General features: G+C 42.8%; 13 protein-coding genes, 3 long non-coding RNA genes and 1 pseudogene across 20 annotated transcripts; 12 read left to right on the top strand and 5 right to left on the bottom strand.

The window, feature by feature from the left end:
- The first annotated feature begins 2,638 nt into the window (after nt 1-2,638).
- Nucleotides 2,639-5,309, top strand: LOC4340610 (putative DNA glycosylase At3g47830). The gene is made up of 5 exons (XM_015786426.3): nt 2,639-3,025; nt 3,103-3,306; nt 4,059-4,115; nt 4,206-4,461; nt 5,023-5,309. Exons 1-4 carry the CDS (start codon nt 2,696-2,698, stop codon nt 4,446-4,448), a joined length of 834 nt encoding a protein of 277 aa, XP_015641912.3. The 5' UTR covers nt 2,639-2,695; the 3' UTR covers nt 4,449-4,461; nt 5,023-5,309.
- A 5,512-nt stretch (nt 5,310-10,821) lies between these two features.
- LOC4340609 (chaperone protein dnaJ 16) lies at nt 10,822-15,107 on the top strand. Its single transcript, XM_015785816.3, has 12 exons — nt 10,822-11,140; nt 11,405-11,528; nt 11,596-11,678; nt 11,777-11,888; nt 11,975-12,079; nt 12,939-12,989; nt 13,438-13,524; nt 13,609-13,717; nt 13,795-13,943; nt 14,039-14,092; nt 14,286-14,572; nt 14,658-15,107. The coding sequence occupies exons 1-11, from the start codon at nt 10,989-10,991 to the stop codon at nt 14,565-14,567; spliced, it is 1,308 nt and encodes a 435-aa protein (XP_015641302.1). The 5' UTR covers nt 10,822-10,988; the 3' UTR covers nt 14,568-14,572; nt 14,658-15,107.
- A 1,067-nt stretch (nt 15,108-16,174) lies between these two features.
- On the top strand, nt 16,175-17,455 carry LOC9267003 (peroxidase 65). The gene is made up of 2 exons (XM_066311285.1): nt 16,175-17,311; nt 17,353-17,455. Exon 1 carries the CDS (start codon nt 16,323-16,325, stop codon nt 17,304-17,306), a length of 984 nt encoding a protein of 327 aa, XP_066167382.1. The 5' UTR covers nt 16,175-16,322; the 3' UTR covers nt 17,307-17,311; nt 17,353-17,455.
- Nucleotides 17,456-19,824: 2,369 nt separating this feature from the next.
- LOC107275646 (uncharacterized) lies at nt 19,825-26,524 on the top strand. 2 transcript variants are annotated; one of them, XM_015785697.3, is made up of 17 exons: nt 19,825-20,212; nt 20,846-21,052; nt 21,171-21,229; nt 21,377-21,514; nt 21,915-21,989; nt 22,091-22,174; nt 22,298-22,359; nt 22,503-22,572; nt 23,712-23,787; nt 23,872-24,002; nt 24,531-24,590; nt 25,240-25,314; nt 25,396-25,500; nt 25,578-25,673; nt 25,756-25,836; nt 25,938-26,039; nt 26,116-26,524. In XM_015785697.3, exons 1-17 carry the CDS (start codon nt 19,858-19,860, stop codon nt 26,182-26,184), a joined length of 1,845 nt encoding a protein of 614 aa, XP_015641183.1. In that variant the 5' UTR covers nt 19,825-19,857; the 3' UTR covers nt 26,185-26,524. The 2 variants fall into 2 exon arrangements, with proteins under 2 accessions (XP_015641183.1, XP_015641184.1); XM_015785698.2 differs by having other exon boundaries at nt 20,839-21,052.
- A 2,497-nt stretch (nt 26,525-29,021) lies between these two features.
- On the top strand, nt 29,022-30,799 carry LOC4340606 (putative xyloglucan endotransglucosylase/hydrolase protein 1). Its single transcript, XM_015787289.3, has 4 exons — nt 29,022-29,320; nt 29,465-29,565; nt 29,714-29,913; nt 30,213-30,799. The coding sequence occupies exons 1-4, from the start codon at nt 29,104-29,106 to the stop codon at nt 30,616-30,618; spliced, it is 924 nt and encodes a 307-aa protein (XP_015642775.1). The 5' UTR covers nt 29,022-29,103; the 3' UTR covers nt 30,619-30,799.
- Nucleotides 30,800-35,196: 4,397 nt separating this feature from the next.
- LOC4340605 (uncharacterized) lies at nt 35,197-41,345 on the top strand. The gene is made up of 5 exons (XM_015787979.3): nt 35,197-35,536; nt 36,374-36,470; nt 36,598-36,641; nt 36,778-36,864; nt 37,478-41,345. The coding sequence occupies exons 1-5, from the start codon at nt 35,393-35,395 to the stop codon at nt 41,015-41,017; spliced, it is 3,912 nt and encodes a 1,303-aa protein (XP_015643465.1). The 5' UTR covers nt 35,197-35,392; the 3' UTR covers nt 41,018-41,345.
- A 231-nt stretch (nt 41,346-41,576) lies between these two features.
- LOC4340604 (DNA polymerase lambda-like) lies at nt 41,577-47,069 on the top strand. Of its 2 annotated transcripts, none has more exons than NM_001421515.1 (14): nt 41,577-41,768; nt 41,856-42,008; nt 42,281-42,622; nt 43,065-43,158; nt 43,260-43,390; nt 43,728-43,790; nt 43,880-44,059; nt 44,163-44,216; nt 44,635-44,723; nt 45,070-45,160; nt 45,889-45,969; nt 46,325-46,392; nt 46,487-46,571; nt 46,647-47,069. In NM_001421515.1, exons 1-14 carry the CDS (start codon nt 41,649-41,651, stop codon nt 46,743-46,745), a joined length of 1,650 nt encoding a protein of 549 aa, NP_001408444.1. In that variant the 5' UTR covers nt 41,577-41,648; the 3' UTR covers nt 46,746-47,069. The 2 variants fall into 2 exon arrangements, with proteins under 2 accessions (NP_001408444.1, XP_015643818.1); XM_015788332.3 differs by having other exon boundaries at nt 41,619-41,768; nt 46,322-46,392; nt 46,647-47,029.
- Nucleotides 47,070-47,253: 184 nt separating this feature from the next.
- On the bottom strand, nt 47,254-49,574 carry LOC4340603 (uncharacterized). Its single transcript, XM_015788334.3, has 3 exons — nt 49,248-49,574; nt 48,966-49,133; nt 47,254-47,825 (listed from the first exon to the last, which is right to left on the bottom strand). The coding sequence occupies exons 1-3, from the start codon at nt 49,480-49,482 to the stop codon at nt 47,599-47,601; spliced, it is 630 nt and encodes a 209-aa protein (XP_015643820.1). The 5' UTR covers nt 49,483-49,574; the 3' UTR covers nt 47,254-47,598.
- A 2,416-nt stretch (nt 49,575-51,990) lies between these two features.
- On the top strand, nt 51,991-54,284 carry LOC4340602 (ankyrin repeat domain-containing protein EMB506, chloroplastic). The gene is made up of 7 exons (XM_015788328.3): nt 51,991-52,443; nt 52,570-52,649; nt 52,799-52,897; nt 53,060-53,158; nt 53,369-53,467; nt 53,558-53,656; nt 53,924-54,284. Exons 1-7 carry the CDS (start codon nt 52,047-52,049, stop codon nt 54,026-54,028), a joined length of 978 nt encoding a protein of 325 aa, XP_015643814.1. The 5' UTR covers nt 51,991-52,046; the 3' UTR covers nt 54,029-54,284.
- A 414-nt stretch (nt 54,285-54,698) lies between these two features.
- On the bottom strand, nt 54,699-56,335 carry LOC4340601 (tRNA (guanine-N(7)-)-methyltransferase-like). Of its 2 annotated transcripts, NM_001421514.1 has the most exons (3): nt 56,211-56,319; nt 55,754-56,109; nt 54,699-55,355 (listed from the first exon to the last, which is right to left on the bottom strand). In NM_001421514.1, exons 2-3 carry the CDS (start codon nt 56,072-56,074, stop codon nt 54,897-54,899), a joined length of 780 nt encoding a protein of 259 aa, NP_001408443.1. In that variant the 5' UTR covers nt 56,075-56,109; nt 56,211-56,319; the 3' UTR covers nt 54,699-54,896. The 2 variants fall into 2 exon arrangements, with proteins under 2 accessions (NP_001408443.1, NP_001408442.1); NM_001421513.1 differs by having other exon boundaries at nt 54,717-55,355; nt 55,754-56,335.
- An 11,708-nt stretch (nt 56,336-68,043) lies between these two features.
- On the top strand, nt 68,044-72,290 carry LOC9271619 (cyclin-D1-1). The gene is made up of 6 exons (XM_015787262.3): nt 68,044-68,728; nt 68,826-68,912; nt 70,280-70,375; nt 70,459-70,660; nt 71,730-71,872; nt 72,023-72,290. The coding sequence occupies exons 1-6, from the start codon at nt 68,327-68,329 to the stop codon at nt 72,182-72,184; spliced, it is 1,092 nt and encodes a 363-aa protein (XP_015642748.1). The 5' UTR covers nt 68,044-68,326; the 3' UTR covers nt 72,185-72,290.
- Nucleotides 72,291-79,058: 6,768 nt separating this feature from the next.
- On the bottom strand, nt 79,059-81,276 carry LOC4340599 (uncharacterized). Its single transcript, XM_015786101.3, has 2 exons — nt 80,569-81,276; nt 79,059-79,556 (listed from the first exon to the last, which is right to left on the bottom strand). Exons 1-2 carry the CDS (start codon nt 81,040-81,042, stop codon nt 79,461-79,463), a joined length of 570 nt encoding a protein of 189 aa, XP_015641587.1. The 5' UTR covers nt 81,043-81,276; the 3' UTR covers nt 79,059-79,460.
- A 5,341-nt stretch (nt 81,277-86,617) lies between these two features.
- Nucleotides 86,618-88,571, top strand: LOC136357117 (uncharacterized). Its single transcript, XR_010742200.1, has 2 exons — nt 86,618-86,747; nt 88,294-88,571. It is a non-coding gene; the product is annotated as an uncharacterized lncRNA (long non-coding RNA).
- Nucleotides 88,572-92,525: 3,954 nt separating this feature from the next.
- Nucleotides 92,526-96,546, top strand: LOC107277321 (uncharacterized). Of its 2 annotated transcripts, XM_015786244.3 has the most exons (10): nt 92,526-92,748; nt 92,849-93,018; nt 93,104-93,166; nt 93,325-93,344; nt 93,449-93,493; nt 94,037-94,104; nt 94,201-94,334; nt 94,745-95,547; nt 95,897-96,057; nt 96,196-96,546. In XM_015786244.3, the coding sequence occupies exons 1-8, from the start codon at nt 92,646-92,648 to the stop codon at nt 95,468-95,470; spliced, it is 1,329 nt and encodes a 442-aa protein (XP_015641730.1). In that variant the 5' UTR covers nt 92,526-92,645; the 3' UTR covers nt 95,471-95,547; nt 95,897-96,057; nt 96,196-96,546. The 2 variants fall into 2 exon arrangements, with proteins under 2 accessions (XP_015641730.1, XP_015641733.1); XM_015786247.3 differs by lacking the exon at nt 95,897-96,057 and having other exon boundaries at nt 96,196-96,453.
- A 14-nt stretch (nt 96,547-96,560) lies between these two features.
- Nucleotides 96,561-97,266, bottom strand: LOC136357143 (uncharacterized). Its single transcript, XR_010742252.1, has 2 exons — nt 96,809-97,266; nt 96,561-96,716 (listed from the first exon to the last, which is right to left on the bottom strand). It is a non-coding gene; the product is annotated as an uncharacterized lncRNA (long non-coding RNA).
- A 7,620-nt stretch (nt 97,267-104,886) lies between these two features.
- Nucleotides 104,887-108,132, top strand: LOC107275595 (uncharacterized; annotated as a pseudogene).
- Nucleotides 108,133-109,375: 1,243 nt separating this feature from the next.
- LOC136357133 (uncharacterized) lies at nt 109,376-110,255 on the bottom strand. Its single transcript, XR_010742228.1, has 4 exons — nt 110,134-110,255; nt 109,978-110,043; nt 109,756-109,887; nt 109,376-109,692 (listed from the first exon to the last, which is right to left on the bottom strand). It is a non-coding gene; the product is annotated as an uncharacterized lncRNA (long non-coding RNA).
- Nucleotides 110,256-110,838: the final 583 nt, after the last annotated feature.

Genomic DNA, 110,838 nt, shown 5'->3' with positions numbered 1-110,838 from the left:
TTCTAATAGGTATCATATGATACTTGTGAGATATCACCGGTGATATTTATCATGTATCAGACGATTCCAATCAGGTTTCACGCGATTTCTACCAGGTATCAGGTAATACTTGTGAGGTACCACTTGATAGATATCACCTGATACCGGTTAGGTATCAGGACATGATACTTGAAAAATATCAGAACCTGATACATGTTTTTATCCAAACGGTGATACTTATTAGGTATCAGACGATTCCAATCAGGTATCACGCTATTTCTACCGAGTATCATATAATACTTGCGAGGTATCACTCGATACCTGATAGGTATCACCTAATACCGGTTAGGTATCAAGACAGGATACATATTTCCGTCCAAATGGTGATACTTATCAGGTATCAGAAACTGGTATTAGGACTACCCGATACATATTTCTATCCAAACGGTGATACTCATCAGGTATCGGATGATTCCAATTAGGTACCACGCGATTTCTACCAAGTATCAAGTAATACTTGAGAGGTATCACCTGATACCAGTTAGATATTAGGTCATGATACCTAAAAGATATCAAGAACTGATACATATTTCTGTCCAAACGGGATATGGTCTTGTACAATTCATGGAATGAGAACAGCACAATTTCCAAAGAGACGAACGATTAAAAAAATACTATTAAAGTCCCATGTCTTCTCAGTGTGAACATGCACCCATAAATACACTGATTTGCCTAGCTTTATCATATTGTATTGTCACCAACTCAGATACTGGTGTGACATGTCTGCTCGTGTCACGTGCCCACGAGTACTCATGAGGATTGCAGGCCTGCAACACACTTAGCTGCTCATGTCCGCGTGTCGCTGGAGGTATGATTGTGCACGAAATCAGGTTGACTTATGTCCGTATCGAGGAAGTCATAGAATACTTCATTAAACTATTCCGTTCGGACGGTATCCCGTACAATAATTTTTCTCTTTTCTCAAAGCAGGGGGAACTACATTTATCTTCCTGCTTTTGTTCCCTTCTTACCGTGTCCTCCTTTTTATTGGGCTTAACCATCGCAGTATTGTTACTTTCTTCTCAATCCACCCATCCAGTCAATCCCCAATTATATAGGTGTAGGCCGTGCTTTATTCCTAATCTGTCCAACCAACTATTCTTTAATTATAAGGGAAGGGCATGTACCATTACAAAGCATGATCAAGCCTTAAAAAGAGATTCTTCATGTTTTGGTCCAAGATCATCTTTTCAGCATGGCCCATAAGCACGGCAAGGCCCATTTCTTCAATCTCTTCGACGTCCTCACCTCAAACCTGCCCACTCCAACCACCAACACGGCTAGGTGGCCATATGGACCGGGCCGAGGCATACCGGCCTGACAAGACAGCACTATAGTCGGCCCAAGCACGGCCACTCGTGGGTTGTTCCGGCACGACCCATTTAGCCGTGTCGTGCTTGGAGCGACGCTTGAGTCCATGGGCTGGCACAGGATGACACGATTTCCATTGGGCTAGCACGCTACGGCCCAAGTACGAGCATGGTCGGAATTTTTTCATTTTTAAATTTATTTGTTTAATATTTACAGAAATATTATATCGGCGGATTGATTTACAAAAATAGACCCTTCCGCCCTCCATTTGGGTGGCAAGCTGACGTGGCACACGGCGTCGTAACGGTGTCGTGTGCGCATTTTGCATTTAGACTCTTTGCAGCCCTCTGTAAGGACGGTAAGGGGCTAAATGCAATTTTTGCGCTGCCAAAAAAGCAATTGGATGGTTCTTTTTGCATATGAGACCTTTGCCGCCCTTGCGAATTTTGCACGGAGGCCTCTTGCCGCCCAAACAGAGGGCGGTAAGGGGGCCACGCCCAAAATTCGCAGCCCCCTAAAAAGACCGTCATGCGTCCGTGTGCCACGTCAGCTTGCCACCCAAATGGAGAGCATTAGTGTCTATTTTTGTAAATCTTTTCGCCGATATAATATTTCTGTAAATATTAAAAAAATAAATTTAAAAATGAAAAAAATCGCATGGTCGATCGCCCCACCAAATTTTCCCCATAATTTTTCATCTGTTTTTTCCATTTTTCCTATTTTTAAAATATATTTTGTCTATTTTCTCTCATTTTCCCAAATTTTCCATATGTTCTTTTCTTTTTCCCACTATTTTTGTCATTTTTTCTAGTTTTTCCCCATAATTTTAGGCCTGTTCACTTTGATGACATTTTCAACCTTACCAAATTTTAATAAAGTTGCCAAAATAGTGGATACATTTAGTTTGCTACCAAATTTGGTAACTATATAAGAAATCCTGCCAAAATTTTTGGCAAATTTTGGTAAGGTTTTTTTCATCAAAGTAAACAGGTCCTTTCTTTTTTTTTCTTTTAATTTTCCTTTTTATCTTATTTCTCTTTTTTCGGCCTCGTATTCAAATTCTGTGGGCCAAACGTGATAATGGGCCTATACCGGCCCACATGTCATATTTGGGCCCGTGCCGGCACTGCCCGTATTTTCCATGGACCGTGCTTGGGCCGACGCCTTAGCACATGGGCCTGCACGGTACGGCCCGCTACAGGAGCCATGCCTAATCGTGGCTGGGCCGGGCCATGACGTTCGGCCCATTTGTTCACCTATTGACGGCCACACGCCCACACCACACCTCGTCGCCGGCAACCGCCACCTCCACGGCGCCGCCGGCCAAGCCGCGCAGGCCAGCGAGATGACCCGGAAGCCCAAGCGGAAGCCTCCGCCCTCGCCGGAGCCGTACCACGACCACCCCTCCCCTTCCCCCGCCCAATGCCTCGCCGTCCGCGACGCCCTCCTCGCCTTCCACGGCTTCCCCGACGAGTTCGCGCCCTTCCGCCGCCGCCGCCGCCGCCTCGGCCTCGACACATCCCCGGACCCGGAGGAGGACACGGATGGCGATCCGTCTCCGCCGCCCACCGTCCTCGACGGCCTCGTCACGACCCTCCTCTCTCAGAACACCACCGACGCCATCTCGCGCCGCGCCTTCGCCGCCCTCAAGGCCGCGTTCCCCACCTGGGACCAGGTTTGGTGGCCGCATCCAGGAAGCTTCTAGAAGCTCCCTCGTGTCCTCTGATGCGCGATTCGTTTTCGTTTTTGGAGGTGGTGGATGAGGAGGAGGGGAAGAGGCTGGAGGACGCCATCCGGTGCGGGGGGCTTGCGGCGACGAAGGCGGCGAGGATAAGGGCGATGCTGAGGGGCGTCCGGGAGAGGCGAGGCAAGATTTGCCTCGAGTATTTGCGGGATCTGTCCGTGGATGAGGTGAAGACTGAGCTATCTCGGTTCAAAGGGATCGGGCCAAAGACTGTGAGTTCCATCTCTCTCTTCTCCTGTTTCTTCAGCGAATTTGGTTTTCGTCCTGTTGGATTTCATCGTAATGTAGAGAATGCTAGTATTGATTTTGTTGTGAAGGATGAGGAATTGATAAAATGTGACTAGTGAGAAGTAGTTGTAGTTTGCATGATGGTAGATAATGATCAAAAGCAAAGCAAGTTGCTTTTCTTGTTGCCATGTAAGTTAATACAGCCTGAACTCAAGTTTCCGCAAAAGCCTGCAAAGTATTTTGGCTAACAGTAGTGTTGGTACTAAGTTGTATGAAAAGGAAATTAGAGAAAGTATGCCCTTGTGACTGAAATCATATGCTTGTGTCGGTTATACTTAAATATTGCTGTGTGATTATGGATGGGTGTTAGTCACCAACAACCAGTTTTGCTTTGCAATGAATGGCTAACAGAAACAGGTGCCTGGTAGCCTCCGTGCAATGGCATGGAGCTTCTTCTAGATTCTTGTATTCGGAGTGCAATTGTCCAACTATTTTCCTTCTACTAAGGGTGGTAGTTACAATCATGGCTGGAGTTGTCAATGGAAACTTTTGCAATTATGATTGACAGTGGAATTCAAACAGCATTCCCAAATCAAAGAAGGGACCTTACTTGTGAATGTTTATAATATCTTTTTACGCTCTTTGATTGCTTGCTTAATACTATATTGGCTGCTTGAGTAAGTGTGCATATAGCTGATGATCTTTCTAATATATGCAATTATGCATGTTATGACAGGTGGCGTGTGTGCTGATGTTCTATCTTCAGAAGGATGATTTTCCAGTAGATACTCATGTATGTGTAACTTTATGTGGTTCTTGTCCATACCAAGAAGTCAGTTTAGTGTGTATGGCGTATATGTAATAACATACATTTCTATAATAGGTACTCCGTATTACAAACGCTATTGGTTGGGTTCCTGCAACAGCTAGCAGAGAGAGGGCATATCTTCATCTGAACAGCAAAATTCCTGATGATCTAAAATTTGATCTGAATTGTCTATTTGTAACTCATGGAAAGCTCTGTCAATCATGTTCCAAAAAGTTAGGAGGCCAGAAAACCACCGGTTCAAATTCTATGTGCCCCCTAGCAAGTTATTGTTGCACTGAAGAAAAGATGAAGCAATAGGCCAATAGCCAAGGTAAGCTACTTGGTCCCATTTCGAAATGATATGTATATGCTGCGTGCCAACTATATTGTGCTCTCCAGTAAATGTTCTTCAACTAGCTGTTTTATTATTCGAAAGTTAGATCATGAGCTGGTTTCTCAACTTTAGAATTTTCGTAAGCACTACACTTCTGCTGCACATCTTAAAGTGCATAATATAGGCCCAAAATTTATCCTAGAGAGGTCAACTATTACTTGCTTCTTGCTTATTAAGGAAGTACCTATGTTTAAAAGAGAGTTATAGTTGGTATGTCAAAAATAAAGAGAGTTATACTTCATGGGTAACATGCTGAGTTTTTACAATGCTGTTTTATTCTGGTGTCATGAAATTTATTCAATGAAAATTCTACTGTGTTATTTGCCTATGGGAATCATGCCCTCTTTATTGTGTTGGGATATTGTAAGTTAATCATATGACCTTGCTTGCAGCTACTTTCTTACTGGCAAAAGCACTCTGAATGATGTAAAATATGATACCTAATCGCTGTTCCAGTCTCCACCCAATCATTCATGACATAATCTTTTGCAAATGTAGGAATTGTTTGTGGTTATTGATATTTTCTGAAGGTGGTGTCATAACCTCCCAACAATGCTAATGGTAAAAGGATTTATGCGCTGAAATGTCTCATCTGATGGAAACCTCAGGTTCGGTTTCTTGTTTTATCAGTAGAGACTAGAGAGCTTCCAGGCTTCAGTTGTATGATATGAACTCATTTCTACCATGTAAGTGACACTAGCTAGGGAATTTAGTTTGGAACTTTGGATGAGAAGCAAAACACTGGGGGAATATCGACTTAATCGATACATATCTCATTGATTACACTGACCAAAGGAATCCTAACATTTTTGCTCTAAAGTGCGCTAAACAGAGAAAAAGGCACCAACAGACCACAACCAAAACCAATTGTATGCACCAGGTATCCTCGACTTTTCTGGTGCACATGATGTCTTGTGCCTGACAAGGAGGCTTGTGATTTCCAGGCAAGCAGTGGCTGACGGTGAGCTAAAGATTCTGGTATGTCACTTAGATTCAGCATATGTTCTCGGTCACCATCAGTGCAATCCCATCTGAGTCTCGCCACCCCACCTGCCCCAATGGGACGGGCAATTGTGCAACCAGGTTTCAGTACTAAACTTAACTGTAGTCGCTTTTGAAAATCTTGATTGACAACGTACTGGACCTTGATGCACATTTGGTACCGTATGCTTTGGAGTAGAGCAATGTGCTGCCATGTGATGTGATGGAGCAGCTGGGCAGTTTGCTTCTTGCTTTACACGAAGTTTAGTACTGCGAATCATTTGATTTGATCTTTGGTTAGGTTGCAATGCACTCTGTCAAGTTAACCTGAGAGGCTTGTCTTAATGGGAACATCTGGAGTGAAAGTCAAGTGCCTTTTACAGTTATTGATCTGTCTTAACGCTAACAGAGATACAAGTGGGCTGTACCACTGGCTGAAAAAAAAAAACTAGCATACTACTCCCTCTTGTCATAAATATTCAATGTTTAGGAAAAGATCTGTTTAAACTTTTAAGATTCCAACCATCAATTTGTAGAACTTTATAAAATCTAAGTTTTATGATCATGAAAGCACTTTTTAGCAAATCTACGTATACCCTTTGTTTTGTTTTAGAACTAAGCATTTGGGAAATTATTAATTGTCTGAATTTTAAAAGTACTAGCATAATACCTATGCATTGCAACGGATTTTTTTTAAAAAAAAGTTAATATATATTTTTAAAGCCTCTAAGAGAAGTTATTACTATTAATTAATATATCATAGAGATAGAGCGATGAAATATTCCATAATAAGGGTATTTAATTCTCGTATTTATCTTGTGTGAGGACTTGCCTGTGTGGCTTAAAAAAAAGGTAAAGTCTTCTCGCACTTTTTGCCGACCCTATACGCTAGTTGTGGGTATAGATGATCGAATTTTATTATAAATGTCAAAAAAATTTCATCAGAAATAGTAGTTTATTTTTGATTGACTAGTAAAAATAGAGTTATAAATATAACTACATTATTAAGTGGGTTTTATAGCGACTTACTGAGCCTACTTAATGGGCATCATCAGGGCACTGTTAAATACAATATCAATCTAGATCCTCTACAGTATTATTTAATGCAGTATTGCATACTCCCTCCGTCCAAAAAAAAGATAAACCCTGGTTTCCGTGCTCAACGTTTGACCATCTGTCTTATTTGAAAAAATTATTAAAAAAATTAAAAAGACAAGTCACGCACAAAGTATTAGGGCCCTTTTGAATCAAAAGATTTATGTAGAAATTTCATAGGATTCAAATCCTATAGTAAATTTTCCTATTTGGCCCTTTGATTCAAAGGATTGAAGCTTTCCAAATCCTATGAAATTCCTATGGAATGGCACATTGCATGTGGATTTTGGAGGAAATTTAGCAAGAGCTCCAACCTCTTGAAAAATTTCCTTTGAGTCTATCTCTCTCATCCGATTCCTGTGTTTTTCTTGTGCTCCAATCAAACGACCATTCTTGTGTTTTTCTTGTGTTTTGCAATCCTCTGTTTTACACTTCAATTCCTGTCAGAATCCTGTGTTTTTCCTATTCCTCCGTTTTTTCTACCATGCGATTCAAAGGGGCCCTTAATCATTTTTATCATCTAACAACAATAAAAATACGAATTATAAAAAAATTTCATATAAGACGGACAGTTAAAGTTGGACACGGAAACTCAAGGTTTATCTTTTTTTGGGATGGAGGGAGTATGTAGTAGTGCTCACTTGTATATATAGGCTCGAGGATTTATGAGGCTCATATGTATCTAGCATTCTAGAGGACCTGCATCCATCATATATCTTTTTTTAAACAACTGTCATATATCCTTGATCAATTGGAAATGGATCCTCTGCCGTAGCAACTATCTACGGAGGTTTTACAGTGTCCGTGCATTAGGATGCACGTACACCTTTCGATCAGCAATAGATGCAGCTACAGTAAATCGCATCGCCCGTGCATTGGGGTGCACGTACACCGTTCGATCGGCAATATATGTAGCTACAGTAAATAATGCTATAGTGGTCTAATGTTGTATGCACGTTTTTCTGCACCTTAACAGTACAAATCGAGGAAATAGATCATGATTAGCTATGGTCTTAGCTTCAAATATTGATCATGTCATCAACTAAAGGAGCTGTAGTAACATCGCGCCTGTCAATATAGCTTAAGCTCTAATGATCCATAGCCAAATTTTAATTTTAGAATTAACTTTAGTGTTTTTCTTTTTTCAGCCATGACTTTTGAAAATGTTAAACGTAAAAGTATAAGTCATATCCTAAAATTAGTTTTCGTTGCCTCAAATCCTAGATCACGTGTCTTAACTTATAGTTTTGAAGTATTTGGATCGACCAGTCATACTCGTGTACTCTCTTCGTTCCAAAATAACTCAACCTTTGAATTATTTTGAGACGGAGGGGTAGGCCTATAAAGTATAAACTACGAGGGTCAGATCTAGGATTTTAAATTGATGGTGTTAATGTCATCTCTATGTAATGAGTATAGACAGCAAGAAAATAATGCGATGCGACAAGGTGAAATTGGATTTTCTTTCGAAGAAACATTTTATCATATATTTATACTATCCATCTAATTCAGTGAAAATGAAATTGTAAAGCACAAAACTAAAGTTAGTGAGTACACATGTACACAAAAATATATAGCAACACAGCTGATTTTATTACATGAACATAATATATAAGAATAGAATTCATGGAGGTTGCAACGTATCTTCGCTTATAAGCCGTAGCAAAAAATGCATTCCAAACAGATTCTAAGAATAATCCCCAAATGCTTAAAATCTGTTTAGCTCAAAAGTCCCAAACCTAAGAAATCGTTAACTTTAGGGAAATTGATCGGTTGACCCGCTAAGTAAGTAGGCTAGAGCGTAATTAAAATGAAAATAATATGATAAATTGACCATTTTCTCGGAGTTTTTTCTAAAAAAATCTCACTTCTGCTACTCAGCGGTTTTTCGAGAATCAGTGGTGTGATCTGAAGCCTATTCACTGGGCTAATTTATTTAGCTCAAGCCCAAAGAAATTTATGGGGTGGTGTCATTTCTTTGACGGAAGTGGTTAGGTTAGGTCTAAAGCTTTTGGTGTTATCCTCGCATAAAGAAAACCGTGATGATGTTACCTAACAACGGTACTATTACATTGTCTCTGTCTATATAAGCTGCAGCCTAAAACATAAACTTTAACAGATCATGACAGTTTTAAACTACAAGAACATGTAAGCGTTCACTACTTATGTTTGCTTATTAAGTATCATCATTTGATAAAGTCTAAAGGCGTGAGCAACCGTGCAAATGCAACAAAAGGAGTCACTCCGGTCGGCAACAGCCTCATTGGGCCCGGCTCATCAATCAAAAACACGGGCCCCACATGCCAGGGGCGAGAGGGCAACTGAAACTTCATACATACCTCCTCCGTTTTTTTTAAAACAATATGCAATCGAAGACGCTTACAACACGCGTACACTCACCTCCTATGAATACACACACGCACATCCTACCCCTATGAGCATAGCCAGAAGACTGAACCGATATATCTTGAGATTTACAAAGTCACCACGGGTGCCTTGTTATCGACGGATACGTCGCCTACCGCAAAATAGCCGAGCACCTGTGTCTAAGTTGAATCTGAGTGGGTTGGTTTCACCACAAGAAATCTAATCGGAACGCTCACTTCGCATAAATGCTTCCTCTGTTTCATCATATTACGAGTCACTTTCACCTTTTCTCAAGTTCAATTTATTTAAGTTTCAAATTCATAAAAAAAGATAGCATTTCTAACACAAAACAAACATATTATTAAAATATTTTGTATTTAATCAAACTAATTTATAATATAAAACAAAGAGAGTATGTAGTTATAGGGCTCTGTTTGGTAGAGCTCCAACTTCTAAATTTAGCTATAGAAGTTGGGTCTGGAGTAGAGTTATGGAGCAATCTAAACCTAGCTCCACTTCTCTAGTTCATTTTGTGATAGTGTTCCATCCAACTTCGCTCCTAGTTTATGTGGAGCTGAAACTGTTTGGTTGGGCTTCAACTCCAGGAGAGATGAAGCATGAGTTGCAATGGTGGGTTGTTCGGTCTTTTTACGATGGTTGGCTTTTAAAGAAATCTGTTTATCAAGGTTTACGGATTTTATGAGACCAAAAATGTTTTTATGTGATGGTGGAGGATCACTACAAGTATGCTATAACGGGATCATAAGTTTTTTGGGTGGTTTTTTTATGGATCAGTTTACTTGAGTTTTTTTGAAACCTTTCTTTAAAGGAGAGGAAAGAGAACGACTTTGCTTTTCAAAACAGTTAAAAAGAAAAAAAAAAAGAGAGATTATTAGGCTAATAGCTGCTATCACTAACATCAAAGATATGGAGTACTCCTAGATGTACCTAAGAGCAGGTACAATAGCAGGCTACAAGCTAGCTACAAACATATTATAAAGAGATAAATAAGAAGAGAGAAAAGCAGTGGGCTATAGATTTGTAGCCAAATATAGCACGGACTCCAAGACATAGTATGTATATGACATGTGGGACCAGATATTAATAGTGTAGTACTACCTCCTTCCCTAAATGTTTAACGTCGTTGACTTTTTAAAATATGTTTGACCGTTCGTCTTATTCAAAAACTTATGTGAAATATGTAAAACTATATGTAAACATAAAAATATATTTAACAATAAATCAAATGATAGGAAAAGAATTAATAATTACTTAAATTTTTTGAATAAGACGAACGGTCAAACATATTTAAAAAAGTCAACGGCGTCAAACATTTTGAGATAGAGGGAGTATATAACTATTGTATGAATGAGCTATTAGATTGGTTATAGATGAATTAGAGTTAGTAGTTGGCTATACTATTAAACTTGCTCTAATGTTTCAAAGAGAAAAATATATACTCTAGTAGAGAATAATGGCCGCTATCACTGACAGGCGTGCCCCCACAAGGCCACAAGGCCAAGGCCAGGCCAACCGCTGTCACGTGTACAGCGAATGGCTACAACTGACGGGGCCCACACTACACCAACACCCACTGAGCTGCGGGCCCCACGGCCCCACCACGAGGTACACCTACTATGCCACCTCTTCCCCCCACCACCACCACCTCACTCCCACGCCTCCCTCCTCCCATTTTCGCCGGCCTCGCTCGCCGCCGCGTCGCGTCGCGCCGCCACCTCACGCCACCGCCGCGCGGGCGCGGCTTCCCCTTGCCTTCCACTCCGCCTCCGCCTCCGCTGCTACGGCGCGAGCCAGAAGGGGCGGAGGTCTTCGCCGCGACGGGGATGAGGGGGCGGTGAGCCTGCGCCTACTGCCCCGGCCGCAACAGCGCAGCAGCCACTGCCGCCCCCCACCGCTCGGCGCGAGATCCGAGCGCGACGCGGCTGTTGCTGTTGCTGCTGTGAAGAGCCGGGAGGGGTTGACGCGGCGGCGGAGGAGAGGTCAGGGAGGAGGCGGAGGCCATGGCGGGTTCGAGGTTCGGGTCGTTCAAGTCGGAGAAGGGGGACCCGGCCGCCACGGCGGCGCAGAGGAGGGACCCGTACGAGGTGCTCGGCGTGGGGCGCAACGCCACCGACCAGGAGATCAAGAGCGCCTTCCGCCGCATGGCGCTCAAGTGAGCACTCCCCGCCTCACCCTCAGATTCGGCCCCCTCATTCGATCCTTCTGGCATCCTAGTCCTAGATGAACGCGTCTCGCGGGAATTCGTGCGAGATAAGATAAATTATAGGAGCTTATTTACTGTTTAGTGAACTTTTGGAGGGATTTGGGGGCGCATTTAATCTTGCTAGCCATTCTTGTGTGGAGATTGGTTCTTCTTTTTTTGCTTTGCTATCAATGTTGCAATGGTTTCAGAAGTTTTCCTTGCAAATTGAGGCAGGTACCACCCGGACAAGAATGGCGATGATCCTGTTGCATCAGACATGTTCCAGGAAGTCACATTCTCCTACAACATCCTGTCAGATCCCGATAAGAGGCGGCAGTACGACACATCAGGATTTGAGGTTAGTTCTTGCATGAACTGGTAATTTTTAATCTACCATGTTATGGCAACTGGTGCAATTTGTTCAGGCCATCGAAGCCGATAGCCAGGAATTGGAGCTGGACCTATCGAGTCTCAATACCGTGAACACCGTGTTTGCTGCTCTTTTCAGGTAAAAACATTTTACTGATGTTATATTTCTTTTACTGTTTGCTACTAGCTTGTTATGCTGCTTTTTTTTTCTTCTTAACTGTGCGTACGTATGTGCAGCAAACTTGGTGTGCCGATAAAGACAACCGTATCAGCAACAGTTTTAGAGGAGGCATTGAATGGATCGGTTATGGTTTCTCAGCTCCAGCTTGGAAACTCTGTTCACAGGAAGGTAGGTAATGGCAACTAGCTGTCCATCATCCAATGCTTCTTTTCTTGATGTTAGCAACTAAATAATTGAAAGCTGCATGTGGCCAGGTGGAAAAGCAATCAGCTCATTTTTATTCTGTTGACATAACAGAAAAGGAAGCTAAAATGGGGTTAGTTTGTCGTGTGAAATCAACTGATAGAAGCAAATTTAAGGTTGGTTTTTGTTAGCAAATGTTTTATCATGTAACCTGTGTTTCGTAAGTACATTTCATGCGGTTCTGGTGTTGTCAGTTCTGTTTTAATTTATTTTGATCTAGACTTGTTCAAGTTGTGTACATTTATCCTGCGTAGTGAAGCTATCCTTGTTTGACAATGAGAAAATTTGCCCTTCAGTTGGTGAAATTTAGATGATTTACTTTTGACATATAGTACTCCCTCTGTTTCATATTATAAGTCGTTTGACTTTTTTTCTAATCAAGTTTGACCAAGTTTATAGAAAAATATATTAGTATATTCAACACAAAATAAACATATTATCAAAATATATTCAATGTTAGATTTTGTGAAACTAGTTTGGTATTTTGAATGTTGCTAATTTTTTCTATGAACTTAGTCAAACTTGACTAGGAAAAAAGTCAAATGACTTATAATATGAAACGGAGGGAGTAATAAACAATGGTAACCTGTCCTTTAAATGCATGTTCTGTGTGATCAATAAGTACTGGCTGTGCTGCATATATAGAATAATCACACCTATGGTACAAAAAAATATTGTTTTGTTGTATTCACTTTTGGAAGGGTTCTTTGAGAGGGCTCTGATAATGAAATTATTTTGATCTGGCAGTTTAAATGATGGAATACAACATGCATCATCCACATGTGTTTCTGTAATAATTATGTCAGCTTTTGTTTATCCTGTTATCTCATGGCTTTGATAAAGTTGAGTCACACAATGCTTAGCATGTAAAACATTTATTCAATACTATTGATTGAATACATAAAATTCTCTTGGTTTAATGTCCTTTTCCTTTACTTAGACCCTTAACATTGTTATTCTTGCATACAATTTCAGTTGCTTTACTTTGAGCTTGAAGAAAATGGTGGCCTGAGCCTTGCTTTGCAGGTAAGAGTGCCAGAATCCTGTTCTTCTGCACATAAATTTAATCAGCTTTACATCTGAGCATGTAGAGGTTTTGGATAGAGATTAAAACCCTGCCTACCTCAAGGGGTTGCGCGCAATCCCTATCTAAACTATCCATTACTAAGAAATTGGTCTCGCTATTTAAACATTGTGTGTGCAAAAATGACTTAAAAGTTAGCTTATTATCTGCAAAATTATCATAGTTTCAACTATGTAGCAATATAAAATGCTGCATAGTTGTCAGTCCTGCAGATTCACAAACAAGTTTGAGTAGTCCTATACTCTTGTCTATTGAATTCGCTATTAAACTGTAACACCATGTAATGAGCAAACCGGTGAATATGTTTTTGCTTTGACAACCTTTGCTTCATGCAATATGCAAGTGGCTTAAGTTTGTTTTCTCTTGTTCCATCTGCACAACCTTTCGCAGGAAGACAGTGTAAAGACTGGGAAGGTTACTTCTGCTGGGATGTATTTTCTTGGCTTTCCTGTGTATCGTTTTGAACAAAACAACCTGGTGAGTTTACATATGTGTCATCGTTGTTGAATCCTCCAAGTGCTTCTCTGTGATTCATTTCTCACAAGTTCCTTTTAATTTCAGGCAGCTGCTGCAAAGGATCCTGATAGTGCCTTCTTTAAAAGATTGGACAGCTTCCAACCATGTGATATAAATGAACTAAAACCAGGCACACACTTCTTTGCTGTCTATGGTAATCACTTTGTTTGTTGGTGCAGTGTCAATTACTTAAGACAGTACGAATCCCCTTAAACTCTACGCTTCACTCAGGTGACAATTTCTTCAGAAGTGTGAACTATACTATAGAGGTTGTATGTGGTGAATCTTTCCCTGCTGAAAAGGAGAAGCTCCAGAGTGTTGAGGCAAAGATACTCACAAAACGAGCAGAGCTATCCAAATTTGAGACCGAGTACAGAGAAGTATGTGGTTGCTGCCTTTCCCCTTGTTTTCCCTCACATTCTTTCTATGCACTGGGCGTCAGCTGTCAACATTTTTCATATTCCGAGATTCACAGGTTTTGGCAAAGTTCACTGAGATGACCAGCAGATACACACAAGAAATGCAAGCAGTATGTACAATTCTATTGCATAGTCATTTTTGTACTCCGTCCCATAATATAAGGGATTTTGGGTGGATGTGACATATCCTAGTACTGTCCAGATTCATTGTACTAGGATGCGTCACATCCACCTAAAATCCCTTATATTATGGGACGGAGGGAGTATTCTACTATTTTCTTAGTCCACATGGTCTTTTTGTAGATCGATAATCTTCTGAAGGAAAGGAATGAAATCCATGCGTCCTATACCAACAATTCACCACTGAAGAGGAGTTCAAGCAGGAGTAAAGCTAAATCGCCTTCAAAATTTTCCAAAGGTGAGGAGGAAAACAGTCAGAGAAAGGAAAAGAAAGTGAAAGACCAACCCACGGGTGGATGCAGAAGTGCAGATGAAGATTCAAACGAAAAGAAAACCAAAGAGCGGTTCCCAAAGAAGAAATGGTTAAACATTCCTTTCAAAATTGACAGGAGAAAGCCATGCTGAGTGATGTAATATATTCTTCGCTGTGCTATTTTTAGTATTTTCTTATGAAGTATCCTCAGTATACTTATCTTTCACCTTTGGTTTTTGCAGGTAATTCCCTGCATCATACTGTTTAACCAAAATACAGAGCATTTTGGCCCTGACCATTCATAACAGAACCCCTCCCTGGTTTATTCTAGAAAGATTGGGTGCAGGCCTGAGATGGTTGGAGAAATATTTTTTTCGATCCCCTTGAAGCTCCTTTTGGTCAGTGGCCACTCATCGAACTGTATCAAAATAATTAAGAGACCGAGCTCGTGATGTGATCGTGAGATAGAAGCATCCATAGCTTGTCATATGTGCAGCCACCATTGTCCAATTATGATTCTTTTCATCGTATATTCGTATGTTTAGTTTTGTTTCGATTCCCTTTGTAAGCAGTTGTAAATATAGGTTCTTTTCACCATATGCTTGCTGTACATAATGTACCTTCTTCCCTCGTCTGGATTCCTGATGTGTAAGAAAGACAAACCATTTACCCAGTTTTGGATTTGTCATTCATGTGTAGTTTGTTGATGCATGCTAAGCTGGAGCAAAGTATTCTTGCATCGAACTAAGTTGCCGTTTTTGCAAAATTCTGAAGCTATGGAATGTTGCCATGAGCCATAGGAGATGCCAACTCCATGGAATCTCTCTTTTAACAAGCAATTCACATCTCAAGTTGTCAACGATTTTGCTAGCACTGAATAGCGTCCTTTGAGATCCTCAGGCAAAATTTATTCGTTCCAAAAGGACCCAAAATGTAATTGATCATGTGATCGCCGTCAGCCCAAAGCATGTAATAATTACAAAATGGATTAAAACGAGGGCCCAAAATGTTATTGATCATGTGATCGCCGTCAGCCCAAAGCATGCAATAATTACAAAATGGATTAAAACGAGGTAACATACTATTATATGATTAATTAAGTATATTAGATTAAAAATTGAAAAATACATTAATGGTTTTTTAAAGCAACTTTTCTATATTTTTTTTAAAAAAAACATATTGTTTTAGTAGTTCGGAAAACGTTCGCGCGAAAAACGAGGGAGTAGAAATTGGGAAGAGGAATTATCGAACGCAACTAACTCTTGTTTTTATTGAATTACTACCTCCGTTCCATATTACTTGTCTTTTTGAGTTTTTGTTTGTCAATGTTTGATCATTCGTCTTATTCAAAAAATTTTGGAATTATTATTTATTTTGTTTATCATTTGCTTTATTATCAAAAGTACTTTACATATGACTTATCTTTTTTTATATTTACACTAATTTTTTTAAATAAAACGAATGGTCAAACGTTGCAAATAAAAAGTCAAAAACGTAAGCTATTATGGGACGGAGGGAGTATAAGATAATTTCAAATTATTCCATATTTCCATTGGACAATAAAATCCCCTTTTCATTTTCGAAGTAAAAACCGCTCCTCATCAACAACGAAGAACCAATAAAAATCGACGATTTTCGATCAATGTCGTACAGAACCCGGTTAATATCGATCGGTTTTTACGAACCAAGACCTAACGGTTTAACGAAAATCGATCGGCTTTATGAACTCTGTTGACACCAAGTCCTGAGACCATTCCCTACCACTCTCTTTCCCTCCATTTGCTCTCCTCCAAGAAGCTCTCCCGCCATCTAATCCTTCCTCCATCCATGGCGAGATCTCAGATACCTGAAGGTAAGCTAGCTAGCAAAAGGTAGGTGTAGCATCGCACGCTGCCAAGAAACCGACCATGGACACTCACCTCGTCGTCGTCCTGGCATTGCTCGCCGCCGCCGCCGCGGCGGAGGCCAAGATGTCGGCGGACTACTACAGCAAGACGTGCCCGCGCGCGGACCGGATCATCGCCGACGTGCTGGCGCAGAAGCAGATCTCCAACCCTACGACGGCGGCGGGCGTCCTCCGCCTCTTCTTCCACGACTGCTTCGTCGGCGGCTGCGACGCGTCCGTGCTGGTCGCGTCCACCGCCGCGGCGCGCTCCGAGCGCGACGCCGACGTGAACCTGTCGCTCCCGGGTGACGCCTTCGACGCCCTGGCGCGCGCCAAGGCGGCGCTGGAGGTGGAGTGCCCGGGCGTCGTCTCCTGCGCCGACCTCCTCGCCGTCGCGGCGCGCGACCTCGTCACCATGACGGGGGGGCCCTACTACCCGCTCCGCCTCGGCCGCAAGGACGGGCTCTCCTCCTCGCCGTCGGCGCCCGACGCCGAGATCCCGCACGCCAACCTCACCGTCTCCCGCCTCGTCGCCGTGTTCGCCGCCAAGGGCTTCACCGTCCAGGACCTCGTCGCGCTCTCCGGCGCACACACCCTCGGCTTCTCCCATTGCAAGGAGTTCGCCGCCCGCATCTACGGCGGCGGCGGTGGCGGCGCCGACCCGACCATGAACCCGGCGCTCGCGAAGCGGCTGCAGGAGGCGTGCAGGGACTACCGGAGGGGCCCGACCATCGCGGCGTTCAACGACGTGATGACGCCGGGGAGGTTCGACAACATGTACTTCGTCAACCTCCGGCGAGGCCTCGGCCTCCTCGCCACCGACCAGGAGCTCTACGGCGACGCGCGGACGCGGCCGCACGTGGAGCGGTACGCCGCCAACGAGACGGCGTTCTTCGCCGACTTCGCGCGCGCCGCCCGGAGGCTCAGCCACCACGGCGTCAAGAACGGCGCCAACGGCGAGGTGCGCCGCCGGTGCGACGCCTACAACGGCGGCCCGCGCGGCTGATCGCGGCGCGCACGGTGGCGGCGGCGGCGGCGGCGGTGCCTCGAAGCATTGATAGTCTAATCTTAGATTAGTGCAGGAAGATAACACGGAGAAATTCAAATTAGTAGGTATAAAAAGAAAATATCTTGCTGTTCAGAGAGGAAAAAAAAGGGGAAATAATCAACTTTCACAAGTGAAATCATTTCGTAGTCATATACTTTAGGCTGTGTTCTAACGATTATCAAGGCACGAACAAATAAATTAAATACTACTCCCTCTGTTTCACAATGTAAAACTTTCTAGCATTGTGTCTAGATTCATTAATATCTATGTGAATATAGACAATGCTAGAAAGTCTTATATTGTGAAACGGATGAAGTAGTATCAAGGTAAAAGTAACTATTTAAAACCGTTCTCTAACAAATGTTGATTGTCGACGAAGAAAGTTCCACTTCCTGCTACAGTATTCGTATGTATAGAGTTGGAACAATCGGTTAGTATGAAATGCAAATGAAGATGTAGCTAGAGACAGGAAGAAAAACTTTTATACAGTTTTAATCCTCGTAAATGGTATGCCATGGCCAGATTGGGGGCGGCGTGAACTTGCCTGATCTGTGGGTGATGTGGCTAGGCTTGGCAGCTAGAGGGACAACGCGATGGTCTGGTGACGATGTTGTGCAGGTGGGTTGTGTGGTGTTGGATGAAAATTGTTGGTGAAAGCCTTGGCTAGCCTTTGGCTAGCTTGACAACGACGAAACCCTTAGGTGTTGTTTCCCTCCTTGGAGGCGTCGTTTTGGCGTCATTTCTCCTCCACTATCAAGAACCTTGCCTGTGCAACAATGGTCGTTGGTAGACTCCAGTGTCGAAACTCCATAGGCTTAGCTGTTTGGCAAGGCATTCACCTTCTGGCTTTTGTCTTGGTTGTGGTGAGCATCCAACTTTCTTCGTTTCGGCTAGGTGAAGTCGAAGCTACTTCGTTGTGGTGCAACAAAGCTCGGCAACGATAACACGTTGTAGTCTCTAGGGGTGCTGGTGTTAGCTGTTTGCAAGAAGTGTTTGCAAGAAGTGGTGCTTGGTTGGCTTGGGTTGATGTCCAAAGCAAGCAGTTGGTGTTGTTTTGTTCGTTTTGGCGATACCTTTGGCAATGATGATGTAACAGCTGTGAAGTTGGAGCTGCTATGTCGCTAGGCGACAAGCTCGGCAATGATAACACTTGTCTCGTGAAGTCGAAGACTTTGTGCGGCCTTACGATAAGCTCTTCTTCGATGATTGTTTTGGGCTCCGTTTTTGTCTTTTTTTTCTTAGTCTTGGTAGCTTAGATAGTTAGAATGTGCTTGTGATATGCATGATGTGATTGTGGAAAGAGAGATGGATAGTGTTGGGGCACCCTAGGTAATATACTATCCAATATCCAACGTGATCACCAAATGTATTTTTATCCTACTTATCCAAATACATGTGATGGTCACGTTGGACACTGGACGGTATATTACCTAGGGTGCCCGCAGATAGAATATTTTTTGAGGGCAGATAGAATATTCATATAGCAATAAACGAGCATACAACGCTGAAAAGATATCTATCAGTACTTTATGGCTCAGTGCAGTCTATATGAAGTGGGATCCACCTTTGTCGATTTCAATACAAATAGACCCTTTAGGGGATAAATGCTACTAGTGTAATTATACTAGGTCGGGGGGAGTGATTTGTGAACACACTTGGTATACATTGAGGGGGAAAGAAAACTCTAACTCTAACCTATTATACTCTCTCCGTCCCTAAATATAAGGAATTTTGGTGGGATGTGACACATTTCTAGTACAACGAATCTAGACAAGATTTATTGTACTAGGATATGTCACATCCCACCAAAATCCATTATATTTAGGGACAGAGGTTTTATCCAGATTCGTTGTACTAGAATGCGTCACATCCACCAAAATCCATTATATTTAGAGACAGAGGGAGTATTAGGGTCTGTTTCGCACAGCTCCAGCTCCAGCTCCACCCCTCCTGGAGCTGGAGCTCAGCCAAACAGTTTCAGCTCCACCAAAACTGGGAGTGGAGCTGGGTGGAGCTCTCTCATAAAATGAACTAGAGTTGTGGAACTGGGTTTAGGTAGCTCCACATCTCCACTCCAGACCAAACTCCTGGAGCTAAATTTAGGAGTTGGAGCTATACCAAATAGGCCCTTAGTTTAAGAGAAGTGATCTCATCATCTCATCAGGATTGTTGGTGGCTATCTTCTAGGATTCTTCCAAATGTCAACTCATGGTTTATGTTGGATGACTTTTGCTTCGAGAGGAAAGAGTGGTTAATACAAAGAGTGCCCTCCATACGCAAAATTTGTAAATCTATAGATTAAATTGGTTCCTCTCAAATAAATATCGTTTTAACGAATCAAAAATCAAGATAAAAAAAGGTTGAATTGGCCAGCCAGGCTAAAAACTGGATAAACCAAAATACTAAAAAAAAAACCAAAAAAACCTGACATGATCCACAACCTTACCTTCCCCCCTCTCCGACTCTCCCCTTCCTCGTCTCCATCTCGACACCACCCCTCCCGCCTCCCATGGAGTCCTCCCTCCTCCTCAAGCCCTTCGTCCTCCTCCCCTCCGCCCCGCGCCGCCGCCACCATCACCACCTCTCCCTCCCCACGCCGCCGCATCGGCGCCTCCCCTCCTCCTCGTCCTCGTCCCGCCACGCATCGCCCGCGTCCTACTCGTTCGCCGTGACCCGCGCCGCGCGCGAGCTGTTCGACGGCAGCGCGGACAGGCCCCCCGGGGGGGTCGGCCGCGGGGGCGCGCGCCGGAGGGAGTACCGCGTGGAGCAGGGGGAGGCACCACCGGCGGCGGCGGCGGCGGCGGCGGTCAGGGGCGTCTCGCCGTACGTCGTCCCGGCCGCGGCGGTCCTCGCCCTGAGCTTTGGTACGGCCTTTGCCTTGTTTCCTCCTCCTCCTCCTCCCCCTCCCCCGCCGCGGCGCATCCTTTTGCTTCGCCAATTCGACTCCCATTGATCCAACATGCGTGGGGAGCTCTGTTCCCTGCACATTAGATGGCATCGTTTCACAGGACTTGGTAGAATATATCTGAATATGTGCACAATTACCACAGTTGCAAGCTCATGCGAATTTCTCAAGGGCTTGTAACATTTATATCTCGCGGATATACTAGTACACCGTTAGATGCTATATATTTTCTCCATTTCATATTATAAGCCGCTTTCACTTTTTTCTAGTCATTTTTTTAAGTTTGATTAAATTTATGGAACAAAATTATCAACATCTAGATAATAAATTAGTTTCATTAAAACTAACATTTAATATGTTTTGATAATATGTTTATTTTGTGTTAATAATGTTGCTATATATTTTTTTAAAACTTTATCAAACTTAAAAATGTTTGATTACAAAAGAAGTCGAAGCAACTTATAATATGAAATAATGAAACAGAGGGATTATTATGCCGAACTTTTCATATTTTTATCACGTTATGTTACAGAGCATGTAATTTTTTCTGCGGTGTGTGGAATCAATACTAACTCTCTGTTTCAGAGGACAGTCATATGGAGGGTGGTTCAGAATTTGCTTCCCGGGAAGACAAAGGACCAGAGTTCTGGAGAATCTACCCCTTCTGGGATCATGTGGTCCTTTGCCGCTGGTTCCAATTTGTCAACATCTGCAAGCTTTAATGCTGAAAAGGAATCAAGGAAGAATTTAAATAAGTTCTATAAGGAAATCAGGACTCTGAAAAATGTTAACATGGCAGGTAACTAGAGTCTATGTGTACTTAAGTTAAAATATTTGAAAGAAAATGCTGAAACCAAGCTCTGAGCCTTCAGATTTGTGTTGCATATTGTACACTTAAAACTTTACTTACTCGGCAGGTCGTCAATTTGGGGATGAGGGTCTGTTTTTTCTAGCAGAAAGCTTAGCCTATAACAAGGTCAGATATCCGATATATCATATATTGTTTTGGTTGCAATCCATATATGAGCATGAGTACATGCTTACTTTCTTACCGATTTTTCCTTACTAATATACTAGCTCTTTTGAATACTTTTTGAAAACGAGTTGTTCTCTGTATTCACAGAGTGCAGAAGAGGTAGACTTTTCTGGCAATGGGATAACAGCTGTGGGGATAGAAGCCTTTGATGGCATTCTTCAGATAAATACAGCCTTAAAATCTCTCAACTTATCTGGAAATGCCATTGGAGACGAAGGAGCTAAGGTCTTCTCAATCTTATTGCCTCTTCGTATCATTTTGTTTTTGTAGATTGTTGGTGTGATGTATACTATGCAGACAATGTTCTCTTCTTAATTTCATTTTCTGAAGTCTGAACTCATATGATTACATAACCATGTTATTACTTACCTTTTAACTTGTTATCAAAAGGTTGGCTGTTTCACATTAGCACCTTTTACGAGTTGCATTGTTATTGTTTGCCTTTATGCCTAACTGGAGTTTGTACACTGTGATAGTTTATCGATTATTCAAATACTCATCTTGCTGATATTATCATTCATTGGGAGCAAATATGATAGAACCTACCCAGCATGATATGTATAGATGTAAACTTAACTTTAACTAAGTCCTCCTGACTGAATGTAACACTCATGAATACTTACAGTGTCTTTCAGATATATTGGTAGAGAATGTAGGTATCCAGAAGCTCCTATTGAACAGTACAAATATTGGAGACGAGGTTTGTATCTCTCCCTCCTTCCCTCTCTCTGTCTCTCTTGCACTCTTTGTGTGTTGTTTCATGCGCGTGCACTGCAATGTAACATGATATTTTCTTTTCAGGGGGCAAAAGCAATTTCGGATATGTTGAAAAAGAACAAGACGATACGTACTTTACAACTCAGCAACAACACAATAGAATACAGCGTATGTATATGTATCCACTTCATCGAAGACATGCACTTGAATCACAAATAGAAAAGAAAAACTAACCATATGATTGTTTATTGAAGGATTGCTATTTACTATATCTCCTTTTTCTTGGAGCAGGGTTTTGCAAGTATTGCAGAAGCACTCCTTGAGAATAATGTGCTACGGAGCTTATTTGTCAAGTTAGTTGCTCACAACCCAGTGGCTTTATATGTGATATATGATGAGTGTGCATATGAAGTTGTGCTGAGATACTGCGGTAGTGATTACATTGGTAGTTCATTTTCTGGAACTAACTGACATGTACTTTGTCTATTTACTCTAGTGGCAACTATGGTGGTCCTCTTGGTGCATCCAGCCTAGCAAAAGGAATTCTAGGGAACAAAACTTTGAGGGTACAACTCCACACATACTTGATGAAATACTTCAGTGTAGTTTGATTGTTCGAATGTTTGGTAAAGTTGCAAATCTTGTGAGCAAACCAGATGCCATTCTATCTTTTTGTTTTTATTTTATATTAGGGACATACAATATTTATATTGGATTACTGATGGGGTAAGTACTTTTTTGTATGAATGATATCACATGCAACCAAATTTCTCTCCTACTTCTTTCTGATGGTTTCGTACTATATTGACTTTCTTCTCAAATTTAAAGTTGAAATGCTGAGTGGATGTTTAAAAAACGTGAGCACTTAAAAATGTGACATTCTCAATATTAAAGGATGCATGGCACAAGATGGTTAGACCTTCTCTTTTTCTTTTTTACGATGCATAAGATTGTTAGACTAGCTTTTGCACTTATAATCATAGATACCTACAAGCAAAAAAGGAACCCATATAATAGATACATGCATCTCCAAAGGCATGTGAAGCTACATGTACTATCCTATACCCTTTCAAAGTGCGTTGAATTTAAAGTTTGCAGCAATCATGGGGAGCAGTGCACAGTTGTGATTGTCCATGTACTGCACCCGCATTTTTGTGCTGAACTCTCTATGTTGTGTAAGAAATTGGATCAAATTGCCAGCAATACACAACACGTGCATCTTAAAGGCCAGTTAATTAAATTTTACTCAATTTAAGGAAAATTGTACTCCTATTGGAATATGAAATTTTTGTCACATACTCCCTCCGTCCCATAAAAAACCAATATAGTATTGGATGTGACACATCCTAGTACTACGAATCCGGACATACCTCTGTCCAGATTCATTGTACTATAATATGTCACATCCAGTCTTAGATTCACTTTTTTTGGGACGGAGGGAGTATTGGTTAGCTGATATCCTTAAACTCCTTCAACACCAATACCATGTATTACTAAAAGCAAACAATGTGTTAAGAATCCATGCAAGTTACAACCTTTTGTTCAATAGTAAACTAGGAAATTTTTCCATGAGCTATTGTTTTACCATTTTTCTCAATTTTCTTTTCGAATGTATGGTATTTTGTTCCTGTCTTACTTAATTAGTCAGGTGCACATTCATTATACCATAATAACTAGATTGTTGATTGTTTTAAACCTTTGTTAGGAACTTCATTTGCATGGCAATGGTTTTGGGAATGAGGGAGTACGTGCATTGATGTCAGCGTTGTCTGCTCACAAAGGTATTTTCTGCACTAAACAAATCAACTAGTAGCTTCTTACGGGATTAGTTTACCCCTATTTTGGCCTTCTTGGATGAACTACAGGGAAGATCACTGTTTTGGATATTGGTAACAACAACATTACCTCTGAAGGTTCTCTTCATGTTGCTGAGTTCATCAAAAGGACAAAGTCTTTACTATGGCTCAGTCTATACATGAACGATATAAGTGATGAGGTAGTACTTCTGTTATCATTTACCTGTTCTGTTTTATGCCAGTGACTGAAATTTTCTGATTGCTACATATAATAGGACATGATCAAGCTAGAGAAATTTGCTTATCAAACACCCGCAAGATTTTATTAAGCATTTAATGATGCTTATGCCAAACCAATATATAATTTCTGCTATTATGGAACTATGAGCTAAATAGAGTACTGCTTTAGAACTTAGGCTGTTAGTTACTTAGGTTTAAACTTCTTGCCTAAATCCTGTTTCTTGTAAAATTGACATATACATGATGCTCCAGTTCTTATTTTATACTTTATAATTCGATGCTACCCCCATCACTCTTTAACTCCATAGTACATCAAAGAGCGGGAGATTTACTTGTTTTCTTAATTCATATACATGGTTTTTCACATGTGATCCAACGTATCAAATGGGTACACATTTATGTAATTATGTTTACTTTGTTTGGCATTTTTAGAGAAGGAAGGTGATTTTGTTTGGTTTTGTAACATAAATTAATATGAATGTCACCAGGGAGCTGAAAAGGTTGCAGATGCTCTGAAACAGAATAAAACAATTTCTACTGTAGACTTGGTAAGCACCTATTTGACTATTAATAACACCCAAGAGTTTCATATACTACCCTCTGTTTTGTAAATTATTATTATAATATCACCATATAATCTCAGAACAAAGTTTCAGGTTTCTCCTCTTTATATCTTTGTTCTTTTATAAAGAGTAGTTCAGTTGATTGTGTGTTCTACCGTCTACAGTTCACCCACTGACCCAGTCCTACTTCAATAAATCTTTTGTGGCTAGATATATGTAGACAAGTATATGGTTGTTTGCATGATTCTCTTAAAGAAACTGCATTATTTGCACATCTGTATATTTATGTGATTGATCGTCTCCATGTAGTAAACTATAAATTTTCTAGATTTGATGTTAATTATTGTCTTCATTGTAATATTAGATATTATAATACTTATTCGGATCAGTTGCAACGTGCGGGACTGCCATGCTAGTATCTCTTAATCCATGGACTATTGAATTCCCCATAACCTTCAGGGTTGCTTTTCTAATGTTGTAAAGTGAGTGTAGAACCTATACAACAAACCTTATTCAGAATAGAGGAACTTTGGAGGGAAAAAAGGAACTGTATTCTTTAGATGTCCCAGCATTCCAAATATTCTTGTAAACAGGTATACACATGCTCTAGGTCTTAAGCCTTTTAAATTTGCAGGGTGGTAATAACATTCACTCTAAAGGGGTAAGTGCAATAGCTGAAACTCTGAAGGATAATTCAGTGGTGACAACAGTAAGTCATCTTATTCTGACTTTTTTAGTCTGCACAAGAAGGTAGTGCTGTACTTGCACTAATTCTGAATGTTGTCTGTAGTTGGAGTTGAGCTATAATCCGATTGGGCCAGAGGGGGTAAAGGCTCTTTGTGATGTTCTCAAGTTCAATGGGAAAATCCAAACCCTTAAACTTGGTTGGTGCCAGGTAATCTTCATAACTGAATGGAATCGCGGATGCAGATTTAAGTTATATCCTCTTCAGCCTGGTTACATATTTTGCAGATAGGTGTATCAGGTGCAGAATTTGTTGCTGATTGTTTGAAGTACAACACAACATTATCTACATTGGATTTGAGGGCAAATGGACTTGGAGATGATGTATGCACAATCTTCGTTGAATTTTATTTATAACTTGCGCTTTGATTCATACCCATGCCTTCTGATCCTTCTCTTTTTGAAGGGTGCTATCTGCTTGGCTCGAAGTTTCAAGATCATCAATGAATCTTTGACTTCACTTGACCTGGGCTTTAATGAGATTAGAGTAAGTAAACACTAAATGCAGTGTCTTTTTCTTTTTGTATTTTCTATTGGTGGGTCTATGCAGATCTCCACCATGTTCAATACCCTTTATGCTCCTAACAGGATGATGGAGCATTTGCATTGGCACAAGCACTTAAAGCTAATGAAGATCTTGCAGTCACATCATTAAATCTTGCAAACAACTTCTTCACTAAATTTGGACAGGTCAGTTGCCGTACCAGTTGGCTATTCATGGTGTCATTTGAGTTATGTTTTATTCATGCTGGTTGAGTCAATGCAGGTTGCTCTGTCTGAGGCACGGGATCATGTATATGAGATGAGCGAAAAGGAAATAGACATTTTCTTTTAGGTGTTCTTGTTTATTTTTGCAAAGTAGCTTCGAAAAAATGGCCTAAACCATGACTTCTGCTTGGAAGGGATACTTTCTGCATAATTAGCCACACAATCATGGTTGTTTTGGCACTACTTGAAGAAACGAAAGAAGAACATGGGGAAGAGCAATAGAGCATGATTTATGCTTGTCATAGAAAATTTTGGTAAACTAGTTAACTCTGTAGGTTAGTCATTGAACTGTCCATATGCATTTTTTCTGGAAGCATTGATCTCAAATTGATCATTCATATTGGTTGAAATAGACCATATGATGAACATTATATATTATATTATAATGGCTTCACTCTTTGCATGTCTGGATTTTGAGCAGTAAGTGCTCTTATGCTAGTTTTTTACTTTTTAAGTGTCATTGGTTGTCCTTTATTGTACTTTGTGCATACGATAGCTTGTCTGTTTTAGAACTAGGAGAGAGTATTGTAGTACTTGAGTTCCTGTCTTCCCGGTATAACCGCGTTCATGCCCAAGGATTTTGTTTTGTGCTCGTCTTGTGTTCTTTAAACCTGTTGACTCATGCCATATCCATGTGCACATGTGATGATCTTCAATTATGCAGACCTCACATCTGTCGGTGTTGGGCACACTGTCCACAACAATAGCATGCTTTGAATGTCACACAAAGAATACACGTTATGATCCAAATTTGCAAGATCATCCATGTAGAATGGGATTGACTGAGTTCATGTTTAATTGTTATAATTCCATGGAAATATGCTAATCCCTTGCTGGGCATTCCTTGGATGATTTCCTTAATGCAGATGCTTCTTTCTCAAATGAGGAAGCATATAAGATTAGGAAGCACCATGCTTCATGCTGCATTACTATATAATTTTCCATCATATATTTCTTAGATATGTCGAGTGCCAATCATATGTTTAATTGTTGATGGCACAGACACACTTGCCTTCATCGATGCTCTCTGAGTTTGACATCTTTTTACATTATGTATTAAAGCTATGCAAATTATTTTGGGAGAACAATTTTATATGCGCCGGTCTTCTTATTTGATCAGTTTTCTGTATTTGATATGCAAACCAAATTTACTCCTATCGATGTTGCGTGGTTGTATGTTTAATTTCTTAAATGGCAAAGTACCAATTGTGACATATAATGATTCTTGCAATCTACTACAATAATTTATCGTGTTGTCAGTGATCTTGTTCAACATATGTAATAAAGCACTGTTTAAGACTACTACTTGGGATATTCTAGAGTGTGTCGTTCATCGACAGTTCGACACAAATTAAACTAAAAATGGGAGATGTCGATGCCATTGGTTACTAGGCTAGTCCTCAGATTGAATTGGTTGTCGTTTGTGTCAGGCGATATTTGTTGTAGTTGGACGGAATTTGTTCAGCTAGTAATCCTGCCGTGGTCAAAACCCTAATTCTGAACAAAATCTTTCATTGGAACTAGCATTAGTTGCAAAGGAATGTTTTGGTTTGGTTGGTGACATCACGAAATTGGTGTCTTTCACCGTGCCTATTCTCTGGAATCTTGTCAGCAACCAATTTCCCCATATCATTTCTGTCATTTCTCTAAATCAAGTGCAATAATTTGGTTAATATTGGAAGTGTTTCAAGGAACTGAAGACACAAGCCAAACTCTAGCTAAACTTTGCCGGACTAATACTATATCCGTAAACCACTATCACTAGCATACGAATTCTCAAATCTCAAGCCCTTAATACATATGCCAGTCCTCACAGGAGACAACCAAATAACAATAATGAAACCAATGAACTAGCACCAAATACATGCTAGTTGTAATTTTCAGTGTATGGAAATTTATTCCAATGTATGATGAGTGGTGGAATGTTCCACGATCAGTCGATCACTATATATATATATATATATATATATATATATATATATATATATATATATATATATATATATATATATACATATATATATATATATATATATATATATATATATATATATATATATACACACACACACATGTGTGAAGAAAAACATTTGTATATATATTGTGGAAATTTATTCCGATAAAACCATTTTTTTTTCTAAAAGACCACATCAGTGATGGGTGAAGGGTGGTAATTAAAAGATGCACGTTACAAATAAGCCCCATCCGTATCGGGTGAGAATACTACTTGACACGGCCCGTAAAAGATGACCTAGTTATTTGTGTCGGTTAATTTCTTTCCTGTGACCTATCAAAGATGAAGTCATTAGGGCAAGTACTATAATGTTCCATATGTTGCCCTTAAAAATACCATATTGGATAGAGTGATGAGGTGGAGGAGAGAAGTGAGGAGAGAGAAGATGAGCCATCCCTAAGTCAAGAGGCAACATCTACACAAATTTCAAGAAGAGTGTGAGAGTATTAGAAATATTTGTATTTGTGTACCAAATACGATATATTGTATGTGTTGCATCTTAATTCATGAGTGAATAAAATAGATAAATTTGGAGATGGTAGTCACATCTACCATAGCACTTGCCCTTAGGAACAGGTGATAGAACAAAGGCAATGTTTTTGCTAATCAAGTAAGCTGATGTACACACAACGCTAATCAAGTTGGCTTCTGTTCGAACTCCATGAGAAGCTCTCAGGGCCAGGCAGGCAGGCAGATAAAACGTACACTCCACAGCTCACACCTTCCCAAATCAATCCGTTTCATGCATCATCATCCTCCTGTCGATCGAAAAATCTCCATCTGATGATCATTGCTACTATATATCAAATCTAGCTCGGATCAGATCATCATCAAGACACATCAACACTATATAACGGACTGCTAGCTAGCTAGCTAGCTAGGTGAGCTACGTACACAAGAACTTCTCCATTGCAATAATCAATCGAGTTAATTAATTAGTTAGTACTAGCAAACATTGGCTAAAGTATATATATGGTTTTCCAAGTGCAGCCGCCATGGCTGCTCCTCCTCCACCTCATCGCCATCGCCGTCCTCCTCCTGGCCGTGGATAGTGTGCCGCCGGCGCCGGCGCCGCCGCCGGCGGTGGCGACGGTGTTCGACGACAACTACGTGGCAACATATGGTGGAGACGGCTACCACCTGGTCAACCAGGGCACGCAGATTAGCCTCACCCTGGACAAGAGCTCTGGTATACACACAGATAGATTATATATATGACACTGTTAGATTCAGCATTTAGATCAGCTTGATCATAGTTTTTGCTTCTTTTCTCTCTCTATTTTATGCTTAACTAGCTTGATGTGATCATGCAAATTAATTATCATGCATGCAGGTGCTGGATTCAGGTCCAAGTTGATGTACGGCTCAGGGTTCTTCCACATGAGGATCAAGGTTCCTGCCGGCTACACTGCCGGCGTTGTGACAGCCTACTATGTGAGTGCTAAACTGCTAAATCAACTTCACTTAATTATATAAGTGTTAATTCCTATCACATGTTCTTTAATATTGACTAAAAACTAAGCACCAGTAATTAACTGAATGTAACAATTAATTTAATTTATTTCTGAAATTGCACGGGTAGCTGGCGTCAGAGCCAGACTGGGACGTGCAGGACGAGGTGGACTTCGAGTTCCTTGGCGACAAGGATGGCAACCCCATCACCCTTCAAACCAACGTCTTCGTCGGCGGCCACGGCGACCGCGAGCAGCGCCTCCGCCTCTGGTTCGACCCCGCTGCCGACTTCCATGACTACTCCATCCTCTGGAACCCCTTCCACCTCGTGTAAGCTCAGTTCAATGTCACCATGACGGCCGTATACACTTTTGTTTTAAAACAAATAGTAGAAATAGTTACATCTTCCGTCTCTACCAACAAACACTTGCACATACAATAAGCGATGGGATAAATCCAGTGTTTTAAATAGCGGGCTATAACATTTAGCAGTTGACCCTTCTCAAGCAGCTCTAGACGGAGATTTAAAACCTGGATAAATCTAACTCCTACAAAATGACCACCTGAATTCTGTAGAAGCTAAGACAAATCACATGTACAAGCCATCGATTTGATTAATTATTTGGCAGGATATTCGTGGACGAGACGCCGGTGAGGGTGCTGAAGAACCTGACGAGCCGGGGCCCGGAGTTCGAGTTCCCGGCGAAGCCTATGCGGCCGCGGGGGAGCGTGTGGGACGCCTCCGACTGGGCGACGGACGGCGGCCGGACCAAGGTCGACTGGGCCCGCGCGCCATTCACCGCGGCCTTCCAGGGCTTCGCCGTCGACGCCTGCGCCGCCGCCGCCGGCGGCGGCGTCAGCTCGGACGACTGCGGGTCGCCGGACACGTGGTGGTGGAACGGCGGCGAGTACAGGAGGCTGACGGCGGCGCAGCAGGCGGCGTACGATGGCGTGAGGGGGAACCTGACCTATGACTACTGCACCGACAATAGCAAGAAGCGCCCAGTGCCGCCACCCGAGTGCAGCTTCACCTAAGCTAACTGTGAATAAATTCACTGCACAAAATTAGCAGAATTAATTGCGAGGATGAAAGGTGCAGCAGTATACTGGTATATGTTAGCAATTAAGCCCCGTGTTCATCCATTGGAATTCGGAAAGGTTGTGATTACAGATAGCCATTCCGATATAAATATGGTGTGTTCTTGACTTAAGGCCCTGTTTAGTTTCGAAACGAAAATTTTTCACCTGTCACATTAAATATTTGGATACATGTATTTAATGTTTGGATACATGTATAGAGTATTAAATATAGTAAAAAAACTAATTACACAAATTACGTGTAAATTGCAAGACGAATCTTTTAAACCTAATTACGCCATGATTTGATAATGTGGTGTTATAGTAAACATTTGCTAATGAAGGATTAATTAGGCTTAATAGATTCATCTCGCAGTTTCCAAGCAAAATCGTTTCGTTATTAGTCTACGTTTAATACTTCAAATGATTGTCCATATATCTGATGTGACACAGCCTAAAATTTTCGTTCGCGAACTACACAAGCCCTTACTAGTACAATTTTGCAACCAAAATTTTTTTCTATACCTATATGTTGTAGTCACATTTTAGTAATGCTGTGTTTAGTTCACACTGAAGTTTGGAAGTTTGGTTGAAATTGGTACGATGTGATAGAAAAGTTATGTGTGTATAAAAGGTTTGATGTGATGAAAAGTTGGAAGTTTGAAAAAAAACTTTGAAACTAAATAGGGCCTAAGTCTGAGTTACAGGACACGTTAAAAAAAAAGAAGAAGCAGGAGGTTGTAGAGGTCACACCAATGGGTTAGAAGGAGGATGGAATTCAAGTTGCCGATTGCCACTGCAGTGCAAGGCTGCTCATTGACACCGACAGTGCCCTGTGCGTCCGTGTGTCCCTCAGGCAGAGAGGCCCAGACACCACTGCCATTGTTGGGCCGTTTCTCGCATCCAAAACCTATACTATTTCGGCCGGGCCGTCGCCCCCGCCCCCATTAGTCCATTCCACCTCCCGCCACGGCACGCAGCCAAAGCTCTCGTTCTCCTCCTCGCTGCTGTGCCCGCCGAGCGAACGATCCCGGGACACCACACCACACCATCATTTGCACGGGATATCCGATCGATTTGAGTCGTACTCCAGTGGCGAGCACGTACGTACGCTTTCCGCGGCCGTGTGCCCGCCCGTGCGTGCACGAAGCTAGCTAGCGCCATGATTCGCGACCAGGAGTCCGCCCGCAAAAGAGAGGCCCCCGGCCCGGCAGAATGTGCGCGGTGCCCGGCTGGCCGTGTGCGCCGCAACGAAAGGTTTTGCCAGCGGAAAAGAACCAACCGCTTTACAGCCAACAGAAAAAACCGGCCGCACTCCATCGCATTTTTCTTTTGCCCGAAAGCTCGCCCCGTTGTCTAGTTTGATACGAGTACTCGAATAGCTCGCCAGCCCAGCCACCTCTCGCCGTGCGGGCGTGCGGCACCGCACCCATACGACGGTAGCGATCAGGTTCACAGTTTTCTTCGACTCCAAACTTTAACTTTCTTATTTTCCATTAGTATATTTTTTTTAAATTGTTAAATGATGTGTGTTTTTTTTTAAAAAAAATTCTACATAGAAGTTATTTTTAAAAAAATTAAATAAATCTATTTTTTAAATTTATAATAGTTAATATTTGATTAATCATTTGCTAGTGAGTTTTCTTGTTTCGCGTGCACCGGAAATCTTTCTTCAAACTCATCTATCGAACCAAGCCTGAGTGAGATCCGATTTGGATTTCGTGAAAACCGGATTAAAAATACAAACCACTCTTTTTTTTTCCGTTAAGTTCAAAAATCCATAGTGAATTTTAAACTTTTGATAAAATTTGCCGGATTTTATCGGTTTGTTAATAGGTTCCACGAAATCTGATGATACAGCTTGTGAGTGGATTTTGATCCGATATAGGGGCTGATCTTTTGTGCTGCTTTGCAGCAAGCTATGGCTGTGGCTGTGTTGTATCGGAAAAAATTTGTAAATATACTTTTTTTTTCAATAATTTACCATTATATATATGCATGGAAAGAAATTGTAAAAATATACCTATCTCGCGACGGTCCCACAGGACGGTAGTGCTGCACCACGACGGTCCCACGGATCCAAAATGCGGGACCGCGACGGTCCCGCGCGACCAAAACACGGCACCGCGGCTAGAGCGATTTTATTATCCGATCGGCACTGTTTAGTACTGTTTTAAACACTGTTTAGCACTGTTTATTACAGTCCCGCAGACCCATTGTGCGGAACCGGCATGCAAACAGTGCCAAATAGTAACATTGCCAGATAGTGTGTGAACAGTATAAAACAGTGCGTGAACAGTGTCAACGCATTGATAAAAATCGCTGCTATGGCGGTGCCGCGTTTTGGTCACGTGTGACCGTGACGGTCCCGCGTTTTAGATTTACGGGACCGTCGCTCCCGTGTTTTTAGAGCTGCGGGACCGTTGTAGGATGGGTATATTTTTATAAATCCTTACAATACAGATATATAAACGTAAATTATTGAAAAAAATAAGTATATTAGTAATTTTTTTCGTGTTGTATCTACAGTAGTAGACATTATATTAGGTTTGCTGCAGCTGTTGCGATCAACTCTATAGCCTCATCTTTTCGCCCATACTTATCATTTAAAATTTAAATTTTCAACTTTAAATTTAAAAGTTAATTTTGGATTTTTTTTATCATAGTTTATTTTTTAGTCTTACTTTTAGATCATTAAGAACACGTATATATATAAGTTTTTTTATTTATATACGTGACAAACGATTGGGGCTGAATTGGGAACCCTGGTGGGCGACAGCGCCCTACGGGCTCCGCCAGAAACGGACGGCGCTCGCGGCGCCGCTCGGCGTCGGGAGGGATGACATCGACGGCGCCGGACGGTGGGGCCACACCCTGTTGCACTTTCGGCGAATCGGCCATAATAAGCCCAATCCGCAATCCCCGATCAACCGTGGTAGGCTACCCCTTTGCATGACAGGTGGGCCCTTCAACCAAGAGGCGGGGTCTGTCAGTGGAACTTGTAGGGTAGGTACATGCATGGTGAGTACGAAAAAAGCGGAGGAGATATGCACCGGCAAGAGTTGGCTGCGACGGGCTGGATCGGATTTGGAGAGGGGAAAGAAGGAAAAGAAAGAAATCGTCGCCGGGGGCCACTTCGGTGGGGAAAGTCGGGGGGTGAAATGGTACGGTCACGGAGATGTTGCACACACAGACACACTCTTGTTTGTTATTTTTGACATGTGGGTGCACGATAGTGTAGGGTCTGCGTGTCATGCTCGTGTTTGGGTGGGCTCTGGATAATGGAATGGTAAAGGTGCAAATAAATGCTCCCTTAGTAGGCAATGATAATGCTGAGAGTACATGTTTTATGTACCAAATGTCTAATAATCCATTTTCTTAAACGGTTAAATGAATATTAGTAGATGCTATCTTACGGTCTAACTTTATTGACATGACAGGTTCCTATTTAACCTTGTGTTCGTGTGATGCAACATTTACGGAGCCATCCAGCGAAACAGCTTATTTGCAAATGGAAAATAATTCGTGAATAAAACTTTTATATACGTGTTCTTATCAATCTAAAAGCAACAGCTAAAAAATAAATTTCGATGAAAAAACCTCAAAATCAGCTCCAAATTTAAGATTGAAAATTTAAATTTTAACTTATAAGCATAAGTATAAGCGAAAAGAAGATGCCTTATTTGCATATGTGTTCTTGTCTAACGATCAATAATTTTACGTTTGACAAAAAAAATACTTTCTTTTACGTTGGGAAAGTTGTTTTTTTCTATTCACGCAAGTGATCATACTGCTTGAAATGTAAGAGAAATAAAAGAACAACTTGTTAAAAAATAATTATAAAACAGTCTAGAAGTATAGTAACAATGAATGAAAAACACTACCAACACATATAACGCTATGGATCATTGATGAGCACGGACAACCGTTTATACTAGCGCGTACCATCTATAACTGATAAAGCATAAAATGCATTGGACAATTCACATGTATTCATCTATGGGTTTTCCATTCTGTTCAAAATCACACAGACAATATTAGGTCAAAGTTTAAAGGCTAGTAGAGAGAGGCGATCCTTCGCTTAACTTCATGTGTAGTTAGTGTCACTAACATAGCACATCATACTATGCATGTCTCTAGTAGGGCAGTCGCAGTCTCGCAGATAATTATGGCCCCGTTAATATGGGGAATAGGTCGAGCTTATTAACCGCACGTAAAATTGATCTAAAAAATAATTTGTAAATAAAACTTTTATAAACGTGTTCTTAGCGATTTAAAAGTAAAGATTAAAAAATAAAATTCGAGTAAAATAAACCTTAAAATCAATTTAAATTAAATTTAAGGTTAAAAATTTAAATTTTACTAGCTGATAAGTAAGCGGAAAGATGAGGCTCTTATTCCTTTTTTTCTCGTCGGAGTGCCCGTAGCATTTCCCCTTCCCTCCTTTTTGAGCGCACGCCGCACCCACTCCCCCGTCTCCTCTGCGCTGCCGTTCCCCGTTATTCGCCAACGCTTCCCTCCACCCGCCCCCTCCCCAAGCTGAGCTGTGCTGCCGCTGCTTTCGCCTTCACTAATCATCATCGCCTCCTCCTCCTCCTTCTCCTCTTCCCCACCACCTTCCTCCCCACACACACACAACCTCGCGCGCGCGCGGCGAGAACGAGAAGCATCCAGGGCGGCGCGGAGGCGGAGGCGGAGGCGGAGGTGGAGGGGGGGGGGGGGGGAAGCCGGGATGGCGGCGGCGGCGTGGGGCGGCACGACGCAGAAGTGCGACTCGTGCGGGAGGACGGTCTACCCCGTCGAGGAGCTCGCCGCCGACGGCCGCGTCTACCACCGCCCGTGCTTCCGCTGCACCCACTGCAAGGCCACCCTCCAGGTCCCCCGTCCCCTACTCTGCTCGATCCATCCATTAATTACCAGATTTTTTTTTTGTACTGGCTTTATGCCTTGTTTTTGTTAATCTGGGTCGATGCTATTATTGCGAGTACTATCGGCTTCCTGAAATCATATCCATCTTGGAATGCTTTAGTTGTTGTTGCTGTACTGTATGGCCTGCTTTTTTCTTTTTCTTTTTTTCTTTTCTCGAGACCAGTCGAAGATGGGAGTTAGGTTGCATGCTCATTTCAATAATCAAGTTGCGACTGTGATTGACTAACTGGATAACCAATCACTTTGCTATCCGTTTATGTGATAACGAACCCACGAAGCATCAGTAAATTTGCCTAACCACGGTTTATTTGTTTAATCCATCTTCGACGCAATTTCTTGGCGTCTTAGTAAATATCCCAATTATTTTTCTTGTTATTGTGGCATGAGGGATGGACTGGAATGGATAGGGTAGCAAATAAATGTTTGTTTTTTTTGGTACAACTGTTGTCTGTTCATCATATTCCTGAACTGACTGGTTCACCTATTAAATATAGTGCTGGCTGATTTGCTAGGTTGGTATTATGCTGTTGGTGAGTGCCGTATGATTAGCCTGCCTTTTGAAAGTAATAACATGGAATTAATCATGCTGTCCTCAATGCATCATGGATGTAAATGCAGCTAGCATGTTTTTTTCTTGGTTTTGGTATATTTCTGTTGAGAATAATAATGATCACACTAAATCTTTATGCCTCATCATACTAGCTAGAACTACACCTATCTTGTTCTGTTTGCAACTAAGCTACATATATGAAACCAGCTAATATTTTTTTATTATCTTTTACAGTTTAGTAACTATTCTTCTGTCGAAGGTGTCCTATATTGCAAACCTCACTATGACCAGATATTGAAATCAACCGGCAGTTTGGAGAAAAGTTTTGAAGGTACTGAAGAGAAAACTAAATCCACTGGGCTTGATGCCTTAATTATTGCTAGTGTCTTTACCTCGAAATTGTTGCTATTGTCTCATGATTTTTAGGCCTGCCCTAAATTTTGACTATATTATGCCAGGGACATCAAAATCAGCTAAAGCAGAAAAATCGAATGGAAACAAGGTATCGTAATATATTTCTAAGATATGCTCTTTTATGTTTTTGAAGCACGTCCCTAGTATCTAAATTGTTTGGCAGCTTTGATGTAGAGGACATAACATTCATGTCCACTTCCTCTTTTATGTTATCCAAACTGCAGGGGCAACCGAACAGATTCTCTAGCATGTTTGTTGGCACACAAGACAAGTGCGTAGTTTGTAACAAGACTGTGTACCCTCTTGAAAAGGTCAGTATTATACTACTGTATTATTTAATCTTCCCCTGTTCAACTTCAATAAATGTTATAAACCAACAGCTGTTCTCCTGTTCAGGGAATTAATCATGTAAGCGCTCTTCTATTTATGATATGGTTGACAATTGAGCATTGTAGTTGGCCTCATCATCTTATGTGCTCCATCACAAGACTAATTCAGTGGCAACTGCTAATGCGATAAATCTTATCGTGCTTGTTATTAGAATATATCCACAATAATTAGAATTACTACATCTGATAAAGTTTTCCAGTTGTAATTAAGTATCAATAATTTTCTTCTCACAAGCAAAAAGAGTGGCAAGCTAAGCCAAATGGAGACTTCTATACCCTTTCCTAAAATACTGAATTGCTGTCAAATTTTCACAATGTTGTAGAATCAGTTCATTGACCTATTTTTTGACAATATTTAAGAACACATTTATTACATGCCAATATGCTATATTTTTAGCAATATTTGGGCGTTATATACTTTTTTCCCTCATACTACTGCATTAGTCATTTTCTGTGGCTAACTTATGTAAGCTATAGAAGAATGCAATGTTAGGATAACCGATAAGAAATGATTAATTCAATTAATATTTTGCAGGTTAATCTTAACGGGAGCTCATATCATAAATCATGCTTCCGTTGCACCCATGGAGGCTGTACTCTTAGCCCATCCAACAATGTCACACATGAAGGCAAACTTTATTGCAAGACCCATCACTCTCAATTATTTATGGTTAAGGGAAACTTCAGCAATTTTGAGGATAGTACTCCAAATGCAAAAGTGGATATCGAGAAGCAACCAGAACATGAAGATGCTACCAAGAATCCAGGAGGCCCAGGTCAAGGTGATGGGCTCACTGAGAAACCTTTAGAAAGTGAACTCACTCCTGAGAAACCGTCACAAGACGATATTGTGGCTGAAAAGCAATCACAAAGTAGCGTTGATGTCCCAAAACAATCAGAAAGCAGCACAACAGTTCAGAGGTCAGAAGAAGGGGAAAGGGTTACCAAGGGTGAGTCAAATAGTCATGTAGTCAGCAAGAAGCCATTGGAAAGCAGTGTAGAAAAGCCATTCCAGAGCAGTGCAGTTAACTTACAGCCATCAGGAAGTAGTGCAGCCGTAAGAAAACCATGGCAGCGCAATCTTCCCACAGATAAGCCATTGCTGAGTAACACAACCACTGAAAAGTCAACTCCAAGCAGTGCTGCCATTGAGGAATCATTGCCAAGTAATGGGGTTGATGCAAAACAGCCAGAAAGCAGCACTGCCAGCACAGTGGTAAAAAGGCCATGGCAACGGAGGGTAGCTACGGAGAATCTACCGCAGAGCATTTCGCCATCAGATAAGCCATCATCAACCAGTGCAGATGATGTGAAGCCATCAGAAAACAGCAAATTGATCAGAAAACCATGGCAACGTGCTGTGGCTGCTGAGGCGCAGATACAGAACAGTGGACCAACTGAGAAGTCATCATTGACAAATGATACAAAGCCATCAGAAAGCACCACATCAATTAAAAGGCCATGGGAGCACAAAGTGGTCAATGAGAAGCCACTGCAGAACAATATAGACACGGAGAAGCCACTGCAGAACAATACAGACACTGAGAAGTCATCTAGCAGTGCTATCGATGTGAAGCTGGCAGAAACCAGTACAACACCCACTGTGCCACAGGAACACAGTGGAATCACGGAGAAACCTTCACAGACCAGTGCAGATGATGTAAAGCCATCAGAGAGCACTGCAGCAGTGGTTAAAAAGCAATGGCAACGTAACATCGGATTCCAGAAACAGCCCCAGAGCAGTGTAACTGATGCAAAGACACCTGAAAGCAGGGGAATGGGCAAAAGATTGTGGCAGCGCAATGTTCCAACTGAAAAGCAATCGCAAAGCGGTGCGTCGGTTGTGACACCATCACAAGTTAGTGTGGCTAGCACCAACCCGCTCCAAAGCAGCGTGGTTGTGAAAAAGCCATGGCAAAGAAGCGTGTCTAGAGAAAAAGAGCCAGAGAAGGATATATCTAGCAACAAACCGTTACAAAACCGTGTACTTGCTGAAGAAGCAGAGAAAACCAATGTGACTGCTGATAACAAATCACAGATCATTCAAGATAAAAAGAACAATGGTGCTACCACAGAGAATTCATCACAAATAAGTGAAAGTGCCAAAAAACTACCACTTACTGCAAATAAATCGCAAGCTGATACTTCCACAGAAAAATTGTCAGAAAGTGACATACTTGCTGTAGCATCATCTCAGATCACTGAACCATCTAAGAAGCCATCAGAAAACACTGCTGAAAATGAGAAGCCATCACAGACTGATATTGCTACTGACGAGCTACCCCTGACCCAAAGTGTAGAAGCCATGTCAGAACCATCTCCAAGTGATGCAGCTCATCAGGAAATCTCCGAGAGGGAGATACTGACAGATAAATTACCAGAAAGTACCATGGCTGTTGAGAAGCTATCTCAAACTGCTACTCTAACCGAAAAGCCATCTAAAGAAGATGCTGCAGAGAAGCTACCGCAAACCAATGAACCTTCTGAGCAGCCACACGAGAGTGAAGAGACTGCTGAGAAGCCACTTCAAAATGAAGCTAATGCTGAAAGCACAACAAAACAAAGTGATCTCAGTCTTGAGAAGCCACCTCAGGTTGATGCCAATGTTGGGAATCCTACCGAGCCTGAAAGTGATGCCACTTCTGGTGTGAACTCATCAGATGCTCAAATCAGGCCAACTGCTGAGCAGTTAGTAGGACCTCAAGGCATTGTATCTGCCGAGAAGACATCTGACCAGATATTAGAAGCTAACACCGATCCAGCTGCTGACCAGTCATCAGAGTCCCAAGATGTTGCACCTGCTAAAGTTGCAACGGAGCAACCATTAGAAAATCAAAAGGCTGCAGCTTCAGAGCAGCCATTGGAACCTCAACACGAAGCATATGAAGAGAATCCACAAGAGCATAATAGTGATGCAACTGCCAAGGAGTCATCAGAACCTGAAAGAGATACTGCTTCTGATCAGTTGGCTGAGCAGCCATCAGAATCTCGAACTGCAGGTGAGAAGGCAACACTGCGTGAAAGTGATGTGGTTACCGAGGATCCAGCAGAACCTCAAATTGATGCAGCTGCTGAAAGGTCAGCTGAGGTGTTATCAGAATCTCAAACTGGAGTTGAGACACCAGTGCTGCATCAAAGTGATAGAACTAACGAGGTTCCATCAGAACCTCAAACTGATGAAGCTTCTGACAAGTCAACTGAGCAGCCATTGGAGCCTGAAAATGATGCATCTGTCGAGGATGAGAAGCCACCGGAAATCGAAAGTGATGATGTGCATGATAAACCATCAGAAAGCACCCCAGATACTGAAACCCTGCCTCATAACACTCCAAAGAGTAGCATAAGCATTAGCGAAGCTGCAGACGGCAACGTTTCTGAGGAGGCACCACCTCAGAGCAGTGCATCCATAGAAACGCCATCAGAAAGTGCCATAGCTGTCGAGGAACCAAAACACGACGACGAGGCCAGCATAAAGCCATCCGAAGACAGCAGTGCTCTTGAGGAGCCGCCGCAGGACGATAGCGCCAGCGTGGAGCCATCAGAGAACACTATAACTCTTGAGAAGGCATCAGAGGAAGATGAGGGAAGTGTAAAGCCATCAGAAGGCAATGATGCTCTTGAGAAAACATTGGAGGAGGATGAGGCGAGTGCCAAGCTACCAGAAGACAGTACGACCTTTGAGAAGCCATCGGAGAAAGATGATGCTGGCACCAAGCAGACAGAGGACCCTGTAACTCTTGAGAAGGAACCAGAGGAAGACAAGGGAAGTGTGGAGCCAACACAGGACAATGCTGGTCTTGAGAAACCGTTGGAGGAAGACGAGGCGAGTGCGAAGCCATCAGAGGACAGTGTGGTTCTTGATAAGCCATCAGTGGAAGATGATGACAGCGCCAAGCCATCAGAGGATAGCATGGACCTTGAAAAGCCAGAGGCTCACAAACCATCAGAGGAAGAAGATGGCGCGACCAAGTCATCACCGGAGGATGCTGCCGTTGAGGAGGCGCCATTGCAAGGTGACACAGAAACAGCCACTGACAAACCCTCACTAGAAGCAGACACCACAGAAACTGCCTGAGCTGGTTACAGTTAGTTAGCAACAGTACACAGTTTTTAACCCAGATGGGTGGATACTACTGTTGATACTTTGGTTTGCCATTTTGCTTGTTTTCTTGTTTTGTACAATGCTTGAGTTGTAAAATTTGAGGGAAAACAGAAAAGGAACTATAGGTATTGATTTGATTTGCTCACAAGCAATAAGCCCCTCCCAATATTAGGAGGAGAGCAGCATTGAGGATTTGAGCTTTACATACTTACAATATAGATTTTGCGTGTGGCTTGATTAATTTGTTGTACATCGGATGATGTAAATGATATTTATGCAAATTACTGTGTGCTTTTGCTCATTTGTCTCTGATAATCTGTGGAGCTGTTCTTGATTGTGCCTTGTGGCTTGTGGTTTGAATTTCAATTCATCCACAAATTTCAGAAATAATTTCTTGGACAACCTGTCAGGCCTTCTTTGAAATGGGAAAAATTTAAAAGGTTTTTAAAATAACTGAACTAGTAGATTCTACGAAAATCCAGTAAATTCTAAATTTTAGGGTTTTAAAGGAACCCTGATGAAGAAGAAATTCTAAAACCTCCCCAAAACCCCTGTGGCTCTGAACTCTGAAGTCAGCGAGGAAGGGAGAAGGCGGGAGTTCTCCATGGCTCCGAAGCGGAAGCCGCCGGCGAGGGCGGCGGCGGCGAAGTTGGACCCCGACGGCATGTTCCGCGGCGTCTCCGCCTTCGTCGTCCCCCACGCCGTCCAGTCTCGCCGCCTCGAGGTCGCGGCTCCACCGAGCAATCCATCCCAACCCCCACCAACTCTCTCTCCTGTGCTTAGGGTTTCCTGGCTTTCGTCGTCGGTGCAGGTGTGGAAGCAGAGGCTGGCGCAGATGGGGGGACGCGTCCAGGAGAAGCTCGCCGCCAAGGGCGGCGGCGGCGCGGTCACCCACGTCCTGGCCGCCGACGCCAAGGCGCTGCTCCGGGAGCTCGACGCCGCCTGGCTCCACCGCTTTCGCGGGGTAATCGGCTTGGCTCCCTAGCTTGAAACCCTAATCTCCTCTCGGCAAGCTTGGTGTGCCTTGCTACCATCTGCATTTTCACAGCCCAAATCTACTGCTAGTAGTAGTACTACATTGAGTTATAGAGATTTCATAACATGGAAAGATTTCTGCTAACATCAAGTGATTGTGTTTCTTTCTATAAGGACTGGATTTTTGTTGCAGAGAGATCTCGGCTAACATCAAGTGATTGTATTTACTACTATAAGAACTGATTTTTTTTTTGATTGCAGAGCGTGGTGTCATTCGAGTGGCTGGAGGAGTGCCTCAAATCCGGGGAGAGGCTACCGGAGCACAAGTTTGCTATCAACTACGAAGAGGAATTTAAGCCGAAGAAGGAAGGTGGTGCTGCAGGTTCAGGTGTGTTGCAGTCTGCAAAGAGGAGCAAAATATCATCAGACGGTCCTGAGAATCGGAAGGAAACTGCTGGGGGTAATCGAGAATCTCGAGATGCAATTGCACATCCAAATGAAGATTCGGATGTTGTAAAGGGGCCTAGCACGTGTACAAGTAGCCAAAGTGCCTCTGGAGATTCTAAGGAAACCATAGCTTCTCAAAATGCATTCAAAGCTGAGGTATAAGCATGGTCTTATAAATTATAGTACAAACTAACTGGGCTCTAAAGTCTGGGTTATGTTGTTTTGCTGCACTTATCCTCTTTGGTTTGCTCAAATTCGTACAAGCTCCATTCTGAACATATGTAAACAAAAAAGAGGAAACACTTTTTAGCTTCTCCTTTTTGTAATTAGCTTACTCTAAGCTCTAAGTTACATCTACACTGACTTCAACATGACTAGACTTGAGACTGTTTTTCTTCTGCTATAAAAATGTACGCAGTTGCCTTTATCTGTTCAAAAATGAAAACACTGCTGTAGCAACTTTAAGACCTTTGGTGGTCAGCTGTATATCTATTTTGCACCCTCAATGGTGATATATTGCTCTGTACCATACAACATATAACTCCTGAACCCTGAGGATTTATATTTCCTAGTGTTGATTCATTGCTTATATAACTAGGAAGCCTCTTCTGGAGAATCCTCAACGTATGCTCCTCCAGACTTGAACAGGAACATAACTGAGATTTTTGGAAAGCTGATCAATATATATAGAGGTAAGGACATTGTACAGAAATCTTCTCATTCTTCTTATTCATTGTATTAACATTTCATATACTTTCTCTACAAATAACATTTCCTTCCCTTTCACTTGAAGCCCTGGGAGATGACCGAAGATCATTTAGCTATTACAAGGCTATTCCAGTGATTGAGAAATTGCCATTCAAAATAGAAAGCGCTGATCAAGTTAAAGACCTCCCTGCTATTGGGAAATCATTGAAAGACCATGTATGTTAATCCTTTTCTACCATTAATTCATATTAATTGGTGATTTACAAGTCAACATATATATTTTTGGCCTTTGTACAAGTTCATGATTCTATTTTTTTATCCACTATGGTCTATGGGTGATGTAGTAACTGTGTCATAACTCTGTTTTCTTAAAAATATGTTGGTCTTCTATTTTGTTTTGCTGTTGAGGGCTGAAAATTTATTCACACCTTCATTGAGCAAACAGGTTCTAAAAGTACCACAGAAGTTCCAAGGAAAATATGAATTCATACATTCATCGTTCTACATGTAATATCTCAGGTGTTTGATTGTCTAACTACCCTTGTATATGCAGATTAATGAGATAGTAAATACAGGAAAGCTTTCCAAGCTAGAGCACTTTGAGAATGATGAGAAGGTAACTTGGTTTTCAGTGAACAGGAGTAGCTCTTAAGCATTATCCAGCCATACTCCCTGATATTTACTGATTTGCATATCACCTTAAAGGTTCGAACTGTCAGCCTATTTGGCGAAGTTTGGGGTGTTGGTCCTGCAACTGCTCTCAAGTTATATGATAAAGGACATCGTACACTGGATGACCTTCAAAAAGACGATTCACTTACAAGTGCTCAGAGGATTGGCCTGAAGTTCTTTGACGATATCAAACAAAGAATACCCCGACATGAGGTATGTATTCTGTAAGCCCATTGAATTGTTTTCTTTTCCTATTATTACTAGCTATTCGAAGTACAATCTAACATTACACGTATTTTACTCTCCTGTTATCTAGGTTAGTGAGATGGAGAAGCTTTTGCAAGAAGTTGGGACTGATATCTTGCCTGGGGTAAGTTCCATATAGTATTTAAAGGAACCATTTGTCTCCATTACATATAACTACACAAGCCATTCAAAAACTAATACTGAAGCATCAGTTCCATGTTCAATTTGTCTCAACATATGCGGTGGTTATTGTTTCCTGTAGCAGCTAGTTGCTTACACCTATTTTTTGTAGTTCCCTATTAGTCTGAACCTGACTACTTATTTTGTTTGGAGAACTAGATGGGTTGGTTCATCACCATTCCTCCAGTCATCCTCTGAAAGTACACATCCAGTACAAAAATGAGGAATGGGGTCATCCTATCGAGATCCTAGGCCGATTTGATTCTTGAAAACAAATAGCTCATATATTTAAGATTTTAGTAGAACAATAATTTCCCTTAAGTGATTATTGGGTTGTTATACATGATCTTTTTTATTTGGAGGTGATAATTGTATGTGGGGGATCATACAGACGTGGAAAATCTTCTTGTGGTGACATGGATATTATTATCACTCATCCTGATGGTGAAAGGTATACTTCAAAACTTTCAAAAATTGTTGGTTATTGAGTATGCCACGTGATTTTTATTTAAGTATGATGAGAAATTACCCATCTGCTGTGCGTTCAGTGTATTCTATTGAATTCAACACTGAACCTTGGCACCACACCAAACAGCCATTTAGTTATTTTACAGTCATGGAAAGTTATTTTCTGGCAACTTGTAGGTTTGGTTTATCAATTTGTCATCTATCATAAGCATAATTATTCATTATGACCAAGTTTCTATTATGCGGTCTGCACACAACACATTTTTATATAAGAACATCAATGATTAATCATCTGGACATTGTAAAAGGGACCATACATTTTTCTCCAGTCATGTAGGCTTTTTACCAAAATTTGTTCAGCGCTTGAAGGGCATCAATTTTTTGAGGGAGGATCTTATTTTCAGCATACACAGCATTGAGGTAAGTTCTTGGCCACTACTTTCAGAGATTTTGAGAAGAGTGATTATAAACAAATGGGAAAGATCACATTTGGTCCCTCCACTTCTGCTTGGATTTAATTTATACTCTGAACATCAATACCGCTTAGAGCACATGTTTCAACCATAAAAACTGTTCAAATAACATCCCGAGTATATTTTTTATGGTGATTTTGGGTGACAAGGTATCCTATTTACTTATGGGTTGATATGCTTTAATAATTTACCAAAGAAAATTTTTGTTCTGGTTTTTTCCCCAAATGAGGTGGTGTGGATACCATGATTGAAAAGGCAGCCACGTAATCCAGAAACACTCAAGAACTTCTATGAATGTAATTTACACTGCTTTGATAGTCAATGGATGAAAGCAAAACAATATTAAAGTTCTGGATGTAAGCTAGAATGCTAGATCCGAGCAAGAGTTAAAGGACCAAAAGTGGACTTTTTCCTAAACAAATTGAGAAAAAAAAAGATAAGATCATATAAAAGTGGGCTAAATGTTCATATTTCAAAGTGCTATCACACAATATTGGTTTTGTAGCTATTAAGAATATATTTTATGAGAAAGAATGAATGATCAGTTTTTAATCTTGAAGGCTTTTTAAGATCAAAATATATCTTATAAAAATCGATGGAAGTAGTACCTTTTTAACATCTTGAGAAATTGTGTAAGAAGATTTGAACGAACTGGCATTGCTCATCTCAATGCAGGGAACTGATTGTGGAGTTGACACATATTTTGGTCTTTGCACATATCCTGGGCGTGAGCTGCGCCATCGCATCGACCTCAAGGTATAATATTATTCCAGCAGGAGTAATTTGGTTCATGTCATCTTCATTTGACAGGATTTGTTTCTTATTGATTAAAACTAAACAAATTTCAATGTTCCTTTTGCTGTTTGCATCTCCAGTGTCTTCAATAGTCTTGGTCTTATGTTCGTGACACATCAACAAAGCACTGCTTTGTTCTTTGTCCTTTTATTTATGGCATTGGCATGAATGTGATTATAAACTTACAATCCTTCATCTTGGTAAATAAAACAACATTTATAGTGATTTCCCCATCGACTATGCCATGCAATATATGCTGCATAACATTCATGTACCAACTCATGCTGATAAAATGGTGACAATTCGATGTTAGAAGGTATACCCAAGGAACAGACATGCATTTGGGCTGCTTGCTTGGACTGGCAATGATGTTCTGAATCGACGGTATGCATTTGAGCTCTTTAGTCATACACGTTATCATGATCAGGAATGCAAGACCACAGCTTTTTTTTACAAGTTTCGTAATTGAAACATGCAGATTAAGAATACTAGCAGATTCCAAAGGCTACATTCTTGACGACACTGGTTTGTATCTTGCTACACCGGGCAGTGGTGGAAAGCGTGTATGTACATGTGATTTTTCATTCCAAATCCATACAAGTTGTTTGCTTTGCTCCATTCATTGTGAGTTTTTGCAGGGGGGAAGATCAGATGCTATAATTAATTGTGACACCGAGAAGGATGTGTTCGATACACTTGGATTCCCCTGGTTGGAACCTCACGAACGTAATCTCTAGCCTTTGTCGAAACCCTTCTGTAGAAAATGCAGTTTGCTAGAGCTATATACCTTTTGTATTTCCCCTACTTTCTATTGCCAGTAGGCTGGCTGTTTCCAAACCTGTCTGTAGAAATTAGGAAAAATGTAGATGTAGTTTGCTAGATTTTTATAGTTTTGTTTTCTCGTACTGCAGAAAAGCAGAGTTGTTTTTGTCTTTGACACTTGCCGCAATGGTCAAACTCTCTTTTGCTGGCATGTACTAACTGCAGACAACAGTATATATATAACTCTGTTGTAAATCCATTTCTTATGACCTCTCAGACATCACAATGGTTTGCAAAGATCATAAGCAGAGTTTGCACCGCAGTTGTGTCTATTTTTCAGTCAAATCAAGATTATTTCTAAATTCAACAATGCAAGGCCTCACAAACTATCAAGCAACCATGCATGATAACACAACGGCAAAAAAAGAAGTGATGTTAAACCATATCCCATCGGGGCAACAATGAACACAAAACATACAAGAATTCAGGCATAATGTGGTTCATCTTGAATGTTCTTGTGAAATTTGACAGGTCAAAAGGCATTTCTTAACCTGTTACACTGAGATAATAATCACAATCCTAAAACTCTCCTTTCTCTTGACATTGCCTATCCAAGTTCCGCATGCAGACTAATGATAATGCTGCATCCCGGACACTAGTAGTGGTGTCAAATTTGTAGGCATAAACACTCAAAAGTCAAGAAAACCCTTTAGTCCATAAGTAGTACCCTACATGGATGTGATCATGTGAAGATTATTTACATCTCTCTGTGCCTAAACCTACAACTGGAACTAAGAAGTGGAACTAGGGCAGCAAAAACTGTGATCATCAGAAGCTATTGCTGGGACCACCTCCAAGCATCTCCTCCCTGTCGATGAAGCGCTCAAGAAGCTCCTTGTTCTTGGTAACGATGCATTCATCATCCTTGCCAAACCAATCGTAGCGATTCTTTGCAATGTAATCGTAGATTGCATCCCGCAGTGGGGCGGGGATGATCAGCAGGGAGCTCAAAGCTGAGTAGGGAAGAGGCAGGTACGATGCAACTTTCAAAGCAGCTGCAACCAAAACATGGAAGATTTAGTACCCTGATTACCACAGGAAATAAGGGTGGGCAAATATGACATGATTAAACAGCAAAAAGTACATAAAGAATTGCTGTTTATTTTTTTTCCCTAAATGAGTATCATTAAAAGGATCCTTCAGTTAGTACTTTCGATCTTCCAGTTAGTGCTGCTATATGGACAGTACAACCATATCTATAATCTATGTATTCTGCCAGATTAATTGGTGTCTCAGGGAATGATTGAGCTACATTATGAAAGGAACTGTGGCCTCTAGAAATTTGTACTTTTTTGCAGGAGCACAGCAATGGCTATCATTGCAATAACTTGGTTGAACAAATGCATGATCCAAAAAAAAAATACTAGAGTGTAAAGCATGTTGCTCTCATGCATTACTGGTAAATAAGGGGGCACACCTATCTATCACAAACCTAGCAAATGTTGAATCCTGCATTTGACACAACTCATAAACACCAGAAAGAAGTTCAGAGGTGATCCCATTCAGAAAATCAAAGCCATAACCACAGACACTAGATGGTACTGAAAATCACCCAAAGCATTTATCAAGTGGCCTCTAAACTCCAATGCCCTCCATGATGGCATTCTTGCAGAAAATGACAAAGAAATCCACTGCATTTCCCAACGAATTTTGCCTCATGCCATGCAAAATTGCTACAAATTCAAACAAGGTATGCAAATCCAGCGAGTACAGGGTACTAACTATCACTCACTGGTATCCATCCACCAATGGTTGCAAATTTTTCTACCACTCTTAGATCCCCAGCATTGCTAATCTACTAGTCCGTTGATACAGAGCAAGTTTAATAGTATAGCCCACTACTAGCTCTAAATCATCTATAGCCAATGTAATAGCCAATTCATACAATAGTTGCTTATTACACTATTAATATCTGGTCCCACCTGTCATACACACATTACGTTTTGGAGTTCGTGCTGTAGCTGGTTACAGATCTATAGCCCGCTGTTCTTCTCTATCTTCATTTATCTCTTTAAAATATATTTATAGCTGGCATATAGTATGCTATTGTACCTGCTCTAACAAGTAGCCAACATGTTCTTGGAAAGATCACAACATTGCCCCGATTTCCGAATCATCAGAGATGCAATGCTAACCTGTGGATCCCTCGTAGTAGGCCTCAGGCCCCTCGATGAAGAGGACTCGCCGCAGCACGTCCTCCCTGTCCATCCCGACCAGTCTCAGGTACGGCTCCGCGGCCTTGGACTGCACGCAGCAGAACCTGATCTTGGCGTGCTTGTCCGCCTTGATCACCCACTTCACCCCTGCAATGCAAAGCCCCAAACCGCATTTCGATCACAACCAAATGCCCCCAATTCGTCGCCGATTCGAGGTAGAAATGAGTCCCCCCACAATTGGGGGCCTGTACATGTGCTCACCGCGGTGGCAGAGGTGGCAGACGCCGTCGTAGATGAGCACGCGCGGCTGCAGGACGGTGGGCGCAGTGGCCGCGATGGAGACGGTGGCGGCGGCGGAGGCGGAGGACGCGGTGCGCGGCGGGGGCTCCTCGTCGCCGACGACGACGAGGTCGGCGGCCGCGCGGGGCGCGTAGCCGCGGAGGCCCGCGGCAGCGAGGAGGGGGCGGACGCGGCCGGCGAGGGTTCGGGTGAGCATTCTCTCTCTCTCTCCGCCGGCGGCGGCGGCGCGGCGAGGCGGTGGTTCTACACACAACACGCGGGTGTTGGTTTCCTTTTGCTTGACCGCTCACTCTCTCCAATTTATTTTGGACATTAAAAGGGCCTTCTGGCTTGGAGGGTAAGTAAAAAAAAAGTTTTATTTTTCCATTTGTGCTTGTGTAGTTGCCAAAGATTATGTGTGCTTATTTTTAAAGAATTATGCTCATCTGCAAAAAAAATGGTGCATTTTAATTAAACCCTAATAAAATTGATTTGCTATTACAACAACTATAAAAAAGGGGTTCAATTTACTCCATCACGGTATTTTCTCTCCATATGTAAGTTGTATTTCACACTGAAATTTGATTGGATGATAGATGGGTAACAATTTACAACTTATGTCTTATTATCCTTTTAGAATATTTTTTATAGGTGTTTACATAGGTTGGAAATACCTAAGATTAATTTTGAACTTTGAGATTTTAAAGTTCAAGTAAACGATCATGAAAAAAGTTGCAAATATTATTTGAACTTTGATAGTGGTGTCTCTATGGTTTAAAAAATTTCAGGTATAAAGAGAAAGAAAAAGAAGAAAAAAATGCTATTAGTGAGTACAGTGAATCATTTTCAATAGTTTAGAGACAAAATGAACCAAAAAGTACTTAGGGGTAAATTAGAAAAATATTTTAGTGGTTAAGTGATCCAAATGAAATACTTCGAGCGAGTAAGATTGATTTTTTCTCCTTTTTGTTTTCCAAAATAGATATCATAACCAATTTAGTGGGATTTTCCTTGGTCTTACCACTCGGCCCTGCACCTTTAGAATTCTAAAAGGCACATTTTTTTTTGTCAAAATTTGAATAATAAAACTTAATTTTAGAGTTAATTTAAAGATTTTTCATCGTATTTTTTAAACATTAACGTTTAAGTTGTTATTAGTTTTAACCGTAAATTATTTTTAATCGATAATATGTTGTTTGGCGCATTATCCGTAATTGGCCAACCGATGAAAGCCTGAGAATGAAAGTATATACTAACATTTATATTAAAATTATTTTTCATTGCTTTCATCACTAATGCTTCGTTCGTTTTTTATTAACTTTTGCAACTCCATTCACCGTGAGCATGCTTTCTAAACATCAATTGAATGGTGCTTTTTTTTACAGAATTATTTTATATATAAGTTTTTTTAAATAATTCAAATAAAACCATTTTTTTAATTTTGTAATAGTTAAAACTTAATTAATCACTACTCCCTCTGTTTCATATTATAAGTCGCTTTTGATTTATTTTCTCATTTCGTAAGTTTAACCAAGTTTATAGAAAAATATAGTAATATTTTCAACCCAAAAGTTTTATATGATCACAATATATTTACATTCAATGTTACATTTATTGAAAGTAAATTTAAAGTTATAGATATTGTTAATTTTTTTTGAACCTAAAAAAGTTTAATTATACAAAAGACAAATCAACTTATAATACGAAACGAAAGTAGCTAATAACATGTCTCAGTTTCATGTGCAAGAAAACAGCTCAGTACAACCGAGTATATGTCCCTTTTCAAGTCACATTCAAAATATTGTAAAATATTGGGGATTCTAAAAAGTTAAAAGGCAGTTCAGATTGTAATCAAATTAAACCTTATCAAATTTTGTCATTGGCAACTTAGTAATATTGCCAAGTTTTAACATGATTTCTTATGTATTTATTAAAGTTTGGAACTCCCTCCGTCCCATTTTATGTGCAACCATGATTTTCCGCGCTCAACTTTGACCGTCCGTTTTATTTGATTTTTTTTCAAAAAAATTTTAAAACATAAGTCACGAGTAAAGTACTATTTATGTTTTATTATCACATAACAACAAAAATACTAATTATAAAAAAATTCAAATAAGACGGACAATCAAGTTTGTGCGGGGAAACTTATGGTTACATTTAAAATGGGACGGAAGGAGTAAAAACTAAGGGCTTATTTGGTTCTCTACCCTACCTATTTATTGGTAGTGCCAAAATCTAGGCAAATTTTGGCACTACCAATTTTTTGGTAGGGAAAAGTTAATTAGACTACTTTTGGTTTAATACCAATATGGAGCCAAATTTTAGTAGTATGGTGAAGAATATTCTAGAATATGTCCAAATTGAGTATGGGCACTATCAATTGTTTGGCTTCAAACCAAACTAGCATATTTACTATTTAAATTACCAAAATTTTGGTAGGGCACAGTTTTAGCTTCAATCCAAAACGGTCCTAAATAGATGCACATCTTTAACGACATTTCTTAAAAAAAATTGGTATAGTTTAAAATGACATCAATCTGAACAATCCATAGAAACATCACTAGCCTAATGCTGTATAGAGACCATGATCCATGGAGTAGTTTTTTCTGAAAAAAAAATGTTTTTTTCATTTTTTTATCACATCTCCTTCCAGATTTTGTTCCTTTCCAAACGGTGAAACGGTAGAACCCAAAACCTCAACTCCAGGAGCTTCCAGCTCCAGCTCACCCCTCCTCTTTCACGATAAGAGGCACCCAGACGAACACCTAAGCTACGCGCGCGATGCTCCCATGGGCGCCGCCGCCGGCGACGGCGGCCACCACCTCCCCGGCCTCGTCGGCTCCGCTCCTCCGCGCCATGCCCCGGCGCGCGCGCTCTCCGCGCCTCCCACCGCCCCCGCACCACCCTTCCCCTCCTCCGCCGCCGCTTCTCTCGGTTGGCCCCGGGGCGGCGCCGCGCGCCGCGCGCCCTTCCCACGGCGACGTGTTCTGGGAGGAGCCGGACGACGGCGGCTCCGGGAGCGACGACGAGGATGGGGATGGGGCAGAGGCCGAGGCCGAGCGGCAGGAGGCCACCGGGCGGAGGAGCAGCTTCTCCTCGTTCCCTTCCCCCTCGCTGTTCTCCAGGCTCGGCGCCGCGCGGCGGCAAGAGCAGCGAGAAGAAGAGGAGCTTCGAGGAGGTATTGGTTCATCTGCTGCATGCGCTAGACAAATCAAATTTTCTTTTTTCATTTTTCAGTTTCTTGATCAGCTGAATTGAAATGCTTCATGTTCTACACTTAATTCTGTCGAATTTTTCTGTCTAGAAATCGAGCTTCTCTTGACGCCTGAAGAAATGGCTATCCTGGATCAGAACGAGACCCCGGATATCACCAAAATATCATCAGTAAGTGTCACTCTGTAAATGTCTGACAGATATTATATTTTGGTGTGTCATAAATTTGTTACATTGCTACAGAATCTTGATTAAGGAAATGTGCACACCATTGATATTTTAACTGTTCCCAATTCCTGAAATTGGACTGTTTTGTGCAGCCGAAATGGCATCCACTTCATAGTTACGCATTGGCGCTGCAGATACCTCTCATGGACAGCCTGCTCGATAGTGGTGTCGATATCAATTTACTTGACAAAGTATGTTCTTTCTACATAACATGTTGAGGAAGCATGTTTCATGCTCATGATTTTCTATTTTGGTGCCTGTGAAAAACCCCATCTTGGATTATGCCTGTGAAAAGCTTTTGCGCATTCACGAAAAAGAAAACCGTGTTAATTTTGGGAGTGCTGATGATACAGGATGGTTTCACCCCACTTCACAAGGCTGTCATAGGCAAAAAGGAGGCCGTCATTAGCCATCTCCTGCGAAGAGGGGCAAATCCTCATGTCAGAGATAGGGTAACCTTGCAAGGCTGCAATCTCTTTCTATGAATTATGTGTTCCATAATAACATTAGTATGTGGAATATAGTAAACTTTGTGATGTTAGCGCCTATCACATTGATCTGGTTTCTCTCTCTAGCAACATAAGTACATAACAATTTCCACTCCAGTTTGAGATATTTTTTATGTCATGTTGGCCCTTGAATTAAATCTGTCTGATTTGCAGGATGGAGCCACACCATTACATTATGCAGTTCAAGTTGGTGCCCTGCAAACTGTGAAGTTACTGATTAAGAATAGGGTTGATGTCAATGTTGCTGATAATGTAATGTGCTATGGTGCTTTTTTTTTTCTTATTAGTTCAACCCTTTTCAGTGCCATTGATTTTTCTTTTATTTTGTCTCGTTTCATGCAGGATGGCTGGACACCGTTGCATTTAGCTATACAGAGTAGAAATAGAGATATAGCAAAGATATTGCTTGTCAATGGTGCAGATAAGACGAGAAGAACCAAGGTATGTTATGCCCCTATGGTTTACTGGGTTTTTTTTTCCGGAATTGCATTATCCCAAAAAATTAGACCTATAACAGCTGCCTCTTGTGCACTCAGAGCCTTGATTTTATTTGGCAAATTGGCATACATTTTCATGTCATTTTTAGCCGCTTCACAGAAATTGACTTCTATGGCATTGTCATCTCAAATGCTCGTATTTCCATGGACATCAGCTTTGTATTACAGTCTATAGGCCAATACTGCTTTCTGATCTCAGATTTGGTTACAGGATGGAAGGACTGCCTTGGATATAAGCTTGTGTTTTGGAAGAGATTTCAAGTCTTATGATTTGGCAAAGCTTGTCAAACTTGTTCCGGCAAATAGAAAAATGTGACTCAGCTCTGTCACAAGAATCAGAGAAAAAAAAAAGATTTAGATGTTAGCAACTGTTGATTTGGGTCATTCCTCCTATTGTTTTTAATGGGATGATTCCTCCAATTTGCTATAGTTGCTTGTTCAATCCATTTTTAGAACCTGTTTATTTTAGAGAAGTTGTCTAATCCTGATTCATGATCAACTTATGTAAAGGGGTTCGAAAAAGCTAATGCCACAATGGAAGAAATAGCCAAATTTAGATGATCTTTTTCTTATTTGCAAACCGAGGTTCCTCAGAGGCGTTATTTTAAACGTTTGATGTGTTACCGTTCGGCTATGTGAATACAAAGCTGGCTAAGCAAACAGGACACCTCCATAAAATGATCTCACTGAGATTGCATAACAGTCGTTTTGTAATTGGATTAATAAAAGAAGTAAGGATCACCACATACATAAGCGAGCGTTAATTATAAATATATTTTTTTCATATCGAAGCCAAGTTTTAAACCTCAGATGATTTCATTTGGCGTTTAGAAAGAGTTGAGAAATGCACCTGTCTAGGCAATGAAACAGAATGGGATTGCACATAAACCTCAAATTTTCTGAACATGCAATTATCACACGACTAGCTACAGTAAGGGCGCATGTTTCTACAGCTACAGATAAGACACATGTTTCTACAGTAATTCATGGGGTTTGGCAACATGTCACTGCAAACTTCCAAACAGAGCATGTAAGGTAGACAAACATTTCACACATCATTACTATGGTATGAGTAACTAGTACACCTTAAACAGCAAAATTCATGCAACATAAATTTGTAGAGATGACACAAAATCCATACAATAGGTGCAATGGCACTGCAGGCTAGTAAATTCAAGAGTTGCCTACTCTTGCAAGGAGATGCGTCTAAAGATGGCCTGGAAAGTCTGACCTCCATTTCTTGCAACCTTCTGACCTTCTTCAGTGGCGGTAGACAGTAGCTTGACAACTGGGTCTGCTTTTGTCTCTTCCTCTGGGATAGCTTCGAACAGCGGGTGTTTCTCCAGGCATGACCGCATCCATTCTCCGAGCTCCTCCACATCTGTGATTGTATATATGATTCCTCCCACTTCCATCACATAAGCATACTCATCTAGCAGCTGCATGCTGATCACCCTCCGCCGGTGGTTCTTCTCCTTGAAGTGAGGATCAGGGAACAGGAAGAACATTTTCGAAAGCTGAGCCTTCCTGAAATAGTTTGGAATGTATTTCATCGAATTGGTGCGCACGACAGATATGTTGTCGTACTTTCCCGGATTCGATGCTCTTAAAGCCAAAATCCGCTCTTTGACATACTCAGTCACCTGAAAAATATAGACAACGAAGAAAAAAATGAATCAAAAGTAAATACGTACTAGCTTTGAAAAGAAAAAACTTCCAGTTCTTTTGTTAAGTAGAAATACATGTCTATTGCATAATATAATACCATCACAAACTAAACTATGCAACTTTTGTCTAGTAGAAATCCATATTTACTATAGAATCTAAATTGGAAGGCAACCCAAATTCCCAATATTTGGTACACTAAACATTCATGAAGTAAAAGCCATGCGCGATCTAATCATTCTACAAAGGAAAGCTCAAATGGTCTCTATGAGTAATGTAACACTGAATTCTTCAGTGTCACCTTGTGCTGTTATCCATTCACACATGAATGTATCTCTACTGCCCAATCAAAGTTTAGGGGGAAATTCTAACAAACCTTGTCCCTGAGCTCCATGCCGATCATGAGGGTGTCCGGGAAGAGCGTAGAGAGGCCGACGAGCAGCCCGCCGAACCCACACCCAACGTCCGCGAAGCGGATCCGTGGCACCGCCGCGTCGCCCTGGCGGGCCTCGCCCTCGCCGGAGGGGAAGTACCGCGGGTAGTGCTGCGAGAGGTCTACCTCGTCGGGCGATATCGGGATCGGGAAGTGCGAGTCGCTGAGCGGGTTGCTGTGCGCGCGCGCCCGGTAGAACCGCTTCCGCGGGAGCTTCCCCTGCCCGCCACCGCCACCGCCGTTCGCGCCGTCGCCGCTCGCCATCGCGCCGCCGTCCCCGCCTGCAGCTGCTTCTTGGTCTGGGAGAGGCATTACGCCGAACACCCGGTGAGCATGTCACTCGACGCGAGCGGTGTTGTGGGAGAGGGAAGCGGGAGAGGGGTGGGGAGGGAGTACGAACCGGAGAGAGAGAGAGCCCTCGCGAGTCGGGAGAGCGGGGGATTCGCCGGACCGGTCGGCGGCGGCGGCGTCGTGGGCGGAAGCTGGCTTGGCAGCGAGTCTCGAGCCGCGCGGGTTAGGGCTTGGATGTTGGAGAGGGAAATGGAACGAGGCGGGGGAAATGGATTGGGCCGCGCGAGTTGGTTTAGGCCCTAAGCTGCAGCCCAGCAGCGACGAGATGGGCCAAGTGCCGCGAAGGCCCCGAGCACACCGGGTGTTCGGCGTAAGGAAAAAGTTCAGCTGAGGTCCCTTATGCCTTATCTTGTTATCGTTTTTAAAATTATTATCCCTGAATAGCAGATATAACACATCCCGAATTTTACAAAACCGGATCACATTGGATCCCGAGGCAGTATTGCTTCTGGTTTTGTACAAATAGGAAGTACTCCCTGTGTGTTTTTCTTGGTTTTGTCCTTTATCAAACTATGCAAATTTTACCAAATCTATTAAAACTGCGATAATATTACAATATCAAATTATTTTATTTAATTCTACCATTCAATATAATTTTTTAGAATATTTTTGTTTAGTAAACTTGATTAAACTTGATAATGTTTGATTTATGACAAAACCAGAACACCTGATATTTTAAAACGGAGATAGTATATCACTACGTTAGTCATCATAAATACGTCTGTAATGTCGCATGATTTTTTTATTATATCTTGGTTGATGTTAAAAGTGATAATCAGAATGAGTTTTGCAAGAGCACAAAAAAGTGGAATTGGTGAAAAATTGCGGCTGCATGCGAAGCTATATAGATGTAGCAGCATGCAAGTTGTCTACTTGTCTGCGTATAAATCTACCGCTTCAAATCAAATAATGATGCTCGTCATAGTATTATCATTTCTTCAGAAGAATATCTTCGGCTATTACTCCCTCCGTTTCTAAATATTTGGCACCATTAACTTTTTAGTACATATTTAACCATTCGTCTTATCTATATGTATACATATACGTACATTTAAAAATGAATCAAATGATAGGAAAAGAATTAATAATTACTAATTTTTTTTAATAAGATGAATAGTCAAACATATTTTAAAAAGTCAATAGCGTTAAATATTTAGAAACAACGGAGGGAGTATTATTCACAGGAGCATATCTCTGGCCACATATATTTCTTTACAGGCTTTAGCAGTGAAGATTAATGCATGGCTAGCTAGCTAGCTACTCCCTCCATCCATAAATATAAAGGATTTTGGTTGGATGTGATATATCATAATACAACGAATCTAGACAGGAGCGGTTGGATGTGACATATTCTAATACAGCTCCTGTCCAAATTCATTGTATCAGGATATGCCACATTCAAGCAAAATTGCTTATATTTAGAGAGAGACATAGGGAGTAGTTCGTTGGCTCTGCAGACTGCAGCAGTGTCAGCTCGTGATATACTCCTCCCCAGTGTGTTGAATATTGGGGCTGTCAGTAAAAACTTGAGCACAGAAAAGGGACCTTACTAAAAATGGAGCATACAACGGTAAAGTTCACCCGTTGTGGAAAGTTCCCAAACGTTGTTTCCATAGGAGTCGGGCCGTGTTTCAACACCGCTGATAATTCAAGTTTAGCCAGTCAATTTCGTCCTTTTAATAAAACCAGTAATCATGCACGTGCAATACATGTTCTTTCCATCATAACATGTTTCGACTAAATTTTACAATTTATCAGCATGAGCCCTTAAAAATATTGGCGGTTCATCTTGAGAAATAAAGCAACACTTCAATGTGTAAAAATACCCACTATTATACACTGGAATCCATGTAGCTAAGAAATAAATCTATTTAAACAGAAGTGAAACAAGCATCATTTCTATTTTCATGCAAACATAAATGAACAAACAACCAATTCGTGCACATAGGAATCCATGTAGAATATTAATTGAGAAAACACACTCATTCTTACAATCTAATTTGAAGAGGAGGTATATATTATAAATCCACACTCACATTATTATCCTTTCATCACAACAATACCATATAGATACACCCCCAAGTGTTGCACATAATTTTGTTAAAACTTGAGTGCCCCGGGCCATACCTGGAGGACCACCTCAACAAATCCACAATGGATTTAGCCATGCAGAATCGATCATCCAAAAACAAATTCCTAATACATGAATAAAGATAGGTCACAAGTTTTAGCTGAGAAAAATATCACACATATACAATTGTACAAATAAAAAGTTATATCTGCAATCGTACCAGCAGACCTGTAAAGGCACCTCAACTCTAATGCTAACATATTTGTTTCCATTTGGCAGTGGAACTGATCATCTGCACAGTCAGAAGAAAAAGAACATAACAGTAGATTTGTCAGGATCAATGGACGTGCAAAAATTCACCGTATAAATGTTCAATGGGTGAATTAACAATGAAAACTTTGATGTCAGGTCACAACTCTAGGATCCCACTTACAGAACAACCAAGATTTTTCAAGAAATTTATTTCTGCTTCAATCTGCAGTTTCCGTTTAACCAATCATGAGGCAAGTATGCCAAAATTTTAGTGGTTTTTCCTAACAATATTGCCTATAAACTATAATTACTTCACTAATCCTGAACCTATTTCGATAAAAGAAAACCTAGAAAATCCACTTTGCAGTTTGCACCACGTCGAGCATTCTCATTCTCATTGAAACAAAATAATAGATATTTTTGTGTCATTCCACCAATCATATAGATCATCTCCTCCAAAACTAATTTGTGAACTATGGGAATTTGTCCATACATATTTTAGATCATTAAAGCATCTGATAGTACATCACATTGTATTCCTAATTCTGTAAGCAAGATATTTGCACGCAGGATGTTTTTTTAGAGAAAAGGTCGAAGAACGACCCTGCTTATATAGAAAGCAAATTTGTCTTGCTGGGGATTCCAGCTTACATCAATGTGCATACATCGACCAAAAGAGGCCCCTCCGGCCTAGAGAAACAACCAATTTTTAGACAGCAGGGACAACACAAGACCCATAAGTGAAGATACAGCAGGCGCATCGATTCAAAAAGCTTTCCAAAACACCTCCACAAAGTAACAGACAGCAAAAAAAACTCTAACTAACCCACCCCAGTTCTGATATTTTGCAGTCCAGCACAGCATTCCTTCAGTCTTCTTGTCAGCAACTCCAGTTCATCAGTCTCCACACCTTTGAAAAGTGGTTTCCACTGCTTGTCTTTGCACTCAGGATGTTGATAAAATACAAATTAATTAGCCTCATTTTGTTGGTAAAGGGATGATGCGAGTACTATTGCAACTGCCTCCTAGCATCCTTTCCATTTTGTTTTCCTGGCCCTTTAGCTCATTTTCACTTCTAGAAAATTATAATTGGTACCCTTTATATTTAGTCTAAATCAAGACTAATTACCTCGTCTGAATAGAAGCCAAAGCATGTGTAGGCACCAATTGTTCATAATTTACTTTCCAACTTCCTTAAATCCTAATTAAAAAAAGTGATCATGATATACCGGTAATCACATGACCTGTAGCAGACAACGTGGTATGTTCAATTTATAAAAGAGCGTATGCTATAAAATTTATGTGTATTGCTCATGTATCAACCCAACGAATTCATTGTAATCTAGTAATTCAGGTTCAGATGAAAGATCAACATATTGGCTATTCACTTAATAAAATAGCATCAATATGAATACCAGGTATAGGTACATACCAAGAAAATGTTCAGGTTTGCTCTGTTATTCCAATTTCTTACAGATTTTCCTACAAAATTAAAAGAAACTGCAGTATTTAGCACCAAACACAGCCAATGATTATGCATTAAGGAAAAACTACATAATTTACAAATCTAACCTGAAGTAGTTAATGTAAATCTTCATTGGTCATGAGAGCAACATCATATTTCAAATAGCAAACACCATGTTCAAAACTATTATACATAAAAATATTGGTAATTGGTGCAGCCCACTAATTTTAGGATGATTTTTTAAAAAATTACCTCAACACAATTAGAAGAAGGATCGATGTAGACTATTGTAGGGTTTACGCAAATACATGGGGTGCTTGACTGCTCGATCCAGCGGTTGTGGCATGGCGGTTGTGGGTAGGATAATGGCATTGATGTTGTCTCGGTAGCGACCGGGGCGCAGTACAACGGAGTACTTGAATATGTTAAAATAGCTCTTCAATTTGGTGCTAATATAAACAGACTCATCAAAATTCCCCAAATCTACCTCTTGAAATGTTGATGCTTTCCCTTCCTTTTCAATCCATCTTCCCAATTCCCAAATCCACAAATCAGGTATTACAATTTGCAAATCACAAATAAGTATATGAGAAGAGAAAACAGGATCCCAAGCCCAGCTAGCAAATGCTGGCCGACTGATGCGGTCCTGTTTGCTGCTTACTAGGGAGGCAGCTGATTGCTCCTCGGCGCCCACCCACGTGCTGGCTTTCTGCCCGCACAACACAGTTGCATTGCGCTCTTGTGGCGCCGCCGCCTTGGCCTCTGGTAGTCAGGCCTCGGCCCACCACCACCGCCACCGCCTTTCGTAACGCATGCCGCCCGTGCCCGATCACCGGCGCCGCCTCCCTCAATCTCATACGCTCGCGGCGGTAGTGGCGGCTAGGGACGACCTCGGCTCCGGCGGGGACAGCGATGGAGGGCAGTGGCGGCTGGGGACAACCTCGGCTACGTCAGGGGGCAGCGGTGGAGTGCGGTGGCGGGTGGCGGTGGCTACGGCCGGGGGCGACCACGGCTCGGTCTTCGGTGGGGGTAGCTGTGGAGTGCGGCAACAGCGGCGACAGCCGGGGGAGACCTCGGTTCCGGCGGGGCAGCGATGGAGTGCGGCGGCGGCAACACGGCTGGGGACGACCTAGGCTTCGACAGGAGTAGTGGAGGAATGCGGCAGCAACGGGGACAAGCAAGGAGGAGCGAGGAGCGCGGAGGCGGAGTCTTCGCGCGAGCTAAAATCATGATGGATGGATAGGGTGAAATCACGGTCGCTGTGGGAAGGGTGAAATCGCCGGTGAACGGTGCGGATTAGGGATTAGGCGATGCGGATGCGGATGAACGGTAGGGATTGATTCGGGTGATTTGGCCTGTAGGATTGGAGGGGGACAACTCCTCCTTTTTATATTAGTATAGATATGATGTTGTAAGTTTAACCACCAGCCAAACAACGTTCTTTTGCTGAGTTGGGATCCTCTCCTGTAATGCATGTGCAGTAAGTGCCAATGACATGTGGGCCCGGTATAGGTGGGACCCACATGCATGTCAGTGACACGTACTGCAGGTGCAGTACAGCAGTGGATTTGCGTCCTCTTTTGCTAGGTTCTCAACTTCTGCACTCCATCGTTTTTAGCTTCCCGAGCTGTTAAACATATTTTGCAAAAATTTTCTATAGAAAAATTACTGTAAAAATTTATAATAATCTATTTTAAAAACTTTTATTTACTAGTACTTAATTAATCATGTACTAATTCATTACTCTATTTACGTGTCGGTGTGAAATGTTCCCAACACAGCCTGACGAACGACACATCATCCTCATCTCTAGGTAGCGCTAGCTGCGCCTCTCGCAGATTCACTACAAATGAAGACTTACCGGCACCGGCCGCGGGTTTTTTGTCATGGTTGTACAATGGCACTGCTTTTATCATCATGCTATGCACACTACTACATGAAAGATTTTTCTGGACGCCGAACCCTTTTGTTTCCAGGCGGACCATATGTGGAACCGCACAGGAAAATGGGGGGACCGGCGCTAGGCCATCGCTCACACAGAAAAATCAATTTTCATGTGCGGGCCACTTAACACATCCGCACGCGAAAATAACCTTATTTTCGTGTGCGGACGTGTTAAGTGGCCCGCACACGAAAATAGGTGCCCACCATTTAATCCGGCCGCGCGCCCATTCCTCCCTCTCCCATCTCCTCCCTCCTCCCATCTCCATCTCCCTCTCCCCCTCCTCCCAAGCTGCCCGGATCTGGCGGGCGGGAGCAGCGGGCTCGGCGACCGAGAGCGGCGTGCGCACGGCGGCGAGCTCGGCGGCGGCAGGCGACGACGATGGCAGTGGCGGCACCGGTCTCCCAGCGTCTGGATCCGTCGCCGGCGATCGCGGGGCGATGGCTGGATTATGGTTAGGGTTTTGGTTTTTTCTCTTTTTTTGATTTTTTATTTTACCGTGCGGCGTGCGAGCACGGAAAAATCATGATTTTCGTAGACGTTGGGTTCCAGACGAGCGAAACTACTGCACGTGAAAATGAGTTTGCAACACACGGAAAGATCGTTGTTGTAGTAGTGGCAGCCATGCATCGATCACTGCTATAAAATCGATTTTTGTATGTCCTAGCTAGGTTTTTCTTTGCACATACAGCCGAAATGTGTTTAGCTAAATAGTTAGCCTCGCCTTAGGTTTGTAGATCATATGTACTTCCTCCGTTTCATAATGTAAGTTATTGTAGCATTTTCCACATTCATATTGATGTTAATGAATCTAGACAGATTCATTAACATCAATATGAATGTGGAAAATGATAGAATGATTTATAGTATGAAACGGAGGAAGTAAAATATATTTCTGTTAACGGTCTCTAAAGGAACCACTTGTAAGAATAAATTAGTGCAGACAGTTTGTTAGTAAATCCGTGTGTCAAAACCTTTGTTTCTTTATTCTTTAACAAAAATACCTAAACAATATCATAGAAAATTTTCGACTGAGATGAACCAAGGCGTTCATCTAAAATCCTTATAATACCTCCTTTAATATGACCAGGTCAATAATTCCTCAGAATATTTTCTTTAACATGACATAAATGAACGATCGTGACAGTGGCGTATTTGTATATATGTATATGGGTATGGCACACATGTGTGTATACATGTAATCACATGATTGCGAAAGAACATGCAGTCTAGTATTTGTAATGAACTAAGCAGCACTTCAAGAGTGCTGAGTTTAAATCTTTATAAGAGCGAATTTTAGATTAGATTATTTGAGGGGCTAAGTTTTCTATTTAAATCAGTGGCGGATCTTCTCTTGTGGCAAGGGATGGCACCGGCCATACCTATGCCATGCCCAAAATAGATAGGGTATTTAAGCATATGGCCATCTCAGCCTTGATTACATATGCTAATTATGTGATTAGTTAGCTGTATTTTAATTGGTACAAGCTTATTCGTCTAATTAACTGGAGGTAAAGACCTATAGTGGGACTGCCTTGTGTCTGCACAAATGAATGAATAGTCTAGCTAACAATCGGTAAAAATCAAATGCTAAATAATAGTGAATGTCTACTTGTTATGAATAAACACACCTAAAAAACAGGGGAACACTCGTGGAAATGTAGTTTAGTCGTAAAAGTTATACGGCGAATTTAAGGGCATCAGTTGTAAAAACTGCATAACAAATTTAAGATTATAATCATTGTTTGTTATTCGACGAATTTAAAGTGTCAGTTGTAAAAATTGCATCACAAATTTAGGATTATAATCATCGTTAATAGCATATATTCTAATAAATGCGAACATATATTATAGTTTGTGTATAATAAAATGCTACTTCATTTTTAAAATATTCGTTCTGGTGTGATGATCCGCCATAGCTAAATTTTTATGCTGTGTCCGCCACTGATTTAAATGGCTGCATAATCTAGTTGGATATAAAGGCCGGGTAAAAATACATTTTTAAAAAAATTAATCACATGATTAAGCGTACTACCGGTGGCTCCTCCGGTGATTTTTCACGGTTGCACATGCTTGCAGATCCACTGACACGCCGCACATAATGCAACGACCAGCTAGCTATAGCCGGCGTCATGCTACTATACAAGCATTAATATGTTATAGTACAAATACTGTACATATATGTAGCGGACCAGAAGAATAATGGTCCTATATATCCTGTACCATACGACGACTTTCAGCTAAGATCGATATCTCTACGACATTATATTTACCAACTTGGTTAAGAAAAAATCACTTTTAATCATCGATCACTATACCTAGCTAGACTAGCTTGTCCGAGGTGAGCATGAATTGAGACGAGAGCTAGCCTAGACCGTAGTCTAATGGTCTAATTAAGACGCTAGACTTGTCCGTCTAGACAGTTAAAGACGATCCTAAACTGTCAATATCACACATTTAAATAACAATAAGATGAGCCTAAACCATAAAATTATCGTTTAAACTATGATCCAAGCAACACTAATGTATTTTTTGTGAGAGAGGAGCTAAAACTTCGTGTCCCACCCAAGGTCCATATTGCTTAAGGTTTTGACACCATTACAAACCCCTCTGCTCTGCACGAAACCTTGCGTTGCCATGAAGTTGCAATGGGAAGAGAGAAGGAAGAAAATGGAGAAGGAAGGAAATGAATGAAAAACATGACCCTAGCATGGTTCCAAATTTGTAAAATCCAGTGACACAATTATAAATAGACAAATTATAATGATATTTATCTAAATAGACATATTTACAATGGCACGAATCCAATTTACACTAAAATTTAGTAGTGGTTTCTATTATTTTGGATCTCCTGAAGACCAAACTAAAATGACCAAAACCGATGGGTTTTCATTATCATGCAATGCATTTTGAACTTTATTATATTTCTAGCGAACCGAAATATATTGTTTTGGTTTGACCGAACGCCCACCCAAAATCGTGCCTTCATGACTGAAATCAAAACTTTTAAGTAAAATAAGAGCGAAGGCAATATATTTTTGTATTGACATATACAGGCATGAAGCCGTTGCAGTATTTGACTGGAGGGGTCAAACCTGCATATATATGGGCCCGGATGGGCAGCCACTCGACCAGCCAGTACAGTAGTACTACCGCACCTACTCATAAAAGACCAAAACATGTAGGAGTAAAAAGCTGGATCCCTGGCCTATCCGCTCATGCCGTGCAGCAGGCAGTGCTGTATATGCAATCAGGCCAGGACATGGCCCATCATATCTCCTACGAATGTGACTTATATGTGCGTGATATATATGCACCAGATCTATGATCCATCTGGCTAGCCAAACATGCATGGCCCATATCTGCATCTTGCCTTTAATAGTTCAGTATAATACTACCTTCATCCTAGAATAGATATTTTGGGTGTGATTAGTTCACGCCAAAATTAAAAGTTTGGTTGAAATTAGAACGATGTGATGAAAAAGTTAGAAGTTTATGTGTGTAGGAAAGTTTTGATGTGATGGAAAAGTTGGAAGTTTGAAGAAAAGGTTTGGAACTAAACAAGGCCTTTGAAGGAATGAGACATATACTAGTACTACAAATTTAAACATAAAGATTGTCTAGATTCATACTACTAGAATGTGTACTATCCATTTAAATCTCTTATATTCTAGGATAAAGGGATTAGTCGCTAAAAGTAAAATAATATTATATAGATACCCACTTTGTTTCATGACATTATATTGTTTTACTTTGACTACTCCTGTTTCATGAATATTTTTTTAAAAGAAACATGGCACAAACGTAAACGCTTACAGCAAACACACACTCACCCTTAAAAACACACTCACACATACCATACCTCTATAAGCACCTCCTAAAAACTAGGCTGGCATATCTTAAATTGAGTAAGCCATCACGAGGCAACTCACCCCTAAGAACTTACACACGCACACCCTATCCTATAAGCACATTCAAAAAATTGTTTCAGCATATCTTAAAATTGATGAACTCACCACGGATGGCACGCTGTCGAATGATACATTACCTACTATTGAAAGAACAATTAGTCATACACCCGTGTCATTTCTAGGATTTAAACCCAGGTGAATAGGATTCTAGCTAAATACACTCACTTCACTTTCATGAATAAATTTGTAAGAGTGTCCAACATACTATATTATTAATAAAGTATATTATACAATAAGTATATAAAAAATCCCGTTCATCATGATTAAACGATTTACTTCCTCTATCTTAAAATATAGCTATTTCTAGCACAATATCTTGTCCCAGAATGAAGCTATTTCTCTAACTACCTCCTCCTCTCAACCAATCACAACCATTCTTCTTCACCTATCTCCTCTTTTCAACCAATCACACACCTCCTCCAATCATTCCCACCTACTTTTTTAATACTCGTGCCAACCTTAAAAGCAAGTTTAATAGTACAGCTAACTACTAGCTCGAATTCATCTATAGCCAATCTAATAGCTCATTCATACAATAGTTACATACTACACTATTAATATATGGTCCCACCTGTCACACATACACTGCGTCTTGGAGTCCGTGCTACAGCTGGCTACAAATCTGTAGCCCGCTGCTCTTCTCTCTCCTCATTTATCTTCTTAAAATATGTTTACAGCTGGTTTATAGCCTGCTATTGTACCTGCTCTAAAAATACCTATATTTTGAAACGGAGTAAGTAGAAGATATCAGTGATCAAATTAAAGCATGCACTGCTACTCTAAATTATAGAATATTATGAAACGGAGGGAGCACATTCTTTTGTATGCGTATGGACGGATGCAGCCTTTTACATGCACCTATGTACAGTCTGCTCATTGAATTATGGAGTTGCTAGAAATATGGCGCCATATGCTACAATCGATTTTTTTTCAGTCACTTACATATGTAATTAGTATGTAATTTTAGTACTTACATATGTAATTTTAAGACTTACATTATAAATACACTAAAATTACATATGTAATTTAGGGATTTACAATGTAAATACATGCCGACTATTTTTTTATAAAAAATATGGCGCCATAAATATAGCTACACCCTTGAATTAACCAATAAACTTTGCATCTCGTACGCAGAAGTTGATGGAATTTGGATTTTGGATGTTTGATACGGCCGTCACACTAATGTCATTGGGCAGTACGTACTGACTAGCCGGTAATTACATGCTTGTACGTCTGGCCAATTGCCCAAACCTGGTGTTTACCGAAATGATTGTACTGTTGTGAAAGGCTGAAATGGCCTTAAGTGCGAGTGTACAACTTTACCTGCTAGGGATAACCCTGATGTTCATGTTTATGTACATGTAGGTGCATGCTCTTTAACAGAAAGTTTTGTAAGTTGTACGTTCGGATTTATTGTTTTGATTAATTTGTTTATTATGGGCCCTGCATTGCAGTGATATAAATCTTAGCTTCTATTTTCATAAAAACAATTGTACCTACATGGCTACATCTATTAATCCGAGCAATCTATGCCATTATAATTTGGTACCACAATGATTGATCAATGGTCAGCGTGAATTTTTTTTCTCCATGAATTAAGTTTTGTTTGGCACAACTTTAGATCAGAATTTTTTAGAGCCAATACACTTCAGAAATATATGGATCTAAATTTGTTATTAATAACATTTGGATAAACACTTTTCTATATATTTTATATGAAATATATATAAAATTTTAAACCACTTTATTTTAACTTACAAAGTCTAAATCTAGTAGTTATATATGTGGAGTAGTAGGACCATTTCCTGCTTCAGCTCTAGAAAAAAAAGTGGTTTAGATTTTACTACTACTCCCAAAAAAAGCTATGTGGAGTAGTAGGACCATTATCTAAAATCTATTACTACTCCACGATCCACTTTATTTTCTGCTTCAGCTTCAGCTCTAGCTCCATTTCTTAGAGCTGAAGTCCAACCAAAAAAAGAGTGAAATTCTGTTTAGAAAGCTCTAGAATGTGAAGACTCCTTGTATAATCTTTACTCCTTAAATTAAATTTAGGATAATCTTTAAACCCTCGAATGTGAAGGCTCCTTTTATAGGCTTTGATAACTTGTGTTTAGCCTTGAGTTTATTGTCCTTTTTAAGGAGGATTGAGGCAAGAGGCAGCACTCAGCCAACGTACAGTGCCGTTCTGCCGGGACAGACAAATAAAACCAAGCATCCTGCAGGTTTCATTTCCAGTTCTCATATCCAGCGAATTCTCAGCTTTGCTATCGCCCACAGTGATCCGCTGCTCCACCGCTACGACGCACGCCATCACACGCGCGCGCGCGCCGTCGCATCGCAGCCTGCACCTTGTGGCGGCCGTAGCTCGCTCTCGCTCTCGCTCTCGCGGCCGGTGAAATGGCGGCGCACGACGCAATCATGTCTTCTTGCTAGCTAGCTAGCTAAGTTCGTCGGCGCGATGATGTACAAGCATGTCGGAGACGACGCACGCGGGTCCTCCGCGGGCGTAGTGTGCTGCGTGGATGTCGTCGACGACGACGTCGACGCGCTGCTGTGCGGCGAGGACGCCGGCGAGCTGGAGCGCGAGGGCGAGCCGGCGCAGGGGTCGTCGCCGTCGTCGTCATTGTCGTGCGCCGCCGCGGCCGCCGCAGCCGCTGACGACGACGACGAAGACGAAGACGAACACGGCGTCCATGGCGAGGTGGTGCAGGTGACTCCAGGCGGGGAGGAGCACTGCTACGACTACGACTACGACGTCGACGTGCCCGTCGGTGCCGAGCTCGTCATGCCTGCTTGCTCGCCGCCGAGGACAGCCGTCCACCGGCCCGGCTGGTCGGAGTCCGTCTCCTGGATCCTCAAGGTGAAGCTATAGCTAGCACCGCCGCAATCTAGCTAGCTCGATCCATGGCAATCTAATTAACTTGCACATCTTAATTTCACTCGCCTTTCTTCTCCAGGTCCGGTCAGTCCACGGCTTCCAGCCGGCGACGGCGTACCTCGCCGTGAGCTACATGGATAGGTTCATGTCGTCTCGCAGCTTGCCGGTAAATCAATGGCCGCCCACACTTTTGTCTCTAGCTGTGTCTAGTTACTGGATTAAGCGCAGTGCACTGCAGAGAGCCAGAGATTAGGCCTTAAAAAAAGAATTAGCTGCAGATTACGAATCAATTGATCAGACTATGCTGCTGTAGCATACATACTTAGTACAGAGTTGGCAGAATTTGCAGTAAAAAAAAAGCACACTTGCACTATAGTTATGTGCCGATGATATGTGGGTTAGAATGGTACTGAATTTCTAAGTAACTTGTGTGTCCGTCCCAAAATATATATACTTTTTTGAGTTTTTCAAAGTAACTAAGGAGATATATAAAATTAAATTGGAAAATAATTGTGATTAGTTTAATGAGCTGAGGAAGCATGTGTATGAATTAAATATATAAAGGATGATTGTGATTGTTTAGGACGAGAGAATAATAATTTTATTGTGGATTGTAGGGAATAAGTACCTAGCTAGCTAGCACACAAGGCTAACGAATGTTTTTGGCAGATGCAACTAGTAGCAGCAAATTAATTGAGGTCATTAGGGATGGAATTCTGAATCTATGTTAGGTGGCTAGTAGGGCATTATTCTCTGTCAGAGGATGTGTCTATTCAACAGGGAATTTTAACTTTCCCATTAGTAGACAAAAAACATGCATGTGACCGGTGATGCCATTTTCTGCCCAGGTGTGCCACCACACCAAGATTGAGAATTATGATTGGCAGGGGCACTATTTTGATTTGGATTTGGTCTCAATCCCCGATCTACATGGTCACTACCCTGATTAAGAGGTAGGACAAGGCACTTTTTCATGGATCGACGTTCTACATATTTTTGCATATGATTATCATGATCCCTCTGCTACAGAAAGCCACAGCCATTCCTTTTCTTAAACGGCTCCAATTTATAATCGTCTATAGAAAAGGTTGGGGCCGTTGTAAGGTCATAGGCTGCCTGTGAAAATATGTCACCATCGATTACTTAAGAAAACCGCCTACACTAATGAATTCATTATTATTTGCAAATTCCTAGAGAATCCAAGTCAGTCGTAAGTTCATAACAGTTAATATCAATCTGAAAATGACTCTGTACACCACACTTGCAATTGCTACATAGAGTTGTCGTTGGTTGTACTATTCCATCATCAATTCTCATTGTGATCAGTTGCATGGTTTGTGATTTGATGTTATACTTCAGATTTTTCTCTTCGAACAAGATTTCTTTTAATCGATCTCCTCTTGTTCCTCAATGCTCAGAGAATGCGGTGCATTCTTTGTTAATGCAGAGATAGACAGCTGAATTTCCAGTTATCTTAAGAACTCTACTCATCTGATTCTAGCTTATTATTGCAATTTGATTTCTTTCACCCAGGATCATGGTTGGGCATCCCAATTGCTATGTGTGGCTTGCTTGTCTCTGGCTGCCAAGATGGAGGAGTCCTCTGCCCCACCCCTCCTTGACCTTCAGGTAACTAACTTGATGTGAATAGTGAGTACTCAATGTCTTTATTTGCTTTTGTTATGAATATGAATTTCAGCAAATGCAAACAGATTGAAGGAACAAGATTCATTTTTGAACCTCGGACGATCCAGAGGATGGAGCTCATCGTCCTCGTGGAGTTGGATTGGAGGCTCCGGTCAGTGACGCCTTTCGCCTTTGTTGATTTCTTCGCTTGTAAGGTTGGCTCCTCTGGAAGAAGCTCAAGGATCTTGGCATTGCGTGCTTGCCAAATAATTCTCAGTGCAATTCATGGTAATGCTAACGTTTTCTTTTTGAGGGAACAGAAAACAAAATTTTACTCTAGGATGCATATAGGTTGATCATTTATTCGCATGCCATATAATATACTAGATGAATAATCAAAATTGTTTTCGTTAGAGTCTAGTTAAAATATCTAAAATAAGCAAAATGTTGATTATATTTTAATTTTATTACCATACTATCACTAGTAGTAAAAGGTGGCATAACATAAGTAAACTAAATGCCAATGTCAAGAGGTGCAAAATAGTACAATGAAATATAATTTGTTGTTTTCATTGCCTGAATAATATTATCATTGCATCTTTGACTCTCTATTGAAGTACTTTTTTGTTCCCCTCTCTTTGATGAAAAGATGAATCACTGGAGTTATGGTGTGAGTAGTGAGTACTCAATGTCATGGTCCCGAAAACTGTTGGTTTTACCGGTCAATAACCGGATGGCAACCAGTTCCCCGGGTAGTTACCGGTCGGAAGGATGCGAATATAAATAAAATAACATATTGTAAAACTTGAATATAGAACTATTCTGTTCGGGAACATGTAAAATTCTAAATTTAGATTTGAATTCAAAATTAGCATTTAAATTTCACCAGGCCTGTTCCTGCCAAACCGGTATTCTGAACCTTGCTAGGTAGCACTATTTGCGTCAGGATTAAGAGGGTGTTTGGATGGTGACCACACTTTACCACAACTTTACCAAAATCTGTTGTAGTACATAGGAAGGAGATTATTGGATTTCCATTTCAATCAACCAGTTAGCTGGCTAAATGATCATCCACTACCTGGGCCAATCCAAACACATTTGTAACATCCTGGATTCCTGGTGACAGTTCAATGTGACAAGAGATCAGATGCTTTCTTAACCCTGCTAAAATAATAGTACTTGCACCATTTTCTGTGAAAAACTACATGAGTCTCATCATCATTAATTACATATTGAAATTAAGTGCTAGTAATTATCCTTAAACATCCCAACTAATGCTAAACTTGTCCTTGAATCTCGCTGCATCCAATGCTCGCTAATTGATCCAAGAATCTTCTTGTTGCCATCCGTGGAACAGAGCTCGAGTTCCTGAACCACTGCGCCTCATCAATGGCGGCAGCGGCGGTGCTATTCGCAGTAAATGAGTCGCCTGCAGCCATGTCGCACAGGAGCAGCGTCAGCTCTGAATCAGCTGCCTCGTGGTGCATTGGCCTGACTGAGGTAAGTAACCTGATCTCTGACGTCCTGACCAACCCAACCCACGACATGATCAATTGAAAGATCTTGTAGTTTGCAAAACTTTGTCAGTTCGTCAGTAACTTTGAAATGATCCTTTTTTTAAAAAAAATGTTTTTATATTTGTTATTACAGGAGAGGATCAGCAGTTGCTATCAGCTGCTGCAGCGAGCTCTGAATGCTACTGCGAGGAAGAGGAAGCGACATCCGATGATACTTGCAGCTTGTTCATCAGTAACAAGTTCATCTTCCCGGAGCAAAAGGCGCAAACTTGATGGCCATTTTGGAGAAGATTGAATCTTTCTTTTCTTTTCTTTTCTTTTCTTTTATTTGAGTCTGAATTATATTACATTCCTCGGCGATTTCTGTTCCTGGATGAGCTATTTATTTGTTTATTTTTGCATCCTTGTGGTTGTTGAAGCTTTGATAATTTTGTAGCTTAATTCAGAAAGATGACATATTTGAACATAAATGTGGGGATCGAGACTAGGATTAAAGATTTCTCAAAGAAAAAAAAAGAGTAAAATTAAAAGAGGAGCACCTGTATGATGAAATCGATGGGGACCAATAGGGCAGCAACCTGTGTGTATTTCTTTCTGCAAAGTGATGCGAAAGTGAAGCAAAGGATGCATTCGATACGACACTTTGGACTATTGGGCACACTGCACTTTGCAGGGCTGATCAAGTTAGCTACCACTAGATTAGCAAAAGCTTCCTCCCCTTGTTTAGCCCTGTCAAAGATTTGTGTTTGTTTAGCTAGTTAAACCTGATTAGTATTATTTAGTAGTACTTTTTTTTTCACTGCTCAGGAGGACTACTCCTAGGACAGTAGGACCTCCATTTTCAGTGACATGCTTATACTACTTCTGTTTTAAAATATAGCTATTTCTAGCATAATATCTTGTCCCAAAATAAAGTTATTTCTCCACATACCTCTTCCTCTCATCCAATCACAAACATTCTTTTTTTTTTTGAACGGAAAAACAGCACTAGAGTGCCTTTTCATTGAATAGAGCAGGAGAAAATACAAACCCCTAGGGGTAAAAGGAAAACAGAGAACCACTATAGAACCACTATAGCTGTATAGTGTGCGAGATTAACTCACGCAACCACTTAGCTCCTGCTAAAGCCCCAAAGGCTCGCCTCCTCTTTGATTTTCATTAGTAGGAAGTTCGTTGCCACCTATTTGTGATCAAAAATCCGCCGATTCCTCTCTTTCCAAATTTCCCAGACGACTAACAGAATGAGCGATCGAAGTCCTTTTCTCGGGACACTAGGCGTGTTTGCAATGTTCTCCCACCACTGTTTGACTGACTGGGCTTCCTCCCATTCCGTTGGGTCCATCTGCTGATAGCCCACCCATGCAGAGACGAGGTGCCAAATCCTCTTGGTGTATCTACAAGTGGCAACAAGGTGCAATGCCGTCTCAATCTCGCGGCGGCAAAGAGGGCAACAACCATTGTTCTGCCATCCCCTGGTCGCAAGCCGGTCTGAAGTCCAGACTCTGTTCTGAATGATGAGCCAAGCATGAAATTTGCATTTCCCCGACGCCCAGGCTTTCCAAATCAAGGAATTGAATTTTGTGCTCGGCGCCCCGCAGCACTGTGCATGGTAAGCCGAGGAGGCCGTGTAGTGCCCGTTGTTTGTGAACTTCCAAGTAATCTGATCTGGTTCTCTAACGTCTAAGTGCACATTTCGGACCACTTCCCACAGTGCGGCTAGCTGTTCGACAAGGTCGATTGTGATAGATGATTGTGAATCAAGCTTCAAATCTTGCACCCAGGTGTCCTCCTCCTTTCCTTGCCGAAGGGGTTTTCCTCTGTTTTTTGAGATCGCATAGACAAGCGGCATGAGGTCTTTGGGTCTTCGCCCACCAATCCACGTGGACTCCCAAAATCGCACCGTGTTTCCGTCCCCTATTGTTATGTTTGTTGAGGCGGCGAAGAGGTTCCTATCTATTTCATCACATGGCGTCTCCAGCCCCACCCAAGGTTTGGTCTGGTCCTTCCATTCATGCCACAACCATCTCAACCTCAAGGCCCTCGTGAATTTGTCCAGATTTAGGACCCCCAATCCTCCTTGGCTGGTCGGCATGCACGTCTTTGTCCAATTGACCTTGCATTTCCCTCCGGTAATAACACCTGTGCCTGCCCAGAGGAAGCGGCGCCGCTGCTTGTCTAGCTGCTTGAGGGATTCCTTTGTGATTTTCAGAGCGGTCAGAAGGTAGATTGGTTGCGCCGTTAGCACATATTTGACGAGCGTAGTTCTTCCAGCCGCTGCCATATTTTTTCCTCTCCAGCTTGCTACCCTTCCGGAAATTTTGTCAAAGATAGGTTGCAAGTCCACCTTCCACAGTCTTCCCAGAGCTAGGGGGAGGCCCAAGTACTTGATGGGGAAACTTGCCCTCACCACAGGGATGCCCTCAAGAACCTCATTCAACTCGATGCCGCCGCATCTGATGGGCGCCACTTGGGATTTCTGAAAATTGGTGACGAGCCCAGTTGCAGTGCCGAAGTGCTGCAGGATGTCCGTGAAGGCCGTAACATCGCCTCGGGTGGGATTAATGAAGATGATGGCGTCGTCTGCGTACATTGAGATCCTTAGCCTAGTTGTTCTCCCCCGAATTTTCGAGATTGCGCCGAGCTCTGTAGCCTTGAAAAGGATTCGCTGAAGGGGGTCAATCGCAAGTATGAAAAGGAGCGGCGATAGGGGGTCAATCACAAACATTCTGTTTCATCTCTTTTTCTCTTCTCAACCAATCACACACTTTCTCTAATCATTTCCACCTACTTTCTTAATACTCGTACCAACCTAAAAAGTACTTACATTTTGACACGGAGGAAGTACTAACAAGATAAATTAACGGTTAAGATCACTTATATCGATGATAATACTAAATAGTAGTAGATAGGGGTACTCGTTTGAGATCACCATAAAGGTAAGTCGATCATTTCATTATTCAGAGTACATTTTAAGTAAACAAAATAACTATAGGACTCTGAATTTTCTTTTTTCAGGAGACCATCCATCCTATGAACTTGAAAAGATTCAGGACACTTCATATTACATATTTATAGTTGCATGCGTGTGTTAGTTAGACCTAAACCACTGTGCTACTTAAATTTTGCCTATGGCAACACGACAACCAGTTGCTATCTTCAGGGCAAGCAGCAGAGAGAGGCCCCAAATTCTTACCAGATTATTTGTCCTGCCTTTATGTAAAGCAGCGTCGTCGTCGTCACAGTGGCAAAGATCATTTGCTCACCAGCTCGATGCGCATTTCGAACTGCTGCCTGCAGCCAGCCAAGCCCAGCTTCGTGACACACATGTATTTATTTAAAAGATGATCTGAACAATCGATGAGATCGACTCCTTTCCCAGACAAATGCATTGCCCCAGCTGCTACTGAAGCTGAGGTGTCGTTTAATCCCTGCACTAATCTAGCTATGAAAAAACAAAGCTCTTTGCGTAAAGATAACCTAATCTTGGTCAGTGTTAAAGCAGGCAATGATTGTTGATATATTGAGATAGTGTGATGACACTGTGGTTTTGATGGATCTGTGCATAATATCATATTATCATGGGAGAGATATCTTTGCGTAATCTGTTCAGTTTGGGGCTTTGTAGATTGTATCATTGTGGTGTTTGCCTTTGGCAGGTATTATCTCTGATGATGGATGATTATACACTGATTGATTAAGATCCAGCTTAGCAATGTGCTATAGTACTAAAACTAACTGAACTGCTGAAGGTGATAATTTATTTAATTTGCAAAAGATGAGAAGTGCAGGTGTGGTGCAGTTATCAAGTTTCTAGTATAGTTTTTCATAAAATTGTTGAGTTTCTACTATTTGCAACAGTGAGCTGGTGGCCGGCCAGGCGCTCTCCTTTTCTGCAAAAAATTTACCGTGACCTTAAAAATTAAAGGCATAAGGGCATCTCCAATGTGCATGTAAAGTTAACCTTAAGCACTAAAATAATATTTGTAGTATAACTTTATGTATTGGGAAGTAAACTCACAAGAGAATATATGGCTATGGCTAACCTTAAGAGCAAGTATAATAGGAGGCTGTAAGTCGGCTAAATGCTGAGGTGATGGAGAGAAGAGAGGAGAGAGAGGAGAAGCGGGCTGTAAATTTACAGCCGGCTTGGACGCAAGAACCAAAAAATTCTGTGAGAGAGACAAATGGGCACTATATTAATTATAAATAGTTAACTATTATATTTGTAGGCTAAGAAAAAATTGCAAAGAACCTTATAACCAACAAGTCGGCTGTATTATTAGCCTTGCTCTAAGCTTAGAGCTAGCCATAAGAAATATAAAATTAATTTATATCTTTTCAATGTGTATGTTGGCTTTGAATCTTCATGCTAAAATGGACGAATACAATTTGTTTTCCTTGGTGGGCCACACCTTAAGGTGAAGAAGAGATGTTATACATTATAGCATTTACCACGAGTAAAAATATATATGGTTGTGGGTTTCACCTTATGGTTATGGTGTATCTTAACACTGAGGATACCCTAATGCGGGGACATGAGGAGTGGTCTTGCTAGGCCATGTGGGAGCCAACTTATCACGTCAGGCGAAGCAGTGGCTCCGCATGACCACGCGTGCCCTAGAGAAGCTATGGATGGCTTCCCAAGGAAAAACGTTCCGAAGATGAAGCCATGCTCAGGTAGCTCCATTGCTCGCCGTCGTGGTTCCAATCTCATCGTCGATATGTTCTACTGCGACCTTTGCTCAAGGCTGCTTTGTTGCTAGGACCTTTGCCCAGACAACTCCACCGTCTTGTAATCAACCTGGTTACTCCACCATCGGTGCCCCTTGATTTGGCCTGATCATATTCGTGACCTGATCCAATGAGCACATGACCATATTGCTAGGAGCTCAACCACCGGAATCTAGTCCGCTCGGAGCGCGGTGGCCGGAGTAGGATTGTAGGAAACACAATGGCGATTGAGGTAGAGATGGACGATGCGCATAGTCTGAGAAGGGAGATGTTGGAGACTAGGAGAGGATAGCAATGGTGATTGAGGTGTTCGGGAGAACAAGGAAACGACAGCACCAGTATGGTAAAGCAACCGACGTGAGGCGGACAAAGAAGCGACCGGAGAATGGAGGAGAGGAGTCGTCAATGAACATATGGAAGAAGGGACTGATCAGAGGGGGAGGGGTTAGGAAAGGAAAAAAGAAAAGAAAAGGGAGGGTGACTGACAGGTGGGTCCACAAGAAGCTTAAGGGTCTATATGTATTTCTTTTATTATAATAGGGTTTAAATCAATTTATAAAAAAAATATTATGAGAGCTGGTATATAAGCTATCCATGGACTCAGCCGGTTTGATAAATGATAATGAACATTTTCTTCAACATGATATTTTTAAAGGCATGGATCTAATCAACCATTTTCAAATTTCAAATTTTTTACATTTGCATGCGTTACAATCTGATAAAACGCTGATTGAAACCGCTCTTCCACATGCAATGGCAGCTTTTACCAGTCACCACCAGTCTACCACACGCGCGTGCATGCCGACGGACGGTCCGTCCTCCCCTCTCGCGCACGACAACAGAACAAGAGATGGGGACGAGAAAGAAAGAGACCAATGACGGACTCACACTCTCGTATATCCTCCCTCCTCTCCTCTTTCCCAGTGGAATCCATGGCTCCTCTCGTCGCTTTCGTCCCTGCCCATCTCACACGCACGCACGCACATCACGCACTGCGTCTGCATGCATGCGTCTGGCCGGCTCCCTCCCCCTTTCGGCCCGGAGAAAGGCGGAGTACGTCAGTCCCATCAAAAGAAGCCCCGAGTGCGCGCTGGATCGAGAGCCGCGTGACACGATCGTCGTCGTTGATCCATTCCATTCTCGTTGGATGATCTTGGAAAGTCATGATATGATGAACGTAACGTCCCGTTCTTTTCTGATTAAGATGTAAATTTTATTTTCGTTTTTATTTGTTTGATTTCCAAACTGCTAGAACAGTGTATATTTTTTCATCTTAAGTAGAAACGAACATCACCTAAAGGTCCTGCTCGTCATGGTCCTAGTTAATTTTTACTTCCAAATTTTATACTAGTAAGTGGTAAACAAAATTATGAAGTGGGTTTTTATGCGGCAGCGTTGGTAACGAAGATTCGTGAACGGAAGCCGGCCGCCATTGATGGAAGTGGAGGATGGCAGTGGCGGTGGAGCAGAGTATGCCACATGCCACGCTTTGAAAGCCTGAATCAATCGGGTATTGTTCGATCGATTTGTGCGTTCTCTGAAGAAGAATGGGTGGCTCTTTCAGCTTTGGCTGAATCTCCATCGATCGATCGATCGGCAAGGCAATCGATCAAGCTCCCCAACGTTCCGAAATGCAGCCGTCAGAAAAAGAGGGAAAAAAATAAAGGAGTTAAAAGCGACTTTGGTTTGGTCAACCTGGTAATCAAGCACTACTGATCATCATCTTTTTTTTTTACGTGCCTTGATTTGTGTGGCACTCTGCCATGGAATTTGGAGCTCTTTCTTTCACATTCTATCTACTGAATTCTGTACCGGCCAACCAACCAGCAATGATTGATTTTTTTTTCTGGTGCTTTGTTGTACAGCCACAAACCCATGTTGTTTTGGACAGATGTGCTATCCAAGCTTCTGAAACTTTTTAGGATTGGTATTTGTAAATGGAAATTGTATGAGTAGGTTTAGCTCGAAAAGAACTTGCTTTCCTGATAGCATTATGATTTAGGACACCAAAGTTGTGTTTGGGACATGAGAGAGTAGGATTCATCAAGAAAGGAAAATAAATTCAGATTAGGGTAATTATCCCCAACAGAACATATTTGCATCATGTACAAACATGGCATGATGCTCCAGTGTCCCTTTGATGATCTGTTCTGTCAATCATTTCAGTTCTTCAACTACCAAACCTTGTTCATTGCAGGGGAACTCGAGTTCAGGTGTTGGCACCTAACTTGGCAAATCTCTAGCACTTGTCTTACTACCAACTGCATCTGCAGGAAACAATATACAAATGTGCAGGCCTAATAGGCCGCGAATCTGAAGATGTATGCTTGCTTCCAACACATAAAGCTCGGATTCCAGCTCCTGTGTTCTATGATTGCGGCGATCCAATGATCACAAATTCGGCACCCAAAGAGCAGCAGTAAAATACACAAGAATCCTTAAAAAGCTATCTGCAAAGGATGTACTTTGCATCTTAAACTGAATATATAATAGTACATCACCCTGCTTTTGATTAATAAATACCCCTCTGTATGTGCCAACTCTAAGATGCAATGCAAATTAAGGTACCAACTTACTTCCCAAGCCAGAAACAATCTTGACCTCAGTAAAATGGCCTGAGTAAGATTGGTGATTTCTTACAGTGACTTGGTACCTACTAACTGAAACTCTGAATATGATGCATTCAGAGCTACTGATCATCTTCTTCTCTGTTGAGAGATGCTGAACCCAACACAACCAAACTGAACATCGCATCAGCTGAAAATGCACTTCTGATGAAATGATGAGCATGAACTCTAAAAACACAGATCAGTTCAACTGGCCGGCCACTGACGATCGTGTCAGCTTCTGACTTCGGCGATGCTGTGCAGTGATGGGCGCCATTGACGATGCCTAGAATGTGTCGCCGAGCTGCTCCGTTGGCCGTCTCTGTCATGCTGCAAACCACAATAGGATGGGTGGCAGATGAGTAATCAGAATTCAGAACATGGCACTTTGTTAATCTTTTATATAGTTTAGGAGACCTTGGAATCAAATCAAATTAAAGATAAAGCAAAAATTGGTACAATCCAAAGAATTAGTGTTGGATGATTCTTCATGACCAATAGTTAATTTTTAGGAGTTAGGAGTAGCTGCAAGATTTTAGACTATTGAAAGTCTGGCCTTTCTTGGACTTTCTGCTATCATCTTGTAAACTAGTAGGTTCCATATTCCCCATGTATCTGACATCTTACAAGAGAATGTCAAACTTGCATGTTTTTATTTAGGAGATGACAGGAAAGAAAAATAAGTAAACCACCCATCCATGCCTTTTTCCATGTGGTGTGAGGAAATCATGGTATGGCACACAAGGTTGTTGTTTAAAGCTTGGTTTGGGAATAATTTGTCCACTAAGTACATAACTAAACAGAGCCATTATATCATGTTTAAGAGTACATTATTGCTAAACATATTCCTGGTATCATGATCAGGTATTATATGATATCTATAATGGATCTGGTTAGTTGGTTAGGTACTAGTGTGTCACAAGGAGGGTGGCCAACTAAACATAGAAATAACAGTTGGGTTGAGCAATAGCCTAAGTAACTTACTTGCCTCATAATATACTCCAAATTTAGAATGTTAACCAACTATGTGCTCACCTACTCCTAGACTCCTAGTGTTCACTCAACCAAAAGAAAGAAATTAATTGCATTGGAACATAGAGCTAAAATTCAACATGCAAATTCACAAATTTAAATTTCAAACATACAAAAATCTGTCCCTTTTGCTCAGAAATTGAGTTCTGGATACTTTACTTATGCAATTAGCACATATATCAATCAAATTGTTGCTTCCATTATAGGAGTATAATTAAGTTGATCGAATAGTAGGATTATAGGAGTAAATTGGCCATGGTAAGAACAGCTGAGATGATGAAAATCTTGCAGCAAGAAGATTGTGACAAACCTGATCAAGATTCTCATCGAGCTGCGTGTGGTCGTCGCCGCCGGAATTGATCCTAACTCCGGCGGCGACGGCGGCGGCGGCGGCGGGCTTGGATTCCAGGTGATGATGCTGCGCCGCCGCCCTCCTCGACTTCTCCTCCTTCTTCGCCTGCAGCGCCCTGGTGACCTCGTCGACGGTGATGAGGCGGTAGGCCTGGCCGAGGAGCAGCGTGTCCCGCGGCTTGAGCAGCTTCACCCGCGTCACCCGCACCGTGCCGGTGCCGGTGCCGCGCCGTTCGGCCCGCGCCGGCGGCGGCGGCGGCGGCGGTGGCGGCCGCTTCTCCTCGGCGACGCGGAGGGTGACGAGCGCGACGTAGTGGCCCGGGTTGGCGCGCATGACCTCGGCGGCGGTGGTGGCCCAGTAGAGCCGCTCCACACGACCGCCCGGGTGCTGCACCACCACCGTCGCCGCCTCCGCCGCCTGGCAGTTCCCCATCGAGAACCGAGAACAAAACTAAAGCTTAACTTCCTTCCTCCTTGCTGGCGGCGAGCGGCGGCGCCGCGTGGCGGCGAGAGCGCACTGGTGGTAGTACGGTCGTCGCGGGCCGCGGCGGTGGGCGGTGGCGCGACGCGACGCGACACGAGAGCGATGCGATGCGATGCCGCCGTTGGCGCTCGCGTTGGGAACTGAGGAGGGTGACCGTTTATATGTCGCCGCGCCAGCGCGGTGGGTCATTTACGGCCTACCGCTCACAATTTCGTCCTACTTTTTTTAATGTTTTTTGAGGACAAAGTTTTGATTTTTTTTTTTAATTAGGCAAATATTGTTCAAACTTAGCAAAATTTTGTTTAAGTTTTTTTTTTGTTTTCAAATTTTAGCCCTCTATAATTGTTTACTCATCCAGAAATATAGTTATATGCTGGCGCATATGCATGACTTTACTCTAATCCATTTGTCAGGGACTTAAATAAGAGGATCGCATCCCGTATAATTGTGGCATCACAATATAAACTCTGGTGGGTTTGAGCTATACAATAAGAGGTTAATGTTGTTTCCCGTATTCGATCGTTTACATTTCAACATTAACCTCTTTTTTAAAAAAAGATTAATAACCCGGCCTTTACATCCACAACCAAAGTTACCCTCTCTTTTACTCTCTTTTACATGACTGTTGTTTGGGTTTACTTGAAAATTTTACTTTTCCATGTCATGGAAGAAGATTTTGCATAAGAACAAAGGATGGTTCTAAAGGGTCGGTGATCATACATCCTATCAATGATCTATGCCTCTATGGTCTAACAACCAAGCATGCAGTTTTCAAGAACACTTGATCGGAAAGCAAGAAAAAAAGGCACAAGACAAATGAAAAGTTATTGGCGATGGCGTGTCCAGATACTACTTTAATTTCTATTTGACATCTAGTGTTGGCAATTTGCTGTAGTATAATAAAAGAAGCTTTATGAAGATTATTTAACTTACTTTTCTTGGATACAAATAGCCGTTTTCGGCGCCTCATATCTGGAACTGCCTTTTCGCCTCGTTGATAATAATTTTTTTAGATAATAATGGCTGTTGATAGTAGTGTCTGTTAGTATAGCCTGTAGTTCTGTAATTATTTTTTCCCGTTATATCGATATGAAACACCGAATCATATTTTTTGTTTGTTTTAAAAATATGTATAGCAGTTGTTGTTACTTTCTACTCTCTCTGTTCGATATCATAAACTGTTTTAGTTTTGTTTAAGTCAAATTTCTCTAACTCGTACGAGCATCGATCTCTCGTGTAAGATGTTTTCTTAGCAGAGTAATACTGATTAATTAATAAATGTGTCCACTAAACATGAACAATTCCCTTGTACGAGCATCTCGTATAAACAGTATACTTAATTTCTCATTCAAGTAAAGACTTTGAAGCCATCCCAGATTAGTACTGTACGGTCTGTACCAGAGCTTACAGCCACAAGCGTTACCGTCAGATTTCAGAAGTACTGAAGCAAATGTCAATGGTTTCACTCTGAAAACTTTAACCACCACCGATCGCTCGGAGTACAAGTATATGTGGTTTGTTGAGATTGTATACGAAATACTCTTGTTGTATGACGTTGTTAATTTTTAGACATGACGTATGATCATTTATTTGGTTTGAAAATTTAGTGCAAACACAAAATATATTTCTCATGCTTAACTCATCATGTACGTGAGAAGATTGAGGACTATACGCATACATGTAGCTACTCGGGTTTCATCAATAGCACTACAAAACGAAAAGACAACATCTTCATTTAAGTTTTGGATGCATGTAACTATAAATATTTTATCTTATGTGAAAAAAGTAAAAAAATAAAATAAGACTTTTGGATGAAGAGAATACTTTTAATAAAAAATAATTCACAATAAAATAAATAATACTTAATATCGTTATTCTAATAAAATAATTGGTCCTATGTTATAGCCTAGAAAGTCAATAACTACATCTAGATTTCCTGAAATCACACACAGCCGCAGGCATATGTCATTTTTGGATCTTCCCATGAACATTTTCCCCCCATCAACGCACAATTTCTCCGCCACGGTTGGGGGATCGGCTCGGCCGCCACGGTGGCATGAGGTCAGCGCCAATGGGCCTGGCGCTGACACGCGCTAAGCCGACGGCCTATTTTTGGTTAAAGTTTTTGGCAAGGTTAGTTTCGAAATAAGTTTTCGAAAAGGGTCAATTTGTCAAAAAAAAAGGGCAAACTCAGAACAAAAATTATCAGGATCCAATACATATTAATTATCTAAACTAGCTGGGTGGTCCGCACAATTGTGCGGCTAGCATCAATACAAAATTATCTATTTTTTAACATGTTTTTTCTTGAAATTTATTAAATAGATATCTCATCGTCTTAAGATTTGAAAGACCAAATCTTATCATCTCTGTGTTTCTAATTTTATAGTTTTTAAAAGTCACACCAGTTACTAATGTTTTACTTCTATCATCCCTTCTTTATTTGCTTGCTCGATCGATCTACCACTACTTCTATTCATTCTCTTTGGAACCTTTAAAAATTGGACATTATAGCTTTTAGAGTTTATTGTCTTATTGGGTTTTGGTTTTTATAATGTTTAGAAATCTCGTTAAATACTGTCACTATACTCCTCTACATCTTGTTAACTGCCTTCTCTCTTTATTGTTATTGGCATTTTAAAAATCAAACGCTTGCCTTCATTTTTTACTTTCTAGAAGCCCTGCCAAACCGTTAACGGCTTTGCCACTGTACTCTTTTGTGACTTGCCCGCTGCCTCTTATCTTTATTGTCATTGAGATTTTAAAATCGAACATGATTATTATTGGTTTATTTTTTACTTTTTAAAAGTTTTGAACCTTTAAAAATTGGACCATATAGTTTTTAGAGTTTACTTTCTCGTTGAGTTTCATTTTTATAATATTTAGAAGTCCCGTCAAACACGCTGCTACTATACTTCTTTATGACCCGTCCACTGCCTCATCTTTTTATTGTTACTGAGATTTTAAAAATTAAACATAATTATCATTTTGGGATTTTTTTTTTACTTTGTAGAAGTCCCGCTAAACCATCCACAGCTTTACCACTGTACTCCTCTATGGCTGCACGTTGCCTCCCCTCTTTGTTGTCATTGAGATATTAAAATCAAACATGATTATCATTATCTTTTATTTTTTACCTTTTAGGCGTCCCGCCAACCGCCTTGACTATGTTGGTTAACGGCCTGTCCATCATTCCTCGTTTTAATCATAATTGGGATTCTATTTAGAGTTTTGTTAGTAGTTTTTAGATGCCCAATCAACCGTCACCACTCAACTCTTTACATGCACATTGCTTCTCCCCTCTTTATTATCATCTGTCATTTGTCATCGTTGTGTTCTATATGTACTTTATTTTTTTATTTTGAAAATTTCATATTTTCATTCCGATATGTTTTATTTACAAAATTATATTCCTACTTGAACTCTTATAGTTATTTTTCTATTTTCAAAATTTATTTTATTTGTTATTCTGATTTTTAATTAATCTCGTCATGTGTTCTGGATGGTCTCTTCTTTCAATAGTCTTTATTTTTTTATTACAAATTTTGGTTATTTATAAATTGTATTCAACTTTTTTCTAATTTCAGAATTTATTATATTTTCCTTTTTTCCTACGGTTAATGTGGTAATTTCTAGCATCCGGATTGAGTTTTTATTACATTTGTATTTTGAATTTAAAGGATTTTTTTCAAGAATATGCAAAAGAAACATAGAAACAATATAGATCTGGTGATAATGCACATGTTCTTTTGCTAGTTTTTAGTGTGCCCGTTAATTTTTATTGGAAGGTGTAAATCACTGTTAAAAACAATGATAGGATTATACGCGTATGCAAAAGAAAGAAACAATCTAGATCTGGTGATAATGCACATGTTCTTTTGCTAGTTTTTAGTGTGCCCGTTAATTTTTATTGGAAGGTGTAAATCACTGTTAAAAACAATGATAGGATTATACGCGTGCGGTACAACTATTTTACTGCTGCCTCACATGAAACCTACTCTAGTTCTGTTTCGTTTTGCTAAGTTATATTCCTTTCCAAATAGAGTCTGGTGTCCTGATGCTACTACTATACGCCATACTCAATCTGAGTTGTATCATACTAACATGTCCGCTTCTATAGTGCTTATGTGGAACAACAGTATATTTCCAAAATTTTACGCATTAAATCTTAACCCTTGAGATCTAGATTTACTATGATTTAGTGGTCTATATTTTTCTCTTTTTCTCCGATTAATGTGGGAGTTTCTAGACCCCACAGCGAACGTAGTGCCTTCTTTCAAAACTGTTTTAATAATATAATAAATAGATAGATTATTTAGTGATATACTAGAATTAAATAATTTAACCAGGATCCCGACCCTAGTTAATAGTACTACGTATGAACGCTCCTGTGTATAAATGATGAGATTGTATACAAAATACTCTCAATGGTTTTAATATGTATGATGCCGTTAATTTTTAGACATGACGTATGGTCATTCATCTGGTTCGTAAATTTAATGAAAAAAAATATCTCATACTTAAGCACTTTTAATAATAAAATAAATAATCCCCGCAAAAAAATAATAAAATAAATAATATTTATAGTTATTTCAATAAAATTGATGGTTATATGCTATAGCCTAAAAAAGTCAATAACTACATATAGATTTCCTGAAATCACACACAGCCACAGGCATATGGCAATTTTGGATCTTCCCATAAACATTTTCCCCCATCGACGCACAATTTCTCCATCTACTCGAGATACCAGATGTGACTGATCGAGCTCAAGCTAGCTCGTGGAATAGAAGAAAAATAACTTGCAGCTCCAAGTGGCCGGCGGTGATGTGAGAGCTGAATTAGGTTGATCAGTTGAGAATTGAATGCCAAGAATTCAGTCGGCAACAGCAGAAGTCCACGTACTGCTCAAGGGACATGAGAATTGAGGATTCATAAATCTCGTACTTGAGTATCAAGAATCGCTTTCCGACGTCGTCAAGATCATCAAGGATGTAGATACACGACGCTATATTCAATTGTACTGTGCTGAATTTAAGAGGCCATGTGAGGATCGGTTTGTGATGTCCACGTATTCAGGATTAGACCACAGGCCCGGCTAGATACAGATGTTACTTCAGTTTTCGTTAGCACGTTTTTTAAATTATATTAAACGGCATATTTCATGAGAAAATTTATTATATAAAAGCTATTTTTAAAATATTAGATAAATCTATTTTTATGTTTAAAGTAACTAAAGTTTAATTAATTATATGTTAATGATTTTCTTTTCATGCCCGTACTTAATTTACTGCAGTAAACTTGAACGGAGCCATAGTAGCACTGTTTCCAGGCTATTACAAAACTGTAAGGCCTTGTTCGGTTGGGCCGGGAACGGCTGGGATCAAGGTCCAATCCCCATGGATCACCCTGGCGAGGAAACAATCTCGGCCCATATGAAATTGTACGTTCGGTTAAGCCCTAGCGTAAATTTTAGCCCGGCCCACCACGGGGTTTCCCTGTGCTGTCCGCCCGGGAAAAAATCACCTACTCTCCAGAGGAGCGGAAAAATTCCTCGAGAGGAGCGGCGGCGCAACGAAGACCCGGACGCGACGGCGGGAGCGGCGCGATCCGGAGGCGCACAGCTCTCTCCTCCGGCCGCCACCTTCTCTCCGGTGAGCACGCTTCCTTCCCCCCTTTCCCCTCCTCTTTCAAATTTAGGGTTAGGGTTTCCTTCTCTTCTCCCTTTCCTGTCGTCGCACGCACCGTGCCGTAGGGCCCGGCCATCTGGTCGTGCTCCGGCGCCGACGCCGACGCCGACCGCGTGTTCAGCTCCGGCTCCGACTTGGGCGGCTTGGGCTTGGGCTTGGGTGGCTTCGGCTTCGGCGGCGCCTTGTCCTTGTCCAGATCCGGCGGCGGCGCCGGGACACGGGAGGGTTCTTGGACGCCGGAGAGGAGAGGAGAAGGAGGAGGAGAGGGTTCTTGGTTCTTGGCCCGTAGCATCTCTGTAAGACTCGCCAAAACCCTGATGAAATTCAGAGTCATGTAGATGTAGTTGCAGTTGCAGGTTTGCGAAATCTGAAGGAATTCAGAGTCATGTAATGGCAGGTGCAGTACAGAGGAGTTTCTTCTTTCTTTTACTTTCCAAAGTTGCAGGGTTCGAACTTGATTCTTCTCAAGATTGCAAAATCTGAAGAAATTCAGAGTCATGTAGATGTAGTTGCAGTTGCAGGTTTGCGAAATCTGAAGGAATTCAGAGTCATGCAATTGCAGGTGCAGTACAGAGGAGTTTCTTCTTTCTTTTACTTTCCAAAGTTGCAGGGTTCGAACTTGATTCTTCTCAAGATTGCAAAATCTGAAGAAATTCAGAGTCATGTAGATATAGTTGCAGACTTGCAGTGCAGAGATTTCCTTTTTTATTTGCTGGTAATAAGGTGTCAACAAATACAGGAAGCTTAATAGCATCAAAGTGAAACTAGCATACATATATCTGTCTAGGGGCCGATCAGCAGGAGCACTGAAGTGCTAATAAGAGTTGTTTTTTATTAGTCATTAGTTTATTGTGATATATATTTGATTAATCAATCAGATTTGTACTGGATTAGGATCCTCTGTGTTTATCTATAGCTAGCTCTTGCTCAAACTTCAGAATGTCACGGTGTTTAGTTGATACAAGGAACCATGATGATACTTTAGTGGTGAACCTTACATATGTGAAACTTAAATAGAAGATGAAACTTGCAGGGCTTTCCTATTAAGAGCATCGTTTTCACCGTAGTGTATCATGTTGTCGCCAGATTCAGACAGCAAATGCAGTCAGTCCTCACTGTAAATTTTGGTCTAACTGAAGAAATGAACAAGCTGCTTTCTCTTCTTTTATCTCCATTTCTTGTTGTGAAACTGGAGCACACTTGTATAGCTGTACTTACAAAGTAGTGCTTGTTCCAGAAAAACAAAAGCCAATTAACTGTATTTTTGTTAGCTTCCTAGTTCATGAACTTTCAAGTCTCTTTTCATCTTTTGTTCTATCAGACTGTTAGCATTCCATGTAGTGCATCAGCCTTAGTTTGGATATCAAGTGTGGCTCTTTTCTTTACTTGTCTGCTCTTCTGTAATCTGTACTCTGCATTAATTCAATTTGATATTTGGTTGACAAGAAAGAACATATATGGTGTATTTCTTTTTGGAATTGATCCAATGTTGTTCCCTTTTTTTTTCCAGAGATGGGAACACTGCAGCTGGGTGACTGAAGCTCATGGTGGCATTAGTGCTAAGCTTAAACACTTGCATTCAATTTGTAGTTTAGCTCTTAGCTGGCTAGTTCTATTTATTCTAAAAAAACAACTGAATTGTAACCATTTTGATTACTTTGTGACCCTTTCATGTATGCATTTGTGAACGTACAGCATACATGTGTGTTTTCCCTGTGCTAAACAATGTTTTTTTTTACTGTGTCCTATGGATTTGATCTGGGAGAATGCATATTGGTTCATTGCTTACTTGGGAACGTACAGCTGCTGCCTTATTTTTCCCCGTGCTAAACGAAAGCAGGGTTTCTATGACAGGGATTAGAAACGGGCAGGGATTCGAACCCCGCAGGGATTGAGTGATATGGGAGGGATTCACTCAGTCCCTCCCTGGATAGGTTCCCCTTGAGATCATTTCCCAAGCAACCAAATAAGGCCTAAGGAAAAAGGTTGCCTGTAGCTGGAAAAGACGGAAGTCCTTTCTATTTCCCAAACAGGAATGCCACTAGACAATGTGTATCAATTTTCTTTGTGAGAAGGGTATTTTTTACCCAGCCTCTACATCCAACTAGATGATATATACAATCTTTTTAACTTAGAATATAGCCTATCAAACAGAAAACTTAGCCCTTAAATAACCTAATCTGAAATTCGCTCCTATAGAGATTGGACATTGTATATTATAAGGTAGTTGGAGTGTTGTCGGTGGAACCGGCTCACTGGCCGCCGGCAAGGCGGCAACACTGCCGTCAAGGACTCCAGGACCCGTTCAGTTTATCGCCGCTTGCAATCTTACCAAATTTTAATAACGCAACAAACTCAACACACTTCAATCATTATTATCTTATTAAATTTTGATATTTCTAAAAGCTTCCTCTCTTAAAACTCTATCAAATCAAAGCCAACACTATCAAAATTTGAAAATGCCAATATGTGCTAAAATGTGACATTACCAAAATTTAATATGGTTGATTTCGGCAACGAAGTGAACAAGCCCCCCAGTCTCCGGGCTACCAAATGGCATAGCCCTTCTTCATCTACACGAGTGGAATAAGTTCACTTTTTTTACTCTCTTAACTAGTGGTCGAAACTGATTCGTATCCCTAAACCACAATACTGGATATCTCAACCTTCCCAACTATTAAAACCGGAACAGTTTGATTTCCTCGGTGGTTTTGGAGGTTCACGTGGTATTATAATTAAAAAAATTTACGTGGGACCCATTTATCATTCACACCAAATTATTATATGACCCACTTATATGTGGGGCCTACATGTCATTCTCTCTCCTTCCCTTCTTCCTCCTCTTCCCTCTCTCTCATCTCCCCCCCCCCCCCTTCCCATTCGGCCTTCCTCGTTGCTCCTCCTTTCCCCCCACCCTCTGTCTCTCTCTCCACCTCTTGCTCTATTTGTAGCCGCGACGATGCCGATGCCAACAAGCTCAAGCAGGGGAGGGCGGTCGGCGGTTTCGACGGAACAGGACCTGGGTGTTGGCGTGGACCGAGACAGAGCCATCTCCAACCGAGGAGGCCGAACGGCTACGATGCTTGAGGAGGCCATTGCCGCCACCTGGGTCATGACCGTAGCGAATCGCGTGCCTCGAATTGGGAAGGGAAAATGAGTGACGTCGTACTCGCAGTCGAGGCTCTCGACGGGGCACACGTCGACACCGACGAGGGCCACCTAGGAGGTGGTGTTGAATTGGGAGCGGCCGGTGAGGAGGAACCTCCACCGCCATCCCTGCACCTCTTTGTCACCCTCGTCGTTCTCGTGTGCTAGGTCCTGGAAGAACGAGAAGCCGGAGGAGAGGAGTGGAGCTTGATGTCACCCTCTGGATCCACCTCACCATCATCCCCGCATGAATGGTCCCTTGGCTCCATCACCTCAGCCACTCAGCTCCACTGCCGCCGCCGCCACCGCTGGCGCTCCACAAACACGAACAAGAAGGGGAGAACAGCTCTGCCATTGCTCATTGGCCTTGTAGCAGTGGTCGTAGCCATTGGAGATCACCCCGGTGACTGCGAGGCAAGGAGGATAAGCAGCAACACAGGGGCCGCCATAGCCAACGAGGCCATCGCTCTCGCTAGGGCCTACATCCGCGAGCCTTCGCGAGGCCGAGTCACTGCCACCGGTTCCGAGGCACCCTGGTGGGAGCTCGCCGCCGCTGCCGCTCCCCTCGTCTTCCTGTCGCCATCACCGCCGCTGCCCTCGTCCTCCCGACGCCATCGCCGTTGTGCAGAAGAAGGCGGAAGGGGAGAGACTCAGCGAGATAAGAGGGAGAGAGAGAGAGAGAGAGAGAAAAGAGGGAGAAGGGAATAAGATAGAGGATGACAGATGAGTCCCACATGCTGGCTCGGTGTTTAGACTAGGTCAACGAGCCACGTCAGCGAAAGCCACCCTCAAAACCACCGAGGAAGTTATTTTGTACCGGTTTTAACAGTTGGATGTTCAAGATATATGGTATTGCGATTGAGGGGTACATATTAGATTAGACATATATTTGAGGGATTCAAAGTGAACTTATTTCTACACGAGTAGTTCGGTAATTCTGGTTCGACATGTGATCGATTCGGGATGTGCCTCAGTTGGGCCTCTAGCCCTCCACGGAAATAGGCCGAACTAGGCAGCAGTACGTAGAGCTTAAAGGGAAAAAAAGTACATACAAGGTCCCTCATCTTATCATCAGATTACAAAATCATCCCCACCGCAAAATCAGATGTATGCCATCATTTTGGGTCCTCAGGCGGTTTTGTCCAACGTGGTGGCTGATTTATCGCGGACCCATATGGCCCCGCATTTAAGGGTGACCACGTTGTCACCCCTTCTCTTTCCCATATTCTCTCCCTTCCACCTCTCTCTCACTCTTCTCATAATCTGGGCTGGCGGGGCGAGTCGGGAAAGGAGGTCTGTCGGCGTCTGCCGTGAGGCACCGCCGTAGCGACCAGCTATGGAGGGCGGCGGGTGGCAGGAGTGGAGCTAGGAGACGGCGGCCGGCGGGAGAGGACAGCCACCATGGCCTGCTGCGGGGGTGAAGGCGAGCACTGCGGCGGTGGGTCGCCACCCGTGGACGATGCCCGTGGGGAGGACCTGAACTCGCTCTGAGTCGTGGCTCCTTAGGGCGGTGACGTCCCGCACGAGGTCGGTGGTGGGCAGCATCCTTGATGTGGCATCGATGGAAGTGAACACCTTGAGGAGGAAGACAAGAGAGGGGAGGCGCAAGATCATGGACAAGCTCCGCTGCCGCTCTTCCCTGTCGGCTGCGCCGCGCGCCTCCAGTCTCCCCAGCTGTCGTCCGTCTTCGCTACCGAGCGTCGTCGCCGCTCTTCTCCGCTTCAGCTGCTGGTCGCGCCGCGCGCCTCTGATTCTCCCCGGCTGCCACCCATCTTCGCCACTGAATGCTACCGCCGCTCTTCTCCCCCATCGGCTGCCGATCATGCCGCGTGCCTTCAGTTCTCCCCCGGTCGCTGCCCGTTTTTGCCTCGAACTCGACAGACTCGAACCCCGGCGCCCCGACCTGCTCCCACATTGCCTGTTGTCGGCCGTTGGACCTTGTCCTCTCCCACTTCACCCCGCCGGCCTCCTCCCCACCCGCTAGCTGCCTTGCCCAGACGAGGAGGAGAATGAGTGAGAGAGGAGGAAGGGAGAGAAGGGGGGAAAGAGAGAGGGTGATAACGTGATCACCCTTATTTTTGGGGCCCACGCTAACTCAACCATCACGTTGAACAAAACTAGGGTCAAAACCGTCTGAGAACCTAAAGTGATCTGGTTTTATAAGCTGAGGGATGACATGTATCTAGTTTTACGGTTGTGGGATGATTTTGTCACCAATGACAAGAGGACGAACTATGTACTTTTTCCGAGCTTAAATTGGCCTGTAACGACTTCGGCCATGGACAAGTCGGCCCAGTGCTTTATCTAAATTCTAGGAGCAAAAAAGTTCACTTTACGTCCATATGGCGTCTACATAGCACTAAAAGCTCGTAGATGGTTTTTGGCTACGGAACACCGGCTTTGTAAGTTTGAGTGACGTGTTATATACTCCAGTATAGTATTGCAGTTTAAGGATAATTTGAACTCGACGAGTCGACGTTAAGATGAGGGACCTCAAGTGAACTTGTACCTATATATTTTCTCGATCGGTATACCGGCCCAAGTGGCTTCCGATGACGGCTATAAATAGGAACCAATTACTGGGCCTCTTTCTCCAGTAGCGCAGAAGGCCCTCTCCCTCATCTCGAGGCGGGAACCGCTCCCGAATATTCTAGAAGCTTCGGGAAGGGCGTCCCCCGCGCGTCGCCTCTCTGCTCTCCTCTCCACCCTCTCTTCATGGTTGCGTCGGCGGCGGCGGGGGCGAGCGGCGAGCCCCAGAAGAAGCTCCCCTCCTGGCCCTCGATGGTCCGCGACTTCGCCACCGACGAGTCCCACGGCGGTAAGCTAGTTCCGACCTGCCTCGCCGCGGGGCCGCCGCTGAGCTAGGCTGCTCCAGTGTTTCGCGTCATCGGCTAGGCTGATCCGTGGCCTCCGTGCAGAGCGCGGCATGTCCGTCCTGAAGCTGCGGCTCGACGGCGTGCGCTCTGCCTACGACGCGGCCGCGGCGGAGCTCGAGACCGCGAAGCGCGCGCGGGAGGACGCGGAGCAGGAGCTCGGCGGGAACCAGGTGCAGGTCGCCATCGCCGTGGTGTCCATCCACGGGCTCGAGGTCTCTACCTCTCTTCCTCATCTCTCCTCGATTACGGCCAGTTTCGCCTGATTCGATTGGGTTTATTTCGTTTCGGTGCGTTTAGGCGACGATCTCGCACCTCCAGGAGGAAATATCGCAGGTGCGCTCTGATCTGGACGCGCTTAAGGTCAGTAAATTTTGGGGTTTCATCTGCGGTTTGCAGTAATATTCGCTGTTCGATTTTTTTTTGTTTAAATGTGACGCGCTGATTTGCTTATGTTTCTGTAACATTGCAATTGGGAAATGGTGCTGCGCTCTTGGTGTTTGATATAATGTCTCCAAAAGGGCAAGGGAGACATTGAGAGGTGAGTACGGGAGTTTTGTTGATTGCCCTGCTGCTGGTCTATTGAATGCATTTTGGTGAATACTTGGTTGCAAACAGCTAAGACATGCAACTTGCTCCTTGCAGGGATGAGTTCATCAGCCAGATGGATCAGTTAAACACAAAGATAAGGTAAGCAATGTTTGTCCTGCCGTTGAATCTGTGAGGATTTTCGCATGTTGTATAGTTGCACATTGGATTTGCTACAACAGATGCTGCATCTCTTGCTTCTTTGCTTGGAGCCAGCTTGATACTCTAAAAACATATATGTTAGTCTGTATTAAAACCTTAGTTTAGGGCTTGGATAAGGGTATCAATGGATGTATTGTCTCGATCTCGAAATTCCTGATATGCATGAACTAAGGATCATAAGGGAATGAAAATGCTTCAGGTTTTTGTTACTGGGGGACTCGTGGTAATAACACCTACTTTCAGAATTCAGATGTTTCTTTTTTTTTCTTTTTTGGCATGGTTAGCACTCATTAGTATGGAGGTTGACTACCTATATGGAAGGATACTACCAAGTTGGTTTTGGTGCTTCCAAACAATTCAACAGTCAGTAGCACTGATTATTTGCTTTTTTATGTCCATTTGCATTTGCTTTGCTAGGTGAAAATTTTCTTATAAGACCTTCTTGTTGATTATCAAAAGGTAAACAATATTCGTCTTGTGCAGGAAGTTCCAGCAGATGGTTTCTGTAGAATTAAATGGTAAGAAGTGCTCTGAGCTGTCATCAGGAGAAGGTAAGCAAGGAAGTCACGATGCATACATAATGATGTCCCAGAATTGTGTTTGAAGTTGCATACATAAGTTTGTTACTGAGATGTTCACCTTTCCAGGCCAACAGGTCACGGATTGGAGTGAGGTCATTGAGTTAGAAGGTAGTTTCGAAGAGTTGAATGGAAATGTGAGCAATGCTGATTCTGAGAGGTCTCTCTTTGAAGAACAATATGAAAAAGACGATCATGATAAGGTTCATCTCTATTTCCCCCAAATGCTGCATCATATCTCAAAGAACACTTTGTACATGCAAATAATGATTATGAATAACCACATCTGGCATTTGAAAACATGGAGCTAAAAATACTTACTACTTTCTGGGGTATGCATCTGCTGATAAATCGCTATAACATGGGTTTTTAGAACATTTGGACTCTCATCATCTGCTTGTTGGCTTATCAACCGCAGCCAAAATTTGAAGTTTGAAACTTAATTTTAGAGTTGATATTGGGGTTTTTTCATTGTAGTTTATTTTTCAGCCTTGGCTTATTGAGATGGAGGGTTTTAGTAGTTCTTTATCTCGCACTAATCAAGAAGCTAGTGCTTAAGGAGTTATGTTTTTTGCATTGGTAAAAAAACTGAGTATTTTTGGCTTGGTTGCAGGTGACAGGCAAAGAATGTCACAGAAAAGGCTTTACCTTCCTCCGTTCCACAGGCAAGTTTGAGAGCAGCGATGAAGGCTCTACTTTTAGCGATGATGAGACCATTTTAGAGTTACTGCCGTTAGGACCATCCACTTCACGCATTTTGGTGGCATCCACTTCTGTCAACAATGGCCAAAATATATATGCCTCTGACCAGCCACTATCTACATTACCTCCACTTCCTGATTTGGAGATACCCCAAAGAAAGGGTCCCTTGTGTATTGATGGCGATGCCAATGAAAGTGACAATGATGATACAGCTACAACCAGCAGTCAGGGGTCCTACATTGAGCTTCATACCATTCAGGATGAGTATGTGATAGGAGGTCCTTCTTGGGAAGCAATGATTGCGCCAATTACTGGGCTCGCTCTAGAGGAGGAGGAGGAGTTGATGATAGAGGGTCAAATCTTACTGGCCAATGATCAGAAAGCGAACCGCCTCATCACTTTGTTTGATGAGGAGGAAAGAGCCATGGTTCGAATGCTAGCTGCTCTTGGACAGCCATTACTGACAATGGGGACGTTTCCAACATCAAGGAGTTTCCTACTCAACCTTCCCCTGATATTTGTTTGCAAGGAGAAGGACACAGAATGCTCCATCTGCAAAAGCACGCTTGCTACAAAATATAGATGTCATGTGCACGCCTCCCTTGTCAACACGTATTCCATATGCAATGCATACTGAAGTGGCTCTTGGCACAACATACCTGTCCAGTTTGCCGATATGAACTCCCAGTAAAAGACATTCAGGGGTAACAAAAGGTATGATTACTCTCCTCTGCATTCATCAACTTCAAGAAAGAAAGATAGGTTCCCAATCCACACATTAGACATGAAATGTCTCATACAGAAGTGATGCTCTAGTGCTAGTGGTAAAATCATTTGTTCTTGTTGTGTTTTAATTCAAACTGCATTAGGTACCTATGCTGTGTAGGAAGCCAATGGTTATTGTGATCCTTAGTGAAAAAACATAATGGTGCTGCCAGAAACTGTTACACTTTCATTATCATGGTACTAGTCCAGATTGTATTATTTGCTCCGCATAGCAGCTATTTGGGGTGAAATGCTTAGGAAAAATAAGATGGCATGATTACTTTGACACTTGTGGCAGATGAATTATGCTCTACACAAAGGATGGAAAAGTAACAGAGTATTAGAGTCCATTCCCATGAGCTAAAAATGAAGCGGGAAAAGTGATGCCAGTACTCTTCCTGATGTCCCATAAGTCCAAATTACTTTCTTCACCTTCTGAAATGATTATTGACTTGCCATGTAGGTACTCTTCTTTTGAATTGTGATACTCCCTTGCTAATCCTAGGATGTTTATGTCTTCTTTTGTAGGGTTTTACACATCAGTAGGCAACTACTTTGTTCCTGTAGTCTTATTATATGTACTTGTCTATATTGTAGGTTTGCTGATTGAACAGAAAGAAGTATCATGTACTAAGTAAGCCGACCAGTGCTAATCCAGGAGAATGCACTATCTGATGATAACTGGACATGCCAATAGAGTGCTGAACTGCTGATCAACTACTGCTTTTCTTGTCCAGTTTTTTCTGATGAAACTGCGATCTAGTATTTTCTTTGTTTGGTTTACCGTGTAAACATATTGATTATCTTCCTTGATCATGTCTTCATGATATACATTGCAACATGGCCTACTTATGACCTCCTGGGCATTGGCATGAAACTTTGAAAGTTCATGCATTTTGTTTCCCTTAGTATCAGCAAGATTATGGTCCAAAAATTACCTCTGGAGAATTGGCATCCTCATATTTAGCTTATATAGTGGCATTCGTTTATTTTTGAGTCGAATAGCATTATGAATATATTTGTTTCTTACTTGTCTCAGTTTTACACTGAAGACGTGTACCTCATGTTACCCGTCTCGCACACCGGACGTTGTGACAGCGACCTGCATCTTAAGCCATCTATGAAAAGAAATAAAGAATCAACCTTAAATTCATCTATGAAATCAGCGAGATAGCAAAAACTGGAAGTATTTGAAATAATTGAGTCTTGCCTTGATACGGAGTTGTTGATTTCGCAGGTTCGTCATCGTCAATGGCCATGTGATCTTGGCCCAGCACCTCCTCCTTTTCCTCCTATTCATCTGCTACCAGCACATCCTCCTATACCGATTTGTTGGCTTGTCGCACTTCCCCTACTACCACCTCTTTCGCCGCTACGTCGGAGCATGTCTTGTGCATATGGCAAGGAGCAAGAAGTCGTGGCGCAGGCCTTCTTGTTGCTGCTCACAGCGGTGGACTTGGTGCTGCTCGGTCCTCCAATCCTCGTTGAAGTCAGCACAGGCCTGGATCTCCATCCCGGCTCAGCATGGCCAAATCCGGCTTCTCTAGCGGCGATGCTGAGAGAGGACTCAGAGGAAGAGGAGGCGGGCGCGAGCGCACGTCGGCGAGAGTGAGGGGGACGGGAGGGGATTCAGCAGCGGTGGCCGACGGCGACGGGAATCGCCATCGCGGAGTAGCCGGGAAGGGAGGTGGCTCATTATATGAGGGGCGCAAGGGTTTGGAGAGACTGCGCGAGTGCGAGGTAGGGACGCAGGGTGTGGGCCGGTGTGGCCCGATCCAAGCCGTTTCGCAAGTGGACCGGTTCGCAAGTGTAACCGGTGCATTTAAAAAAAAAGGAATAAGTTCACCGGAGATTACTCAAGTTACCAGCAAGATTTTTTTAAGTCCTTTAACCATAAAATCAGAAATCTTCACCCCTAAACTATACAAAACGGTCTAATTTAGGTCCCATGATAGTATATATGCCTGGTTTCGCTGATGTGGCATCATAGTTAGCAAAAATAATAAAATAAAAATGCGGGGCCCACATGTCAGTGAGAGAAAATAATTTGGGCCCCGCTTCTCCATTTTCCTTTATTTTTCTCTTCTCTTCTCAACTTCTCACGCGCAGGCGGGCAGATGCGGGTGTGCGGCCGACGGCGGAGCGGGCGCGGCGGCGAGCGCAGCGGGCGCTGCGGCGCGCGGGGAAGAAGCGGGAGAGGGGGAGTGGAGGCGGCCGGCGCCAGAGAAGGGGAGAGAGTCGGCCGGCGTGACCGCCTCTCCCCATCCGGAGATGCGGCGGAGCTGCCCCAATGGTGGAGCCTCTATAGTCTCTCCCCTCCACCACCCGCCGCGATGTCTTCCGCTGCTCCGCCGCTGCCGCGCTCACCGGCGGCGACGCCCGACTCGACGGCGTCAACTGCCCGGACGCGCGTGGTCCGTGCGCCCTCACGACCGCCGCGGGCGCCACGCCGCCGGAGTGGGCGGAGCGCCGCCCCGCCGTGTCCGTGGACTACGACCGGGGCCAGCGCGAGGCCCGCGCCGAGGTGGAGGGCGTGGGCGCCGTGGCGTTCCCCGCGCGCCACCGCCTGCGCGTGGAGGGGAGCCGGTGGCAGCGGGACTGGAAGGTGTTGGAGGCCGCCGCGCGCGTGCTCGCGATCCCGCGCGCCGAGGCCGGCGCTGTCGACGCCGTGCTCAACTGCTGGGCCGGCCGCTTCGCCCGCGGCAACTTCCCTCTCCTCATCCGCGTAAGGGCATCATCCCACGCTCTGAAGTATTTCATGAATTGAATTGCTGTGATATACATCGATGTGGTTGCCATGGTTGCGTTCTTATGATTTGCCATCACGCAAGTTATCGATTGCTTGAAATTACGAAAAGCGTCAACAATTCTATCAATCTAGCTGTGTTGTTCATTCAACAGCCGACTCCGCTCTCAGCCGCTGCCGCGGCGACTGCTGTATCTCTCCCCACTGCGCCGGAAGCCGCGCCCGCTCCGCCGTCACCGCACACCCACGTCTACCCGCGTGTGAGAAGTTGAGAAGAGAAGAGAAAAAGAAAAGAAAAAAAGAGATGTGGGCCCACATCATTTTCTCTCACTGACATGTACTGACATGTGGGCCCTCACATATTTATTCTATTATTTTTTTCTAACTAGGATACCACGTCAGCAAAACCAAAACCAGACATATATACTGCCTTAGGACCTAAATTAGACGGTTTTGTATAGTATAGGGGTGAAATTTTCTAATTTTGTGGTTAAGGGACCTCAAAAAACCTCGCTGTTAAGTTGAGGGACCTCCGGTGAATTTATTCCCCAAAAAAAACACCACGGACGGAAAATTAGCGCAGCGATTAGCTCGTATGGATGAAAAATTAGTGCGGATTAACAGTCGAAAAATTTTGTGACGATTGGAAAGTTGCAGATTTTTTAATTAGTTAAGATTATTACTAGCAAAGATGTCCGTGCGTTACAACATATGAAATTAAATTTATTTTCTATGTGTACTTTGTGTTGTGCACCAAAAAATAAGTAGGGCCATGTTTAGATCCGAAATATTTCTTCAAACTTCCAACTTTTCCATCACATCAAAACTTTCCTACACACACAAACTTCCAACTTTTCCGTCACATCATTTCAATTTCAGCCACACTTTCAATTTTAGCGTGAACTAAACACACCCTAGGTTCAATAGGGCAAACCTCAACCATGGCGGTGCCGCGGCGGAGGGAGCAAAAGGAATACTAATGAGTGGGTACGCACACCCCTATTCAGATCGGGGGCTGCCTTGCTTGGCCCTACTAAGCACACCAGCTTGCTTGGCCCTACTAAGCACACCAGCTCCCCATCCAAAACCATCCTCATTCATTCTTGAGTAAATTTCACAAAACTACATGTTTTATGGTTCAAGTTGTAGAAAACCACATACATTTTGACACTTGCCACTTAAGTACATATATTTTGGGAGTTTAGTTTCACAAAACCACACTATCGATGAATGGATTCACCCGTGATATGATGTGGTTGTTTCATCTAGTATGAGGACGTGGCATCATATTAATTTCGTGCAATGGCTGGTAATAGGATGCCATGTCCTCGTCCTAGGTGAAACAACCACATCATCTCGCGGGTAAATCTATACATCGATAGTGTAGTACTACACAACCAAAATATATGTACTCAAGTGCCAAGTGTCAAAGTGCGTGTGATTTTCTGCAACTTGGACCACAAAACATGTAGTTTTGTGAAATTTACTCTTCATTCTTTATTTCTGTTGTTTCATCTTCCCTCTTCCCTCTGGGATCATATATATAATCGTAAATTTTAGAAAACCACATATACTATGGTCCAAATTACATAAAATCATAGAAATTTTGGCTTGTGACACATAACCTAGGTATTATGATACTAAAGTTTCACAAACCACAATATTAATCATTTTAAATTTGATCTAATACATATTTGAGTTGTACAATCACATCTCAAATTTATGACAAATTATCCATCGTATTAATGTTACATCTATTTTATAAAATTTTGATATAGAAATATGTCAAAATAGTTAATGATATGGTTTTATGAAACTTTAGGACCATAATTCCCTGAGTTATGTGTCACATGTCAAAATTCCTATGGTTTTATGTAACTAGAAAAAAAATGCCCGTGCGTTGCAACGGGTGAAGTCTATTTTAATTTTATTATTGTTATATGGTTTAGTAAAGATAAAATTCACTGTGGAAGTTCGCTTGGATATATATTTTTAGAAAATCATGAGCTGTAGTTAGGAGTTCGATCGTCTCAAGTTAGTATGCGAGTTTTTTAAAACAGATTTCTTATATGATTTCTTCTGTATTTGCCAAAAGTGAACGATCTTAAAAACCGACTCAAATACGGATATGTATTTCCAAAAGCAAACGAATTTAAAAACCGACTCATACACGGATGACGTACCAAAATACCGGCAAAAATATCTTTGATTTTTATAATAGTAGAGATTTGAATCATATTAGGTGGGGTTTTATGAAATTTAGTGCTATTTTTCTTATAACCCTAAGTTGTCTGCCTTACATAAACTTGCATTCAGTTACAGCACTGTTTATATCTTTTGATTCGCTCTAGTGGAATGAATAGACCAGTACTGCAATATATTATAAATTATAAACAAGGGGTTAGGGTGGCATATCACAAATTTTGCAAAATTTGTGTGGCTTGGTTCAAATTGTCCCTATAAACAACCACAGCTTCGATCTCGGTTTGGTTTTAACTGTGAGGATTATGCTTGAATTTTGTTTACTTTTTTGTCTAGAGTTTGATTAATTACTGAAGCCGCTGCCCATCACCTAAAAGAATTACAGAAACCTGAATTTTCATCACCTAAAAGAATTACAGAAACCTGAATTTATTGGAGTATGTGGAGTTTGATTGCAATCATAAATCTGTTCTTGTTGCATCGCGCAGGCACTTTTGCTAGGCCACTTAAAATTTATTATTTCCTTTTTGTCATGCACATGTTTTTGTTTTCTGAAATTGCTTAGCTCCTCGGTACATTATTCCGTTCGATACGGCCCTGTGACATCGGATGTTTGACGCTAATTTAGAGTATTAAACATAGATAATTACAAAACACATTCCATAACCTTGAGCTAATTCGTAGCCTAATTAATCCATGATTAGCCTATGTGATGCTACAGTAAACATTTGCTAATTATGGATTAATTAGGCTTAAAAAATTCGTCTCGCGGATTAGCTCTCATTTATGAAATTAGTTTTTTACTAGTTTATATTTAATACTTTAAATTAGTGTCTATACATCCGATGTGACAGGAGGGCCACTCACTTGTTGTCAGTTGTCACCTCAGAGAATCACCAAACGGCAAAACGTAGGGACGAATCTCCTTCGGTGAGTCTGCACACACATCTTCGCCACTTCGCGATGTCAGGCGTGGGGCGGGCCCAGGATTTTCAACTTGGGTATTCGAAATTGGAAGAGATATTTTTTTCCAACACAAAGTCTAATAGTTGTATAATATATAATGGTATAAGCATGATGCGTGTCTTTCATAGGAAGGGAGCTGACTCCCGCTCCCTTCCGTCCATCAGGGATTTATTCAAAACCTGAAATCGAGTTGAGTTGAATGGGGTTCAAGTCAACTAGATGAAATGTTTCTTCGTAGTGAGCGAACGAGTTGTAAAGTCATAGATTCATAGAATTGACCATAAATTAAATATGTTAAGCATATTTTAAAGTACAGTACTAAAGTATTAATTGACAAAACATGTCAAATTTATAAAGCATAGAAAATGGAAAAATGATAAGAAATCTTACAATTTAGAGAGACTTTTCGTTTCTTGATATTTTGAAAATAAGTGACGATGTCTTTATCCTTCACTTTCCTCTTCATGTTTCAAACCTACAAAACAACACTACGGTCTTCTAATTTAAGTATTAACCATGCTAACTCTGCTAAATATGTGCACTAACTCTGCTACAAAGCCTCACAAATCAGTGAATCACAAGTTTCAAAGTTCAATTGTTCATCCATAAACCATGAACCATCCCTGTATGGCTGGATTCAAATCCTAAATAAAATGAACCATCCTGGATTCAACTAGGAACTATAAATCCGAAACTCCTAAATCCTATTCGAACCTAATTACCAAAATGTTCCTAACCAGTTTTACCTTCATCTGGGTCCAGCCGTCTGGGCGTTTGGCGCGGTGGAGTGGTGGAGAGGACAGAGGAGGCCGGAGCACGGAGCGCGGCTGCGTGGGCACTTGGGCGCCACAGCCCACAGGGGCGGCGGCGCGTGGGCGCCATAGGGGATGGGCGGATGGCGCCCTTCGCGGCAGGCGGCAGCCCGGGGGCGCGGGCGTGGCCACTGGGTAGCCGTGGAGCTGCAGCAGCTTGGCAGCCAGCTGGGCGCCGCCGCCATCGGGGTTGGGAGGCGATGCTGCGACCCCGACGCGCCTCCGCTAGTCCGCTGTCGCTGTGCCCGTGCGCCGTCGGGAGTCGGGAATCAGGGTCGGGAGGCCGCCAGGGAGAAGATCGAATGGGAAGGAGAGGTTAGGGTTTCATTATTCCCTTTTGCTGATATGGGCTATTGGGCCAATGGGCCGACCAGCCGAGGAGAGGACGGAGGTGGGATGGGATGGTGCTAAGTCGGGCTTCTCTGAAGAAACAAGTCTATTTTACATATTTTTTTTCATATACATATGAAATATATATTACATATATGAATTTTTTTTTGTCAAAAATTTTGGGTATTCAACTGAATACCCATGAATCATGGTGGACCCGCCCTCCGCGTGGCATGCTGGCGGGTGATAGACAAAGCCGATGATGGCGCGCGACGACACCCAGTCATGTTAAATAAAGCAGCCGGATGGAGTAGGGTATTACACCTCTGGCTGAACCTGTATTGTATTCAGCTGATCTAGAGAAGACAACTACACCAACACGAAACACACAAGTAGGGTATTACACCTCTAGCTAAACCTATATAATTCCCGATCTAGGGAAGACAACTAAACCATTACAAAACACAGGAGTAGGATATTGCATCTTTGGATGAACCTGTATTGTATTTAGCTGATCTAGGGAAGAAAACTACACCAACGCAAAACACAGGACTAGGCATTACACCTCCGGCTGAACCTATATAATTCCTTATCTAGGGAAGACAACTAAACCAATACAAAACACACAGGAGTACAATATTATACCTCTGGCTGAACCTGTATTGTATTCAACTGATCTAGGGAAGACAACTACACCAACATAAAACACAGGAGTAGGGTATTACACCTTTGGCTGAACCTGCATAATTCCTGTGTCTCCCTAGTCGGAGCTCGGGTCCCGCAGATCCGATCTTGCTTTGATCTCTTTCTACGTCATGCACTAATCTAGGGAAGACAACAAAACACAGGAGTAGGGTCCCGCCGTGCACTGATCTAGGGAATACAACAAAACACAGGAGTACACTGATCTAGGGAAGACAACAAAACACATTTCTACGCCGTGCACTGATGTAGGGAAGACAACAAAACACTAACACATTTCTAAGCCGTGCACTGATCTAGGGAAGACAACAAAACACTGGATCTTGCTTTGATCTCTTTCTACGCCGTGCAATGATCTTCTCTTTCTACGTCGTGTACTGATCTAGGGAAGACAACAAAACACAGGAGTAGGGTCTTGCAGATCCGATCTTGCTTTGATCTCTTTCTACGCCGTGCACTGATCTAGGGAAGACAACAAAACACAGGATCTTGCTTTGATCCCTTTCTACGCCGTGCACTGATCTTCTCTTTCTACGTCGTGCACTGATCTACGCCATGCACTGATCTTGGGAAGACAACAAAACATAGGAGTAGGGTCCCGCAGATCCGATCTTGCTTTGATCTCTTTCTACGCCATGCACTGTTCTAGGGAAGACAACGAAACACAGAATCTTGCTTTGATCTCTTTCTACGCTGTGCACTGATCTAGGGAAGACAACAAAACCTGATTTAGGGAAGACAACAAAACACAAGGGAAGACAACAAAACCTGATTTAGGGAAGACAACAAAACACAGGAGTAGGGTCCCGCAGATCCAATCTTGCTTTGATATTTTGATCTCTTTATTTCTACGCCGTGCACTGACCTTGGGAAGACAACAAAAACATAGGCGTGCAAGCAGATCCGATCTTGCTTTGATGCACTGATCTACTTTGTTATCTTTCTACGCCGTACACGCCGTGCAAGCAGATCCGATCTTGCTTTGATGCACTGATCTAGGGATCTGATATTGCTTTGATGCACTGATCTAGCTGATCTAGGGAAAACAACAAAAACATCTTGCTTTGATGCACTGATCTAGGCCCGTTGTCCGAGCAATCGCTCGCTCGACAGCATGGTTCCAAACTTTATCAGTGTTAGTAGCCTCTGGCAAACCTCCTATTTAATCTAGTGCTGCCCAAGCTAGATAAGTGAGGTGGTATTATTCGTGCTACAATGCTCGGTTGCTACATGTCGCGCAGTACTGTGCTGGGTTGCTACTCCTCTGCTCCGTGGGCTGGCTGCTGGGCTATGTTTGTTTTTTTGTTGGGCCGGTCTGCTTCTGCTTTGGCCGAGCTACTTGCCAGCTTCCTCTTTTTATTTGCAGAGCGTTAGGATGTGTTTGGATAATGGAAAATAGGGGGTGAGATTGGGATTGGGAAATGAATGAAGGGTTAGGATTAAATGGAAAAGGGAGAATGAATGGTTAAGATTTAAAGATGGGTGGGAAATCATTTCCCTTTCCCATTTGCCAAACACTCCCTTAGAGATCGCTGTCACGTGTCTGGACTCGCGGATTAGAGCAAGTACAATAGCAGGCTATAAGCCAGCTGCAAATATATTTTAAGTAGATAAATGAGAAGAGAGAAGGGCAGCGAGCTACAGATTTGTAGCTAGCTGTAGTACGGACTCCAAGACGCAGTGTGTGTATGACAAGTGGGACCAGATATTAATAGTGTAGTATATAACTATTGTATAAATGAGCTGTTAGATTGGCTATAAATGAATTAGAGCTAGTAGTTAGCTATACTATTAAACTTGCTCTTAGTGGTGAAATATCGCGTGGGCCCATGTTTTAATGACGGATGAAAAATTAGCTTATTTTTTAATTAAAAAAGTAGGTATAGGTATAGGTGTAGGTATAGATTAAGATAAGATAAGATTAAAATAAGATTTTACATTAGCTGATTAGCAGGGCTTTTGCCTTGATATTTGTACTGCCCAATGACGACTTGACGAGCGGGGCAACGGGGAACATGGGCCAGCGAGTCGGAGTACGACTCCTGTTCGCAACCCCGAGGGGGGCACCGACTTCTGGGCTTCTGGCGTTCACGCGGAATGCTGGAAGTGGAAACCGACTCGGGCTCGTACCGGTCATCCTTCTCTATAAATCTGGGGTTCGTGCCGCCTCGTCGACAATCGCCCATCCAAATCCAGCGCAACGCAACGATCAGACGAGACGAGAAGAGAAGATAGACCGGCCCTTCATCAGTCAAAAGAGTTAGAGAGATGGTGGCGGCGATGATGATCTCGCCGGAGGACGTTCCATACGAGGAGGACGTCCTGCGCGAACCGTTCCGGCTACGGTGCTGGACGCGCTACCTGTCGGCCATCCGCTCGGCGCCGCTGGCGAAGCGCTCGGTCATCTACGAGCGCGCTCTGCGGGCTCTCCCGGGCTCCTACAAGCTGTGGCACGCGTACCTCACGGAGCTCGCCGACGCCGCGCGCGCCATGCCCGTCGCCCACCGCGCCCACGCCGCCCTCAACTCCGCCTTCGAGCGCTCGCTCGCCGCGGGCATGTCGCGGATGCCGCGCGTGTGGCACATGTACTTCTCGGCTCTCCTCGACCAGCGCCTCCTCACCCGCGCTCGCCGAGCCCTCGACCGCGCGCTCCGCTCGCTGCCCGTCACGCAGCACCACCGCATGTGGCCGCTCCTCCTCCGCCTCGCCTCCCTCCCCGGCTGCCCCGTTCCCACCGCCATCCGCGTCCTCCGCCGCCACCTCCAATTCGACCCCGCCCACGCCGAGCACTTCATCGCCTTCCTTGTCTCCGCTGGCCGATGGCGAGAAGCCGCTGATCACCTCGCCGCGGCCGTCAACGATGACTGCTTCGTCTCGGCCAAGGGCAGGACCAAGCGCCAGCTCCTGCTCGATCTGTGCCACCTGCTCGCGCAGCACCCGGAGGAGGTCGCCGGGCTACCGGTCGACGCCATACTCCGCGGCAGCGTACGCAGGTTCCCCGACGAGGCCGGCGCGCTGTGGACGTGTTTGGCCGGCCACTACGCGCGGGTGGGTCTCCACGGCAAGGCAAGGGACGTGTTCGAGGAGGGCGTCGCCACGGCGACCACCGTCAAGGACTTCCGGTTGGTGTTCGAGGCGTACCTGCACTTCGAGAACGCCATGATTGACGTGGAGCTCGGGGAGCACGGCGACGCAGAGGAGAACACTCTCGGTCAAGGCTGCTGGCTGGCCGACCGCGACGACGGCGACATGGCGCTCGCGAGGCTCGAGCGGCTTCTGGAACGCCGGCCGGAGCTGCTCAACCGCGTGCAGCTCAGGCAGAACCCGCACGACGTGCAGGCGTGGCACGCGAGGGCCAAGCTGTTCGACGAGGACCCCGCGAGGAAAGTAGCCACCTACGTCGAGGCCGTCAAGACCGTCGACCCGGCGAAGGCGACGGGGAAGCCGCCGCCGCACACGCTCTGGCTCGCGTTCGCCAAGATGTACGAGGACCGCGGCCTCCTCGACAGCGCGCGGGAGGTGTTGCGGAGAGCCACGCAGGCGAGCTTCAAGGCGGCGGACCACCTCGCCGCCGTTTGGTGCGAGTGGGCGGAGATGGAGCTGAGACAGCACAATGCCAACAGGGCCATCGAGCTCATTCGGCAGGCGACGTCAGAGCCGTCGCTCGAGGTCAGGAGGCAGGTCGCCGCCGGCGTCGGCGAGACCGTCGTCCAAACAAAGCTGCATCGGTCTCTCAAGCTGTGGTGCTTCTACGCCGACCTGATGGAGACGCACGGGTCGCCGGAATCCACCTGCGCCGTGTACGATAGGATGCACGAGCTAGGGATCATCACGCCGCTGCTGGTGCTCCGCCATGCTTCCCTCCTCCAAGAGCACAAGCGATTCGAGGACGCGTTCCGTGTCTACGAGCGCGGCGTCAGGACGTTCAAGTACCCGCACGACGAGGCAATATGGGCGGCGTACCTGACAAAGTTCGTCGAGAGGCACGGCGCGAGCAAGCCGCAGCGGGTGAGGGACCTGTTCGACGACGCCGTCCGGCATGCGCCGGCGGAGAAGAAGGCGGCCGTGTACATGCAGTACGCGAGGTTCGAGGAGGACTTCGGCCTCGCCAAGCGTGTCCTGAAGGTGTACGAGGAGGCCGCGGCCGCCGTCCCCGGCGGCGACAAGCTCGCCGTCTACGAGGCGTACGTCGCACGGGCCACCGCGCTGTTCGGCGTACTCAAGGCGAGGGAGATATACCACCAGGCCATCCTCCACGGCGGCGGCCTCCCGGACGCGGACGCCAGGGTGCTCTGCCTCCAGTTCGCCGACCTCGAGATTGGCCTCGGCGAAGCCCACCGTGCACGGGCGCTGTACGTCTACGCCTCCGGCTTCACCGACCCGACGGCTCACCCCGACTTCTGGAGGCGGTGGAACGACTTCGAGGTGCGTCACGGCGACGAGTGCACGTTCCGGGAGATGCTCCGCGTCAAGAGAACCGTGGCGGCCGCCAACGCCGGAGCCGGCGCCGTGGCGCAGCTGGCCGAGCAGGTCCTCGCCGACGACGCCATGGAACAGATGGACGCGGCGGTGGCGGCGCCGAAGAGGCCTCTGCTTGCGTGTGCCGCTCAGCAAGCCGATCATGCCAGCGGCTTCGACGAGGAATGCAAGAGAAGGCGTCTAGTATATGTATAGGGGCTACGGACTTTGCAAATTGTAATATATGTATTGTGCTTACTTATTATATTGTATTCTAAAATTTTTTGAGCAATCGGTCATCAGCTAGAGCTCCTCTGTTACTAAGTTTTCTTATGAGATCTACCAAGTTCGAACAAATTAAACATTTTTATTTTTGAAAATTTTCTTCGGTTTAATGCCCACACACGTTTATTTGCAGAATTTTTTTTATTTTTTATTTTTTTTATTAAAAGTTTTACAAAAATAATTTTCCATTTTGAAAATTGACGGAAGTACTCGCCTACCGCCCTCTGGGAAGGCGATTTTTAAAAATCGCCCTCCCAGAGGGCGGCGAAAATGACGTGGCAGACGGCCGTTCGCTCTCGGGCGACGGCCGTCAACGAAATTTGCAGGCGGCCCCCTTGCCGCCCTCCGCGAGGGCGATTTTGTACTGTGCGGGGGGCCGCCTGCAAATGGGCGGCGAGGGGGGGCATGGAATTTTGCAGGCGGCCCCCTTGCCGCCCTCCGCGAGGGCGATTTTGTACTGTGCGGGAGCAAATGGGCGGCGAGGGGGCATGGAATTTTGCAGGCGGCCCCCTTGCCGCCCTCCGCAAGGGCGATTTTGTACTGTGCTCTATATTTTTGTATAAATATCAATAGTTATCAAATCTTTTTATATTGAAAACTATACAAGATTAAAATCTCCAAGACTGGTAAAATACAATTTTATTATTTTTTAGGGCATATTTGGATTGTTACCGTACAAATATTTTATTAATTTTTAGGGCATATTTGGATTGTTAGTGCCAAATTTTTCTTCACGACCAAATATTTGGTAAGGTAAAATTGCATTTGATCATATTTGGTTTGCTGCCAAAATGTAAAATTGTAGTGAAGAATGTTCTACATAATCTCAAATCTAGATTACGTATTATCAATGAATAGGCTTCCATTTTCGTGTGTTGTGTGCTAGTGGGAAAGAAGATATGAAGAGGTTGCCTTCAGATTGTCAATTATATAGCGTCGTTTTCACTGCAATATATGTGAACTCAATGAGATACATTATTCATTAGATGTGACAAGACGATCACGCGTGGGCGTGATTCACTTTATGTAAACAGGCAGCGCCGAAAGTTGATAGTGATAACTCGAGCTGCCGCTTTTCATGTGTGCTGTTGTAGACTGTGCGCGCTACTGGATCTGACACTACCGTGCAGCGCCGAAAGTGTGTTGTCGTGAGCATAAGTTGTTCTAGCACCATATGAATGAAAAGAACTATGTAGACGAGACAAACACAAGTAGTACTGCAGTAGTAATAGCAAAAGTAGTACTGCTTTACAAGTTTGTAAGCCAAAAGAAACAGTCACATAAGGACTGAAGAGGTAGAACACTACTGACGAGGCCTCTTACCCCTGTCCCTCCTACCCTGCGCCCTAATGTGCCCGTGGGAGTACGTGAGTTGGTCCGGGGGTACGGCACGGCCAACCCGTCCTGCCTGTACAGGTGTGACCTCTGGCTGCTCCTGAGTGTGCGCCTCTGGAGCTCCTCCAAGCTGAGAGGAGCCTAGTACGTCGTGGTGGTCTGCACCGTGCAAGTCGTCGTCGTAGAACTGGCTAGTAGGACCAGTCCTACCGGCGTGAGACGAAGAGGCCCCAGTACCGAAGATCCCGGCTGCAAATCCTGCTGGACAAGGACCATCAGTTTCGTACAGGTATTTAACAGTATTAATAAAAAGTAAAGTACCGTGTGGGCGAGGGATCGACGCTCCGTGAGAGGAAGAGCTGGCGAACGCGCTCGAAGAGGTGGCGAACGCCCCTGCGGAGCTCGTGGAAGCGCCGGTCGTGCCTGCGAACGCGCTCGAAGGCAGACGAGGTCCTGCGATGAGGAAACGTGCAGTTAAAACATGGTGACATAATCGTGCAAAAGCTGAAACAAAAATGAACTAATATCTGGGCTGAACTGTACCGTGCGAAACCGGTGCTGTAGGTCGCACTGATCCGAAGCTAGGGGCGCTCGAAGGCAAACGAGGTCCTGCGAGGATGGATCATCAAGTTACGACGGGGTGATGTTTTCGTACAAAAACAGAAACAAAACTTAAGAAACCTCTGGGCTGAGCAGTACCGTGCGAAATAGGTGCCGTAGGTCGAGGTCCTGCTCCGACGGTAGGCGCGCGAGGCCGTAGTTGTACCGGACCAGCTGGAGGTACGACGTCCACGGCGCTGCGACAGGAGAAGACGCGCATGACCGCACGCATCTTCTCCTACATCCGGTCGAAGGTCACCCTCTGCTCAACGTCAGTCAAGTGCAAACCTCTGTTCAACCTCACTTGGACTGCGGTGATATCGGCACTGATATCCCGTGCGGCATCAGCCTATGCAAGATGGAAATAACAAATTCAGTAGTTGTCCTATATTATGCAAGATAAATGAAATAATTGTAAGAAGTAATACAAATTGGATGTACCGCCACGAAGTAGTCTCGGTCCGAACACTCATTACATCACAACAGCATTTTATTTCCTAAATCGAAAGCATTGTTACACCATGGAATCGCCTGCTGCGCGACGACGCCTTGGCCTTGCGCGCCTGCTTGTTGTTCCTTCACCAGGTGGTCGCCTACCATCACTTGCCTGTCCAGATGGACTAGCATCTGCGCCGCTTGGAACTTCTGCATTCTTCGGGCATTTCTTGTAAGTATGGCCGCGCAGATCACACTTGCTGCAGCGTAAAGTCATCCCACCTGCTTCTGACTCATCCATATCATTTCTGATGCGTCTAGTTTGGCGTCGACCCTTTTTCACCCTTAACTTAGATGGATCTGGAATAT

Source organism: Oryza sativa, chromosome 6 (assembly GCF_034140825.1).
Source record: "Oryza sativa Japonica Group chromosome 6, ASM3414082v1".
NCBI lineage: Eukaryota > Viridiplantae > Streptophyta > Magnoliopsida > Poales > Poaceae > Oryza > Oryza sativa.
This window is presented reverse-complemented; position numbering and strand designations above follow the sequence as displayed.

Bases quoted from the DNA above. Each gene is read 5' to 3' on its own strand.
- LOC4340610 (XM_015786426.3), top strand. From the start codon at position 2,696: ATGACCCGGAAGCCCAAGCGGAAGCCTCCGCCCTCGCCGGAGCCGTAC. The intron at 3,307-4,058 runs GTGAGTTCCATC...ATGTTATGACAG, and splicing joins AAGGGATCGGGCCAAAGACT to GTGGCGTGTGTGCTGATGTT. The intron at 4,116-4,205 runs GTATGTGTAACT...TTTCTATAATAG, and splicing joins ATTTTCCAGTAGATACTCAT to GTACTCCGTATTACAAACGC.
- LOC4340609 (XM_015785816.3), top strand. From the start codon at position 10,989: ATGGCGGGTTCGAGGTTCGGGTCGTTCAAGTCGGAGAAGGGGGACCCG. The intron at 12,990-13,437 runs GTAAGAGTGCCA...AACCTTTCGCAG, and splicing joins GCCTGAGCCTTGCTTTGCAG to GAAGACAGTGTAAAGACTGG. The intron at 13,525-13,608 runs GTGAGTTTACAT...TTTTAATTTCAG, and splicing joins GTTTTGAACAAAACAACCTG to GCAGCTGCTGCAAAGGATCC.
- LOC9267003 (XM_066311285.1), top strand. From the start codon at position 16,323: ATGGACACTCACCTCGTCGTCGTCCTGGCATTGCTCGCCGCCGCCGCC.
- LOC107275646 (XM_015785697.3), top strand. From the start codon at position 19,858: ATGGAGTCCTCCCTCCTCCTCAAGCCCTTCGTCCTCCTCCCCTCCGCC. The intron at 25,315-25,395 runs GTAAGTCATCTT...TGTTGTCTGTAG, and splicing joins ATAATTCAGTGGTGACAACA to TTGGAGTTGAGCTATAATCC. The intron at 25,674-25,755 runs GTATGCACAATC...CTCTTTTTGAAG, and splicing joins CAAATGGACTTGGAGATGAT to GGTGCTATCTGCTTGGCTCG.
- LOC4340606 (XM_015787289.3), top strand. From the start codon at position 29,104: ATGGTTTTCCAAGTGCAGCCGCCATGGCTGCTCCTCCTCCACCTCATC. The intron at 29,566-29,713 runs GTGAGTGCTAAA...TTGCACGGGTAG, and splicing joins GCGTTGTGACAGCCTACTAT to CTGGCGTCAGAGCCAGACTG. The intron at 29,914-30,212 runs GTAAGCTCAGTT...ATTATTTGGCAG, and splicing joins TGGAACCCCTTCCACCTCGT to GATATTCGTGGACGAGACGC.
- LOC4340605 (XM_015787979.3), top strand. From the start codon at position 35,393: ATGGCGGCGGCGGCGTGGGGCGGCACGACGCAGAAGTGCGACTCGTGC. The intron at 35,537-36,373 runs GTCCCCCGTCCC...TATCTTTTACAG, and splicing joins ACTGCAAGGCCACCCTCCAG to TTTAGTAACTATTCTTCTGT. The intron at 36,642-36,777 runs GTATCGTAATAT...TCCAAACTGCAG, and splicing joins AAAAATCGAATGGAAACAAG to GGGCAACCGAACAGATTCTC.
- LOC4340604 (XM_015788332.3), top strand. From the start codon at position 41,649: ATGGCTCCGAAGCGGAAGCCGCCGGCGAGGGCGGCGGCGGCGAAGTTG. The intron at 46,393-46,486 runs GTATGCATTTGA...TGAAACATGCAG, and splicing joins AATGATGTTCTGAATCGACG to ATTAAGAATACTAGCAGATT. The intron at 46,572-46,646 runs GTATGTACATGT...GAGTTTTTGCAG, and splicing joins CGGGCAGTGGTGGAAAGCGT to GGGGGAAGATCAGATGCTAT.
- LOC4340603 (XM_015788334.3), bottom strand. From the start codon at position 49,482: ATGCTCACCCGAACCCTCGCCGGCCGCGTCCGCCCCCTCCTCGCTGCC. The intron at 49,134-49,247 runs GTGAGCACATGT...TTTGCATTGCAG, and splicing joins CTGCCACCTCTGCCACCGCG to GGGTGAAGTGGGTGATCAAG. The intron at 47,826-48,965 runs GTTAGCATTGCA...TTTTGGTTGCAG, and splicing joins CTACTACGAGGGATCCACAG to CTGCTTTGAAAGTTGCATCG.
- LOC4340602 (XM_015788328.3), top strand. From the start codon at position 52,047: ATGCTCCCATGGGCGCCGCCGCCGGCGACGGCGGCCACCACCTCCCCG. The intron at 52,444-52,569 runs GTATTGGTTCAT...TTTTCTGTCTAG, and splicing joins AGAAGAGGAGCTTCGAGGAG to AAATCGAGCTTCTCTTGACG. The intron at 53,657-53,923 runs GTATGTTATGCC...ATTTGGTTACAG, and splicing joins ATAAGACGAGAAGAACCAAG to GATGGAAGGACTGCCTTGGA.
- LOC4340601 (NM_001421513.1), bottom strand. From the start codon at position 56,122: ATGCCTCTCCCAGACCAAGAAGCAGCTGCAGGCGGGGACGGCGGCGCG. The intron at 55,356-55,753 runs GTTTGTTAGAAT...TATATTTTTCAG, and splicing joins GCATGGAGCTCAGGGACAAG to GTGACTGAGTATGTCAAAGA.
- LOC9271619 (XM_015787262.3), top strand. From the start codon at position 68,327: ATGATGTACAAGCATGTCGGAGACGACGCACGCGGGTCCTCCGCGGGC. The intron at 68,729-68,825 runs GTGAAGCTATAG...TTTCTTCTCCAG, and splicing joins CCGTCTCCTGGATCCTCAAG to GTCCGGTCAGTCCACGGCTT. The intron at 70,376-70,458 runs GTAACTAACTTG...AAATGCAAACAG, and splicing joins CACCCCTCCTTGACCTTCAG to ATTGAAGGAACAAGATTCAT.
- LOC4340599 (XM_015786101.3), bottom strand. From the start codon at position 81,042: ATGGGGAACTGCCAGGCGGCGGAGGCGGCGACGGTGGTGGTGCAGCAC. The intron at 79,557-80,568 runs GTTTGTCACAAT...TGTGGTTTGCAG, and splicing joins TCGATGAGAATCTTGATCAG to CATGACAGAGACGGCCAACG.
- LOC107277321 (XM_015786244.3), top strand. From the start codon at position 92,646: ATGGTTGCGTCGGCGGCGGCGGGGGCGAGCGGCGAGCCCCAGAAGAAG. The intron at 93,345-93,448 runs GTGAGTACGGGA...TGCTCCTTGCAG, and splicing joins GGCAAGGGAGACATTGAGAG to GGATGAGTTCATCAGCCAGA. The intron at 94,335-94,744 runs GTTCATCTCTAT...GCTTGGTTGCAG, and splicing joins AAAAAGACGATCATGATAAG to GTGACAGGCAAAGAATGTCA.